At 42.7% G+C, this 114,450-nt stretch overlaps 12 protein-coding genes and 2 long non-coding RNA genes across 17 annotated transcripts; 8 read left to right on the plus strand and 6 right to left on the minus strand.

Moving 5' to 3' along the window:
- Window positions 1-947: 947 nt before the first annotated feature.
- On the plus strand, window positions 948-7,081 carry LOC147159492 (equilibrative nucleoside transporter 2-like). Its single transcript, XM_086060261.1, has 13 exons — window positions 948-1,191; window positions 2,277-2,334; window positions 2,409-2,490; window positions 2,866-3,008; window positions 3,739-3,878; window positions 3,947-4,081; window positions 4,175-4,272; window positions 4,362-4,431; window positions 4,794-4,990; window positions 5,902-6,025; window positions 6,117-6,202; window positions 6,401-6,600; window positions 6,717-7,081. The coding sequence occupies exons 2-13, from the start codon at window positions 2,303-2,305 to the stop codon at window positions 6,826-6,828; spliced, it is 1,419 nt and encodes a 472-aa protein (XP_085916387.1). The 5' UTR covers window positions 948-1,191; window positions 2,277-2,302; the 3' UTR covers window positions 6,829-7,081.
- Window positions 7,082-8,615: 1,534 nt separating this feature from the next.
- Window positions 8,616-15,857, minus strand: LOC147159493 (serine/threonine-protein phosphatase PP1-beta catalytic subunit). The gene is made up of 8 exons (XM_086058125.1): window positions 15,548-15,857; window positions 11,072-11,203; window positions 10,743-10,973; window positions 10,563-10,667; window positions 10,407-10,478; window positions 9,212-9,363; window positions 9,009-9,143; window positions 8,616-8,929 (listed from the first exon to the last, which is right to left on the minus strand). The coding sequence occupies exons 1-8, from the start codon at window positions 15,597-15,599 to the stop codon at window positions 8,825-8,827; spliced, it is 984 nt and encodes a 327-aa protein (XP_085914251.1). The 5' UTR covers window positions 15,600-15,857; the 3' UTR covers window positions 8,616-8,824.
- LOC147159494 (uncharacterized) lies at window positions 10,375-14,316 on the plus strand. Its single transcript, XR_015090416.1, has 3 exons — window positions 10,375-10,687; window positions 12,425-12,507; window positions 12,886-14,316. It is a non-coding gene; the product is annotated as an uncharacterized LOC147159494 (long non-coding RNA).
- Window positions 15,858-17,821: 1,964 nt separating the features above from the next.
- On the plus strand, window positions 17,822-25,280 carry rela (RELA proto-oncogene, NF-kB subunit a). Its single transcript, XM_086058124.1, is given in 12 exon segments — window positions 17,822-17,985; window positions 19,183-19,218; window positions 19,317-19,462; window positions 19,753-19,898; window positions 20,259-20,350; window positions 21,395-21,529; window positions 22,330-22,434; window positions 22,511-22,726; window positions 22,811-22,891; window positions 22,978-23,064; window positions 23,386-24,186; window positions 24,189-25,280. Coding segments are annotated over 12 exon segments (1,893 nt in total). The 5' UTR covers window positions 17,822-17,978; the 3' UTR covers window positions 24,230-25,280.
- On the minus strand, window positions 25,185-27,266 carry c17h11orf68 (chromosome 17 C11orf68 homolog). Its single transcript, XM_086058126.1, has 2 exons — window positions 27,165-27,266; window positions 25,185-26,726 (listed from the first exon to the last, which is right to left on the minus strand). The coding sequence occupies exon 2, from the start codon at window positions 26,685-26,687 to the stop codon at window positions 25,941-25,943; it is 747 nt and encodes a 248-aa protein (XP_085914252.1). The 5' UTR covers window positions 26,688-26,726; window positions 27,165-27,266; the 3' UTR covers window positions 25,185-25,940.
- Window positions 27,267-27,954: 688 nt separating this feature from the next.
- On the plus strand, window positions 27,955-31,801 carry drap1 (DR1-associated protein 1 (negative cofactor 2 alpha)). The gene is made up of 7 exons (XM_086060330.1): window positions 27,955-28,168; window positions 28,467-28,539; window positions 28,829-28,922; window positions 29,190-29,315; window positions 29,421-29,511; window positions 29,600-29,688; window positions 30,211-31,801. Exons 1-7 carry the CDS (start codon window positions 28,127-28,129, stop codon window positions 30,395-30,397), a joined length of 702 nt encoding a protein of 233 aa, XP_085916456.1. The 5' UTR covers window positions 27,955-28,126; the 3' UTR covers window positions 30,398-31,801.
- A 1,329-nt stretch (window positions 31,802-33,130) lies between these two features.
- LOC147159498 (mitogen-activated protein kinase kinase kinase 11) lies at window positions 33,131-52,000 on the plus strand. The gene is made up of 10 exons (XM_086059817.1): window positions 33,131-35,583; window positions 43,180-43,360; window positions 44,959-45,107; window positions 45,205-45,380; window positions 45,461-45,713; window positions 46,641-46,757; window positions 47,107-47,278; window positions 47,351-47,463; window positions 47,849-48,409; window positions 48,662-52,000. Exons 1-10 carry the CDS (start codon window positions 34,827-34,829, stop codon window positions 49,261-49,263), a joined length of 3,081 nt encoding a protein of 1,026 aa, XP_085915943.1. The 5' UTR covers window positions 33,131-34,826; the 3' UTR covers window positions 49,264-52,000.
- LOC147159499 (uncharacterized) lies at window positions 38,860-40,126 on the minus strand. Its single transcript, XR_015090592.1, has 2 exons — window positions 39,873-40,126; window positions 38,860-39,053 (listed from the first exon to the last, which is right to left on the minus strand). It is a non-coding gene; the product is annotated as an uncharacterized LOC147159499 (long non-coding RNA).
- A 1,561-nt stretch (window positions 52,001-53,561) lies between the features above and the next one.
- LOC147159500 (FERM domain-containing protein 7) lies at window positions 53,562-58,292 on the plus strand. Of its 2 annotated transcripts, none has more exons than XM_086059608.1 (12): window positions 53,562-53,885; window positions 54,314-54,418; window positions 54,487-54,529; window positions 54,654-54,732; window positions 54,814-54,911; window positions 54,985-55,099; window positions 55,360-55,507; window positions 55,582-55,677; window positions 55,758-55,924; window positions 56,370-56,438; window positions 57,321-57,396; window positions 57,489-58,292. In XM_086059608.1, the coding sequence occupies exons 1-12, from the start codon at window positions 53,775-53,777 to the stop codon at window positions 58,290-58,292; spliced, it is 1,911 nt and encodes a 636-aa protein (XP_085915734.1). In that variant the 5' UTR covers window positions 53,562-53,774. The 2 variants fall into 2 exon arrangements, with proteins under 2 accessions (XP_085915734.1, XP_085915735.1); XM_086059609.1 differs by having other exon boundaries at window positions 57,492-58,292.
- A 151-nt stretch (window positions 58,293-58,443) lies between these two features.
- LOC147159501 (serine/threonine-protein kinase 26-like) lies at window positions 58,444-65,509 on the minus strand. The gene is made up of 11 exons (XM_086059610.1): window positions 65,240-65,509; window positions 63,098-63,166; window positions 62,058-62,219; window positions 61,909-61,965; window positions 61,182-61,290; window positions 60,915-61,072; window positions 60,354-60,539; window positions 60,068-60,213; window positions 59,829-60,000; window positions 59,627-59,754; window positions 58,444-59,041 (listed from the first exon to the last, which is right to left on the minus strand). Exons 1-11 carry the CDS (start codon window positions 65,258-65,260, stop codon window positions 59,026-59,028), a joined length of 1,224 nt encoding a protein of 407 aa, XP_085915736.1. The 5' UTR covers window positions 65,261-65,509; the 3' UTR covers window positions 58,444-59,025.
- A 2,167-nt stretch (window positions 65,510-67,676) lies between these two features.
- LOC147159502 (palmitoyltransferase ZDHHC3) lies at window positions 67,677-69,856 on the plus strand. Of its 2 annotated transcripts, none has more exons than XM_086060134.1 (9): window positions 67,677-67,829; window positions 68,033-68,121; window positions 68,186-68,259; window positions 68,322-68,434; window positions 68,532-68,593; window positions 68,666-68,780; window positions 68,864-68,936; window positions 69,004-69,169; window positions 69,243-69,856. In XM_086060134.1, exons 1-9 carry the CDS (start codon window positions 67,705-67,707, stop codon window positions 69,332-69,334), a joined length of 909 nt encoding a protein of 302 aa, XP_085916260.1. In that variant the 5' UTR covers window positions 67,677-67,704; the 3' UTR covers window positions 69,335-69,856. The 2 variants fall into 2 exon arrangements, with proteins under 2 accessions (XP_085916260.1, XP_085916261.1); XM_086060135.1 differs by having other exon boundaries at window positions 67,809-67,939.
- On the minus strand, window positions 69,854-80,382 carry tbc1d19 (TBC1 domain family, member 19). The gene is made up of 21 exons (XM_086060132.1): window positions 80,183-80,382; window positions 80,020-80,092; window positions 79,865-79,910; window positions 79,071-79,149; window positions 78,913-78,987; window positions 78,524-78,587; window positions 78,022-78,068; window positions 77,847-77,957; window positions 77,696-77,768; window positions 76,481-76,519; window positions 76,306-76,418; window positions 73,966-74,040; window positions 73,838-73,900; window positions 73,682-73,766; window positions 73,567-73,611; window positions 72,273-72,305; window positions 72,094-72,203; window positions 71,928-72,019; window positions 70,892-71,007; window positions 70,760-70,830; window positions 69,854-70,269 (listed from the first exon to the last, which is right to left on the minus strand). Exons 1-21 carry the CDS (start codon window positions 80,276-80,278, stop codon window positions 70,201-70,203), a joined length of 1,575 nt encoding a protein of 524 aa, XP_085916258.1. The 5' UTR covers window positions 80,279-80,382; the 3' UTR covers window positions 69,854-70,200.
- Window positions 80,383-80,836: 454 nt separating this feature from the next.
- cckar (cholecystokinin A receptor) lies at window positions 80,837-84,988 on the plus strand. 2 transcript variants are annotated; one of them, XM_086058961.1, is made up of 7 exons: window positions 80,837-80,858; window positions 81,254-81,609; window positions 81,772-82,023; window positions 82,431-82,692; window positions 82,764-82,927; window positions 83,005-84,274; window positions 84,340-84,988. In XM_086058961.1, the coding sequence occupies exons 2-6, from the start codon at window positions 81,480-81,482 to the stop codon at window positions 83,787-83,789; spliced, it is 1,593 nt and encodes a 530-aa protein (XP_085915087.1). In that variant the 5' UTR covers window positions 80,837-80,858; window positions 81,254-81,479; the 3' UTR covers window positions 83,790-84,274; window positions 84,340-84,988. The 2 variants fall into 2 exon arrangements, with proteins under 2 accessions (XP_085915087.1, XP_085915088.1); XM_086058962.1 differs by having other exon boundaries at window positions 80,839-80,858; window positions 82,764-82,891; window positions 84,340-84,987.
- A 1,719-nt stretch (window positions 84,989-86,707) lies between these two features.
- rbpjb (recombination signal binding protein for immunoglobulin kappa J region b) lies at window positions 86,708-112,694 on the minus strand. The gene is made up of 11 exons (XM_086058963.1): window positions 112,447-112,694; window positions 94,947-94,985; window positions 92,754-92,849; window positions 91,985-92,150; window positions 91,615-91,789; window positions 89,822-89,959; window positions 89,625-89,737; window positions 89,418-89,558; window positions 89,051-89,206; window positions 88,819-88,922; window positions 86,708-87,539 (listed from the first exon to the last, which is right to left on the minus strand). The coding sequence occupies exons 1-11, from the start codon at window positions 112,464-112,466 to the stop codon at window positions 87,224-87,226; spliced, it is 1,464 nt and encodes a 487-aa protein (XP_085915089.1). The 5' UTR covers window positions 112,467-112,694; the 3' UTR covers window positions 86,708-87,223.
- Window positions 112,695-114,450: the final 1,756 nt, after the last annotated feature.

Here is a 114,450-nt window from a genome sequence, read left to right on the forward strand (position 1 = left end):
ACTTCTATGGACTCTAAAATTGTGTTTATTTCATATAAAATAGGCCTATGATGTCATCTTCTGGTGGTTGTGCATCAGTAAAATTGTTTCTAAGTTTGACATTTACAGTGGAGCATAATAAGATTCTTCCCCATTTACCCACGTGTACTTGTCAAAGGCAGTGAGAGCTTACCAAAAATTTCTCAGAGCTATGATTAAGTTCTCATTTTCAGAAATATCTGAAACTGTACATTCGGTGGGGTAAAAAAAAGTCCCCTGGAAATGATGATGAAATGATGAAATGTCATTAGGATTGGGAATACGCTTGGGAAACATTTCTCCTTGAGGAAAATTCTACTGGAACACAGAATTACATTACATAAATTGGCGTAGAATATTTATGATCATGCCCCTCCCTTTAAGTTCTACATGTCAAATAGAAGAAGAGCCATTCAATTTAAAATACTACAAAACATTTATCCTTGCATTAATTTAATTTACAGGTTTATCTGATTTAGATGATAAATTTCTTCAGTGGGAGTGAGTCTGAGACAATTCCACACTTATTTTATTTGCCATGTCATCAAAAATTGTGAGGGATTTTAGAAAAACGTGTGAATAAAACTGCACATACCTTTACAAATGGTCTAAAGATAACATTAAAAGTTTTATACAGTACTGTAATTTGTAATCAATGATAGGCTGTTTATTAGAGAATTTTACTAACACAAAATGAGAATTTCTAAATCCCTCTCAAATTTTCCAATATGCCTTGGATAATATAATCTGTACACAAATACTTTGTTATCGTCTTTTTATTGTTACTAATTCCTTTGATTATTTTTGGGGGTCGGTTATTTGTTTTATTTCTTATTTTAAAAATAAAATGTATGTTCATACCAGCGTATCAATAAAAAATAAATAAATAAAACACTAAACGTCACACCGGAAGCACTTGTACCGGAAAACGAGCTTGGCGCCTGTGCCGCCTTCAACGCCGTGGGGGAAAAACAGAGAGCCTTTTGTGTGTCTACGCGAGTGAGTGCGTCTTGACTGAACCCACCCAAAAACAACAACGGCCTCCACCTGCCACGCAACGAAACAAGCGACCATAGAAAGCTTTTTTTGTGGATGTGTTCACGTCTCCAGTTTTTGCGGAAAGGGTACGCATGAGAGGACCGTAAAGTGACACACGCGTTTTCTCTCCATCAAGTAAGCACGTTTCCATTCCTAACGTCAGCCCACGTAGCGTCAATACAATGTCGTTTTCTTCCTCATACCAAATAAATGTGTAGACCAACCTCACCGAATGTCGACGCGTTTCATGCTACCGTCGACCGTGGGCTCGTTATTTAATCAATTATTTCCCCCAAACACGTTTTATGTTTAAGTTAAGAATCCAACAGGTAAATAAGCCTAAAGTATTTTGTCTAGTGGAATTTCGATATTCGTAACGAAAATCCGCGTTTAATTAATTTATTTTACCCCTCCAAATTATCATTAAAAAAAACGCTGATAAAATCTGTAATATGCTTCTTCCACACACAAAAAAAACATATTCAAAGAGTCCACAAATAGGTGAATCCGTGGGTGTCGAACCCCGAGTATGCAGGCGTCCACGACAAGAAGGCGTGATAATGTAATGCAAACAAATGACGAATCACTCATGAATAAATGTAATTGACTTGTACAATTATTCTACATGTGTGGAGCATAGTCTCTATTGGGCGATACATTTTTTTCCTTGTATTATTTCTTTCTCTCAGATTCTCTTTTTATTCACTTTTTTTATACATCCTTCATTCTCCATGATCTACTTTGTTTGACCTTCAGTCGTACCTTCCATCACACCTGTTTTTTCTTCATGTTATAATCCAATCCTTCCTTCTGTCATTTCTACCTGCTATTCCATCTTCCTACCTCTCGTTCCTACCTTCGCTCCTTCCCTCCTTCCCTCAGACCAGCTTTTTATTTTGCATCCATTTCTGATACGCGGGGATAAAAGTTAGTGTGAAAAATGTGTACTGTACCTCCTATTTAAGTAGCTTTTGACTCTGATGATGTGGGACCACTTAACTTATCTCATTGCCTCCAATGTGTGATGTATTGTTATCTCAGAAGAACAGGGTTGCATAAAGAGAGTAGCTTACAACTGTGTTGGCGGGATGAATGCTGCCACGCCTTTAGTGGCTCCTTTCTATGTACTTTTGCCCACCTTTATGCACATTTCTGGCTGTGCTTTGACCTCTCGCAGTACAGTGTGAAAAGTGAGAATGCCTTGTGTTTTTTTTTTTAAGCTTGGCAATAACACCCCCGCACGAAGATGAAGGGACAGAAAGATGCTCCTTCAGACTGGTGAGACGGAATTGTATGCACACTCCAGGCAATGGCATGTTATTCAAGTGTGGATGTATTGTATCATATTACAGGGGCTGCTTGGTGGGAGTATGTTTCTTCATCCTGGGCTTGGGAACGCTGCTACCGTGGAACTTCTTCATGACTGCCTCGTTGGTAAATACACACGTACACTTTACACTTGATGAGCATTATTGACCTTTATTTATTTATTTTACTGCCGTTGTTGTTTGGTGGTGTTTAAAATCTGTTCGTTGGGAAACCTATCGTACAGGCCCCAAGCAGATACGTCACATGATGGTATTTTATTAAGTGCTTGTTGGCGTTAACCGCTTACACAGAGCCCCTAAGTCTGTGCCATATGACTCATAAAGGTGACTCATGTGCATGCTCGCGATCATACATAAAGGTTTAAAAGCCTGTCGGGGTTTTTTTTCTTTCTTCAGTTCCTTTCTTTGTCTGTTCCCATTTTTAAAGATTCGCTGAAACAGCATTTTTTTTTTCTCTTAATGTTTTGTCGTCACGGTGCAGTATTTCCAAGCGCGCCTGAATGCGTCCAACATCACAGACGGCAGCGAAAACAACAACAGCAAGTACTTCAACAGCTGTATGACCCTGTTGTCCCAACTGCCCCTACTGCTCTTCACTTGGCTCAACTCCATCCTCTACCATAGGTGGGTCGGCCATTTTTAGTTTCTGTCACATGGGGTGGTAAACTTTGATACAGAGAGACTGGAAGAGTCACAGAAAGGCTTTATTTAATTTTTTTTTGCCTTTCAGCTTTTGTTAGAGACTTTTGAAGGACTCAAACATTGAACATGTGCATTCAAAATTAGAAAAGTTCACATTTAAATTGCAGAGAAAGGTGTTTAGTGCATTTTAGGTTTGGGTTAGCACTCATTAGCTTTTTTTTACATCATTCACATTTGAAAATGTTCACATGAGATTTTTCCTCATAATAGAATGATTGAATCATTATTCTGTTCTTTTATTTTTGACTTTTGTCATTTAATAGTGCAATTTAATTACAGCTTTTACTTTTTAAATTTAATTAGTCTCAACTTATTGTCTTTTATTATAAAATTATGGTTAAAAATACATTGTAGTCTTTTGTAAACACTATGCATCCTGTTCTATTTTGCCCAAAAGCCTAATCTGGAACTTTAAACAAGTAGTGTAAGAACTAATTTAATTTATTAGAAGAAATAGAAAATAATAGGATGCAAGTATTATCTAATTCATGTATAGAAGGGAATTTAATAAATAAAAATAAATGCTAAAGTTAATGTAATATCTGCACAAGAACAAATCCATGTAGACACTTGATTTGCTTTTGGGGGCCACATTAACAGGCTCAATGTGACCCACGGGCCTTGGGTTTGACACTTGTGCTTTATAACCCAGGATATCTGAGGCCATGCGCATCGCCGGCAGCCTGGTTGTCATCCTGTTGCTTTTCATCTTCACCGCCGTGCTGGTGAAGGTGGAAATGGACACCAACCGCTTCTTCGACGTCACCATGGCGACCATCTGGTTTATCAACTGTAAGTGGCGGCCGCCGGCATTTGGCGTGCGCCACTCGTCGCCCGCTGAACGATTTGACCTCCCGCAGCGTTCGGCGCCGTGCTGCAGGGAAGTCTCTTTGGCCTGGTGGGCATGCTACCTCAGAAGTACAGCGCCGTCTTTATGAGCGGCCAGGGCCTCGCCGGCACGTTTGCCGCCATGGCCATGCTGTTAGCAAATGCCAGTAAGCACAAACACACACATACAAATCCCTGTGGTTGCCTGGTAACAGAAAAGGAATGTTAATCAAACGAAACATGCTCATTTGTCCCCTCAGGTGATGCGGAATCGGAGTCAGCGGCGTTGGGTTACTTTATCACGCCGTGTGTGGGCACGCTGGTGACACTCTTCTGTTACCTCCTCCTGCCCCGCTTGGTCAGTAGTGTGGGAAGAGCGGCTTGCCTTGGTTCCGTGTTTTGAAAAAGGAAAAAAGAAAAGAAAATCAAACTTCTGTGTGCATGCAGGAGTTTGCCCGCTATTACCTGCACAAGAGCACCAAATACGAGCCTGGCACCACAGATGAGCTGCTTACAGGTGAGTAATGCCATGTGCAGTTTTGACTTATATACAACACAAAAGGTACTTGCAATTGCACTGATATCTTTCCATACACTTCTTCTCTGTTTACTGTCGCCACAAATAATTGTCTCTTTTCATTTTGAGATTTGTCATATAACTGTAATTCACTGTCGTGCGTCTGCGTCCACTTGTTGACTTTACCGCTTAAGCCCGTGATTGGGTCCCTCACTTACTGTGAAATTCAATCAATTTGAGAGCCATTATCTCATTAGGCCTCCATTCATCCATGTGGAGTCATGGCGGCGCTCACACAAAGCCACCGTTTGTTTGACACGCGCATGCCACACTCACCGCCTGTCTGCGTGTGTGTTGTCAAGCGGAGAGTGCAGCACTGGACAACGGCAAGCTCAACGGCCACGCAAATGGCTCGCTGGCCGGAAGCCCAAACAAAGATGGCGCCTCAGAGGAGGGTGATGGTGAGGCCCGGCGGGACAGGTGCAAGGAGGCTTTCCTGTCCGTGGAGCAAGTGGAAAAGAAGCAAGCCAAAGCCTCCCTCTTTGAGGTCTTCAAGAAGGTGAGCATATGGACACTTCTTGTGAAATCTTCTCGGTGCCTCTCTTTTTGCACAGTTAAAAAAAAAAAAAAAAAAAAAAAAAAGAGGCGAAGCATGCTTTCTTTAAGCTGTTTGTCAGTTTACTGCGAAACTGACACAACAGGAAAAAGGATTAAAACATTCTATGTGTACTTGACTCATTCACTCCCAGCCATTTTCACTGAATTTTGACTGATTTTGCAAGGCCCACAGAATATTGTGTTCTATTACTATAAAAACATGGAACCTACCAAAGGAAAGATTTGAGTTTCTTCTTTCATCAGGAAAAAAAATGTATATTTATATCCGTTTCCGTTTTGCAGCAATTAGCCTTAGGATAAAACTAAGTTTCATCATTATTCACAAATCTGTTTAGAACTGTGGGGAAATCAGCTTGTTTGCAGCATGGCCCTGGTTGATCTCTTATACTCTGCTGCTACCTTCTGGCCGTTTTTGTAATTACTACATCAGAGGGACAGCACATGTTAGAGGCTTTGGAGATCATGTCCGAGAGGCCAGACTGAGATGGTTTGGTCACGTACAGAGGAGAGATAGTGAGTGTATTGGCAGAAGGGTGCTGAGTTTCCAAATGCCAGGCAGGGGGTCTAGAGGAAGACCAAAGAGGAAGTTTGTGGATGTAGTTAGAGAGGATATGAAGGTAGTTGGTGTGAGTGCAGAGGATGCAGAGGACGGGGTTAGACGGAGGCAACTGTGATTCGCTGTGGCGACCCCTGAAGGGAAAAGCTGAAAGAAAAAGAAGTTAATAATTGTAATTAGCGCTTTTCTCAACACCCAAAGGTAATGTGCTGAATGTGAGGACACACACAAAAAACAATAATAAAAAAAAACCATCACAAAGACATTATTGCTGAAATATCTTTATTTATTTTTAGATTTGGGTGATGGCGTTCTGTGTGACATTTGTGTTCACGGTCACGCTGTCGGTGTTTCCCGCCGTCACTGTTGATGTCAAGACGTCATCCCCTAATTTCAGGACTGCGTTACCAGGGAATTGGGGTATGACTGGGCTACTTTGTTTTATTTGTTGAATGTATTATTATTATTATTATTATTTATTTATTTCCAATTGTGATTTTTCTTGACTCAGAACGTTACTTCATCATCGTGTGCTGCTTCCTGACTTTTAACATTAACGACTGGCTGGGCCGGACTGTCACCACCATCATACGCTGGGTGAGTCCTTGATGGGTTCCAATGAATTTATTTATTCATTTAATTACAGTCCTCCCTCTCCATATCACAGTTAATCGTTAGTTTCTTTAAAATTATGTCATTGGCTTTGGGGGGGGGGGGGGGGGGTTTCCGAACCACTTGTAAAATTCTCGTTTCTCTTCTATGAAACCCAAGTAACGAATATTTTGGTCTCCTCAGCCTCGCAAGGAGTCGCGTCTCTTCCCGCTTCTGGTGGTCTGTCGCGTGATCTTCATCCCTCTCCTGATGCTGTGTAACGTCCAGGATCGCTCCTTCCTGCCCGTCTACTTCGATTCCGACATCGTTTTCACCGTCATCATGGCTTTCTTCTCCATCTCCAGCGGATACTTTGTCTGTCTGTCCATGTCCTACGCGCCTCAGTGAGTCCAAAAAAGCAGCATGTGGCAGTACTAATTCAGTTCAAATAAATCTGCTGAAGTTACAGTAACAACTAATAAGGCTTACGTCTCGGCTAACTTTAGCTCTTTGTTGTCAGGTTGGTGGAGGCCAAGGATGCGGAGACCGCCGGATCCCTGATGACCTTTTTCTTGGCTCTGGGTCTATCCATCGGTGCCGCGCTGTCCTTCCCGCTCCGAAAGCTCGTGTAGTTTGGCAAAACACACACAAACACGCATGAGCAAGCACAGCTGAATACAGTGGTGCCTTGACTTAACAGTGGACCAACTTTCGTGTGTTTACGAGAACCACGGTCAACGATGCACTTTTTGTCATTTGATTGAACAGGCAGATGCAAAATTAAAACACTCTACAGCGTGTATAGAAAGTACACTTTACATGAGCTGTTCGTGTTTTATCCAATAGTTTACAATTTTGCATCTGCGAGTGTGTGTGTGTGTGTGTGTGGGGTGGGGGGTGGGTTAGGCGCTGTAACAGAGTAATTGTGCTTCAAGCATGGTAATAGAACCAATTCAACTTTTGAGTCAAGGTACCACTGTCCATATAATAGAAATAAGGAACATATACGTTCCTGTTTATGCGTCCTTTTTGTTTTTTTAAGTATTTATTTCCATTTTTGTTTCTGTGTTTACATTTCTTGAAGGAATGTGTCAATGAAGGGAAGGGATTTTTGTTGTTGTTGCTTTGAGCTTGGCTACATGTAGTTTTTAAATGTATGGCAGAGCCCAAAATAGACCAATAATAAGCATCTAAACCAAATTCAGTCTCTCCCTCAAATGGCCACTAATACTTGTATGAAGGGATCATTCTGCCCTCTAGTGGAGATTGGGTCAGTTATTCATGGCACTTAAATACATTTTATTGTTATCCCTGTCACTACATGTCACTAGCATAGCTATATTGAGCAAAGTTACATTAATTGTAGTGAATACATTTTTTGTATCCATTTGAATGAAATTGGACGATTGGTCATCACTGCATTAGGTAATGTGCAGTATTTGTTGTGTTAATATTTAATATGGATAGCATTTCTTTATTTTTCAACTTTGACAGCTAACAATGTTTATTTGCATCCTTTTTATTTCTACCAATGTACTGTGCCTTGCATACATAGACTGATGTTTTACTTTGCTGGAATGCCTATAAGCCGTCCTTTCTATAAGTGGAACATCATTGTTTAACCTTTCGGGATGGTCTCATTTGTTATGCATTTCATAAGTTAATTTGTGTGGTGAAAAGGATCAAACCATGTTTTGTCACACTAGCCTAAAGAATGTGTACCGGCAAAAAAAAGTTCACGTTTATCGTGTCTCTGCTTCAGTAAATCCCTTAAAATACTTCCCATTGCGCTTGCAAGCAGTATTGTTTGTTTGTGTGTACAGTACTGTACATTTTTGCTGGACCTTAGGAGTTAAACAAGGGAACCCACGTCTAGTCTGACTCATGACTGTCAATAAAGGACTTGAAATAGTTCAATGTTGTTTGTTGTTGTCTAATGGCGCACATCATGTACATTTGGTTAGTTTGAAAGGTTGCATAAAGGCAGCACATTAAAAAACAAAACAGGCTTAAAAACTAGGAAATTTTGTTAATCAGTTACCTAAATACATTTTTATTTGGCAACATTTATATGTGTAGCTAAAAGTAGTGTTTTTATATTACCTATGCATATAGAATATTGTTAAAGCTAAACCTACTAATAAAATCAGAAAATTGCAATGTTTGTGCACTTTGTTCCTCCACCACTAGATGGCGGTTCATGAGTTCGTTTGTTCTCAAAAATACCAGTTGGGGGCGATAACAGACCATTAGGCTTGTTTGCCTGCTGACAATGGACCCCACAGACGAACGACACATTTGGCAGTTGTGGTTTGTACTTTCGTTGTTTTCAGAGAGCAAGTGTTATGTTTTGAAACACCACAATACTGTTTTGTATGTGTGTGTGAACAGACAAAACACAACAACGACCCCACAGCAGTTTGTGTACAGTATTTTGTCACTTTTTTAATATTTGAAGGTTACATAGATGCGAGCGGGCAACATTTGGGTAGACGAGAGGCAGTTCAGTTGGAGATAAAGAAAAAATGGGCTGTCTTTTTTTCCGTAACAGTTGATGGATTTTTTTTGTGCCACGAGAAGCCGACGCCAGACGACGCTGACGCTCCTCTTCTCTTCTTCTGTCCTCCTTCATCGCTTTTTGGGAGGTTGCGCTGTACGGGGAGGAGTAACAGGCCGGCCGGAGTTCATACCGCCGTACTGGTACTTTGCTTTCTTCTCGGAGGGCTTCAGGATCTAAATAACACAACAGGTTGTTTTTTTAAATAAATGATGTTTGCCTGCTTCTTCTTAACTGCAGTTTTTGAGTGGGCACCTGAAAGGAACACATGAGGGTTTCGTCCACACTCATCATGCCGCCGGCGTTGTCGAACTCGCCGCAGTAGTTGGGAGCTGAAAACAGCGTTACAAGCTGCCTCTTTGCAAAGAACTCGTAACCGTCTTCCACCACCTGGGGGCGCCACATCGTCAGTAAGTATCACAATCACGTGTCATAAATATCACGTCGCCTTTTCGAACCTGGTGGGCTCTGCAAATGAGGTCCAGGTCGTGCCGATTGAGGAACTTGCTGACCACGTCGGCTCCAAACGTGAAGGAGACGCCGCGGTCGTTTTCGCCCCAGCCCTGCACGTCCTTGTCTGGATCCGACCACAAGAGGTCGCACAGGAGACCTGGAGGATGGTACTGGACAGTTTAAAAATGTTTCCACTGTTTGTGTGTGGGGCGTGCATGTGGGCATGCGTGCGTTGTCAACTTGTCACGTGCACACAGCCACTCCAGACCATAAAAGAGGATGTGGGGCAAAAAAGGCAGCGAGAGTGTCTGACTCCCTTAAAAGGAGAAGGTTTCATGACAACACAAGCGGTATCACTCCGAACAGAACATTTAAGGTACAATTAAGAACACAAGATGAAGGTGTGTTAAGTTTTAATTATAATGAAAAATATATGTGTTTAAAAAAAGAGAGATTGTGATCCATGTCATGTGCAATGACATTAAAGCAGGAGATCAATGGACTGCTGATGACGTAAACCAAGACAAGAATGAAAAAAATGAACACATGAAAAATGAGTGAACATAAAATATAGCCATATATCATTTCATATAATGATGCTTACCTTTACTTTGTTACATTTTGAATTAAGTAGTTTTACTGCTCACTTGTCATATTCATATTCATATAATAATGCCGTAAGTAGGATGGCGTTAATGTGTCGATAGTTTTTTAATTAATGTTGAAAAAATTGTTCATCATGAAATCAGTTTCAGCCAAATCATTTTTTAAAGGGAGATTTGTTACTAAAAGTTGCTAAATTAGGTTAGTTACACAGTAGTATTAGGAAGCACAACAAAACTTTGACTTAATAACTATGTTGAACTTTTTACTTTTAACACGCAACTGATGACTATAGCATTTGTGGAATCTGAATTAAGCAGCAAAATCCCCCGTTTTTTGTCCATCTCAGGGGAGTGCCGTTTTGCCACTTGCTGCTGACTGAAAACGACATCGCAGTTGCTCAGGTAACGACCAATCGTGGCTCACCTTACCTGAGTTTGGCCAATTATGTGACGTTTGCAAGCTGAGCCATATGAGTGGTCATTACTTGAACCCTCAGCAAGTGTGATGTCATTTTCAGTACAAATCCTATTGAAATGTCTTAAAATGTCCATCCAACTTGTTTTACAGCATGCTAGCTTTAAAGTGTCCACCAACCTGTGTCTGGCACATCTGTGGGTCTCATGATGCGTCTAATCTGCTCCATAGACTGCAGGTCAGGGGACAGACCTGTGGGCGGTATCGTGACACCGCATCATGAGTGGCCGGGACCTCTTTACCCAACACGGCCCTTGTCCGGACCCCCCGGCGTACCTCCGTGGCAGCAGAAGATCTTCTCGTCCACAATGGCGGCGATAGGCAAGCAGTTGAAGCAGTCGGTGAAAGTCTTCCACAGCTTGATGTTGAACCGCCGCTTGCCTGAGAGATAAATAGCGGGGGTAAGTGATAACGCCGTACGTCGGCTGACAGCTCCGCCGAGGCGAGCGCGCTCACACTCGTCATAGAAGCCATAGATGCGGTTGATGGAGGCGCACTCATGATTGCCCCGCAGCAGGAAGAAGTTCTCGGGGTACTTGATCTTGTACGCCAGTAGCAGGCAGATTGTCTCTAAGGACTGCTTCCCCCTGTCCACGTAGTCGCCCAGGAACAGGTAGTTGGCCTCTGGGGGGAAGCCGCCGTACTCGAAGAGCCTGAGCAAGTCTGTGTACTGCCCGTGGATGTCACCTGGAGGGAGGGGAGCACGCATGGGACCAACGGATTGGTTAAAAACAGACAAAACGGGCGGGCTATGACGGCCAAGCCAACGGACGGCCGGCGCTCACCACAGATTTTGAGCGGAGCCTCCAGCTCCAGAAGAATGGGCTGACTGAGGAAAATCTCCCGGGACTTGATGCAGAGGCCCCGCACCTCGGCCTCCGTCATCTGGACGATCTTCCCCGGACGACATCCTCGCACTGGGGACGCAAAAGCAAAGTGTAAACGACACTCTTAGTCTCCTCCATTCATCCGCAAATACAGAGTTGGCGCGTTAGCTCTTCTAATGTGTATACAGTTACTTTTCCAAAGGCTACGCTTGGACTTTGCTTGGAACTTTGCTGTCATCATTCACGCTAAAAACAGCTCGGTCAAAAGTAACTCAATATGGGTGAAAAGAGGCCCAATCCAACTTTTTTTTCTTTTAATTTTTTTCATTTAACCCAAAATGAAAACCCCACAAAAATAACCACAAAATTATTTATATATATATATATATATATATATATATATATATATATATATATATATATAATTATTATTTTTTCTTTCGGGTAGTCACGTATACTGATGCGAACTAGTACTTTTGAATAATAAATCCCCCCCCCCCCCCCAAACTAAAACAATGACAGATAATTTAAAAGAAAGACCTATATATCTCAATATCACATTTTTCCTTAAAAGTGCACGAAATTAATGGCAAGCTTCTATTCTTCGAATTTCCAGCTCTTGATTATAAAATAGCCAATTCTGGTATCGGCTGCCATCACAAGTACCAATACCGTCCTTAAATTTTGTATAAAAAAGCCAAAAGGGCTGTTCCATCTGACCCAAATATTTGGGTTAAATGAATAACTCAAAAAGTTGGGTGGGTTCTTTTTATGTGTGTGAGTGTGAAACAAAAAAGTGTGTTTGTGTGTATGCGTGCGTGCGTGTGTCAAGTGAGCGATTTGATGCCCCTCACTCTGGGTTTCTGCGCTGACGTGCTTACAGATTGGGCTGCTGGATCAACTGACAAGTCAGGACTGATATAGGACAAACAAAACCCACACAGGGCTTGCCTTTCAGCCGCTAGCCTAGACAGACAGACACACTTTTTTTCCCCACACACATAATGACCTTGACGTTGAGAACGTACCATTATGAGCTTGTGCCAGGGATGTATCCCAGCATTCTTTGTGACAGTATGAAAAAAGTGGACGTCTTGCTCCCACACACATACACAAAACACGTCTCATCGCCATGGCAACCCAGCAAGAGCAATTTCCAGCATACAAGGTGTCGGCGGACGAAGCGGCGTTTGCTCTCTTGCGCAATCGGCTTTAAACACAAACAACATGTCGTAATACAAACATTTCTTCAAGCTTCTTTTTAGTTTGGAATGATTCGATCCCCCCCCCCCCCCACCCCCCCTTGTTCAGATGCAAAGTTGTCAAAGGAGAAGCGAGGACCCCGCCGATGTCAACCCGGCCATCATAGTCTCACTCGGCTCATCTTTGCTAAGGTATTATTTGGTAACGCGCTGTTGCACAATGCATTGGATGAACATCCTCCTTTTCTGACCAATTACGTGAAATGAGATCATTTCTCACTCTACTGCATGCCTCTGTTATTATATGAGTTTGTTAAAAAAAAAAAAAAAAAGGTTTTAGTGGTGCAAACACTACTTGTTAATTGTGTCAACTTACATGTGTGATGAGAGGGTGTGAGCAAGTGTTTGTGTCTTATGTGAATCACTACAAATAGTTTTTTTTTTGTACTTTCACTGAATTTCTGTTGTTTTTATGCACATTTACCTCAGCGCGGGAAAGAGGTCATAAGTTCACATTTGGTTTTCTCCCACTCGGCCAACTATTTTTTTCCACTCATTTCGGAGGAGCAGCGTTCGTCTGAAGCGCGAGACAGCCATATATGGGCATCACTTCGAGAAGTCGGCTGCCAGGACAAAGAGGGAGTGCTTCAGGTCTCCTCTCCTCGACGATGGAATGAGAACTAGACGAGCCGGCATAGGGAGCTTCGAAGAAACGCACGTGCCGCATTAGCCAAGCCAGGTGTGTTTCCTGTCTGATGCTCTCCAAATGATTGTGTAGTCGTCGTCAGTGCTACTGCTAGGACCTGCGCTGTACTGCAGTGCAAGCGTTTTTCACGGGATGTACGTTCCATAAAGTTTTCTGAATCTGAATCAGACAGTGCTTGAAATAGACCGTGACTGTGCATCCCCAAGCTGGAAGGACTCGAGAGTAACTAGGAGGGAGAAAATGCAAAGCAATATCTTGCACAGGCCGTTTTGTTCCACCATTGACATTTCGAGAAGAATGAGCGTCTTTGTTGAGACCTACCAAATAGAGAAACGGAGGGGTACTACGGTCTGGAAGAAGAGAGGGTCCAAGTCCTGGCCGAGCCCCCTTTGCCAGAGACGGTGCCAGGGGGCAAACACTCCTCGACACACAGGCTCCGCCATTGTTTCCACAACAGTGCGCCGTGCCGGCAATGCAAACTACGCAGCTCCAAAATGTCATCATTAAGAGTCTCTCAATCACCAGGGCTATAAATGAGAGATTTTGCTCTTAAACATTTAGATTTGTGCACAGGACGGACGGACTTGGCAGTCACTTTTGACTTCCTGTCCGTAGTGCCGCTGAGAGAAGAATTGAATCCCGGTACTCGTCACCGCTGGGTTTCTTAGTATCACGGACAGCTGTGTGTGCTGACATTTAGTAAGACAGCTCTGTTGCTATGTGTATCTATGTGTCCGCCATCTTTGAAACAAAACACCAAAATGTATTTTGGTCTGTAGACGGTGACGGGATGTAGTGTTCTGACACTTATACCATTTTAATTGGTGTGTTGTTGTTGTTTTTTACAGTATACAGTGAACTCCACGCAGAGTTGCGGTTTGGTGGCCTCTTGGTGCCAAGAAATTATGTTGAAATGAATTTAAGAGCTTAATGTACTGTTAAGTGTTCAGTAGAGTAACCATTTGCTCATTTGACATAACCTACCACCAAATTGTAATCCCACTACAGTGTGGTCAATGATCAACAAAGCTGCCGGTGCAATTTCAGTCACTTTACTGAACAAACGGTAACCGAGAGGCACTTTAACAATCTTGAGCCAACAGCAGCTAATGCTACACTGATTGGCTGACTCCCACATCAATCAGCAGGTCCCGCCTTTTGAAACCACACACATTCAAAGTCACAGATACTAACAAATATAATGTGCCTCACATGCACATTTGCATTGGTATTATGCGTAAAGCTTCAAAATATATAAACAATTTAAATATATGGTCGCTATCTTGTGTCTTCTCAGCTGCTAACGCTGTCAGAATCAAGTCAATAACGCAGTCAATTATGTAACGTGCCCAATCAATCTGGATGGTGATTAGGCTGTGCTGCACAGTGTGTGCAAACTGTTCAATATTTGTTCAGAAGTTCAGTCCATGGCGTGTTTACAAAAGACACAAAGCAGCCATGTTTCTGTGTTTTCTGCCTTGAGATAAACAAACAACACAGACTGATGCGGCCGACCAGATTCCACCAGCAGCAAAGATGATGGGTTCCAGAATCAACTGCAATAGGTGAAAATCCGCATTAAGACTTATCTTTTAAAAACAAAAAAAACTTGTCTTTGGACATGCATGTGCAATGAGCGTCAACAGCCCTTTGCGTTAATGAATGTGCTCATTGTGTATCGTACTATACTATGCCCGGGGTATTAATAAAGCGTAGAACAATATGCTGTTAAAAAGTAAATTTAAAAAATGGCTAATATAGAGGGGAAATTTGTACAATGACAAATTTAATTTATTCCATGCCTTCTTGCGTAAATATTCTCATGTAAACATAACATGCGCGTGTCACATCCCCTTGAAAAACAACTGCGATTCTTCTTAAGACTGCTAGAAAATTCAACAGGCGCACCCCGGTTTAAGTTGTTTCCTATCTACCAGAACCAATTAACTGTGCTGACACATTCGGCGTAGGATATTGACCAAGTTGCGTTCCATATTTGGGGGGCATAACACCAACTTTTGTGAGTGAGGCGAACCTGAAGCTGGCGCCCACCACTGAGCTGCTGCGTTCAAGAAACACGAGCCGCTTTTTTAAAAATAGGACGCCAACTTTGCTGTGTTTGATTTCGGCACGCATCAGTGATGACATCACGTGTAAAGCGCTTGTAAAAAAGAAAAGAAAAAAGACGTTGTCAGAACGTTAATAACGACATTTACCCCACCTAGCGTCGGGGTACATACAGTCAACGGCCGCAAAACGACAACTTTTTGTTGCCACGTAAACGCCACACATCGGTTGCAAAGATTTAAGAACCGATTTTAAAAAAACGTGTAAATACAACATAAAGAAGGAAAAGGGGAGGATTCGGCTTAAAGGTGCGGCTGTGATTTCACCAGCAAGACATTTTTCCCCCAAAGCCATTAGCAAGTCGAGCAAAGCTTTAAACTGTTGGCCCCCTGGACCATAATAGGGGGACGCAATGTCACGAATCGCAAAGGAATCGGCGGTGAAAAGAATCCCACTCACCCTCTAAAAGCCTGGAAATCAACGAGTCCACGTCCAACTCCCCCTCCGCCATTTCTGTTCCGAAGAGCTCGCTTGCGCCGCAGAGTGAAGGAGGCTCGGAAGGTACCGCCTCACTGGTCTCAAACGCACCACTGACCTCCCCGGCACAGCCGTTTATGACATGCCTCGCGCTGCCTTTAAAGTCCCTTGCATACGTAAACGCACTCACGCGACGAGGCCGTCGATTCAATCGGCCACAAGTCGATCAAGAATGATCCAAAGCGACTAGTTTGGATATGACGTATTTATTACACGTTTTCGTGATAATTACAAGAAACTGTCGTATGTCCTACGATTGAAGAGAGGCCATGAAGGCATCGTTGTAGCTTCTGCCTTGGCGACCATAGACATCAAATATACATAAAGTACGCATTTGTGCTGAGATACGTCAGTGCGTCTGCCATATTGGATGTGTATGAGGCACCCCATGTCTTACTAGTGACCCCCCCCCTCCACACACACACACGTTTTGTGCACTGGTATAACGGCTACATTTGTAGTGATGTAAAATAATAATCGACCACGGCTCATAACATAGGTGCCATTGTAGTTTGTTCCGTGGAAATGCCATTATTCTGTTCCAGTCACACAAAAAACAACATAAAAAAATCGGAACATGTTTTTAATATTAAATCTAGCACTCTACTCTAATATTGTACTTTATTAAAAAAAAAAAACGGACTGTTGTCACATAATTGAATACAATGAAAAGAATTAAGTAGTTTGCCCAAGTTCAATTTAGTTGTATTTAACTTTTATGTGTAATACATTTGCATTTAATCTTTAAAACTTGTTTTTACATTTGAATACAATGACTTAATTTTTATGTGTATACATTTTAAGTATGGTTTTGTTTCCTGTATCTAAGCAGTTTTCGTGTTCAAAGTGTGGATTATGTAATGGTACAGGGTTTATATTAATATTTATTTCTTTTTTAGGGGGTTGGGACTGTAAAAACTTAAGACATTCTTGACCTGTTGTGCTTTTCAGATGACGGTGTTAAATTTACTCGCCTACGTCGCCATCGCGTGGGCAAAACGTGGAGGCGTTCTTGTATCCTCGCCCTTCCCCGGCTTACACTTTCTTTAGTTGGGCGGCTTGGGCCGATACAGTTAACAAGTAATACAACATTAAAAGTGACAAGAGATGACGGGTGTGCGTGACTATTGTCCTCAACGGGTGTGAGTGACTATTGTCCTCTACACTATTTTTGGTCCTGTGTGTTAAGATAAACAATCAACTATGAAACTATCCTCCAGACGATGACTTAATTCAATCGGGAGTTGTGGTTTAAAGCCTCTCCCACGCTCACACGATCGTTTTCTGATCCTCAAAGTGCGTCATCTGGGTATTTCCGCGCTGTTTTAAGTGGGCGGTGACGAGTCCTGCCAGTTTGCCATCAAGCGCGACGACAATCCAACCGGAAAAAAAGAACTTCGTTTTTATAAAAATAAAAGCCTTAACTTCCTGGTTACAATGCATGCTCCCTGCTCTAAAATATGAACTGATGCACAGTGTGCTCATTCCAATGAGGTGGATCCTAAATTTCAGCTCGAGACTTGCAACAATCGTTGACACTAACTAAGTTAAACCTCATCCCAATAGTAATGCGGAGGGAGCATCATGATCTGGAACCACTTTGCTCCTACAGGGCCTGGACACATTGCCGTCATTGGTGTAAAAATGAATTCCCAAGTTCATCAAGATATTTTGCAGGATAACAGTTCTCTCTCTCTCTCTCTCTCTCTCTCTCTCTCTCTCTCTCTCTCTCTCTCTCTCTCTCTCTCTCTCTCTCTCTCTCTCTCTCTCTCTCTCTCTCTCTCTCTCTCTCTCTCTCTCTCTCTCTGAAAGTGCAATTTGAAATTTGTTTTCTTTTGGGGAAAGTGTAACATCAATAGTTTCACTTGAAAGATAAATGTTTCACTTTTGTGAGTAATGAAATTGTTTCTATGGTAATAGTGTGTTAAGCAGATCGTGTGCTATATAGTGAGGATCAGATCACATTTTGTGACTAGTAGTTTATGTATCAATACTTAAAATTCCAAAGGGTTGAGTTAATTTCCTTGTAACTGTAATTATCTCCTCCCTACTCTATAGGTAAATACTGTCGATGTCGTGTCATTAAGTTCAGAACAATAGTGTGGTTGCCTTACCGGAAAATGCGTGTGTTGTTTTCACATGCGACTTGACACTACGTCCCAACTCTGGGCCGTAGCTCGGTGGGTGGGGAGAGAGAGAGAGAGGGAGAGAGAGAGGAGAGAGAGAGAGAGAAGGAGGCGACACTAGCGAGTAGTTCCAAATCGAGACGCTTTTTCGCCAAGACTTTGCACGGTTTGGCGCTCGCAACCTTGACAATAGGAGCCCAGAGAGTCCAAAGGGTCTTGTGAGAGCCATGGCCAGTAAGTGGAGTCGCTTTCGTCCGTTTTGCTGCGCGTTTGCTCACTTTTTTTTTGAAGCGCGAAGGGTGGAGGGGGGTGAAAGTGGACGGGGTGTTGTTTTGCGCCCAGGGGAATCCCCCAGCAACCAGTGGCTTGTCAACGTTTGTTATTCCTTAATTACGTACGCGTGTGGGATCATCAAGATCCTCAACAACTCACCTTGAAATGATTACCCTTCCTGGTACAGTGTGAGTGAATGTTGAGTTGGGGGACGGGCCTGTTGGGTCACGTATTTCCTACTGCGACTATCGAGGCCCAGAACGTCGTTTGAAAACGAGGTCATTTAATATTGAGCAGCTTCGCTTTGGGACATACTGTTGAATATTTCACGTCCATTGGTATTTTCCTGCGTTTGAACAATGCGCCTTCCGTTCGGCTAAAATTGAAGCTATCGTATGTGGTGCCAGTCTGGGGTGAAGTGTGATCATAAATTACATTGTGAATATTGAATCTATAATCAAGGGTTCTCAAACTTTTTAAACCAAGTAAATGTATTTATATATATATATATAAACTCACTAAGCAAGCCCCAGTGTCCATCTTAAATTTTATTCCAAAAAGTATATCACTGAAACATGTACAGTTTAAAAATTGTGACAATACTGTGAGTAAAGAAAATAAAAACAACACTACATAATAATTCAATCCGAATGTATTGCACATAAAACTTACATGAAAATTGTACTGAAAAAAAAGTTGTTCAAGATTGAATGCAAAAGTTTACAGATAATTGTCATCACCAGGTTTGTCTTCTTTTTTAGTAAATGAAGGATGGAGTCAAGTGCAACTGTGTGGCTAACAAATGTTATGCTAATTTTAAATAAAAAAAATAAATACAAATACCATTGACATTTACTAAATGAAATCTAAAGTGAGTCTCAATTTTTTTTTTACACCAAGTACTGGATTTAACACAAAAGTTAAATATACAACTGAGCTGTGCTTAAAAAAAACTACTGGACAGAATTTCACAACGTGTCATTTCAAGTCAGCATGTTCAGTGTATTTCTGTAACCTTTGAACTCTTAGGACACCTCCACTGTAACCACACCAAGAATGAGAAGTTCTTACCAAGCCACAAAAATGTGCTGAAATGGGTTTCCATGTGTTGCTCTGGCATTTTTGTGTGTTTCAAAATTCCCCTTGTGTCCATCCCAGGTGTGTACGGATGGCCAATCAACACGCTGAACCCAGGTAGGATGAATCATCAGGACAAAAAAAACACGAGTCGACACGAGCCCGTGAGATGGTCATTTGGTGTATTTCAACCACGTTGTTGTTGCTCTGTCAAGTCCAAACAGCGAGTCCCCGCATCGAGATCATCGAGCAGCCGAAGCAGCGCGGGATGCGGTTTCGATACAAGTGCGAGGGGCGCTCTGCGGGCAGCATACCTGGGGAGAAAAGCAACGACACCACCAAGACTCACCCGGCAATTAAGGTGAGTTCACTTGCTCCGCAAGGGAATTGAGAAAAACAATACGCGCCCAAAAAAAAAAAAGTGTATAATTATTAAATATAGAGCAAAATATGATGCGAAAATACTTTTATCATTTGTCCGACAAAAGTCAAGTAGCTTAATGCTAACATATAATACTAAAAGCCATAGACTGGCTAACGGAAATAAGCAGACGTTACCATGTTTATAAACTTCCTATAATTGCTACTTTACCACATGCCTCCTTTTATTCCCGATGCTTTTTTTTTTTTTTTTTTTGTGCCACGGCCCAGGTTCATAACTACAGCGGCCCCCTGCGCGTTCGCATCTCCCTGGTGACAAAGAACACGCCGTACAAGCCTCATCCACACGAGCTGGTCGGAAAGGACTGCAAGCACGGCTACTACGAGGCCGACCTGCAGGAGAGGCGGATACACAGGTACGCAAATTCTGCATATTCAAGCGAGCTTCTCGGAGTTTGAGCCACGTGTGAGTGGCTGGCTTTTTACGAACGCCACCTTGGGCGAGCGAGGCTGCAGTCAGCCAGCCTCCTGTTTGGCGCTCAGAGCCGGGTGGATCATTAACAGCACAGATTGGCTCATGGCATGTTTGCCTTTTACACACGTCAGTCAAACAAAAAAAAAAACGTTTTGGAACTTTAATTGCTGTCGCATAATTGCAACATAAATATTGAACAAATAAATGGACTGTGTTCTGCCTGTCACTATACGTCACTGCTAGATGAACATTCATTATTTGTTGTAAATAACAAATAATTTTTAGGAAAGTGTGTTTTCAGTTTTCAGAACTTGGGCATTCAGTGTGTGAAGAAGAAGGATGTGATTGCGGCCATCACGTGTCGGCTGCAGACTAACAACAACCCCTTCAACAGTAAGTGGCGGGCATTTTGTTTTTGAAACATCGCCGCTGCTAATGCTAACAGTCAATGTAAAATGACATTGACAGGTTAAGAGACAATTAGCATTGAGTTCCAGCAGTGATATTCTCTCAAATGATAAATATTGCTGTTGGTACATGTACAGAAATGTAATATAACACCGGGGAGCAATTTTTATGCTGATTAAATCTAAAATTGCAATGCTGATTCCAAAATTGCTGTCAGTTTTTCGAGCGTGTCAAGACTCCACAGTTCCAGATAAGCAAAATTCCACTGATTATCTGTAGTAAGAAGAGCTGATTATGCAAACAGAAAGCTAGCATAGTAGGAATTAAGACGATTAGCGCCTGTTTTTTCTCTTAATTTACCGTTTTATGCTAGATTTCGTTTTGTCCTGTTTTTTATTAGTTGTTTTATTTTTATTTTTATCAAAGCTTGTAACTCTTCCATTTTAGGCTTTTATTTACATACATATACATTTATTTATTGATGTATTTATTTATTTAGAAAATGGAGAGTTGATGGTGTGATAGAGAAAAATTGAGATCAGTTTTGTATTCTGCACCCAAAAAATAGTTAAAACAGCTGTCATTCCGAACTCAACAAAAATTGCGTCCCCCAGTGTAATCCTCATCATATATTCTTCCTAATCTGAGAAAAAAACTAACAGCATCCTTGTACTCCAACCAGTTCTTATTTATTTTTATTGATTGCTATTATTTTAGTTTATATATATAATTATACTAATTTATTTTCTGGCTGTCATGTTATATTTAAATTTTGGTTAATTGAATAAATACTAAGTTTTAAAATCAATAAACAATCGTGTTTACTGTTTATTAATCATGATTTCAACATGAATCAGCAATAATCTTGATTATTATTTCTTGTGCAATCGCCCAGCCCTCCAGTCACCTGGAAGTCTACTCTCTGCTTAATGTTAAACATTATGAAAGCCATTAGCCGCCTTCTGACTGGACGCGCAGCCAGACTGTGCGCCACACCCTCATCCTCTCCCTGCTGTGTTTTGGTTGCAGTTCCCGAGGCCAAGGTGTGGGAGGAAGAATTTGACCTGAATTCGGTGCGGCTCTGCTTCCAGGCCTCCATCACGCTGCCTACGGGGGACCACTTCCCCCTGGAGCCAGTGATCTCGCAACCAATCTTTGATAACAGTGAGTGATGTGACTTGTACACGTGTAGCGCCATCTGCTGGATTTTTAGAGGCATGAACTCTGGTCATGATTTTTATTTTCACAAAAAATAAGTTTCAAGATGACTAGTGCCATTTTTTCTTGATTTAACACACAAACAGCATCTAAAATCTTTTTTAGTAACAGCATCAGTTCACACCAAATCTTTAGCACCTCCACGAGAAGGACATTTATTTTTTGGGGTTACAAAAGTCATCAAATTTCATATTGAATGAATGTCATTGAGGGTATTTTTATTGTCATCAAATGTCAAAATGGGTCAAATTTGGCCCAAACAGTGTTCAAGCCAAGGTTATTATAGTAAAATTAAATCGTTAACAGAAAAGAATAAAAATTTAAAAAAGCCTTAAAAAAATACTTAACTGAAGCTACTTCTTAAATTAGCAAAACTTATTGTAGCAAAAATGTCAGTTTTCGTCTTTGTCAGTTAATATCATACATGAGCCATTTTAAATGTATTTTTTCTGTATTGCTGTGTACAGACTAAGAAAGGTTGTTGAGAATTGTAGTTTAATTTACTTTATTACACAACACTTGACTTAAAAAAATAAAATAAAAAATCTTGTACCTAACAAATGCTCCATATTTATAAAAATAAATAAATAAAAACTTTTAGAAAAATTAGGTGCAAAGAAAATTACAAACCTGCTTTAAAAACAAATTAAAACAACACTTAAGTCAAGACAAATAAATAAATAAAATAACTATAATAAAAAATGCAGCTATTTTAACCCTTGTTCAAAATGGTTGTCTTGTCTCAGGGGCTCCAAACACAGCAGAGCTGAAGATCTGCAGAGTGAACTGCAACTCAGGCAGCTGCAAAGGCGGCGATGAAATCTTTCTACTGTGCGACAAAGTACAAAAAGGTAAAAATGCGCTGGACGGTCTTTTGTTTGCAAGGTCCGCTTCCTGTTAAAACCCACCCGTCCTCTCTCGCCACAGAGGACATCGAGGTGCGCTTCTTCCAGGACTCCTGGGAGGGCAAGGGCACTTTCTCCCAAGCCGACGTCCACAGGCAGGTGGCCATCGTGTTCCGCACGCCGCCCTACCGCGACGCCAACCTCAGCGAGCCCGTCCGCGTCAAGGTGCAGCTGCGCCGGCCCTCGGACCGCGAGGTCAGCGAGCCCATGGACTTCCAGTACCTGCCCGCTGACCGCGGTATGACTTTAAGCCATCCCTCGAACGAATTTGCGGCATAATAATCGTCTGATTATCGGAGTCTCTTTTGTAAACCCCTTTTAGACGAATACCGGTGGAATGAGAAGCGGAAACGCACTGGCGATATGTTCCAGAGTCTGAAGCTGGGATCTCTGCTGTCGACAAGTAAGACCTGAATTATTGATTCATAATAATAATAATAATAATAATAATAATAATAATAATAATAGCTCTGCCTGTTGGGATTTCAGGATCAATCCCGCCACCCGATCGACGTCACTTCAGCCCTGCCAGGAGAACAGCCCCAAGCAAACCCGTTTCCATGATGGCACCAGCTTGTGAGTCTGCCAGTTATTGTCTTTGTCGCTCCGCACACGACATTGATCAGGATTGAGAAGCTCACATGAACACTGGTGGAAAGTAATGAAGTATTTGTATGCACTTCCTGTACTTAAGTTGATTTTTCAGATCGCCTTTATATTCTACTCCTTACTGTGTCAAAACATTTTTTTTTTTACTTAATTGCCTGTTAAATCAGTCATCAGAATTTAACTGCCAAATTCCACAATCGGCATCATCAAATTCATATCGGTTGTCAGTAATGCACAGTAGGTCGCTTCGATCTTTTGTTCATTGTGTTGGTTGCGTTTGTGCTGCAGTTCCACCTGTTGCCACCGGAGCGAAACCGCAGCCCTCCTTCACTCACATGCAACCGAACCAGATGTTCTCAAGCCAGACCAAGGTGGAGGCCTCACCCTTCTCCTCCTCCCACTTCTCCTCCTCCCCCTCCCACTTCTCCATCTCCTCCTCCTCCCCCGCCCCCTCCTCCAATTCAGTCGCAGCCACGAGCCAAACGTGGAAGATCATGGAGAGCTTAAACCTGGGCCCGCAGCACCAAGCCGTCCGGGTTCAGAGTTGCTCCGTGAGCCACCCGTCTGTTTCCAGCCAGGAATACCCCACCGTCAACCTGTCAGACCTTCAGGAATTCTTCCCCAGCATTACCTCGGTTGTCACCCAGGAGCCGTCGGCCTCACAGGGGAACGCCACCTCCTCGCAGTCCACCGGCTTCTTCTCCTTGCTGGGCTCTCAGTTCCCCGTGGACGCCACTACGGCGGAGGAGGGCATCCCGCAGTTCCCCAGCTTTTCCGAAGCCCAGGCCTCGGGAAACCTGGACAGCCTGGACATGGACGACTTTGTGGACCTCCTGAACCCGCCGGACGAGAGCTGCAACGGCCAGCAAGCCGGCCACTCAGCGGCGGCGGCGCAGAACACTTTGGACCCGGCCGGCATCCCGGGAAGCACCTGGATGAATTATCCCAACAGCATCGTCAACCTGCTCCAGAACGAGAGCATGATGGACGTCTTGACCAACAACAGCAACAACCAGCAGCGGCCCGCCGTGCTGGACGAGTTTGACGAGTTGATTTCTGTGGATGAGGATCATCTCATTTCCATTTTTACCGTGGAAGCCAAGCCGGTTTTGTTTCGGGACACCCCACTTAATTAAGAACCCTGTTCATCGCGCACGTCTGGAAAGCCCTTTCAGCATTTATTCCATATCCCACCTTAAGGTCATTGTGTGTTAGTACATACTTTGTCCTCACTGGTATGACTACTCTAGCATACTCGTTGGCAAAACTACATTAGGTGCTACAACTGGCGCATCACTTATATTACTAGTAGTGCACAGATGTCAACTAGTGCACAGTTTTGCCTCACTAGTTTCAGTGATTCTTTCTTTTTTTTTCTCCGTTACTCCACCCCCCTTCAAAAAAAGGAAGACGACATATTTTTGTGCTATTGAAAAAAATTGCTCCGACGGATTTCCTTAGGGCGGACATGAAGGGAACGAATGTAGCTTTAAAAAAAAAAAAATCCTGTTGAAGTTTCTGAACATGTTCAGTGTTTTTGTTTAACGATGACAACAAGTCTGCTTTTCTGTCTAGGAATGCAAACAGACTTTAAGGTAAGTCTATGCAGCTGTTGCTTCAAATAGTCTGTCTCCTTTGTTACGCGGTAACATAGTGGACCAATGTCCCTTTTTAAAAAAATTTTTTTATATATCTTGCCAAATTGTAGTTATGTGTTCAGAACCAAATGAAGGGTCTACTAGTAAAAAAATACAGGCAACATTCACATCTGCTTGTATGGCAATTAACTGTGAAAGGGTTCATGCTTTGTTTGGTCATGTCTCCCCATTGGTGTCATTGTAACAGCACAAAGCATAGCTTTTACATTAGAGAAAAAATGTCAATTGACAAATTCTCATCTCATCTTATTTGAAATGCCAGAAACAAATGCTCGACATACGTCATTGTAATTTTAAAGCTTCTTAATTACCTTGTGTTCCCCAAAATTGTTTCTCCCACTTACACTTCCAATACCACCAGTTCAAAATTCATATTACATTTGGGTTGCTCTCTCAAATGTTGCATGTTGAACATAGATTAGACACAAATACTGAGAATGATTTATTGTTTGGAAGCAGCTTCAATTAAATGGAATCAAACCGATTTTGCTTTATTATCTAATAAAATAAAAAAAGATGCTTGGAGATTTTGTGACTGTAAATTCATTAAAGTTTTGCAGCAAAATGCACAAGCTAGAGTATTCAAAAGGTACTGTATTTGGCAACTTTATAACTCTTTATGAAAAAACTAAACTTATGTGTCAATACTTAAATAAAATGTGCAGAAATCTGGAAGTTTCCCACCAAGGTAAGATATATTAATATAGACACTCAACATTCATTTATTTGTGGCGTAGCAAGTGTCCCTAGGAGCCCCAAGCAAGAGGGGATTGGGGGCCCTGGCAGATGGGGTGTGGGGGGGGGGTGATATGAGGCACGACAAAGAACCATTCGTAAACAACTGTTACTTATTAATACACTCACCGCTGTTGTTTTCTTTTCTCTTCTCCCTCTTTTTTTACTTTGGTTTTTTACTCCCAGATGGATAGCTCCTTCATCTTGTTCTTGTTCTTAAATCTGTTGGCCCTTTGGGGGCCCCAAGCAATTGCTTGGTTTGCCTAATGGGAAGCTACGCCTCTGTCAACGGCATGCAAACATGGCTCCCTCAAAAAAAATCTAAAAACACAAAAGTACAAATATTCTCAATCATGCCCATCACAACTTTAAAATTTGCGCATGTCCAACGAAGGGAAGAACTGGATTTTTTTTTTTTTTTTTTAACAGCTATGACCCTCGTCATCAAGCTTATGTGACATCCAGATTGGTGACTTTGTTGATGATGTGCGAGCGCCTGGGCACGCACTCCAGGTTGAATTTACTCTCGTAGATGGTGGGACAAAGCTTCCAGCGGTTGTTCCGGTAGATTCCCAGGTACGTGTACACGTCAGGCTTGTAGGACAGCGGACACTTGACCCCCGAGGCTCGGATGTGAGCGTCCAGTTCGACCACTTGGCTCTCGTCGGTGAAGTTATCGTTGTAGACGCATATGACATGTTTGCCTCCTTTGATGGGGTCGTGCGGGCTGACTTTGACGCTGGAGATCTTGCCGTCCACCACCGCTCTGGCCACGCACTCCCATGCATGGTCCACCTTGAAGCCGCGGTCCAGGTGCATGAGCCACTTGCCCGAGAGGACGCCGTGGTTCAACGCCAGCTCCTTGACGTTCTCGAAGTTGACCGCTCGCCCGCTGGCCACCAATTTCTCCCAGCTCTCCTGGAGCGCGACTACTTCCCCGGTACTAGAGCAGAAGTCCGGACCCAGTACAGAAATCCAGCCCACACCTCTCACGCCCAGCTCCTTGTCACCATATCGGCTCACTTGCGATGGCCTGTTGCTCTCCAACCAGTCATCGAACTCTGACCGTGGGTTTTCGTCACAGTCGAACACGATCCAAGGGTCCATGTCAGCCGCCAAGGCCTCGGCGGCGTAAGTTTCAGCGGCAAACGAGGGCTCCGTGTCGCCTTCTAATGGGGACACAGCTTCCTCCTCCATAATGCTCCTGTTTAATCACACTTTCACGGTTGAACAATTCTGTTTAAGATTAAAAAAAAACACAATAGATTACATTTTTTAAAGTTGTCATCGTTTGCTTTTGCAGACTTGTTTAGCTTGAGCCGAAAACATTTTGACGTTTAGACTTAAGTGCATTTAAGATTCTGTTGTTTTTTACCTTAACATTGAATCAGTACTTCACCTTCAACCAGTCATCTTTACACACGTATCTCTACTTCTACTAACTTACTGTACTGTGAGTACAGAATGTGAGTACTTTTGCAACCTCTGCATTACGAAAAAAAACAACATGCCACCTATGCAACTTTGCTAGCTACATTAGCCGCACTAGCTCTTGTTATCAACCCGCCGCGTTCGGCGTGAAACCGTTGTCAAATTAGAGATTTGCAGCCCCAGCATACGATTGCCACCCCTTCAGAATGTCGAAATGGAGGAATGTGAAGTGTAAACTGTTACCTGTTTTGTCAAATGTGGTGATAGGCAGTCAAACCAATGTCAAAACAAACATGAGTTTCCCTTGAAACTATAACCTCCGGCCTCTAGTGGGCGGTGTCTGCCTGTTTGTAGAAGGAGGAGATAAATACTGTAGGTATTTTTTTCCTCATGTTCTTTTGAAGATTTTTTTAAAACTTATTTATTACTGTTTGGTGACTTATTTATTAGTTTTACTCTGAAACGTAGTCATTTTTCTAAATGTGGTAAATGATGCTTTCCCGTTTGTTGGGTTTAAATCTGTGACGAGGAGGTAAATATGTAAAATATATGCATTCATTTGGGAATTTTGACTGTGAAAATGTGATGTAAAGTTTGGGGACGTTAAAAATAGCTCCCATACCAAATGTCCCGGATGAATGTAATGTAATACTGTGACGTTTTAATCGGTAGCGTCTGCGCTGGTTGGGCAAATATGTTTAAAGAAACTGGACGTGTGAATAAAGTAGGAATTTGGAGAGTGTGTAAAATTGTTCGCAAGATGTCCGAAATTAGGTGGAACATTTCAAGTGGTAATGGTTTGGCAGTCAGAATCAGGCTAAAAATTACACGCTTCAGTGTTCAACAATAATAATAATTATATATAAAAATATATGTATTCTGCAATTTTAACACTGAAGTGCACTAAAACATCCCGTTCATACAATCTTAAAAACAACAACAACAGCAACAAAACAAAAACGTAATATTCACATTTTCGGGATAAATTATGGTTGTCCGAGTCGGGCATCAGGACCCCGCGGGCAGCAAACTACGCAACCAGCAGTGGAGTGACGACGACTTGCTAATGTGCTAAGCTAACTGCTTAGCCCGGCCGGGACGGTCGCGTATCTATTTTGGTGTCTGCGTGGAGGTGGATCTTTTCACTATTCCACAGTAATATTTCATTTGTGTGTGTGTGTGTTCACCACCAGGTTTACTTCACAATGCCGAGCAAAAAGAAGAAATACAACGCGAGATTTCCACCGGTGAGTGTTTACCGACGCCGGTGTCCTGTCCAGCTAACATGAGCTAATCTTTGTGAATGCTAATTTATCATTCTAAACTTATTTGGCGTAGGTTATATTTAACCCGATCCACACACAACATTTTATAATCATAACACGTTAAAACATAGTCATATACACCTCCAAATATGTGACGTAACCAATTTCAAGTTCGCCAGAATTTTGCATTGTTTTTAGCATGGCAAGCTGCTGCGAACACTGTATACGTCTAACATCTCAGCAAGCACTTAATTTTTCGTGCTCTCCTCTTGTTTTTCAGGCAAGGATTAAGAAGATTATGCAGACGGATGAAGAAATAGGCAAAGTGGCTGCAGCAGTACCTGTTATTATCTGTATCCTTCTTGCCTAAAATCTTCCCTTTGCTGTCTTGCATTGTTTTGAATAGGGTTGACATTTTGCGTGAATGGTCAAAGTTTGAGCTTTTATTATAGAAAATGAGACTGGAGTTTACTGAATTGATGGTCAGGAAATTCATGACTAAAACAACCAGATTTCATGCAAGTATAGTAGTTTATTAATATTTATTGGAAGCCCATTGAATTGCAGTAATAAAAAAAAATTGCGCGTCATCCTCTTCAAAGCCATGTTGAGTCACAGCAGGTTCCTTTACTACGACATCAGCGAGAGCCCTGGAACTTTTCTTGGAGTCGTTGCTCACAAAGGCCTGTCACGTCACCCAGTCCAAGAATGCCAAGACCATGACGACGTCACACTTGTAAGTTTTGCATTCTGTGGATTTTGCGTGTCCTCACCAATCTCACATATTTGCTTCTTTTTTTTTCTCGTGCTCTGTCATATGATGCCACAAGATGCTGGCAAATCCTTGCCTAACAAGGAAATAGTACACAACAATTGGTCAGCCAGTTGTACGCCTTTTTTTTTTTTTTTTTACTGGCACCCATGTCACTTACCAACAAAGTATTTTCAAGCCATACACACTCAAAGATCACAGATACTAAAATAAAGTGTAATGTGTGGATAGAAAGCAATGCATCGAGCTGGAACAGCAGTTTGATTTCTTGAAAGACCTGGTGGCAACGGTTCCGGACATGCAGGGCGAGGGGGATGAGAATCACACTGAGGCGACAGGGGAAAAGGTGCCACGCAGGTATTGACATTTAAATACGTCCTCACAATGTCGTGTTTACGTAAAAGTTGAAGTGAACGTATTTTTTTTTAAATACCGTTGCTCCCCCCCCCCCCCCCCCCCCAGAGGTCGAAAGCCTGGGTCCAGTCACAAAAACGGAGGGGCCGGCTCGAAAGGCAAGGACAAGAAGTTGTCCGGAACAGAGTCAGAACAAGAGGTGAGAGGTGATTGGCACAGAGAGAGCCATCTTCGTTCTGTTATCGTGTCTAAGCATTTGTGTCCTCCGTTGGATTTTCGGGCAAAAGGAGGACACGGAGGACAGCGAGACAGATGGGGACGAAGAGGATGGCTCTCAGTCGAGCACAAATCTGCAGGCTGCATCCAGGTTTCACAGGTACGGTCTCAAACGCATCAATAGCAATGCCTGTCATCTTGTAGACTACTTGAGGGCTGTGTGATAATCAGCGGTCCTCAGCTGTCACAGAGCAGACATAATCAGCAAAGCATCGTCACTATGCATGTACACAATCATGAAGCCATGTTACATAAATGGCTGGATTCATGAGTTAATTTAGTCAACACAAAAATACTGCACGAGGCTCATCAATAGCAACTAATAGCCAACTTCACTCATTCGCTGACACGTCACACAGTTTTGAATATTTAATTATTGGGGGGGAATGTATTACACATAACATTTAAATAACAATTATCCCTAAATGTTAATAAACTGTTTTTTTTTATTTATAAAGATTAAATGCAAAAGTGTTGAACGGAAAAGTTGAATACAACTGAAGCGTACTTAGCTAGGGATTCTTTCGTGCACCACTAGAGGGAGCCCGCGTACCACCCTTTAAGAACCAGCCACTAATCTAGTGCTTACTGCGTCGTTTCTGCCTATGCACGTCATCCGTAGCGCCGGCGGACCCCAAAAGTACCCGCACGGGGGCAACCTGGTCCCAGAGGACAGCGTGGCCCCGCCGCAACCACGGGGCCCGGTGACCTTTGCCCCGCACCCCTCCATGATGACCACCGCAACACCTCCGGCAGCTCCCATGCTACAACAAAACGAGGACTACGACGACGAAGACTATGACTCTTAGCTCCCCCCTTTTCCACATCTCTCTCTCTCACACACACACACACACACCTTTTTTAGTTTAAGTTGCTCTCACGGCGGTCGCTCGGAGCAGAGGAGCGAAAGACTCTTCATCGGCGGGAGGCCACCGGAGAAAAGAATCTGGTTGTACATTGCGTTTTAATTTTTTGTTCTCTTTTAAACTTGGGCTTTTATTTCACTGGAGACAAGAATCCAACCACAATAGTTTTAAGGAGTTTCGTTTTGATTCGTATTCTGAATCTTTTTTTTGTTTGTTTTTTGCCTACAGACAGGATAGGTGTGGTTTGTGTTGCTTTCTTGCTTTTCTATGATTTGCTTTTCTTTTGTTCTCTTTTTAATTCAAGTTTTTATCCCCTGGGAAAAAAAAAACATGTCTCAAGACCACAACACAGACAGCACCTTCAAGAGTCCCCAAATTTCTCTTCAGGCCACACTCAACTTATTACTTATTTTTCTATTATGTTGCATACCCCTCCCCCCCCCTTTTTTTAATTTCTAAGAATACTTTTAATGATTGAATTGAAAGTAGACACAGGTTCCCCTCTATGCCCATGTTAAATATTTCCAAATAGGCAGAAGGAAATTGCATTGTAAACTTTTTAACATTATTTTATTTTGTACGGATTAAATAAAAGAAAAATTGACATTTCAATTTAGTGCCATGTTTTGTTTTTTTCACCCCACGCGTAAGCTAAAGAAATTGAACAGATTCCATTTATTGAACTTAAAAGTTAAACACAACTGAACTGTACCTCGGCAGTTATTTTTTGGGGAGAATTTGCATGTTAGTTTGCTGCTGTAGCGGCCAAACTTTGCTGTTTCAAAACGGACGTCATGGAGAAAGGAAGCGGGGGAGGGCAAATGGAGCAAGGGGACACATTGAGGGGCCCCTGCAAGGAAATACACTTTTTCCACACGACAGCCGGCCGGGCCATAAGGTGCTCTTCTTATTTTACAAACATTTCCCTTAACAGGGAAACCATTTTTTTTTTTTTTGGGGAACTTGTTACAAACAAGAAATTCAACATTTGAATTGGATAAATAAAGCTAAATAATGACAAACTGTATGTAAATCTTACCGCTATATACTGTACGTACCAGCACAGCATTAGTGCAACCGCCATGGATAAAGAGGAAGTTCTAGGCGCTGTGCTCCTGGATTTTACGGAAATGCTCAAATGTTTTTCTCACTCATCTCTGGCTGGATTAAGAGTTGCTGTATTTGTACTGCAGAACACAAAGTATTTTTAATGGTGGTTTTTCTACCAGTGGAAATGTCTTGTGAATTCCTTCTAGGAATTCGTTTAGAACCTCTTTTTATTTTCAATTTTTGTAAATGATTTATCCTGTGCTGATAAAAAAAATATATATATATATGCTGATTTGATGATTTATGCAGATGACTCATCTCTATTTGGTAGCACAAAGGCTCTTGCTAAATGCACTCAATTTGTATGTTGATGGGGTACAAGTAGAGCAGGTGTTCAAGGCCAAATTACTAGGGTGAAGTTAGATAGTGTGCGGTCTTGATCTGATCAAATTGGTCGTACTGTTTCAAAGATGGGAAGGGACATTGCAATTTCAAAGGAATGCTTTTTGTTCCAACTGCAATTTTGCATGATGCCGTTCGATCATGTGTTCTCACATTTGGAGTGTTGCCCTCTTATTTGGCCAAGTGCTTCTGCAAAAGATAAAACAAAAAAAACATAATTTGCACAGAATAGAGCAGCCCGTTGAGTACATTCCGTGATAATGTAATCAGTATGCACAAACAATTATCATGGCTAACGGTGGAAAATAAAATAGACTTGATGTTTATGTATAATGTACTATCATAATCAATGTACTGTACTATCATAATATGGAATGGTACACCCCATTTAATTCTTCGAACAGATAGAACATGTTCATCATAGAGCTTCCTTGGCTTGGAATGTACTCCCATCTAACGGCAACAGCAAATGATCTTACACATAACTTGGTTGGGTGTAATGTGATTTTATTTATTACAAATCTTTATGCCTGTATTTTTTGTACCATTTTATACTACTTACAGAATATGTATATAGAGTAATTTTAACCTTTGTATGTTTTTGTTGTATACATTTTGAAGACCCCAGGAAGACTGGCGACCACTTTGTGAAAACTAATGGGGATCCTAATAAAGAATACTTCTGCAATTCCGTGTACAGTATACGAGTTATAATCATGAGGATACAAAAGTTAATTGTATTTTCTGCCCTCTAGCGGAAAAGTACTTGTTTGCCTGTCACTATACGTCAGACATAAGCATACTACGTTATTTGACGTTTGTAAATAATTTTCGGACCAATTAAGTGAAATGTAATAATTTAGAAACAACTAACTCCATAAAACTCACAATTTGATACTTATTTTTGCACATTCCTGTATAGGATACAGTACTTATGACGTTTTTGTTAGACTGGATTGAAAACTTTTATTGTGTGGGTTTCAGCTGCAGGAACTAGCTCGGGAAGTAATACAAATTAAAGTTCTATACTTAAGTTATATAATTATACTTCATTATATACATTTACGTTTTAAAGTCACTTCCACGCGGACCGTTTGTTTTTTTCGAGCAGATCCAATCGTGACAAGATTTTATTTGGTAAGGCACCACAGGAAGCACCCTTCGTTAAGCAGATCTAACTTCGTAAGTGTTCTGTCACCTGACTTCCGGTCGGGAAAGGGAAAAAGTTGTGACTCCCCCACCCTCTCGAGCACGGACATAGAAGTTGCTTCGAGGTCCACGGAGTGAAGAAACGGAATATAATAACACGCTCTAGATGGGATTATCGTTGTTTTCAAGACTGGAAACTCCCTTCGTGTCCGTCGGAGTGGCGCAGCGGACCGTACTAGCCGCTCAACACCGCTCAGGAACCAGCACCGTGAGGATGAGGAGGATGAGGTCCATTACTTTGGAAAGATAAGGGCCGGCATGTTGTTTGGGAAGCTGTCGCTAACGAGTGTCGTTGTGTATCCCGTGGGATTTTCCCTGAGGTTTTGACCACTTTGCTTGAATTTTGGGTGAAATGCGCAGTGGTCACCCCTGAAAGTTGTCGTAAAAACACTGGCCCGGCTCGACTGAATGCTCCCTTTCCTGCTATTCTTCTCTACACTCCTCTGCGCTTCCTGCTTGTGCTGGCCCACTCTACTTAATGGCTAAAAATACTTAAAAACAGACCTCAGAGTCCAGCCAGGAAGCCTGGATGAACCTCTGTCAGCTTCTTGTCTTTACTGTCATTTTAACCCTTCGATAGCAGTGTTTAACTTTACTTAAGGGCTATAAATACTTGAAAAAAAACAGATTTTACAATCCAGCCAAGAATCCTTTGTCAGCGTCCTAGCTTAAAAAAAAAAAATCGTTTCAGCCTTTAATAACAACTACCCAATGGCTAAAAATTCTGAAAAACAGACCTCAGAGTCCAGCCAGGATGCCTGGATGAACCTCAGTCAGCTTCTTGTCTTTACTGTCCTTTTAATCCTTCAATAGCAGACAGTGTTTAACTTAATGGCTATAAGTACTTAAAAAAACAAACAGGTTTTGCAATCCAGCCAGGAAGCCTTTGTCACCACCCTAGCTTTTCTTAATCATTTCAGCTTCCAATAACAACTACTTAATGGCGAAAAATTTTGAAAAACAGACCTCAGAGTCCAGTCAGGAAGCCTTGCTGAATCTTTGTCAGCCTCTTGTCTTTAAGCTGTTTTTGTCCTTTTGCATAATTTTTGCATTCCATACATAAAAATACTAAAAACAGACCTCAGTCCAGTCAGAAAGCCTTGCTTAACCTTTGTCAGTACCTCGACTTTTCTTTTGTCATTTTAGCCTTCACCGAGGACCTTGAATAGTCCAGTCAGAAAGCCTTGGTGAAATGATTGTAGCCTTAAATAACAGTGTTAACATCTAATTAATGGCTAAAAATACTAAAAACAGACCTCCAAGTCAGAAAACCTTGATGAACCTTTGTCTGCTTCTTGTCATTTCAAGCTCTCAATAGCGGCATTCAGCTAGCGCCAAGCGAAGGAGCTAATGCTCTCATTATGAGTGTGTGAAATAGAGGCTGGTGATTACATGACATTATATTGTGCACTAACCATGTGTTGGGAAACCACACAGCACATGACTTGAGGCCACACGGCACCAAATTTGCAAATGTCCCAAATTCCCATCGTCCTGACCTGGCACCTAAAGATGCCGCGCCAGTCGAATTAGCCCAGCAGCTGTTTATTTACGAGTCCCATCCTCCCTTTTGAACATTTCACTCGTCCCTGATGAACCAACAAGACAAACGGGAAAGGGAGCGAGGCGCGATAAAGTACTCCTTTGTACTTTATTTTCAAACCCTCGGGGTGCAGAGTCCGATCCAGACAAAAGAAGCGTCGGAGGCTCCATGGAGCCACTGAAGAACATATTCAGTCGAGGCCCGTTGTCCAACTGGAAGAACTTGGAACAATCGCAAAAAGGCAACTTCACCAACCCCGTGTGGACGGCCTTGTTCGACTATGAGGCGTCCTGCAAAGACGAGCTCACCCTACGGAAGGGTGACCTGGTGGAGGTCCTCTCTCTGGACTCTGAGATCTCCGGTGATGACGGTTGGTGGGCGGGGAAGGTCAACAACAAGGTGGGCATCTTCCCCTCCAACTATGGCTCCTTCAAGCCCAGTGGATACGGGAAGCTCCCGGGCAGCGCCGTGGTCAACGAGCTGGGCCCCGCCATGGTGGGCGAGTTCGAACCCGCCGTGGTGAACTTCCGCGAACTGAGCCTCCAGGAGGTTATCGGGGTGGGCGGCTTCGGGAAGGTGTACCGTGGTACGTGGCGAGGGGCGCTGGTGGCGGTGAAGGCCGCCCGCCAGGACCCGGACGAGGACATCAGCGTGACAGCGCAAAACGTCCGGCAGGAGGCGCGTCTCTTCGCCATGCTCACCCACCCCAACATCATCGCCTTGAAAGGCGTTTGTCTGCAGGAGCCCAATTTGTGCCTCATCATGGAGTACGCGTCGGGCGGGCCCTTGAGCCGGGCGCTGGCCGGCCGCCGCATCCCGCCTCACGTCCTCGTCAACTGGGCTGTGCAGATAGCTCGCGGGATGCTGTACCTTCATAGCGAGGCCATCGTCCCCGTCATCCACCGAGACCTCAAGTCCAACAACAGTAAGTCTTCTATCGCCACTGCTTGACATATCCTTGACGCTGTGAAGTCTGGAGCCAAGATGTTCTCGGGCAGCACTTATCAAATAAACCTTAATTTTTCAATGGAAATATATTACACGTAAGAATTGTACCTTCTATGTTTAAAAGCTAAATGGTTCTTAAAGAGGAATCACATGTGTATCAACGTAGCTGTACTTAGAACACTTGCTAAGCCTGATGGGCCAGGCCCAGAAAGCACTGCGGGAAAACCTGGTGATAGTTACCATTTCCAAATCATCTTACATTCGTCATAAAAATGAATGGTTTACGCATGAGTGCAAAAACATGCGCATGCGACAAAGACTCTCCGGAACTTCTGCTAACAACTCGGGCTAAAATTAGCTTCTTCGAACCAGAGTTGTGTATCACTTCAATATACTTCCTCTTCGCCACAAATGATAACTTTGCTATCACCCGGGGATTTGGCACAATCTACTGTTGGTGTTACAGAAAGTTAGAAAATAAGTAATGAATAACGGGGGGGGGGGGGGGGGTTTAGTTTTAACCCCCCCCCCCCCCCCCCAATGAATGGTGTACTGCAAATATGTGAGGCATTACTGTAATTCCTTTGGCTATTTGTGAATGTGTAGACTAGCAGTGTTCGAGCCCTATTTTCCTGTTCTTATAAAATTCCTTTAGCCAGCTCATCTGTGAAGGTTGATGGGATGAGACAGTCGAGCCTTGTCAATGGACGGACTTCACGGTCCTCTTCTGTAGCCTGTTGGTGTTCACAACGCTGTACTTAGCCCAAAGACAACTATTTTTTTTTTTTTTTTTTAAGGTCTCCCACAAGCCTGGTGCTTCAGTAGCGCTATTGACTCAAGTGTGGTTGCACATGTAGGTTAATAATAAATAGGTCAGTATCCCCCATCCAGCAATGAGGGTGTATTTATGGCAACTGCTACCGGTCCGATGGATGTTTGGTCCAGGACTCCAAAAACAACAGGCTCCAAAATGAGGCCTCTTCGGATTCTGTTTTTTTTTGCTTATTATCTTAACTAACTTGACAAACGAGGCCTATATTTTAAAATCCTTCGTTTTCAGTTGTGACAACCGGTTTATGGGGTCCGAGGCCGCTTGGCACCAACGGGCACTGTGTGGTTAGCAAATAAGCGTTGTTGATAGAACCAAATGCCACGCCTTTGCGGTAAAGTTCAAGAATCTGTGACGGCGCTGGAGTTCGATTGGACTTTGATGCAGGAAATTGGACCTTGTCGTTGAAGCTGCAGAAGTATCACTAATAAAGCAGCCCGGCCCGTGACGCGGAGGCACCTGAGTTTTACAACAAGCTCCACTCTGTTATTATCATTCCTGCCAGGCTGCATACAATCACTGTCAGCTCTGCGATCTCTATCTGCCCTGGTCCAAAATCCCACCCCCACCCCCACCCCCGCTATGCATTCTATGTTGAAACCGTCCTCATCCCAGGCTTAGAATTGACTCCGGTTTCCGTCGAGTTCAAGGGGATAAGACGTTACCTCCTCACCCCTGAGTCCAGTTCAGGTGGACTTCCGGGGCGTGGCAAGCCTCTGAAAGCGAGAGTTGCTACGTCCACGGACACAATCCCTCTCTGTGCGCCCACCAGATCCTATCACTTCTCCCGAGCCCGTTTTTTTTTCTTTGTTAATTTTTTTTCTTTGTTGCAGGCCTGCCCCTGCATGTCTGCACGGCGATTGGCCTGTTATGACACTCAGTTATATCCTGTTGTCGTGTCGCTGTGGAGGCTTATTTCCTAAGACCTGGCGTTTAGCAAGACGAGTTGTTTGTCTCGCATGAACCGGAATAAAAGGAGAGCGAAGAAAATAGACACGAGCTGTGCACAATGCCATTGATTACGCCACGAGTCGCTAAAGTAGTTCTTCTTTTCTGTCGTTGCCATTTTGTGGTGAACTCAAGCTACAAGCGGACCATAATGCATTGCGGCGATCACCTGCACACACACAAAAAAAAAGCTTTGAAACAAAACTCTATAGTTGTTCCTGTTTGGAAAATGCTTTCTCATGATGCTAACAATTGGACCCTACAAATGACTACACTTTTATGTCTGTCGAGGCGTGTTTGATCTATTTGGACTTTAAGGTAATAACTTTTGGTTAGCAAATGAAAGCGCTGCCTGGAATTTGCCTGTGCACATTTTGTCTTTCCAGGAAGGACTTGACCACTCATCAGTCATTTCATAAAAAAAAAATCCAGATTGTCCATTGTCTTTTTGTATTTTCCGAAAGGTGTTTTATGTCTTTTTCTATTCGTACTATTATTTTGTAAATTGAGGTTAGCAAATGGGGTTTATTTTCATACAAAGCCCCATCTGGATTCTGCTTATGCATATTCTGCCTTTCCCAAGTGTTTTCCTATCTTCCTTTTGCGAGTGGATGTCAGGGCAGAGTAGCAAACAGTCAAATCTTATTTTAAGCCCGACTTAGATTTAAATTGCATGTTTGTTTCTACTGCCGGCCACTCCACTTTCTAAATGACATGTTATTTGCCTGGTTTGGACAAAGAAGACCGTTGCAAAATTTCTATGGAATATATATATTGACCTTGAGGAGTTCGAATATTTAGTCCCACTATATATATAGTAACATTGAGTGAAACAACAACAACAACAACAACCACCTTTGCCCACTTGGTTTCTTTTCTAGATCCAAACATTCGGTGTTGGACTCGAGCTGCACTCCCAAACCTGTGCAAGGTGCATGCGTGCCAACTCAGCACATTTCTAAACCTGTGCAACTCGTGCCCCCCCATCCCCCGAAATAGATGCTATATTTAAAAGGGAGTACCCACAAAGTGCATTGTCAGATATCTTCACAAAACCTTGTTTAAGCCTCAAAATAACTCGTCGCTACATGTCGTAAAAATATGGTGGTAAATACGCCACACTAAGCACTTGGAACTCACTGACCTTTTTTTTTTTTCTCTCTCTCTTCAGGAAGAAGTCAGTTAGATTTTTGGGATCAACAGGTCTGTTTTTGTTGTTGCTTTTTTTTCTTTTCTTGTTCCTGATTGGGCAGGCATGCCTCCACCAGCATGTTTTCATTCACCAGATGCACACTCAAACCCCCCCCCCCCCCATAAGTGTGTGTGTGACATGGTTGCTGCCTTTGCAGTGTTTGCATGTGCGTGTGTTAATGTTTAAGCACGTCGACTTGCGGGTTTGGGAGAGGGATCGTCACATCACACAGAGGCCATTTTAGGCATGACTCTGACTTTGGCGCAGACATTTGAGTGAGAAAGTACAAGTTAAAAGTCACATTTACTTTGTTGTGTAATTTCAGTTCAGTTGGTATTAGGCTGCTGTTTGTTCCCACGGCTCGTGTCCAACACAAGATGGCTGAAATTGGATGTTTCTCTGCTTCATCATGCTCCACTCGGCTGACTCGTGACGGCCGCATTGTGCATGCGTTGTGGAAGTTCAAGTGCGTTGTAATCTGGAAATGTACAGTACGTAAAGTTGGAGTGCCACTTTATTGGTTAAGAAGTGTGTACAGCGTACCGATCCCTTTATGCGTTTACAGTAAATAAATCATATTTTTTTCCCAAACTAACAAACTTATCATCTCACAACTCACAATCATGCCCAAAAATGAACCTACGGCCGTTGCTTTGTGTAGGCATAAAAAGCAGGATTTCGGTGGATTTCATTCTGTAAATTTCCACAGAAATGAGACTGTACATGAAATATTTCATCTTTTGTTCTTTCAAATCTCTAACTAAATAAGTGTACCTCCATCTAGTGGTCGACTGTGGAATTACATCAAATGTAAACAAACGTTTGACCAAAATAATTAGCTATTACCTGCACAGTGTTCCCTCGCTGCTTCGCGGTTCAGTTATTGCTGCGTCACTCTATCGTTTGCTTTCATTTGCGACCATAACTTCATCTATTGCGGGTTTACCTTCCTATTTTTCTTTCTTTCTTCTAAGTGGGACCTATCAAAAAATTTCTTTTTGGGGTTTTGCTTTTATGAGACGAAATTTGTTCTACTCGGAAACGAAGAACCATTGTTCAAAGGTGCAGTTCAGATATTCTATATTATTATTATTATTATTATTATAAAACGGCGAGCCATTTAATGATAAAAAGAACAACTTTAACGTAGTTCTGCTCACATCAATATCTGAATGCAGCCTTTTAACAGTAGCTCGGTATTCTTCATTTTGAATTTTAAAAGTTCCATGTTAAGTGTAACCTAACGGAAGAAGAGAATAAGGAGCCTTTTCTTTGCAGGGCTCAGCGGCCATCTCACCTTTTGACTTCTTCTTCCTAATGTTTAGTTCCACGGCGCTTCCTTTCCTGCCCGAGAGATACCGGTGTCACTTCCAAGACATTTTGGGAGGTCACAATTATACGCCCGTAAACAACTGAGTAGCAGCTGAAGAGCACCATGTTGTGTGCGTGTGCCCTTTTTGCTTCTTCAGATGTGGCACAAAGGCAAACAAGATTGCTCAAAAGGGACTTTCCCGCCCCGTTGTTTGCACGCTTTGCAGTTTTAGATTTGAAACGGCGGCGTAAGTAGACCATCGCCCCTGGGGGAAGTCTCAAGGGAAGGTCGCGTTTGGTCACACGGGCTTGTTAATAAGTGACCATTTTGAAGGCACCCCTGGCCGGGATACTTTGCACAGAGAATCATTTATGGGAGCATTCCTCAGGAATTTGTGCACCTTCCTCATAGACAATGCGCTCCAGTTCACCATATCCAATAAATATGAGGTGTTGTTTGTGGTACTTTTGCCTGACTTTGGTGCAGGCAGCGTCGGTTCAGTGACATTCACTCAGGGACATTGTGAGTCGGAATGTTTGTGCATCTATGAGTACGGATAGACCGATAATCGGCCCGGCCGATATTCAGCATTTTATGAATATCGGCATCGATATTTATTTGTTTTGATGGCCAATATATTAAAAACTTATTTTTGCTCCGACGGGCGCTTTTCTCAGTCAGCGGCTGTTGACTCCCTGCAACATTGGCCCGCCCACAGCACCATCTGATTGGTTGCTCGTGCAGTGCCAATAAGCAATTAGCGGCTATTAGCCCACGAGCTAACCAGCTAACTTGTGAATTAATAGCTATTAGCCCGCTTTAGCTTGTGGGTTAACCTACAATAACATTTTTAGCAGCTATTTTGGGTTAGCGTGTGGGTGAACGGTTTGCCCGCGAATTAGCGGATATTTGCGAGTTAGCGTGCGGGTGAACGGTTAGCCCGCAAATTAGCGGATATTCACGAGTTAGCGTGCGGGTGAATGGTTAGCACGCAAATTAGCGGATATTTGCGAGTTAGCGTGCGAGTGAATGTTTAGCCCGCGAATTAGCAAATATTTGGGAGTTAGCGTGCGGGTGAATGGTTAGCCTGCGAATTAGCGTATATTTGCGAGTTTGCGTGCGGGTGAATGATTAGCCCGTGAATTTGCAGATATTTGGGAGTTAGCAAGTGGGTGAACGGTTAGCTTTTTAACGGCTATTGGGTTAGCCCGTGAGCTAACGGTTATCTCGCGGGCTAACCTAATAGCCATTTTGTAGCGGCTATTTGGGAGTAATCCCGGGGTTAGCGTGTGGGTCAATGGTTAGCCCGTAAGCTAACAGTTAGCTGTATATCGGCTTCAAATATTGGTTATCTGCCTCCCTCACTACCGATAATCGGTATCGGCCCTGAAAAAAGCACATCGGTCTATCTTTATCTATGACAATTAAAAAACTGTTTGGATCAATGAAGTGAAATTGGATGATTTCCTGCGGCACGGTTAGCAGATGAGAATCGCTGATCTACAGGAAATCACCTGCAAGCTTCCATCTAGTAGAAGCTTTCGCTCCGCCTCACTGCTCGGCTTGCTCAGAGGTTGCCAGGCTGTCTGTCAGCCCGTGGCCTCATCCCTCAGGGGGGGACAAAGCTCCCGTTCTTCCTGGGGAAAGCCCCCGCCCTGGCGGAATGCTACATTCGCCTACGGGTGCGAGGTGACAAGGGGAGGAGCGACACAAGGGGTCAAAGGAGACGAGAGGGGAGGTTTTTAAAAGCACATGGGATGATCGGAATTGTTTTTTGTCATTATATGAAGTGCAAAGTAAAAATGATTTGGCACAATTTAAAGGGGAAGTCAACCCAAAAAAATATATATAATAATTTGTTATAGCCCACTAAACATGGTATTCTGATTAATATTGTGTTTGTGCAATATGAATAAAGCGACAAAATCCGAAACCGATTCTCAGAAACCGATTTCGGTCATGTGTATTGAGCAAAGGCTTCGAAAGAAGGAAAATAATGCCGAGGAGCGCCCTGCAGGCTTTGTACTCAACTTCCTCAAAAGGCCATTGCTCTGGTAATCATGTCGGAATTCCCTGAAAGTATCCTATCATAATCTCGGATGCTACAGTTGAATCACACACTCGATTGTGTTATGAAATCTAGAGAATTTGATCACCAGTGCAGGCCTTTTATGGCCTGCAGTAATCCCAAACTGCGTCACTTCTATTGAGTCAGTCCGATAAACTGACACACTCGCTTGTGTTCCGCACGACAACAAACAATACCAAACACACTCCCGTTGCCACGGCGATCGGTCACAGTGTTGTCCGGGCCGACATTGTTGCTTCGGCTTCTCTATCAGGCCATCGGGCGTGCCGTCTGGGCAAGATCCGTCAGGTTGTGGATGGGGATGTGTTAAATGCCAAGGGCTGCCATGCTCACTCTGGAGTGATGTAGGTCAAAGGTCGGCAGGCGCACAAGTGACCTTTTAGTAGGGACTCCACTTGAATTGCTTGAATTCTTTTGCAGCAACTTGGGACTGGCTTGAAAATGTGAAGGTTAAGATTTGAGACTGACTTGCTCGGACGTCAGCGTGACGTGTGAGGGTGGGGAGAGTTGTGAGGACAATGCGGCGGTGGCGAGGAAGGCTGACCCGTGGATGCCCTCTGCCTTGACTCAGGAAGTAGAAAGAATGCGTGCTACTGCTGAGGCTGCTAAATGTAGTCTTGTTGCTCCGGTGGCGTGCCTGTGTTTGTACGTCTCCATCACTCCCACCCTTTAAAACACACTCGCTCACGGAACAGACCAAACCAAAGAAAACCTCTTGTGACGCATTCCCTCGTGACGTCCTTTGGGGCGGCGCGCCGCAGCACAGGATGTCTGACAGAGAGGCCGAGAATCTCTCGTTACTACTTAGAATTATGCAACAAACACACCTATTTGTGGTTTTCTGTGTATTTTTGTGCTCCGCCTGTAACCCGCAAACGCCACAAGATGGCGTCAAAGCCCTGGCTGTTAGGAGCATAATTGGTGTCAAGGAGGTAGGACTGAACGATTAAGGAAAATTTGCAAAATTGCACGAGTAATAGACAAGATTTGTATGTTGGAGGCGCTCTTTTTATCCTGGACTGTGGGCGTGAATATGTTTTGGGCATTTAAGTGTTTTTACATCCTAGTTTTTGGTATATTTGCGGTTTGAACTATTCATATAGGCAGTTGTCCAAAAAAAAAAAAAAAGAGGGTAAAGGGTGCCAACTACTTTGTGTTCTTTTCTAGTTGTGCAAGGCATGATCTCTTGTCTCTCTGTTGCAGTCCTTCTGGCTCAGCCCATGGAGAACGAATGCATGGAGGCGCTGACGCTCAAGATCACCGACTTTGGTCTCGCCAGGGAGTGGCACAAGACCACCAAGATGAGCACGGCCGGCACCTACGCCTGGATGGCCCCCGAGGTTATCAAGTCCTCCACCTTCTCCAAGGGCAGCGATGTTTGGAGGTGGGATTTTTTTTTATTTTTTTTTGCGTGTGTGTGTTGTGATCGTCAGTTCTCCAACTTTTGAAGCTGAGGCGTTAGGGGGGAGGGGGGAGCAGCTTGGCGATTGATGGTGGCCGCGTGATAATGACGCGCCTCTTCAGAGAGCAGCACTGTGCTTTGTTGTGAGACATGTGGACTGCACTGACCCATTGTCTCTTGTATTGACCCAGAAAGAAGCACCACGCCAGTCCTCTGTCATGTGTGTGTGTGCGCGTGTATGTTAAATTCATGCACGCCTGCTGCCACTACTAGTACTCATACATTTTGTAGATATGCAGATGCATACAAACTATTTACATTTTTCATCATGACACTCCAGTGAATAAAGGAAATTGAGTTTCAGAAGCAAAAAGGGGTTTTCTCCACTTTCCAGCCATTTTGGAGAGTTGGCCTGTTATACGTTTGAACTCTTCTAATATCTTAAAACGTCCTGCCGCTGCTGCCCATGTCCTCAGTTCGGAGCAAAATGAGAGCGCAAACAGGCAGGCACGCTGCTCCCAAGTTAGTCATCTTTCACATCGGAGTCGTCGAGCGCCAAAGGGCGAGCCTCTTGAGTTGCATCTCTGCGCACTGGCATGGTGCACAAGTTGTAATTAAAGCACAAAATAAGAAGGGGAAAAAAAAAAGGTTGGGGCCTGTACACTCCACATTTAGTTTGATCTCCACAGTGCTCGGACAAAAGATAATTGACAGTGTGTGAGATCCAAGTTCTGAGGCTCTTCTTTGGACGCAAGGCTGGCGTGTGTGTGTATGTGTGTGTACATACTACATTGTGAGGACCAAAATACGTTTTTAACCAACTGATTGAGGACATTTTTGTGAAGTGGGGACATTTTGGCCGGTCCTCACAACTCAAGACCTCTTTTTGAGGGTCAAGACTTGGTTTTAGAGTTTAGGTTTGAATTGGGTTATGTTTGCGGTTAGGGTAAGGAATGGGGGTAGGCAATCATTTTTGATGGTTGGGGTTAGGAAATGCATTATGTCTATGGATGTCCTCACAAATATATAAGTACAAGTGTGTGTTTACAGTATTGTTTCCAATTGCTTTGGTAACACAAACAACACTGTGCGCAGAGAATGTAAAAAAAAAAAAGTAGGAAAAGATACCATTTAACGTTCTTTCAATACAATTTGTCTTTTTCCCCCTGCTTCTTTAAATACAAAATGAAAACACTCACAAGGAGCTCAGATGTCAGTTAGTAAGCCACAACTGTATAATAGTATACTTTGTAGAACCAATTTATTTGGTCACGTTCTCTTATGTAATTTTTTATTTTTTATTTTTTTTTAACAATCAATGCAGTGTTGTTATGTCTGTTAAAGTCCAAATAAAACCGTCTGTGTAGATTTAAAAATATTTTTGCCCAGGGCCTTCAGCTCTATTAGCAATGCGACTGCTTTTTATTTATTTATTTATTTTTTTTATTTTTTATTTTTTACCCAACCACATTTTAGGTCCACAATAATGTCAGCATTTTTCTGTTGGCTGATTGGTTGGTCAGAGCAAAACCGTTCGACGAGCAGAATAATACTTCGTCATCGTCTTATCGCTCGCACAGTTATGGCGTTCTGCTGTGGGAGTTGCTGACGGGAGAGGCGCCCTACAGAGGGATCGACGGGTTGGCTGTGGCGTACGGCGTGGCCGTCAACAAGCTGACGCTGCCCATCCCTTCCACGTGTCCTGAACCCTTCTCTCAGCTCATGTCAGGTGGGAGGATTGCGTCTCGATCCGCGTTGTAATGCCGTCAAATAAATGATGCCACCGGCGCGGCAAGTTACTTAAGCATACCAGTCTGGATGAATAGAGTGCTGGGACCAGGACCCCCATCGCAGACCCAACTTTGGCTCCATCTTGGCTCAGCTGACGGCGCTGGAGCGGCAAGTGATGGAGGAGATGCCGCAGGACTCCTTCCACTCTCTGCAGGAGGATTGGAAGTTGGAGATCCAGGACATGTTCGATGAGCTGCGCGCCAAGGAAAAGGCACGTAAACTTGACTTTGATTACTTCCCGCGCTTGAGTTGTTTTTCAAACTGGTCGTCCCTTTTTTTTCCCCTTTTCAGGAGCTGCGGTGTCGCGAGGAGGAGCTGAAGCGCGCGGCGCTGGAGCAGGAGTCCCACGAGGAGTTCCTGCGGCAGCGCGAGCAGCAGCTGGCCCAGTGGGAGCAGGACGTGTTTGAACGCGAGCTCAGCCTCCTCATCTTGCACCTGAACCAGAACCAGAACCAGGAGAAGCCCAACGTCAAGAAGCGCAAGGGCACCTTCAAGAAGCACAAGCTCAAGAGCAAGAACGGCGAAAAGATCAGCATGCCCCAAGGTTCGTGCGTGTCCGCTGCGTGCTACTCTTGTACGGCGGAGCCTCCATTCAACGGACCAAGGTTATTATAGTTAGTGAAAACCAACAAAATAACCAAAAGTAATATTGAAAAAACAAAATAAAAATGAATGAAATAATAATGCTAATTGGCTATAGTCATAATTTTTCAATTAATATCACACATGACAAGGCTCAGAAAAAACATTTTTGAGGAGCAGTTTTGCTAATCAATGACATCATTTGAGTCGTAATTTTTGAATTGAGGAGCAGTTTTGTTCCCCGTTAATTTTAGGGACCTGAAGCAAGTATTTTATTAAACGGAAATAGGACAATATATTGGGTGAGTTGAATGTAAGGGCTGCAGCTAAGCAATATTTTAGTACTCGAGTATCACACTGGAAATTCTGCTGGTGATTGAATCGAGTGTTCGGATAAAGTATATTTGTGCTTAGCTAAAGAACTATTACGAATACAAAAGAGAAAATCTCACTGAATCACGAATGACCAATTGCAGAGAAGCTTAGGAATTTTCACTCCAACAATCGGAGACATAGTCCTTGTGTGTGTGATTATTCTGGGCCAAGAAAGGTGATTTTGACTCTTTTGAGAGTGAGCAGACCGCGCCTCGCCACTTCCTGTCGGTGGATGCATTGGCTTGTGTTTTATGCGGTTTATCCCTCTCGCACTCCTTTCCTATTTTTCCTCCTTGCATATCTGCAGCGACTGCCTTTGTTATTCCATTTCCTCTCGCCGTTTTTTCCTTCTTCTCGTGCCCAGTACACTCCCATTGTGAGGAAAAGCACATCATTGTGTTGAAATACTAGACCTGAAACTGGTGCAGAGGTTGTTGCTTTTATTCTTATGCTAAGATAGAGAAAATACGGGGGGGAAATTAATTTTTCCTTCTTTTTTTTTTTTTTTTTTCAGATTTCATCCACAAGATCACAGTGCAGGCATCGCCAGGCCTGGAGAAGAGGCGAAACTCGCCCGATTTGGGCTCCGGCTCCTCGCCATCGTTCGGCCCGCGTTTCCGTGCAATCCAGCGTGAGTGGACTCTACTTTCAATTCCTCTTCTCACAGCGTCGGATCGTCTCCTCTCGTGTGACCTCCCACTCGTCATTTCCTCCTTTTCCCAAATGCCCCGCCCGCCCTCCTCCTTCCACTTCCTGTCGCCCTCGCATAAGCGCTTTGCCAAAAGTGTGTTTTTAAAGCAAATATTATCGGACTTCCTGTGCGGATCAGCGCACCTCCTCGGTCGCTTTCATGCATCTTGCTGTAACTTTTGCTTCCTCTGTGTACAGTTACATTGCTGTTGCAGCAGAGGGAGCCGTTGATTTGCATTTCTCTCCAGTGAAAATGTTGCATTCATTATGACGCTCCCGTTTGTCCACAGTCAGTCCCAGCGACAACAGCAGGACGTTTGGTCTGAGCCCAGTGTGGCCCCTTGAGGCCCCATCCCATAAACAGGCCAACGGAGAGCTAAAGTTGGGCCCCCACTGGAGGCCCCAGAGTCCCAAAAGTCCCAAGAGCCCCAAAGTCCTGCGGCTCAGTCCTCAGGAGAGCAGGTACGTCACACCTTTCTGAAACCCATTCGCGGCTTTCCTTCATGCGTTCCCGCTTCCTGTCTCGTGAACCAGTTTGTCGATGAGAGCCAAGCTGTTGGTGTCCCATTGCAACGAGGACGCGGAAGCTGCAGACGACTTTGAGGAGTACAGACCCTCCACGCCGACCCCTCCCCCGGCTCACAACGGTAACTAAATTGGCCCTGTAGGTCCCACGAGCTGAATTGCAACTCGTATCTAAATCATAATTCTTCTATTATTAGGTGACATAATGTCAACTTATGTTCTTGTAAACGTGGATTCACTCAAATGTCACAAATTCTTAGAGTCTTTATCGAGAAGTCTAGTAGATTGGGACCTAAAAAAAAAAGTACACTGTAATAAAACGAAATACGCAGACGTCTCAAGGTTTTGAGAAAAAGTTTAAATATTGAAAGCTATCACAAAATAACAAGATGATGAATCAAGATATCAGTTCCATAAACACAAGGAGTCCTTCCTGGCCCTGAGTGGAAACAGTTTTTCAAGATGTCCCTGATGCAAATGAATAAATTAGACATGTCGCTTTCGCAGGCTCCTCGGCGAAGGACAGCCTGCGGCTTCCTCTTCACCAGAGAGACTCTGGCAGTGAAGAAGGCGGCTCCTCTCCGGTGGGCTCCCCCAGGTCGGACCGGGGCCCTCTCAGCCTGATTAAGAGCACGCACCGCGCTCTGCTGGGCAGCGGCTCCCTCTTGGCCTCCGTGGGCTTAGGTCGATGCTTGGACGTCTCCCCCAAAGTGCCCCCTCGAACTAATCCGCCATCCCTTGAGGAGTGCGCCACCTCCTTTTTGGAGAACTCGCACCCTAAGCCCCCCATTCGGGAACCCCCCATCGTGGACGACCTCATCACCTTCTCCGCCTCTGAGCCGCTTCCCAAGCCGCTTTTGGAATTAGCTTTACGGTGCCAAGAACTGAAGCCGCTGCCCGTCACGCCGCCAAGCGCGAGATGCGAGCACGGGACTTGGCAGGACGTGAGCCCGGGGGAACACAACCCGAGCTTCCACGCCGCCAACGGGGACGCGGGTTCTGAGAGCTTGGAGCACAGGAGCCAAAGGAGGAGGAGGTCCAGTCCAGGCCTGCATGGCTCCCAGCTAGGTGGGTAAACAAACGGAACAAGAATTGTTGGTTAGATGGCAGTTGTACCTCGAAAGATGCACGGTCGCACGTCCTGAATGATCGAAATGATCAGAAATGTTCCACCCTTTTTTTATCAGCAGATTTTTGGTGGGCCAAAATCCACCACTGCAGACTCGACTTGGCGAGTCGTGTCGTTCAAGTCGAGTCTCATGAATATCACGTCAAAGTCGAGTTGAAATTTGCTGACTGAATTCTTTGTGTTCCTTCCAGTTCTGGACCTTCCCCTGTGCCAAGACACGCAGGAATCTGACGAAAAGCCCCCCGCGCCAAGCGCTCCCCACCCCAATGCCGCCCATTGGAGCCCCAAAACCTGCCGCCTGGAGGTCAGCGTCATCCCCCGCCCTCGCCCCTCACCCATACGGCCCCGCATCGACGCCTGGAGCTTCATCTCAGCGGGCGGCAGCACTCCGGGCGCCGGCCGTAACCCGAGCCGCTCGGACAGCGTCCCGCTCGGGTACCAGCCCTCACCTACCAACCCTTTCACCAACTATGAACCCTTCCCTTCGCCCTCTTGCGACCCCTTCGCCCTCAGGGCCGACCCGTCGGGCGCCTCGGACAAAGCGTCGCCATTCGACCCCTTCTCGACCCCTTTCCCCACCTCGCGTTCGGCGCCGTGCTCCGCCAACGGCTCACCCACGCTGCCGTCGTTTCGCATCGCGCCGCTCAACCCGGCCGACTCGCCTCTCATCGACCTGAGCTGGGCGGCGTGCGGGAAGACCTTGGATGGAACCAAAGAGAGAGTCCGCCCCCGAAGGACTCTGGGACTCAAACCCTTCAAGTCCCCGACGCAACTCCGTGATGACCGATTCTGAAGTCCACAAAATCATTTGTCCAAGAGTCAATTACCCCCCCCCCCCCTCCCCCGGCCCTATTTTGACATCAGCCTTGTACGAGGCTCCAGACATGACATGGGAAAAAAATACTTGTGCCCCCCCCAACCCTACAATTTTACTTGCAAAATGGGGGGGGGGGGGGTGGATACCCCAATATTTTGACATGAACAAATATTCTAAATGTGATACGCAAACATTTATTAAATGCTATACTTAAATGCATGTAATTATGTTTATTGCTCAAACACATCCTGTGCTCCCTTAAACGTAGCCATCCGCTGTCACGCTGAAGGATAATCTATGGTCAAAATTGATAGTGCGATTAAATCATGATTAATGCGATAATTTTTTGCAATTAATTCATCAGTTAACGCTTGAACTTTGACAGCACTAATAATAACGTAAAAAGCTGTCAAAACAGAAAAGAAAGATTGCTATAAACATCGGGTGCGCACACAATGCTTAGCGATGGCCACAAAATACTAGATTGTGGGTTTGAGACGTGTGGGTAAGCAAATGGAGCGCACCTTCGTGTTGCTGTAAAAAAAAAAAAAAAAAATTGCACAATGCATTTGTTTGCTCATCCTCATCTTAAAATCAAATTCAGTCGCACGATTGTGGATTTTTATCATTTCTTACAAAGGTGTGCTTGATTTGGTTACAATGCAGGCTAAAAATGATACTTTTGTTTGGGGAGGGGGCATTTGAATAGTTTTTCCCACTTCATGTCATGTCCGGGCGCTCCGTAGATGTGGAAGCCTGAAAACCAGTGAGAAACGTCCCTTCCCAGTTTCTTTGCGGACCGGCGTCATCTCCCTCTACCTCTCTGTGCAGATTGAAAGCAAAAAGGACAACAGACATTTTGGCTTTTAACGTTTCGCAGGGAAGTGCATTATGTGTCAAGCACACACAAAAAAAAGCATGACCCATGCATTCCACTCTGGAAGGAGATAACATCCCGCTCACATTCCGGCACAATGGCAGGGATTAACAAACCCCGCCCCCGTCCCTCCCCAAACCAATACGCCAAAGAGTGTCACAGTGACAATTACAATGAATGTCCGATTCGCTCCTACAATTATTTGCTACCATTCCGGCTCTGTTCCGTTTCAACTTGGTCCGAATAACAGGCCTGATGTCTGTCATGTGACCAGCAAGTGCCAATCAGCAGTCAGTCGAAAAATTGTGTTGAAATTCATCATCTACTCGTCCCGTCAGACCATTTGAATATCAGCTCCCTCTTTTTTTTTTTTTTTGCCCCAAAGATACAAAACCAGGTGGAGTACGGTTATTTCCCCAAAGTGTCTATTAACATAACAGCTGAAAGAGACATTTGATGAAGTGCAAAAAGCAGTGTGAATGATTGACTTCATCAATGGCCGCACTGTCATTGCATCACAATGGCTGGCTTTGTTGGAATGGAGAGAACGGGACAAATTCTACTTTAAAAGTGCCTCTGATTAACGGTGACATCACATAAACCTCAGATGTTCTACTAGACGCTTCTTGGCGTTTTTCTTTTGTGCTCTAATTTGGAACTCTTGAAGGAACTCATTCAATATTGCTGTCAAAAAAAGCCTACTAGAACATCTGAACTTGATTTGCGGCATCAAAGGCGGTTTGTAGCAGGTGCATGCTGAGGTTTGAGAACCCCTCATGTAACGGATTTTATTTGTTTTTTTTGGGGGGATTTATTTTATTTTATTTTTTGGTTAGATGGCGAAAGTGTCGAAAGAGGGAACGCTTGATGTCGCATCTTGGCCCGCAAACGACGCACCTGTCAGTTGTGTTCGAGGGGGGACCGTGAAAGTGACGGCGGAGGTGAAATCAGCACATAGTATGTCGAATAAGTCCCACACGAGCGTAACTACGGAGATTAGATTATTATTTTTTTTCATAGCTGAAAGGGATCACTGAAAGAAAGAAAGAAAAAAAAAAGACGAGAGTGCCGTCGTGAAGCAATGTGAATATGTCTAAAGTACTTTACAGTAGCAGATCTCTTTCAGGTGCTTGTGCTTAATAGAAATGAAAAGAATGGTCGTTTTTGCATGTTACAAAGCCAGTAATGGCTTACTGTGTAAGGACCTTTGTATAGCAATAGAAATACGTATATAGGGACGGGCGGGGGACGGGGATATTTATAAATGGCTTTCTATGTCACACACTGGATGAAAATGTTCGGACACAGTCTACATCAGGACCATGCAAACGTCGTACGCGTGTACCACTGGACTATTTAAACATGTTCGAAAGGGTGCTCCACATTTTCACTTGTCCATGACAATCTCCCCAATTATGAATATTAATATGAATTTTTTTTTGGGGGGGTGGGGGGTCAGGGGTCCTGATATGATCTTAAATAGAACATGGTTGATATGTTCATCTTATATCTGCTTTTTATTGTATTTTTACTTTCCGGATGTTTTTTGTTTGCCGGGATCATGCAAATGATGCATTGAAGTTTTTTTTGTTTTTTGTTTTTTGTTTTTGTGACCTACTGGTTTCATGTGCATTTCGGCTTCAGAGAATTTGTGGAAATCTCACACTGGGCTGGGCCTAATCAGCTCTTATTGTTGCGTGTCAAGAGGATTATTTCCCTACACAGTGTGTGAACATGTTTTTATTATTTCTTGACTATTACGATGGGTTTTGACTTGTGGAAATAAAAAGACGAAAAGGAAATATGACCAAATAAATGTAACACTTGAATGGTTAATTATTGTAGTGGTGTATTAGCTTTTATTTAAATAGAAGATGACTGGTAGACTTACTAGAATATTTTTGTTTTAACTATTAAATAACTATTAGGTTCAATCACCACCTCTTGACGGGACTGTACATAATGTACTCAGACAAGGGACCGAGTACATACTGTTTGGCACCAGAAGATAATATAGGTTATATAGCCTACTTAAGTGTATAATACCTCACATCACTCATTTTTTGACATATTTTAACATTTAAACCAGTTTTTCAAGGCAGTGATTCAACCAATCAGACGTCAATCAACTTTCGATACAAACACTCAAGCCTTTGTCAGCCGGGGCGGAGCTAACGAAACTGTTTAAGGAAGAGGCGAAAGTGCAGTACTACATGTCCCCAGCAGATAGCGCATCCCTAGACTGTTGAGGTTAATATTTAGGTTTCGGTCAGTTTTTAATTTCCGTTGTTCAATAAAGTTTTAACAACACAGAAAGAGAAAAGGGCGCTACAGGGTCGAAAATCCGTGTGGGTGGAGTCAAACGTTGACGTCCACCACCACCCACCTCACGTCCCTGCTCCCTTCCAAACAAACTTTGGTAGGTGGTCGGCGTCTTCTTGCGCCACGAGAGCAGTTTCAAAGGGGCACCGCTTCGGAGTTTGGGGAGGCAAACATTTCCCGCCAACGCGCAAAACGGAAATCATGAACTCTACACCGGCCTTCAGCTTCCAGTGGGCTCTGGCGCCACCTTGTGGCCAAATGCACAGGTCTGCCGAACATCGACGTTGTATCGCCTTGAGCACCGGTGACCGGAAACGTATGTCGCCATATTAGATGTGGCAATATGGGACAACAACCAATGATATATATAATCGTTTGTCTGTCAAATCTTTAAGACTGAAAAAGCACTTTTGATTGTATTTGACCATTATAACAATTTTGAGAATATAACTATATTTGTTAAATTTGCAACTGACATAAGCTTAATTTACATAAATAGAAAATCCTATTAATCTATATTGCCCAAAAGTAACTGCTCTTTAGTCAAAGACGCAAATGTAAATATTTTAAGTGCTCTTTATTCAGAAAACCCAGATTAAATAAATTAATATTCTTATCATCATAGTTGTCATACACTTGACTAAAATGGAGATGAATAATAGCACCACACATAATAGTACTGGATGTAAAAAAAAATATCAAAAAAATCACGGTTTGCATCTTTGCTTGTCAAGATCATTATATATTTTTTAAATTACATGCTGACAGAAAAATCATTAACGGAAACAGCAGAAGAAAGTCACTTTTTTTTTTTGCTGCTTCTCCTGTAATTGCCCAGTGCTGAGCACAAAAAATAATAATAATTATTAATTTAATAAAAAGTCAAATTGTAACCCTCACACATGCACACACACTCTTTTACTCACACTCTGTCTTTCTCACAAGCACACATTAAATCATACATTACATACTAAATACACACATTCGCAAACACACGCACACAAGAACACGCACACGCACACGCACACACAGCTGGAGGCTACAGGATGCTTTTGCACTACTAGCCTACTTTACTCGAAGACAAGTCACTTCTTTCAAAGCGTCCAGCCACCGTGAAATGTCTATTATTCGAACAAAACACACACACACACGCTCGTGCACTATACACTCTCGTATTAGTGTGTGTGTGTGTGTGTGTGTGTGTGTGTGTGGTGTGTTGAAAGAAAACACGCAATAACTCACTAACACGAACCTCACTTATTTCTCCACTGAATCTTTATGGCACGAGATGGACGAGCGGCAGACGCTCACATGGACACGCCGCAAAGTCTGCAGGGAGACCAAATTTAGACTGCGTGTGGTTTTCCTGGACGACAGTGAACGCACCTTCGAGGTGGAGGTGAGCTCATTGTAATTGTCTATTTCGTTGCCGTTGTTTGTTTCGTCTCCAGACTTTTACTTCACAGTTTGTATTTTTAGTCTGATTATACGTAGTCATTATTGAACACCATGTCATTTTGTATTTTTTTTTTACTTCAGACTGCACATCCTGTCGTTTTCTTAGTCTAAGCATTAATCCTGTCATTATGTTAGTTGGACTTTCCATGATGTCCCTTTTTTAGAACGAGTTGGTTTTTTTAGCCCGATTTACATCCTGTCTCCTTTTTAGTCAGACTATAAATTCTCTCTCGTTTTTTCTTCCCCCCTACACATGATGGTGTCGTTTTTAGTCTGACTATACATCCTGTCATCTTCACCACGAATGACGACGCAATGCAAACATTTCCAATTCGTTCTGTGCCAAATCAAAATTTGTTTACATGCCAGCAAAACGTTTTGGGCTGCGACCTCTTCAACAAAGTGTGCGGTCACCTGAAGCTCCTGGAGAAGGAATACTTCGGCCTGGAGTACCGACACCACGGCGGCAACTACGTGAGACCGCTCATGTCACGTGCACACGTGGGATGACGGAATTGGACTAATTTTGGCTTGTTTGGCAGGTGTGGCTGGAGCTACTTAAGCCGCTAGCAAAACAGATTGAATGTAAGTGTTTAAACAGTATATTTAACAACAAATAGTGTATTGTTGTTTGACTATATATGTTAAGCAATTAACACACATTTCCATCGATGCAAGCCAACAGGAATTTTGTTTCTATCCGTTTTAGACACCAGCGAGCTCTTCTTCCGGTTCATGGTTAAATTCTTCCCTCCAGACCCAGGACAACTAAAGAAGGGCCTCACTCGGTACCGCGCCGTTTCTCATATCTTGAGGACACCTTCCCTTATGTACTTTCCGTCGTTGATGAGCATGAGGTGTGCTTGCAGGTACCTTTTCGCTTTGCAGGTCAAGCAGGACCTGTCCAACGGCAGTCTGACATGTAATGACAACAGCGCCGCCCTGCTGGTCTCTCACATACTGCAGTGTAAGGACCAAGCAAATTTGGGAGTGATTGTCCATGTAGTTGTATATACAAAGCATACAGTATACAATTACAGCAGAACGTGGGGACTATGATGAGGAACTGGACTGTCAGCACCTGGAGATGAAGCACTACGTCCCCAACCAGGAGTACCTGGACCACAAGATCCTCCGCTTCCACAAGAAACACAGGTACAGTCAACCCTGCTAAAATGAGGGTCCCCACAGAATAGCAGCAAAGCACTATTTTTGTCCTAAATGAATATCCCATCCAACTACAAGTTTCTTGACAATATGCCCCAAGATGACGGCAAAGCACTACTTTTTCCCAAATAGTTCCTTGACACAGCACTATTTTTATCTAAATACATCTCCTCAACTCATTTCAGCAATGTTCCTTGACACTAAGATGCCACAAGATGGCGGCATAACACTATTTTTTTTCTCCGCAGAGGGTTGTCTCCATCCGAGTCGGACATCCAGCTGCTGGAGTTGGCCAGGAAGCTGGACATGTACGGCATCCGGCCGCAGTCGGCCAGCGACGGCGAGGGCGCGCGCATCAATCTGGCCGTCACGCACTCAGGCGTGCTGGTCTTTCAGGTACGCCGCGTGGTCATCAGCTCACGAGGACTCTCTGCCACGGGGGTCAAACTTGGGGTGTTTTTCTCTCTCAGGGAAACACCAAGATCAACACGTTCAGCTGGGCCAAGATTCGCAAACTGAGCTTCAAGCGCAAACATTTCCTCATCAAGCTGCATGCCGCCGTTGGGGTCAGAGTTCACTTCTTTTCACACCCTGTTTTTTTTTGGTGGCCATGTTAACCTCGTGTGTCCCCCATCGTCCTGCATAGCCGTCCCGCAAGGACACGCTGGAGTTCTGTATGGCCACTCGGGACGTGTGCAAGGCGTTTTGGAAAACGTGCGTGGAGTACCACGCCTTCTTCCGGCTCGCCGAAGAGCCTAAAGCGACACACAAGAAGATGCTGCTGTCAACTAAAGGCTCCAGCTTTAGATATAGGTGACAGCCGGTGAATACTTTGCGCATGCAATGTTCATTAGAACTGTACGATACTGGAATTTCGATATCAAGTACTTTTATAAAAAATAAAAAAAATCATTTGTCCTATTAAATAACTTTTTCTTTTCTTTTTTTTTTAGGAAATTCGACTTTTTTTTGTTAGGTTCTTAAACACGCCATAATATAATATCCTCAACGGAAACATACCTGGGCTGTTATTTAAATTTGCAATGTTATAATAATCTTTAAATTCTTAGTCTATGTCACTTTTCTGCACTCAAAGAAACATCTACTTCCTCTCGTCTAGTCCCCATTACATAAACGATACTTACATGTTGTGCTACGCTAATACCTAGCTCAACTAATAGTTGGAAAAGCTCAAACGAAGCATAATGTGACTCATTGTCGTGTCATTTTGACGTTTGGTCTTTTCAACTGTGAACAGCGGCCGCACACAGAAGCAGCTGCTGGAATGTTTGGGATCGAGCGAGAAGAAGTCTTCGCACTTTGAGAGGTGGGCTTAAAATACGATGTGGTGGGAACAAAATGGCTGACCATGCATTATGAATTTATGACAATGTTTTCTTTTTTTTGTCTTTCAAGTACATTTAAGGTCTGCTTAGCTTAATGCTAACAATCAGTGCAAAATACCATTGACTGGCTACCAAATAGTTTCAGCCTCGGTGGTAGAACTTTTTTAGACTGGAAATCCAAACTCACTTGCGGCTTTGCCAATGAGCGAAGAGCGGACATCAGAAAAGCGTCTCAAAGTCTTTTTTTTTTTCGGAGCCGGAGTAAAAATCTAAGCCGAAGAGAGACTTTCTCACGAAGACGACGTCACGCAAATAGACGAATTTGATTGGCCGGCCTGTTTTCTATGTCTATGGACGCCTGTCCACGCCCACTTTCTTTTTCAAGAAAGTGGGTGTGGCTTGCCAGGCTAGAACTCTTTACCGTAACTTATTGAGTGTACTTGTGACGTCTGCACGAAAGATGAGTTTTATTTTATTGCCCCCCGGGTGGCCAAGTCATGCACACTAGACGGACCCGCACACTCACAATGACTGCAGTTATATGCAATCAATATTCGGGTTAAGGTAAAAATTACTGCTAAGACAATCCAATGCCTTGTTCAATCAATGTACTGTATTCCGAATGAGTTTATATGAACAAGAATTTGAGTTACGAAAGGAGTAGGGGCTGTCATGGATAAATGGCATTTGCATTCAATTCACTGGGGAAAGATGATTTTAGAGACGAGTACGACCACCTGTGTAATTTTTCATGGTTGTAATGTGACAAACTTTTTGCAAACTGCTTTAGATTTATTAGTCAACGGTTAAAGCATACGACGAGAATTTTACGTCATGTTATCTACCAACCTGCTTCCATGCAGCACTTCCCGTCAGGCAGACCACGACCCCCGGCACTGCCAATCTTCTCCCGATCTCCTCACCGACGTCTCCAAACAAGTACGCACGAGACACACACAAAAAAAAAAAATACATATTCATATTTCATGCAGTATGTTAAATCCTTGTGTGCGTGTAATGTACTTACCCAGCAGTACGAGGACGCTTTCCCCCGGTCCGCTTGTGCCTCGGAGCGCAACCAGCCGTATGCCACCCCGAGGTGTCGCAGCCTCGCCCGAGTCACGCCCCTCTCGCCGCAGGTGCGACCACCATCCGCGATGAACTGTCACACGAGGGACCGAGCGCCGAGGCCGGCCGGTATCTACGGCAACCGTTTGCGACGCCGGCCCGTCCCGCACCCGGATGCGGCACAGCAGCTGGTCCTCCTGTACCCCAACAGCCCCGCCTACCACTACCACCCGGTCCTGCCGACATTCCCGCGCCCGTATTTCTCTGACTGCGCCGCCTCGCTGGAGTGCTTGCAGCAGCCGAGGAGGCGGGACGGGAGAGCGCGGCCGTCTTTCTACGGGATGGCGGGGGCGTACCACGCGGGAAGCAACGGGGCGGGATTAATGGGCCGTACAGAGGCGGGGCATTACAGCGACGACTGCAACTTCCTTCCGGGGCTCCCTCGCCAACCGGACGTCAAGTTTCACCTCCCCGCGTCAGAATTCCGCCCCCTTGGCTACTATCCCCATTTGACACGTCCCACAAGGCCCACCTACCTCCCGCTCAACGCCTCCCCCCTGCCTGAACGCCCCACGGGGAGCTACAGTGACTCCGAGCCTGAAGTTTTTTACCCATATTACTGCCCGCCGCCCCCGCTGGGACGGCTGTTGCGGCCCGGCGGAACGGCCCGGATGAGGTTCTCCTCTGGGAGCCTCCAGCTGGATGAGGAGGACGAGGAGGAGGTAAAAAAAGAGGAGACCAAAGGCGCGACCAAGGTCACACTGTAGACAAGGACAAATTCGAAGTTAAAAAAATGATATATATATATATATATATATATATATATATATATATATATATATATATATATATATACTATTAGAATTATTTTGCAATGAAATCATGCAAAGTTTTGTTAATGCAAATAAACAACTGGAAGTAGGGCAACATTTTTAATCAAGCTTAAATATTTATTCCTAGAACTACATCCCACTTAAGAGGAAAACATTTCTCAAAAACTTGTACATGGTTCCCGCTGAAAAAGCATCACAACATCCCTTATGGTATACGACGTATGAAAATAATACATACAATGACCAAGTTTTACATCGTCTTTGGTTCAAACTGTCAGTAACACTTGACAAGTGCTTCCTTGATTCCAGTTTGGTTTGCTGTTGAAGGCACTATCGGGTTCAAAAGTGTTACCGAGGACAACAAAACATAATAATAATAATAATAATATTGGCATATCAGATTTGACAAGTGCTACCGAGCAAATATTTACGTCTACAAATCATTACAAAGGGTAAAGCAGTGCTGCTGGATCAGAACAAGAGGAAATTGTTCTTTTTCCAGTAGCAGTTATGTAAATAACTGTGTGTGCGTGTGTGTGTATGTGCGTGCACGCGTGTGTGTGTGTGTGTGTGTGTGTGGAGACATTGCACAGCAGATCTCCAATTTGCAAGCATGGCCGCACCTGAGACACAGTCTCTGGTGACCGCGTACGCTTCCTGCCTGTCTTCAGTTGGTGTTGAACCTGAGGGCGGCATGAAAAGACATTCAAAACGCAAAAAAAGTGATAAACGGGAAATGGCGTGGTGGGAAAAAAAAAACGTATCACAAAATCTAACTTTTCAAGTCACTTTTTTGTGAAATTTGGCAACAAAATGGCTGCTATCGACCAAAATGGCCGACTTCCTGCCCAAATTGAGGCATAGGTCTTTTGAGACTTATTTGCGTCTTTTTTTCTTTCTTTCTTTTCTTTTTTTTATAAAATCCAATGCCTTTTTTTTTAATGGAATTTGGACCCAAACTGAACTGCTTTGATCCAAAATGGCAGACTTGCTGTAAAGCTTCAAGCATGGATCCATAAGATATTCGTGCCTCCCATTATGACAGTAGGAAGAGTGACATACACACACAAAGGATTCACACTTGTTAACTCAACTCGCCTCAACTTCATAATTATAAAGCACTATAAAACAACCGTGGCTGAATAACAAGATGCTGTACATGGAGTAAAAAATCAGTAATACAGTAACGACTCGGGTGCAAAAAAAACAAAAAACGACCCTACTATTTTCCACAGGATAAACATGCAAGCAAGAAAAAAATGGCGTACCTGGTAATGATGTGCGTCACCATCCGGTCCGTGATGCCCGGACACGCATTCTCGGCCAATCGGATGTTATGTTCCAGCTCTTCGATGGCTAATCTCTTTTCAGAGTGCTCCTTGTGCTGCTGCTTCAACTGCACAAATACACACGGCTTGTCGAATTGCCATTCTAGTCGGTGTGCGCGTGCGCGCGCGTGTGTGTACAAACCTCAGTGAAGACGGGCGAGATGATTGTGGTGAGACTGGTGGACGTGCTCACGGCGGTGTGTCCTTCGCTCCTCAGCTGTCCGTTGATGTGCGGACGTGCGTCCGTCTTCCTCTTGCGGACCGTCGTGAAGCTCCACTCGGGGGAGTCGCCGTCCTTCTTGTCGCTGGACTCGCTGGACACACCAACACAAGTCAAGCAAACTCGTGCGCGCCAGTGTTTTTTTTGTTTTTTTTTGTTACCCGTCTGAGTTGTCGGGGCTGCTGTCGCTGCTGTGCCCCTGCTCCCGCCATCTTCGGTAGCGGTCGATCAACTCGCTGAGGTAGGACGTCTTCTTACAGTGTTTGACGATGAACTTGTGCTTGAGCAACTCCTTGGCGGTGGGACGCTGAAGGAGGGGACATGAGAAAGTCAATCGAACGGCACATACATACAACATTACAGGTAAATTTACAATTTGAAATATCTAACGAGTTTTTTTCCCCTTTTTTTCTCTCGAGGTCCTCTTCCCATGTACGGGTGTCTTACAAAAGCGGGGTCCTTGTTGAGGCAAGCCTCGGTGAACTCTTTGAAGCTCTTGGAGAAGTCGCCCGTCAGCGTCGGGGGCGGCGACTTGGGGATGAGGAAGAGCACCCTCATGGGGTGCATTTCCGAATTGGGCGGCTCCCCCTTGGCGAGCTCGATGGCGGTGATGCCAAGCGACCAAATGTCCGCCTGGTGGGAAACCAATTCATACCATGAACAAGGGGCCTGGGTGATATGGGTTTTTGGAGGACGATGCCGATTCCCATATTGGCGGAATAAAATGCTGATAACCGATTAATCGACTGATTCATTTGAAAAATACATAATGGATAAAATAACTTATTTTTTTATGGAGGGCCAAAACTGACAAAATTCCAAATAAGCAAATTAAAAAATAAAACGGATATAAAAAAAGATAATTTGAAAATTAAATCCCCAAAAATAAAAACAATCTTGAATTATCTTTAAATGGCACATTTTTGTCGATTTTAAAAGAGTTAATATTGGCCATTTATTTGACAGGCCCTTCCATAAACGCAGAGAAAAAAAATGCTGCCATCTTACCTTGAAATCATACGCAGACTGCTGGATGACCTCGGGCGCCATCCAGAACGGCGTCCCCACGAAGGTCTCCCGCTTGATCTGCGTGTCCGTCAGCTGACCGGCCACCCCGAAGTCGGCCAGCTTCACCTGGCCGTGCTCTGACAAAAGCACGTTGGCGGCTGGGTTGTGACGGACAGGTGTACGTTATGGTGGGATTCACTGCAGTTTATTTTTTATTTAAAAAAAAAAAAAAAAAAATTATAAACACACTGAAGTCAAATAGCACACCTTTGATGTCTCTGTGGATCTTCTTCTCAGTGTGAAGGTAGTCCAGACCCTTCAGGATCTCCTTCAGCATGGTGGCGATTTGGGACTCGTCAAACGGACCTGCACGAAGCTGTTCGCGCGCAAGGAAAGGTAAAAGCTATTTTTCATCGGACATTTTTAGGAAAAAGATTCAAATAGATTTACAATATATAGAATAGGTCGTGACTACAATTTTTTTTAAGGTCGTTGCCAATTAAAGTATTTTAGTCCGGATAAAATTCTGAAAAGCGATTGATCGACCAATTAAAATACAAAAGTATGTAATGAATTTTAAAAAAAATGTTCGGGATCCCTTATAATTAATTTAATAATTCAACATTTCTCAAGCGATTTAAACCATTGTAACTTCAAATTTTCCAACATTGCACAAATTTCTACTTTTTAAAGATTCCATATTATCCCAGAAAAAAATAACAAATTCACCCTTAAATTCATAAATTTTCACTGATTCAAATCACCCGCCCGGAAAAAGATAATCCAAAAATGGGTGCCATTTTGCAAAATCAACTATTTTCTATAATTCAACTAAGTCTCAATTCTACATTTCAATTCAGTCTATCCATCATTTTAGTTTAACAACAGCTCTTTAGCATTCTCTTCCTCCAGATTTTTTTTTTTTAAATGATGATTCTAATCCAAGAGTTGTTTTTATTAGTTTCTGAAATGATCAAAAATAAATCAAAGTCACCAAGTCAAGTGCTGAACCTCCACCGAGGTACTCCATGATGATCCACAGTTTGCTGCCCTGAAAAACATGCCGGTGATAATTAATTGGCTCTCAGAATTTTACTCAGCCACAGAGTAGTCGGGCCCTACGAAAGAATGCCACGTTCTCACTTTGAGGTACGAGCCGTAATACTTGGTGATGTACGGGCTGTCGCACTGGCTCAGCACAGTGATCTCCTGCTGGATGTCCTCGATTTCATCCTCCGCCTCCTCCAGGTCGATGATCTTGATGGCCACCACGCTGAGCGTGCGGTTGTCGATGCCTTTGAATACCTGCCAGAGAGACATATATAACAATCTCAATTTTGCAGTACTACTTTATATATTTTTTTTAATGATAAACATCACTTTCAACCTCACAATTTATCAGCAAAATCAAACAAAAAAAGTTCAAACATTCCAAATATAACCTATACCCCGTGAGTACATTTGTTAAAAAAAAATTCAAAATGTGACATTCCAAACACAAGTTGTTTTTCAGAGCATTACACATTTTATGAGAAAATTCCCAAATGGATTAGGAAAGTCTGAATTTTCAACAAAGCCATTCCAAAGATTCCTCTTTTTTTTTTTTAAAGAAACCTACATTTTCCATAATACCATTCCCAAATCAATGAATTCAATTTACAAAATAACCTTTAATTCATGTCTCAATAACTTCATCATTAAGCCTTTCAAATATTTCTACTTTTGACTAATTGATTTTAGTCAAAAAACTATACTTATAACTAAATTAAAATTTCTTGTCAAATCAACACGGCTAGATTCCCAAAATGCCGACTTTTCCCCACAGGGTTACACATTTTCTAAGAAGAAATTCACAAATTAATAGAGACAATTTACAAACTAATAATTTCTCATCAACATAAAACATAGAATAATTAAAAAAGCTCATTAAAAAATTTCAAAAATATTCTCAAAAATATAAAAAAAATTCAAAGAATTCCATATTTTTTAATCACAAAATCACCCATTTTTATTGACTAATTTTTCAAATTCCCAAATTAATATTAAAATGTTTATTCAGTAAATTGAGCTCAAAATCACAAATCCCTTAAAAATAATAAATCTGACTTTTTGAAAGAATTCCACATTCTCTAAAAGAAAAATTCTAAATCAATATGTAAATTTGTACCACAGAGCAAGCTCACCTCTCCAAAGGATCCTTTGCCAATGCGTTCAAGTTTGGTGAATAATTCTTCTGGATCGATTTGAGAACTCTGTCAGAAGAGAACATATCAAATGCATGTCAAATCACATGTCATTTTAAAATGGGCTGAACAATTTTGAAAATTAATCTAATTGAAAAAAATCCCACTTAATATTGCGTTTGAATATAGGATTATTTTTTCAAGGTCATCTTTCCGTGTTTTTTTTTTAAACAAATAAGCAAAAAATAATAATCTGTAATACAATTAGCAATATCAGATTATACATAAATGTGTTGGTTTTATAGGTTTGTCTTATGCTAAAGTCAAATGAACCATGAATTAATATGAAATGCAGTTTATTTATCTACTTCAATTACAGTTGTTAACTCACTAAACACTAGTTGTTGTTTTTTAAGCACATGTAAACAGTGAGTGTAGTCAAAGAAAAGGCGGCCATCAAGCATGTTGTTTTCCACACGCTGGTAGCGCGTCAGGAGCGAGTGGCGAGGGAGCCTCTGCGGCCACGCTCGGCTTTCCACACGACTAAAAAAAGGAAGTGGAACAACACACAGCAGCCGTGCCACTCCCTGTCGCCGCCACCACGACCGCACGCCGCCGGGCTGCAAGATGTGGAATGACACAAAAGTAGCCATCTCTTATAGGACATATTCAGCAACAGCCGCCACTGAAATTCTGTAAAACTTTTGATCAAAATGATCACTTTAAAATTATAATTTTTTTTGTTTCAATTTTTAAAACCTGAACGTCAGACTGGTGTTCAAAAGGTAAAGATAATGACGTCCAAACACTCTTCCTTAAAAAAACAAAACGGACAAATATTTTTATAATCCAGTATTTTAACGATGATCACATCCCATAAAAGTGATTCTGCAGCATCATGTGAGGTGGAGGTATTGTTTTTGTTCACATGACGTTGCCATCCTCAACTTTAACTGCAGCTTCAAGTGTGTATGGCTTTAAATGGCAAGACGTGAGTGGTGAGTGAGTGAGTGAGTGACGTGGCCCTCAGCAAATATGAGCTAGAGATGTTTGCTCAATAAAGCGTTTGAAAGTGCACCACGATCGGCCTTAAGTGCTTTGAGTTTGCAAAAACGTCATATAAATCCGATGAATTATTATTAATCAAATTATCAAAAGAATCATTGCGCACAACTTCCAATAACAACATAGCTACAAAGTGGGGCTAATTTTCAAAAGCACAATCAAACATTGTCTTTTGATGAAATAATTTTGTCTTAGATTGTGATCTTCCTTCTAACACACCAAATACCAAATAATGCCTGTAAAAAAAAAAAAAAATTCTGTATAGTAACAACTACTAGTGTCAAACCATCAATTATGGAAAAAATTAAGAGGTACATCATGATTCAAAATAACACTGCAGACATGTACTCATTCAGTTAATGTGTCATGCAGGCAAAACAACCGAAGTTAAACGTTAAAACTATTACGAGGATGTGAAACATCAACTTTTGCTTGAGCGGGCATCTGTCAATCATTTCAACTCTTCTAAAAACAAAAACATCATCTGATGCTGTGCGTTGCAAAGACCAGGCAAGCAAGCACACCCAGGCAGGTTACACTGGTCTACACACCTGACCTGGGAGTCTCCCAACATGAAGCCAACAAAAACTTTTTGAGACCTATTAAATACAAGAAATGGCAAATAAAACATTCTGAAAAAAACTATTAAACGGAAGGGTTCATTAGGGATAACAAACAGATATAAAACGATCTTATGTTTAAAACTGTCAACATGCCAATATATATAGCAAGATTAATTGTTCTATTCTACATTCTAACTTGGGAGAAACTCTTAAGATATTGATATAATTCCCACCCCGTCTTGTATGTACACCAACAAACATCCAGTTGCCATGCAAACAGCCGCAAGGAGGTACCTCAAGGTACCATGTTGGGGCCTGGTGACTTCTTTAAAAAACAAAACAAAAAAAAACAAATGCTCGACATGCGGACGTCGCAGGCTTTATTTGACTACTGTATTCTGGGATGCTAGTGTATTGCCGAGACGGGATTTAAAAAGTGGTCTGCTGTTGCACAATGCCTCTTGATAAACTGGTTTAGTTAGCTTTAGTACGCCTGGTCCACCTTCGTGCTTACCTGCATGCCGGGAACCTCCATAGTGACTTTTCTTGACGTGAGAACGCCCTCCTCCACCTCTAGGTCGCTTTTGCCCTTGAATTGTGACTGAGGAGCTCGACACGGGCCAAAACACAAACTCCCCCCGCGAAAAGAGCGACTTCCAGCCGACGGAAAACGTGAAAAATGTCGGCGGCAGACCGGGAGAGGCGCGGGCGAGCGTCCTGTGAGAGAAAGTTCAGCAAACTACCGAAGAGAAGCTTGTTGCTCGGTGGGCGGAAGGAGGAGGAGTAAACAACCAAAAGCAATTTTTTGACGTTCGAATATTAGAAGTGATACAAACAAATTAGCTGAAGAAAAATAAGAATTGTGTGATGCCCAACATATTTTCTTTGTCTATTTGTATTATATTTTACATTTTATGTATTTATTGTCGTCTTCGTTTCTTCCGCCCTAATGTCACCCATGCGCGTTGGCCTTTCTGCGTCAGCCCATCCGCCATATTAGATGGGGCAGCTCTGCATTTCTATCTGATGATTATAAATGCGTGTATTGCTGAGTGTGCTGAACATACATTAAAATATATGTGGAAGTAACATAAATATGATGATGATTGATAATCAAATATGTGTGAGAAACATTTATAATACTCAGATTAGAAATTAAAGACCTTTTAGTGCGTTTCCAAAATACACTGCAACACACTGTGAAACACAGACACACACGGGAGACAACTCAGACAACCATATAAATGAAAACGTTAATTATTAAGGTCATGATAATACATATTTTCTCATGTTTACTGTGTAGAAGAGCACCAATTCATCATCTGTACTTGAATGTATTATTGACCTCGTGGGAACATAATTTGTGAATACATGCATGTGCATGTTAGCATTAATATGCCAAGATGGCTGTTGTGCTCAAGTCTATAGTAGAGGCACAAAAACTAAAAACAATTATGCATTCTATTCATTAAGCATTTAGGTTTGTCATAAGGATTATAAATGAAAAACAAAACATTAATTCAATTGTTCTTGTACGATTAGAACAAGTAAATAGTCTTGTTTTGTGCAAAAACTGTTAGACCGTGCCACACGGCCACTCTAGGTGCTGTGCTATAATACAAAACCTTAAAAAGAAACGTCTTACTCAATTATTGGATAATACAATTGTTTGAGTGATTATTAATTGGAAAACACCAGATTAATCAGAAATAAATTAAGGCTACACAAGTAGTTTAAAGCAAGATGGTCGCTGCAGCTAGCTGGCAGACATGATTTTCGCCGTTTTTTTTAAAATTCTACTCAATTGGTGTTTTCGCGCATTTGGAAATAGATCAGTCTTTATAGTGAAAAATAAGAACCGAAGTGTGTAATTTAAAACAACGCAAAATGGCGTAGAATAACAAGCAAGCGTGCTCTCCCAGCTGTTGCTCTGCTAATAGCGAGGTCAAGCTAATTAGCGTCAACCCCGCGAAGGCTTCAGTCGCCATGTTGTCGTTTTTGCAGTTTCAATGTTTGAGTTTAGGCTCCAGAACCGTACCATTGAAAGGTTCGGCAGTTTTGCCCCCGCTCAATTTAATCTGTTCAGTGGCCAACATTCCTCCCCGGTGGGAAAGACACCGAAGCAGCAGAGACGAACTCTTCGCGGCAGCCAAGCTGACCACGGCATTAACGGTGCTTCCCACGGGGACCTGAACTCGGCGGAGTGCACTTCTCGGGACTTTTTTCCCTTTTAATTTTGGCTCTAAATCCTTCCTGGGTTGACCTCCCGTAGTTTGCTGAAAGCCCGAGAAAGAAAACAGCAAACGTTTAGTACGGGGGCATGAGTAATTTAGGGTTAGGACTCAACTCCGCAAAGAAGTAAGGGTTGGGGCGGAGTATTTATAGCTCGAAGCAGCTCTGACGTCACTCGTATACACACGGAAATTGTGGTCCCCCCTCCCCCGCTTTCCCAAAAAACTTTATTTACAATAGACTACACCCACGGACTACAGCGTTTCACACCAATTACACTCATAATAATAACAATCACCAAGGAAAGACATACATTTTGACACCAACTTCGCTTTAGGAAGCGAACGATGCAGACAAGAGTAGTTTCATCAATCTCCACCGTAAAATAAGTGAACAAGTTTGACGACGTACTTAAAGCATGTGTCGCATTCGCTGCAATCTACATTGTAGTTGTATTTAAATCACCTGAGTATTATATATATATATATATATATATATATATATATATATATGTGCGTGTGTGTGTGTTTGTTTGTTTGTTTGTGTGTGCTTGTGTGAAAAACTGCTGTTTGACCTATTTAACTTGAGCCTATTAAGGATTAATTTAACTAATGTTTATGGGTCAGTTTTATCTTCAAGTGATTCAGTGCTTGTCATAATCTTTTTTATTTTTTGGGTGGCCAAATTTCTGACAATCAACTGACGTCACCCGGAAGTGGACCACGCAGGGGCGGAGCCTTCCCGAAGATGGCGTCGCTGCGCTGCCGGCGGGACCCGTGCGGCGTCATCTGTCTGATATTGACGTATTTCAGCGTCTTTTACGCAGACTACGTGGTGGTGCAGTACGTCCTCATCCCCGCGTACTCGGGCAGGTGGGTGGCGCACTCTGTTAGGGGGCGGCGGAAGGGCCAGTGACGTCACGGGTCCCAGTCAATTTGATGCTGTTGGCATCCTCTAGTAAGATGAGTGACGTCAATGCCAGGCTTGTATACGAACAAATAGTTACTGTACTCATGTAGATTATTTATTTTTACTCGAGTATTCATTTTGTTTGCTTGCGGTGCCTTGCCAACAGTGTTTGGTGCAGCCTGCACGGGTCCGCCTTCAACGTCATCCTGTTGCTCCTGCTCGCCTGCCACTCCAAGGCGGTCTTCTCGGACCCAGGTGAGTGACGTCACCCCGCCAAGCCACAAGCATAACCACCCAGCTCAACGTGCGCCTTTCACAGGTGTGGTGCCGCTCCCAGACACGGCGCTCGACTTCTCCGACCTCCGCTCGCAGTCGTCACGGATGAGCGATCGGGTAACTGTTTAATGAAGTGGCGACGTCATGTTTGCATTTCTGATGTCACGTGTGTGATGCAGGGATGCGAAGGCTGGACGGTGTGCAGCCGCTGTGAAACCTACAGACCCCCGCGGGCGCACCACTGCCGCGTGTGCCAAAGATGTATACGCCGCATGGACCATCACTGCCCGTGGTGAGACGAGAATCGATAAAGCCACAGATTTGTTTTATTGTTGTAGCGCAAGGATGAAGTAAGTGGGACTTCCGCACCTTCTACAATTTTCTTTTAGGATCAATAACTGTGTGGGAGAACTGAACCAGAAGTATTTTATCCAGTTCCTCTTTTACACGGGTGAGCACGCGCGCACACAAACACGCGGCCGGAGCCAACGGCATGCATCTTCACGTGATGATTCATCCTCAGGCGTGGCCAGCGTGTACGCCATGCTGCTGGTGGTGTCGGCCTGGGTGTGGCGCATCCGGAGCGAGAGGGACGGCGAGGGCGAGGCGGAGGACTCGCCCGGCAAGCATCTGATTGTGTGAGTCCGGTTCCGAGTCCGATTTCCGACTGGAGCCGCGGCAGCGTTGGCGGCTGCGTTCCTGACGTGTGTCTGTTGTCCAGCGCGCATTACATCGTCCTGCTGGTGGAGTCGGTGCTCTTCGGCGTCTTCGTCCTGGTTATCTTTTACGATCAGGTACTAGTGGAGCTTGTCGGAAATATTCCAGAGTGAACAGATTTGTGTTCATTCTCCTCCTTGCCAGTTGGCTTCCATCATCGCCGACGAGACGCCCATCGAGCAGATGAGGAACAGGCTGATGATGATGAAGGACCGAGGATCCTCGTCCTCGCCGTCGTCCTCGCAGCCGCCGTCTCACCACGCCACGCGCAAGCCCAAGCTGGCGCTGTTGCGGGAGGTTTTCGGACGCGGTGGGGACACGTTAAATTCTCCATTGGTGGAGCGCAGGTTCTCAATTTTTGCCATCCCCTCTCCTCCAATCAGGTTCCGTGTTCTGCTGGCTCCTCCCGCTCTACTCCGGCGGCCCGTCGGTCGGCGGCGGCGCATACTCAGCTCTGCCAGACTACGACGTCTGACCTTGGGAACTCTCGCCTGGGATCGTTCGCTGCTCCACACTCCCAGGGTTCTTTGCAACCTCGTTTACTGAGCCGTCGGATTGATCCCGTCTCGCACTGAAAAAACGCCCACTGAGATTCCTTTTGTGTGTGTTTATATTTATTTATTTATTTATTTATTTACTTATGTTTTACTGGTCCAACAAGGTGTTACTGACTTGAACCGTGTTGCACGCGTAAACCATTTTTTGGTTTGTTGTGTGACTTCTTCTTCACTTGTGCTACCAATGGGAATTTTTGTGATAAAATGATCAAAGAAGGGAAGCATCACAGTGGCATCATCCACTTTTTTTTATACTGCCGAGACCTTCCAAATTTGAAAATGAGTCATTTTCTACATTTTAATCAACGGATAAATCGTGTGCAACTTTCCAGAAGACGCCTTATTTGTGCAGTCTTGTTTCTCAACTTGTCGAGTGCTTTTATGAAGTGTACATTTGTTTTATGTATTCCTGCAACTTTGAAATATACACACAGAAGTGACGTGTATGACTATTTATTTACTTTTGGCTACCAAGCTTTCATAAACGTGAAAATAAAGTGGACAAAAAATATTACTTAAAATATTACTTCAATTAAAATGTATTGCTCATAAATTAATTTAAAAAAATTGTACTTAAATGTATGCAAAGTTCTAAAAGATTACATGTAACGATTGAAATGCAACAAAATTGTGCTAAAAAGTAATGGATTCAAAAATCTTAAATCATTGAAATCCTAAACACAGTTGGAACATTTAATTCAGTGGTACGCGGTACACTTTTGACAATCGCCACCTGAGGATGCATATCAGCCAATTCGGTGGCATCACCTGCTGGGATGCTTGGCTAGATGGCAAACAGGAAGATCTGGATGAGTGGCATGACTTTGAGGGTGGAAAGATCGGCAAGGACAGCCTGCAGTGGACCAGATGACAAAATGGCGAATTAATGTGGATCTTTATTTGTCGTAGCTGCAGTAAAAAAAATATTCGCAAATATGACTTCAAATAACAAACTTGCATATCAAATACAATAGATATGATTTTATTTTTGGTAGGATTTCATTATTATATCTCACTTGTAACTGTAAAAACATCTAGTTTAGATGAAAACATTTTAAATACCTGTAATAGTAATTATACTTGATGCTCTTTTTCAACAGCTAGTTAAAGAGTAACAAAAAAAAGAAGCTTTCAGTTGTTAGGATTATGTCGCTCAAACAACCTACCTTGTGGCTCATTTTCATAAATAAAGCTTTTATTTCATCTTGTAGCTAAATTTGCTCTTGACCATTAAGACATTTTTACAATTATGAAACTAGCATTGTTTTGTTTTTAAAGGTGCCGAAATTATTCTCCAGTGACCTCTTCTACAAGAAAACAGGTACATAATATACGGAGTGTACCTCAGCTGACGCCAGAGATGTCACTTCCATCAGGTTCTCGGCCCGAAAGGCGAAGATGGCGGCTGCTAGGACTGGTAGGGATTCATATCATTGTAAAGAAAGTGGGCGCTGTACGGCGTTTACAAACATTACCTGCTACTGGCTCCAGGGAGTCGTAACCCAGGATTCGGTCCCAAAGAAAAAGCAGCTGGTCAGTGCAAAGGTAACCCGAAAAAGCTCGAATCATCCACTTAAAGGCTATGCGCAACCTGCCAAAAAAGGGGACAAAAACTGGCTGAACCAAATATGATGTTTTTGTAATGAGACAATCAGCCACTAGGTGGCAGCGTTAGATCAGAGTATAGTACTTACTGCATGTCTAAGCCTTTAAAGACTTAAAAGAAAACATGTATTAATTTATCATTAATTGCTTCATTTATTTATAGATAACATATTCATAAAATAAACAGCTGTACACATTTTTTATTCATTAGTTGATTGTTATAATAAATTATAAATAAAACAATCAGCGATTATTATTATTTTCTTAAAATGCAAAATTTTGTTACATAAACAATACATAGAAATGGTACTTATACATTTTTATAAAAAATGATTAGTTGAATAAATGGCTAGTTATATATATATATATATATATATATATATATATATATATATATATATATTTTTTTTGTATTATAGATAAAATGTAAAAAATAATAGCATTTTTTTATTATTAAAAATCATAAAAATGCAAAGTTAGGGAAAAAATAAAATAATAGGCTAGTCAATAAAACTATAATAAATAGAATACAAATAAATGTGGAATACTATTTATTTATTTATTATTATTATTTTTTAAATAAACTATTAAAACGTAAATAAAATTGCAACTACAACCTTTTTCTGTATTTGTTATCATTTTATTATTTATGTATTATTAAAAAGTTACTATATTAAAATAATTATAAACAAGTAAATGTTAATCATACACATTTATAAAATAAGGCATGGGTTAACATTGTATTGTTAAAATAAAAAATAATAAACACAAAAAATGTTGACATTTTTTTCCCAACGTCATCACCCTATGACCTGGCTCACTATGCTTTTTTAAAAAACAAATCCCAGCCCTGTGTAAACTTTGCCGTCAAGAGTCAATTTGCACCGCATGCGACGAACAACTTACGGTTGCGCTCCGATCTGTTGGAGGTGGTAGAAGAGCTGCGGCAGATGCGTTTGAAGAAGCCGCTCGAAAAGTAGACACAGAGACACAATACCCTGTGGGATGGAAAGACAAGACAACATGAGGTGTCTTTGACGCCTGGCGCGGAGCGACCCCGGTAGCTTCGTACCGAGCACGCAGACGACACGGAGTGCAGTCGGAAGAAGTAGCGGGTGTACATCTCCCGGAAGACGCTGTACAGCTTGGACGGCTCGTTGTACAGGAAGCAGAGCGGCGCCACTGGAAGATTCGGTGTCCTCGTTTGCAGCGATTCCGTCTCATAAAGAGTGCGACGGCCATTTGACTTACCGTACATTGAGAAGCCGTGGAATGGGATGACACCTGTTTCAAAAAGAGACATTCGGATACACATTAAGTGTTGAATTAAACAAAGTAACTCTTTAGTTTGCTGCCTATTTCCGAAAAATGGAAATATATTAATATTAATATTGTGATTTACTATGCAAGCATTTTCTAAAGCCTTTTTTTAAACTGCAAAAACAATACATAGGATGTCTCCGTTAAAATGAGTGCCCGACCGATACGCTTTTTTTTTTTAGGCCGATGCCGATACCGATTTTTAGCAGAAAAAAAATACAGATTACCGATTAATTGGCCGATTTAAAAAAATATATATGTATATAATGCATAAAATTATCCCTCCTTTCCTTTTCAATGGATGTCACTTACACTAACTTTCGCTATTAAGATTTACTCTGCTTTCAATGACAAGTCCGTAGTATGACCTTATCAACAAATGTCATTTTTATGTGTCAATAATAAAACATGCTAAGCTTGAACCTTTTATCTTGTGTTATTGCCTTGGGACTTACCAGGTTTACCTGGGATTGTATTTTGTGCCATGTCATGTAGAAATGTGTGCCAAGACAACAACAACAAAAACCTTGGATGCTTACATCCTTCAATTTTGAGAAAATACATTATTTCAATCCTTGAAATATCAACTTTAAATATAACTTGAAAGGATAATGACAAAATAAATCTAAGAAAGTGAAGTTAGACTACACTGTACTCAAATAATAGCAACTGAAAGTTCCTGTGTGTTTTGGCCTCTAGGAGGCAGTGTGGTGCTGTGCATCCATGGTGTACACACTTAAAGTGAGTACAGAAGAAAGTTACGACTAAATTATATTAAAATAACTCGTTTTTTACACATTGTTATCTTTCCCTTTGGGTATGTGTTCCCACAGCATTTGCGTGAATCCTCCCTTCGCTTTTAGCATTAGCACTTAGGCTAGCGATGTTTTTAAAAGAAGCATGTTTTGGGTTTATATATACAGTGGCTCAAATTCTTAATGTCGTGTGTTTAGTTTTACAGTTAACTCCAACTGGGATATAACACATGCTTGTTGTTAATGCTAAGCAAGCAAAATGGTACTTTCACAGTGTCGGAAACGTCAATTTTCTTCAATAACGTTTATAACGTTTTAAGGGGAAAATAATGGGCCATTTGTTTTGGCAGACGTTTGAAGAGCAATAATCGGCCGATTAATCGGTCGGGCCCTAGTTAAAATGCCACTAGATGAACTCAGCTGTATCCTCACAACTGAATTTGACCTTGAAAGTCAAGATGGGGGCTCACCGTTGGGAGGATAAAAAACAGCGTAGTCCTCATCCCCTTCTTTCCCTGCGAGACAGACAATTAAGACAAAATAGCGCCAACGCGTGCCGAAAGACGCGTGCTTGTGTGCGTTCACCTTGGATGTAAGATTTGGGTGGAGTGGCGCTATTGTGCTTGAAGTGCTCCAAGATGGCGGCATCCCGGGAGAAACACAGCAACACCTGCAGGGGGGATTTTCAACTCGCGTCGCCTCCGCGAGGAGGAGGCAACGGGAGAAAACAAAATAGCGTACCTGGTAGAGGAAGTCTTCGAAGACAAAGTAGTCGTCGTCGTTGCTGGCGGTCAGCTTCACATCCTGCGGGCCGCAAGGGGGATGCGGAATGTCAGTCTGCCGGCGAGGCGACGGGGAGATTTGCTTACCTTGTAGATAAGGTTGTCCACCAGCAGGTCATGTTGGAGGACTCCCGCCTTCAGCTGCTCATAATGCATCACGTCCTAAAAAGGAGGGAACAGCGTGTGTACAATAAGACAGCCAAATTGTATGTACAGTATGCGTGTTTTAGTTATTTATTTATACAATGTCAATATAAATTTAGTGCTTAAGTCCACATGTTTACACATCATTGTTTCATGAAGTGATAAAGCCACAGATTTGTTTGCATTATTGGTGTAATCTGACTTCTAGTTAAGACTAGCACAGGTAGAAGTTTTGCACCATTGTGGGAGAGAATACAGCCGACTCCCTGCCATATTGAAGCGGCTCCCCTCATTCCTTTAAAACTCAGCGCAGAAAGGGGTGCGCGGTCTACGCAGCAGACACAAAGTACATTTAAAAGGAACTGCAAGAAGATCTTAACTTGAAAATAATCACATTTTAAATCGCAATAAGAGTATTTGTCAAAATCATTCAGCCCTACTTCCTCCACTAATGACTTTTGAATTTCACACTTAAAGAGGAAGTCAACCATAATTATTTCTTGACAATAATGTGACCTCACTAGTGACATGACATTGTGATTAATATTACATTTGTGGAATATGAGTTATTAGGGGTGGGAATCTTTGAATGTCTCACGATTCGATTCGATTAAAAAAAAATTGGTCTGCGATTCGATTCAGAATCAATTTTCAATTAAGAAAGATTTTTGATTCAAAATTATTTGACTGGCAATGATTTTTGCTTCATTCTATAGATATGCAAGGAATCGTAATGATCTACTCTAGTCTGACTCGCTAATGCTAATTAGCGCGCTACTCGCGGCACTTTTATCACTCAAAAGAACGGCTCCACGCTGAAAAAACAAACTTTTATTGATCATGACTTTTTCCTTCTACTCTCTAATGTGGCTACAACTTAAGTGTATTAGACCGCGTGGAACCACACTGCCCCTCAGTGGCCAAACCGGGTACAACATGAACAGCGCTCCCAATAAAAGGCACACACAGACAAAGGCAAGACAGTATAAAATAATTTAAATAAATTCGATTTTGGGACATTTAAAATCGATTCTGAATCGTACTAAATGAGAATCGAGTTATGCAGCAAAATCCAGCCGTTTTTATCCGTCTCAGTGGGCGGCCATTTTGCCAATGCCGTCGATTAAAGATGACATCTCAGTTGCTCGGGGCTCAGGCAACGACCAATCACAGCTCACCTGTTTTCTGAAGCTGAGCTGTAATTGGTTGTTACCTGAGACCTGAGCAACTGTGACGCCATTTTCCCTCGACAGCAAGTGGCAAAATGGCCGCCTTCTGATATTGATAAAAACAGTTGGATTTGGCTGCTTAAGTTATATACCACTAACACGATAGCATATTTAGATTTGTGGGGCTGCATAGAACATATTGTCAAGAATTTTTTTTGGGGGGGGGGTTGACAAGCCAATTTATCAGACTTGACAATGTGTCTTAACATTGCTTGTCCATTGTCACCCCCCCTCCCCACACACACCCACACACACACCCACACCCACCCACACCCACACCCACACCCACACACACACACACACACACACACACACACACACACACACACACACACACACACACACACACACACACACACACACACACACACACACACACACACACACACACACACACACACACACACACACACACACACACACACACACACACACACACACACACACACACACACACACACACACACACACACACACACTTCATGTCGCCTGGATGAGATGAATTGTGTTTCCGACATCGCCTCTCCACTTTCAAGTACCTCCGCTTCAACGTGCGGCGTGATGAATTTGCGCCCGCGGCGATAAAACTGTCCCCTGCAAGGTGATGGATCCGTGCTGCGGAAGTACGCGGAACCAACTGGAGGACTACATTGGAAGTCCAGCTCCGTTTTGGATGAGAATATGATACAAGAATCTCATCTATTTAAACAAATAGATTGGGATAAAAATGTGAGACGTGTTCCAGACTCTCCCGCCGGTCTGGTTTATGTAACCCTTTGCCACACGGGAGGTTGGATGTTCTGTTTGGGCTAACCGCGCTTTGATTGACAGCGTCGCAATGGTCTGGCCGTGTAAACATTCGATCGGCACAGCTGGAGGATCACACTGCACTTGACGTGGCGTGTTAAATCACCCCGTTGTGGGGCCAAATGTCCAAAAAAGGAGCGGTTACAGAATAAAAATAAAACTGTTTTGAGAATCACCACAGCTGCTTTAAGACAAACACTGACCGTGTGTGCGCTCGGTTTGTGCGTGGAGTGCATGGGTTTCCAACCTGTGGCTGGGTGACAGAATTCAGGATGAGGGCCCAGAGGTCTGCCCGGAGCCCGGTGGGGCAGCCCCGCCGGCTATACTGCTGCGCCGCCGCGCTGTCCTGCTCTGCGAGCACTGCGGCGGCACGGGAGGATGAGAGGCTGCGTGACGGCACGCGGGCCACGAAGCTCTCTTACCTTTCTTTCCAATGTCAATGTAGTCATTTTCAAATAAGTCTGCAAAGTAGTAGAAAGCACTTGTAAGTATTCCACGGTGATGCGAAAATGGTAGAAAAAATATTACAACTGCCACAAGATGGCAGTAAAGCATTACATGAAGCTTCTCGACTCATTTGGACGAAGTCCTCGTGTTACGTCGTTTCGATTTTACGGCGACCGTAGCACCTTACTTTTCGTTAATTACCCACAGTAATAACGCCATTTTAAAATTATTTAAAGTTGTGTTGTTGTTACCTCCAGCAACGGACGTCCATATAGCAGGTCGGCTCGGCATCAGGCGCGTCACATTTCCGTTTTTAGGTTTGAATTAGCTCCGCTTTGCTGTCCGTCAGCAATGAATGTCCATGCGGAAACACGAAATTTTGGTTCTGCCGTTTTCCGGGTCGCGCAAATATGTATATATTTTTAATTACTGTACAAAGTAATTTGATGTAAATATCGACTTTAACGGTGAAATCCGACTTTTTCAAGAGAAACCTGGCCAAGAACATAAAGTTACAGACATACAGTACGGAGTGATACACATTAAAATTCGCAAAGCACAACATTTCGGATTAAATGATCAATAAAATTGTTCAAACAGCCAAACTAAAAACATCGACTTTGTATAGAAGCTATTTTCATGTCTTTCAATTAAGATTTTAAAACATTTAAGGACACCAGTTCCTGAGCTTTAAGTCATTCTGCAGAAGATTCCAGGTTGAGGGTTTTGTTTGTTTTGCCGAATGCGGAAGTGTAAATTATCACATTGTAACGTGATAACTTATCATATTTAAAATGTGAAATGTATCACGTTAAAACACTAACATTATCGCGTTGTAATGTGAACTTTACCACATTATGACGTGACACTAAACTTTACAGTTTAACATTAAACTGAAGGGGCGGGGCTTAGCGAGTGATGTCAGGAGTTGGAGTCAGTAGGGTTAGTTCAGTGTTGGTGTCGTCTCCATGCTCCTTGTGAGTGTTTTCATTTTGTATTTATGGATTTGACTTTTATTGTTCAATAAGTGGTTGAAAGTGCATCAGCAACTGTGGGGATTCCTTTTTTCTTTTTAACATCACTCGAGCGATAGTGTATCTGAGGCTTTAAAGGGAAAAAAAACGATTGACCACCTGGCCCTACAAGTTAAGAAATAACATGTGGGGTGCTAAGAAGAGGGGGGTCAGTGCCTGGATGGATGTGCGCGTTGTCGTCGATCCCCAGCTGCCCGGTGGCAAGACTCAGCTCAGTGTAGGCTCGTCTCTGAAAAAGAAAAAAAAACAACGTGAAAAGCACGAATCAAACACGCGCGAGTGCAGCGTGAACATTGAACACCCCTACCAGCTGTGTGATGTCCTTGACATCGAGGGGGACCTGGATGAGGCCCCAGTGGCTCCTGGCGCCTGCGTCCTCACCGCTGTCGTGGTTGGGGCTCCGCAGGGCGACCACCACCTGCGCGCAAGCCGTGTGATGAAGTGCCTGAATGGGCGGCGGCCACACCGCAACGTGCACTCACCTCGAGGAAGTCTTTGGGGGCGTACACAGGCCTGAAACGACTCAAGTCTGCAAGAAGAAGAATTTTTATTTTTAACACTTGTTAAAAAAAAAAAAAAAAAATACAATTGATCTGTTTTAATCTATTCTTATTAAAGTGAGGAAGAAACTTTTGAGTGCACATTTCGGTCACCATGCACGACGACTTTATCAAGCAGAACAGGAAGGGGGCGGCAAGCTGAGACCTTCCGGCCAGTAAATTCAAATGCACTGTCATTCTCAGGAGGCCCATGTCACCACTTGGACTGAAGGAGGAGCTTTGACGGTGGTCTGGACAGCTTCTAAATCTGCCATGTTTATAGCCCCGGCACCAGTCCTAAATGTTTTCATACAAGGCCGTGCTGGGCTTGGTATAGTACTCCAAGTTCAAGCTCATTACAAATTACGATTCAAGCTGCATGTATATGACAAAATGTTAAGTAGCGATAAAAACACAGCATGGTGAGAGATCATTTCGAAAATACCTGGTTCATCCGTGCCCATCTCGTTCCATTTGTTGCTTAGGTCCTGCTGCTCGGCCGCGGGCCTCTGCGACAAAAACATGACAATGTCACGCAATGGTTGCAGACTACAATGAAGCACATGTGGCCTAGAGCCCAACCGATCAATCGGCCAGATGATGATATCGGCCGATATTGGGCGTTTACAAAATAATAATTGGCCCGAGTTTAGTGGATTAAACGGGTACATAATTTTACTTTTCCATGAAACAGTAAATGCTGTTCAGTAGGTATGGGCAGTAAGTAAAAGACATGCATCGCTGACAGAAATATATTCTGTCAATTTCAACAAGTACTCCTGACTTCAAATCTCCCGCAGGAGACCAAGCTGATTGAATACTTTTTTTTTTTACCATTCGGGCCAGAGGCACTCCCAACTCTGTGCTCATGCTGTTCAGGCTTTTCAAGATACGCCTCTCCCAGCTGGCCTGTGACACACGCGCACACTGCTTACAACACACGAGAAGGACAGAAGTCACGGGGGTGGAAGCAGAAGTGGTAAGAGGCTGACCTGGGCCTTGCGCATGTAGGCCAGGGGCTCTTTGAGGTGCTCCGGGGGGGCCACCGGGAGGCTTGGGGACAATCGCCCACTGGAAATAAACGTAAAGGAGTTCATTTAAATAAATAAAAAAGCTTTATATCCATCATTGTTTTCTTTCTTAACAGGTGGGTGGTTATGACACATTCTCTGGTGAAATAAACCTAATTGAAGCTTATCTAAACAGCTGTAAGAGCAAGCAGGGGCTGAGTGATTAGGATAGGATGGATGTGATGGGGGGTCAGTTAAGCATTGCCATCTGGAGAAAAGTTGGGGGCCACTTCTTTTGCTTCATATATGCATAATGGGGTATTTTCAGCATTTTAAAGCAAATAATTAAATTTTAATAATTCAATTTTAATAATACACAAACGACTAAGCTTTTATTGCTATTTGTGTTTATCAGCTGTAGATCTGACCAGTCAAGAGAATCTCTTTATCTTTGCAAAGTCGTAACACACTTTAAGAATAAATAAAAAAGTTCAAAAATGGTCTATCAAAAATAGTCATCCATCAATCCATTTTCTAAACCATATTATAGCTATTTTAAACATTATACTTGGTTATATGTTCAAAGTGTCTTTCAGAGTACCTTATAAATAAACTAAGGATGTCCCTTAATGTGCAAAATTAACTGTAAACCTATCAATAGTTTTTCTTCGCTTCTCTCACGATATCAACATTTTCCCTTCTTTTTAAGAAAGTGCAGTCAATTGAGCACCGTCCCTAACCTCAAAACGCTAATGTAAACCATGTTTTTAACTTACACGTGTAATTCTCGATGCACTGCATTCTGGAGTTTTCTTTCCCAGCCTGTCAACAACACAACGTGAATGTTATTATTATTATTTTTTTTTAAACATACAAAAAAAAAACGCTGCATTGCATATTATTATTATTATTGATAGACATGACGACGCACCCGATGTTCTGAGAAATGTACGCACATCGTCCTTCAGAGTATCCAGTCGGATCTCCGGTTGATGTAAACACTCCTGCAATCAGTAAAAAAAAAAAAAAAGTTGCTAATTGTAGGACGTTTGTTTTGGGGTGTGGTTTGGGTATGCTAATGCTAGCAGACTCACCCTAGCTTCTCGTTCCATTTCAGCGTGTAAATGGCTCCCCTTGAGGCGTCGGACGAGCTGAGAAACAGTCAATGACAACTCCGCGTCTTCGTCCATGATTGTTTGAGCTGCGTCGTGTTTCAGAAGTAAACTTACGTTTAAAATGTGACCATAGAGGTTTTAGCCAACCCGGAACTAAAATATGTGGCTGCTACGGCAAGTCCGCTGGGTCAAACTATTACCAAAGAAATTACGAGGTAGCTGCGCAACAATAAACTCCTTCTGAAAGTGAGACAACGTGTGGCTTATTGGATCTAACTTGCAAATGTCTTTTAATAGCCTAACAATTTGGTGTACAGCAAAGCTATAACCCAATATTGGGTGAATACACTTGAAAAGTACACTTGGAAATGTATAAAATAAAATGGACATTTTATATGTAATACCATTTTAGGTATCCAACGTACATGATGGGCCAAAAGCGTTAATATATTCTTTAATTTATTTAATGGAGGTTGGAAAACGGGATAGTTTACAGAAAAGAAGAGAAGATTCAAGAAAGGAAGGGATGAAAGGTGAAAAGGATGTATTAAAGGAAGGAAGGCCGTGAGGGGACGGCTGAATGAAAAGAAACAATGATTTGTAAGGAAGATAAAAATTAAAGGATGGAAAATACAAGGAGGAAGAAAAGATGAAGGTAAGTAAACAATGCATGTAAGAAAGGAAGGAAACAATAAAGGTGTATGAAAGAAAATAGGAAAGAAACAGAAGGTAGAAGGTGGGGAGGATAAAGGAATCAAGAATGGAATCGAGGAAGGAATAGAGGAAGAAAAGAAAGGAGGACAAATGGAGCAGGAAAAAAAGTGAGCAAGGATGATAAGAAAGGATAGAAGGGCATGAATGATGAACGATGGGTTAAAGAAAGAAGTTCGAATGTAACAATGAAAGGATGGTTAAAAAGCAGGGGGAGGGAACGTCCTAATTTGGATTGATCATGAGATTAAACAGTTTAATAAATGTCATTGAAACAAATAAATATAATCAAAAACATATTTTTTTTTGTGTAAATGCAACGACGCGTGACGTCACGAGTCACGAATGACGATGCTGGGGGCCCGCCAGCTGTGATGCCCCAGTGCCACTGATGACGTCATAAAAGCCGCCCAGAGGTCCTGGGGCGGCCAGTCCAAGGCAGAAGAGAGTCCAGCGCAGTCCGGAGCGCAAGTCCTACCAGATGGCACGCTCGTGGGGGAAGAAATCATACATCACGGTTTTGTTTTTTTTGTTTTGTTAATTAACTCCCCCTCTTCTCCGCACCATGGACGCATTCACCGTGCACGAAATGCTCAACTCTACGGATATGAGCGCTATTTTGTGCAAGCTGGGCGTCAGCAACTTGTCAGGTTGTGAGCCTTCGAGAGTCGCAACAGTGGGCATGGGCGTGAAAGGTATGGACTAATTCGTCTACTTACTTCCACCTTAACTTGGAATGCGCAATTGCGCATTACGCACGCTGGAGCTCCTTCACAACAGAAAAGTTAGCGTCCGTTTTGTGCATTCTAGCCATTTTGAGTTTTTTTTTTTTTGTGTGTGGTGTCACACTCCTGTAGATCTCGACGACGCTGTGCGGGTCTTCCTGTACTGCGTCATCTTCCTCACCAGCGTGGTGGGCAACAGCCTCATCATCGCGGTTCTGTCCCGGAACCGGCGCATGCGCACCGTCACCAACCTGTTCCTGCTCTCCCTGGCCGTGAGCGACCTGATGGTCTCCCTGGTGTGCATCCCGTTCACACTCATCCCCAACCTCATGCGGACCTTTGTCTTCAGCAACGGCACATGCAAGATGGTCATGTACTTTATGGGTATGATGCTGCTGGCTTAGACCACATGTTGGATGCTGTGCTACCTCACGGTGCACATCAAGAAAACCAAGCGCAGTGTGAAAGGTCTGAAGGAGTTTAACTGTAGTCCATTTGGTGCCTAAATGGTGGTGTCAGGGACAGTACCGGTTTGGTGGTTGACATGTTGCAAATGGGAGCAATAGGACCTTACTTACCACTCAGTGTTCAACCCTTTTAGGCAACAAATTGGTGCTACCATCTGCAACCCGTCTGGTCAAGTCGCAAATACTATAATAAGCAACCCGTTTAGGCAGCAAATGGGTGAAGCCACTAAATGTACCATCTTTGATGCATTCTAGTAAGACCTTTTCCTGCTGTTTGTCAGCCAAGCAATTTAACCTCAGTTTGAAATGTTCTTTTTGTCGCAGGTGTCTCTGTCAGTGTTTCCACCTACAACCTGGTGGCCATCGCGTTGGAGCGCTACAGCGCCATCTGCAGACCGCTGACCTCCAGGACGTGGCAGACCAAATCTCATGCGCTCAAGGTCATCAGCGCCACCTGGCTGACATCCTTGTTGCTTATGATACCTTACATCTATTCCAGCTCCTTGAAGCCCTTTAATCGCCGCGACAACACTCGTGGCTTCATGTGCCGCATGATGTGGCAGAACCAAAACCTCCTGGCATATTGGTACGCCGAAAACAAGACCAACGAGAAACGGCGTGGATGTGAACTTGATTTCGGGCCTTTGTCTCTCACAGGTATATATCCTTGTTGCTGCTGCTCTTCTTCCTGCCTGGCTCTGTGATACTGATTGCCTATGGACTAATTTCTTTGGAGCTCTACAAGGGGATGAGGTTCGAGATGTCCAACAGGATGTCAGCCGTAGGTAAAGCAACCTGTGACCTATTCAGGCAGCAAACTAGTTAAGCACCTAACAACAATCTGCAAGTGGCACTGGAAGACTGGATTTGGAATTCTAAAATTATCTTTTCTCTGCAGACAGACCAGCCAGCTTTGGCAGCCTTCGAGCCAGCGAAGGTGATGGTTGCTACCTTCATTCAAAAAAGAGAATCGGCCCGCAGGGTACAAACAATCCTACGGCGGGCCGTTTGAGCCTCCGAAATAACACGGCCAACCTGCTGGCCAAGAAACGAGTGGTCCGCATGCTGCTGGTCATCGTCTGCCTGTTCTTCGTGTGCTGGACCCCGATCTTCGTAGTGAATGCGTGGCAGGCTTTCGACCCGCGGTTGGTCCACCGTCTGACGGGGGCGCCCATCTCATTCATTCACCTCCTGTCCTACACGTCCACTTGCGTCAACCCCATCGTCTACTGCTTCATGAACAAGCGCTTTCGCCAGGGCATGGTTCACACCTTCTCGTCCTTGCATCTCAAGGCACGCGCCATAGACCTCTGGACCCAGATCACTGAGGCAAAATGGTACGTAGAGCCCGAGGATAGTGCTCTGCACAAGTGCCAGGAGAGGCGTCGGCAGAAGCATCAAGAAAAGCGTCAGATTAAAGACCAGAGAAGGCTGGCCGAGCAAATCGTCGCGGAGAGCGTTCAAGAGATCCCACAGCAGATCCCCGATGAGATCTTGGAGGAGCTTCCCGAGGACGTCCCCGAGCAGCTTGCTGAGCTGAAGACAGATCAATCTGCCGAGCAGATCGGTGAAACGTTCGAGGAGCAGTACATTGATACGAACCCCGAGCAGAATATCGAGCAGACCCCGGACCAGAATGCAGAGCAAAGCATTCGCTCCCTGCTGCCACCAGAAATGGTCTGAAGTGGTTTTCACTAATCGGCGCCATGTTGTCACAGAACTTGGAAGCGTGACATGTCTAATTTGTAAAGTATTTTGACTCTTGAATATAGGACAGGACTGTCATACTCGAGTCTGGATCAAGTCCGACGTTTTTGTATTTTCTTGTTTTTGACTCTGACTTGACCCGGATTCCTTGGCAAATGACTCAGACTTGCAAAATATCTTTATCGGCTCGACAGAGTCCAACTATGTTTTTATTCCTGAAAATTAACGTCCTCCTTCAAAAGAAAGTTGAAACAAAGTTTTTCAGATTATCAAAGTAGACCAACATTGACCTGTCTGTTATTTCCAATCATGTCAGCCAACAGCGGATTACAAAATTTGGTTCAACCATCGAGAACTAGCGTTAGCCACACAAAGACCAAATATGAAGCAACCTGCGGATTCTGTGAGAAGACTATTTCGGACACATACGCTCAACACTTGCAGAGGCACCACAAAAAGAGGTAAGCCGCCGGCCGTCTGCATTTAAGGGACACATTTCTCTAATTAATTATTATTCTGTCTGAAGGTTTACTCTTAATCTCATCTGAACTTGGACTTGACCTGGGCTCGGACCTTTGTAACTCAAACTTGTACTCGATAAAGTTGGACTGAACTACAGCCTTGCCAATGGAAACTGCTTCCTTCATCTGGCAACATGGACTCCAAGACAAGAAAAGTGACGTTTGAATACATTGAATATGGCCTTGAAAATTGTAAAGACAAAAAGCAATTACAACGGATTTTCCAGGCTGTATGACGGATGAAACACACTCACAAATCATGAGTTGGTGTTTATTGTCAGACCTTAGTTTTATCTTTACGTGAGTGGGATGTGGAACAGCTGTGCCTTGGGAGAGGTTTGATTCCTAGAATTGCTCAGTAGACTTCACGGACTCAATCTGCAAACAAACATCAGTGAGAATGAGGTCATTTATTAATGCTGCGTGTGCTTTTTTTGTTTTTTAAACTGCTGTTACCTTGTAGATAAAGTAAGTCCCAGTGTGAATGTGGAGCTTCAAGAGACGTTCAGGGGCGGAAAGATTTTGTTAAAATAAAAAATAAAACATACAAAGACAGACTTTATATCACTTTTTTTTTTTTAATTATTGTTTTATGCCATCCCCCCCCCCCCCATGTTTTTTAATGACATACAGATTTGAGCATGATCCAGAGCTGCAATATGTACAAAAACTATGCTATTCTGAAAAAAATAAAATGAAAACAAAATGCATCCCCTTGTTTTTGATGCTATTGCTAAATGTTACAAACAGCATAGGTTTCTACCCTTTGAGCACTGAGTATACTACCACAATGACCAGTACAAGAATATCACACAGATACAGTGAGTGAGCAAAGGACAGTGACAGTGAGATTAAATAAAGGGCGTAAAGAGTGAGAGAAAGAAAATAAAGTTAGCGCTCCAAAATAGTCTTGAAAAGTAAGGCTGAGAGCTACCTTTTAAATTGTTTTTTTTAAAGCTGCCTCTCACTGTGCAGTGCATGAAAAAATCTACACGATCAGACATTTGGCATTTTTAAGAGCTTACATACATTGTTCGGCGCTCGTTATAACCGTAAAAAAAACAACAGCTGCTTCCAGAAGAGTGGAAAAAACCCAAAAAGGGCTAATGATACGAAGGCATGTAACATGTTTTTGCAGCCCTCGGCTAAGTCCCTTTAAACAAAGAAAAGGCCCACAGCTCGAGCCCGGTGTACTCGGACGAGGCGCGAGATGAGGAGGAGGAAGATGAAGGTCAATATGTAAACAAAGCCAGAAAAAAACATCACAGGAGGCGGGAAGAGGGCCAGACCTGGCTGGTAAAGGGCATTTGAATTGCTACACTCCACTTTGTTGCTGAACATATCCAGACAAGAAGTGAATTTGACTGATAATAACAATAATGACAATAAAAATCCCAGGCCAACCGAGGCAGCACAGGCAATAATGCACTTTTTTGATATAAGATGAAGGGGAAACTTTGTACCAATAATTTAAAATATTAAAATATACAACATTTCATGATAAACAGGCAGATGAGGGTGGTATAACTTAATTTGTGGTTATCTTCTTTCTTTCTTTTTGTTCCTACTTAGTGGTGCACTTCATTCAGCACACATTCAAGTTTACAGTTGTACTGTAAAGGTCACATACGTGTTGCCTGCTTTTATTTCCTTTTGGACTGTTTGGAGAGTTAATGAGTGAGTCCGACTCGATTTTCCTTTTCAAAGACATGCGGTATATACTTGCTGGCTGGTGAACTCGTAGTGCTGTACAATATTGCTGTTAGGAAAGCTTGAATAACACACAAAGAAGGCCTTGATATGCTCCGTGCGTGCAAACACTTGGAGTTTTAGAAAAAGAAGGCTCTCGTGTGACAGTACCGGCGGAGAAATTGGACAAGATAGTGAGCGGAAGCGTTTTTTGTTGTTGTAACTGAACTCGTCAGTAAGGCCACATTGAATTGAAAAAGTGTCTTTTGTTGTTGTTGTCAAGCTCACTTGGAAGACGCGTCCACGTGATCCACGGACACACATGATATGTATGTATACACACACAGTTCTCTTGCACAGTACTAAGGCTCTCTCTTGCACTCTTTCTTTCCCGACTAGCTTTGCAAGTATGTCCTTTTTGTTTTTGTCCGTGAAAAAAAACCAAAAAAAAAAACGCTCCAGTCATGAGTGGGATTCCAAAAAGGAGACATGGCGCACGTATTGCAGGCAAGGCAGAGGCGTTGCTTAAAGCTTTTCTTTTAAAGACTTCATAAAAACCAATGAGATTAAAAAATAGGCCCTCTGAGGTGGTTCCCCTGACACACACTTTCTTTCTTACTCACACACACATACACAGATTCACTTTTCGATTTCCCCCCTACAACAGAAGAGGGAAAAATAAGGGCAGGTGTTTGGGGAGCACAACTTTATAGGAAGAATACAAACTATTTGGTAACAAAATGTTTAATAAAGGTATGGAGAAAAGTGTACCTTTGCTAAAGCTTATACAAATTCCTTGGTCCATTTAAACTACGTTAACATCAACGTCCCTTTGCGTCCTGGCGCCGCCTCCGACATACATCCCCAAAGCGCAGCTAACGCAACAGGAATACTTGGGATTGGGAAGCATTTGGAGGGCAGTGCAAAACGGGAGCAAGAACCGGGAAACGGCCACGTTCTCGACCAACAGGACCGGTGCCGGACAGGCGGCAAGGGGAGAGCACATTCCACCCCGTCTTGTAACGGGGCGTCTTTGTGACATCACTCCTTCAGATTTTCCCCGCGGATCTTCCTTTGTCCTGAACATTTGTCATTTCACCATTTAACCTCAATTGAAACGCAGAACATTTTTTTGTGTATTTTGTTGAACTATTCCGAACTGTTCTCAACCTTGCGGTAACTTAACTTGTGGATTGAGCCTTAGGAGACCACGGCGGCGGCGGCCGCCGCCGAGGACGTAACGCCCGTCCCGGGGCCATACACGCCCCCCCCCGCCTCCGGCCCACCGCTATTGCTCAGCAGGCCCGAATTGCTGGCCCGCAGGATGGCGCCGGCGGCGTTGCAGTGTGGCCGTGGCCCTGGCTCCGGAGTGTAGGTGAAGGTTAGCGAGGTGGAGTAGATGAGGCCGTCTTCCCTTACCAGTGTGACGGGCACCTGGACGGGCTGCCGCACCCAGCGCCAGCCTTCGCGGAAGGCCGAAATGTCGGGCACTACACAAAGCATGCTCTCTGCACACCTGCAGACAAGACAAAAAAAGAAGTCAGAGATGTACCGACCACTCTTTTCTCTTTCGACTCATCTTTAAATAGAAATGCCATTTATCCATTCCAGCCTCCCCCCCAAAAAATATATAATAATTGCAAAACAAAACAAAACAAGACAAGACAAATAGAAATGAAACAATTCTAACACATTTTTTTCTTCAGACATTGTGCGTTCTCGGCCCCTTGAGGGCAGTATAATACAAACAAATGGATATGCGGCACATTGAATTGGCCTCAGCTACTCAGTCAGGCTTAGTATTATCAGTCGTTCTTCAAAGGGGATAAAGAATATATACCTGATTACTATTATATTATCTGCCTACATGTGATGCCACTGTTTATATTCAAATATCCGCTGCTTAAAAGGTTATGAAACTGCAACACTGATGCAATCCGTTCACCCATCTATGGTGTTTCCCATTATGTGTTAGCATTTTGCTAACAAATGCTGGATTTCTTTTTTTGCAGAGCATGTCTACGTGTGTTGTACGTACGTATGTTGAGAAAGTCACCAATATATCATGGAAATGTGGTTTATGCTGATACATTTTTAGGTGGTTTTACATTAATATAAATGTTGATTTTTATTCTCTCAGTCTTTGCTTTGCTGCTGGTACACACACTAAATTCCACTCCGTTTAAAATGTGTGTTTCAATAAGTTGAATGTGTTTTAAAAGTCGTGGTGCTCCAATCGATTGGCCACCAACTCTGATTGGCCAATTTCCGTGGAAAAGTACATGAGTGGCATATGTCAATCAAGGCCTTTTATTGCCTGCAGCCAACTAGAGACCAGACTGTTGCAAATTCCCCCTTTTCCGTAACACAGCACATTATAGATCAAACCAGTAACGAAGTCATATTTTTTGTGTGCATTTTCTGCATTGTCAATTTTAAATATTGTCCTGTATTTGTGTAATAAAGGGATAGGAATTTGGATAGAATCAATTAAACAAAAAATATAACTGACAAATTATTTTTAAAAAATGGTTAGTGAGCAAAATGAAAATGTGCAGCTAATCTATGTGATCAGTATGGAACACAGTATTGGCCGATGTCACTCATGGAAGATTGTATCAGATTCTGTAGCGTAAAACCCTGATCGGAACACCCCAACGGTTTAAAGCATGTGGAAAAGGTAAAAGTATAAAGTAAAGGTTTTTTTACGCGGTCACAATAAGACAAATATTTATTGTGAGTGTGCCTGGAATGTAAAGGAAAAAAATAGATGGAATGATGATGCAAAGGCACACCTGTACATAGTCTCGGCCTCGACATCTCCGAACCACACTCGCAGAATCGGGGTGAAGTTCTGCCCAGTTAGCTCCAGCATGGCGACATCTCCGCCGCCGTTGAGCTGCATGCAGACAAACATGATTATTTTTATATATATATATATATATATATATATAAATAGTAATACATAATTTCATTATTTTTATGACTAAGATGTTTATAAAGCATGTTTGTGTCAATAAAAATAACCTGTAGGCTCTCGACCACAGGCACAGGGGTGACAGGCGACTGGACGGGGCCCATGCCCTCGTAGAAAGTGTACTCGGCCTTGTCCGTGCTGATGATTGTCCAGGAGGCGCCGTCGTTGATCATCTCCTTATTTGGTTCCTTTGGGCACGGTGTGGCCTGGAAAACAGGACGGCGATAGACAAGAGAAGACAAATGACAGGAAATTGTACCCACTTTAATTGAGTGGTGATGCTGTGCATTGGAGATTGTGTTTCATTCGTCTATGTTGTGGCATTTGTCCCTATTCAAATAAACATGAGATGAAAGGAAATGAAATAGTTCCCTCGGGCTTCGTCACCAGCCAGCACACCAAGGCATAAGCACCCACTTGAAACTGGATGATCCTTTCTTGTGAGAGGCACAGGTACATGCGCTCGGTGTCCTTCAAGTAGAAGGCACACTTGTGGAGTTGGGACACCGGGTCGTCGGCGTCCAGCAGCGCAGTCTGCTTGTCCACCTTACGAATGATCTGACGAGAGGCGGAAAGGAGAGTTAAGGAGGGTAAAGGAAAGGAAGACGTGACATTCTCGCGTACCAGTCTGGGCAATGCCATGCCGGTGACTGAACACACAAGCTTGACCGTTTGGCCGTAGTGGATATAACCATCTCTCACAGTGAACTCTTCCCCCTCTGACTCCTCGTCATCCACTGAAACACAAAAATGAGCGCTCCATTTTTAACACGGCACAGTGCGCGTGAGCACTCAGTGGGCTTTTGGGGGTGGGGTCTTACATAAGTGGATGAAGAAGGCTCCCCACTGCTGGGAGCTGGCATGGAAGTTGCCCCCCTCTACGTGGAGATAGCGTGTACTGACTGTTTGGGAGCGTAGGCGATTGAACAGCGCCACCTTGGTGCCCGATGCGATGCATACTAGAGAAAGAGAGTAAATCACGGCCACCGAGCATGAGCAAAATGAACAGACCTGTCGTATTTGTTGCATTAATTTCGCAAAAACTGAATTACATTAATCATGAATTATGAAACTTAAAACATGGGAATGAATTACTTGAGCAAAACAAACATGTTTAAGTACAAGGGTGGGTTTTACATCACCGTTTGCAGGTCCAATTTAGCACTTTGCACCTCATTGCACTGAGAATCAAATGCCAAGACAACCGTCAAAAGAAAGTAGAAGAAGAAGAAAAAGAAAATGAACGCCCACCGAGACTTTGCTGGGCCCACGTCACCTACCGCGGGTAGTCAGAGGTCGAGGGATGCTCTGTGCTCGAGTGAGTCCTAGTTTGTATTTTTAAAATAAAGGATTTTACAAATATATTTATCCTATTTATTATATGAAATGTTGCGTAATTAAAATTAAATATGAGAATAAATTATTACTTCATCTAAACATCTATTTTATTTTAATAAATTATATATAAATTAATTCAAATTCAGAGTTGAAGATTTAATTTTTTCAATTTAAAAAATCTAACATTTTATGTTGAGTAATTAATCAAAAATAAAATGTAGAAAATTGATACCTGTGCAAAACACTTTTGCATATATATTCAACGTTTTAGACTTTATTCAACTATTAAATTGTATTTTTCAAATTCAAATATTAAGAATATATATAAATATATAATTTAAATATTACATTAAACCAAAATTAAATTATTAAGTCTAGTTCACAAAAGCATAACAACTAAAAATAAGTGAGAATTAATTATTTGTATTCTTAAAATAACTATTTTGCAAACACATATGTTAATTTATTATAATTTTATCGACTATAAAAACTGCAATACATAAAAACTAAAATTAATTATTGTGTTATTAATATAAACAATAGATATTTATATAAGACTTTCATTTGTATTAAATAATTGGTGTTCAATTAATCAATTATTAAATAACATTAAATTAAAATTGCGAAATAGCATTAAACATGCTGTGTTCTATTGAATAATTGCATGACTAATTATAATACAGTGTTCCCTCGTTTTCTGCTCGGGTTAGGTTTAAAAAAATACCCGCAATAAATTAAATCAGCAAAGTAGTTGGCTTTATGTTTTACGTTTATTATAAATGTTTTAAGGCTCTAAAACCCCTCACCACAGTTTATACACTTTTTGCATCGAGGCATTTACATTTTCTCACATTTCTCTCTTGTTAAAACATTCTCAATGTTCAGAACTTCATAAATTTTATAAAAAAGATACATTACTGTAAAAAAAAAATGCATGCAAAATTGCACACACACAAAAATCAGCGAAACAGCAAGACCGCGAAAAGTGAACTGCGTTATAGCGAGGGAACACTGTATGTAATATATATTTTCGACATGCATACATGAAAAAAAATCGAATCTACAAAATGGCCTGGTCCATCTGTGCCTTTTAAAAATCCAAAGTGGCCCTTAAGCGCCTAAGTTTACCAACCTCTGGGTTACATCATGACCCCCAGAAGAAGCGACCCCTGCTTCCACAGCAGCTGTGTTAACAGTGAGATAAGCGTGGAGAAAATAGTCTGTGAACACTGCAGGTGCCCTGCTTGTGACATAACCAAGTGACTGCACTACTTACAGTCGGCGTTTTTCAGGGACTGTTTCTTTTTGGAGGGCTTGGAGATGACCTTGATCCTCTTGCTGAGGAAGACACCGATGTCGGTGTTGTTGCTGTAGAACATCTTGACAGACAACATGAAGTGCTTTCTCTTGTCGGAGTCCGATATGTACAAGGTTTTGGCTGTGCAATAGTTCTGGGGACGGGACATGCAGGAGGACAAGATGAATCACATGAGAGTGGAACATGGGAAATGTGCAGTTGTACTTATACTTGTGAGTTTAATTCATTCCATGACCAAGCTGCTAACTAACTTCTTTTATCCGCCCCAGTTCACGAGCGCCATACCTAAGTCAAGGTACCACTGCAATGGGGTAGGTGACCGTCATACCTTCCCCTCTAAGTTAAGCTGCTGCATTTCCTGGTCGCTGTTGCCGATGCCGATAAAGGCGCATGGCTGCGACTCCTGCTCGGAGCAGCCATCCCGCTCCATCTGCTCCTTCTTTTTCTTCCAGCCGCCGCCCATCAGGTACACACACGGGGGAGGGCAGAAGAACCTGGACACACGTACAATCAGTTAAGCCCTTACACAAATAGCAAAGGCCAAAAACGGTGCTTTCAGGCATTCCGTGTTTTCTATTTTGTCAGTCACATAAAACAACTTGAGTGGCACCAGGCATTAAAGTAAACAAGAAATTGAAGAAAACAAGGTGAACACAATTTAGTTCCATGACTGTCTATAGTAACAATAATTGTGATGCTGTCCCGGATTAAAAAAAACAAGCTTGACACGCTTGCCTTGTGGCACCCTTTGCCTCCAGCAGAGGGAGGCCAAGCACCGACAGTGAGGCAAGAAACAAACCCCCTCCATTTCATAAACAAGTGACGCTTTACAATCCAGGACTCATTGGACTCATTTTGGATTTTTCAAAATACTTTTGAACACTTTTTTTTAAAAATACTTTTCATGTACATCAGCTGTGTGCTTCACTGGTCATAAATCACCTTCCAGAAGCTGAACCTCTGAACCCAAATTCGGACTCTCCTGAGGCCGTCTCCGCGGTTGATTTACAGGGCGACAACCTGATGATTGGGCCAAGAAAAGCAGGGCCGCTACGAGCCCGGGACAGTTGCAAAAAAGGCGAGGTGCGACAGTTCACCTTTTCTCGTTGCCGTAGGATTTCTGTGCAACCTTGGCATGCAGGATCATCACGGTTTGGTCCCCTCGCTCCTTCAGGTAAATCCTCATGGCTTCTCTGGAATGAAAACACAGGGAAGACAGAAGAGGGGAATGGAGTGGCATATTTAAGGGTTAAACTAACAATTCAGGGAAATCTGAAAAATGTCTGTTTGTGGGTGGTGGGGGGGGGGGTCTACTATTTGCGGTGGTAACCCCTGCGAAGCGTCACTGTACAAAGCAACATGTGTGCGTATTGTACACTCAAGTTGACCCCCTTTTAACGCCTCCTCAGCCAAAAAAAGCAACGCTAGCTCCCTCCAGCTGGGTCCATTCGAGGATGGAGATGGGGTGTGGGGGTGCACTGAGCTGAACCGTTGATGACCGGCTGGGAAGGGGGGGGGGGGGGGACGAACTGACGAGCGCATGGCCGGCAACGCGCCCCTCGCTCAGGCACAGATGTCAGTGACACCTGACACGCTCGCGCTTCCCACTCTGCCTCGCAACACCACGCCGCACGCTCGGGTTAGATGGGGCCTTTGTTATGGTAACCAAGAGGCCCCTCACAGTGCGTGTGTGAGTGGGAGGGGCAGTTTGGAAAGAGGGGGACTGCTGAAGGAGATTAAGGTTGATCTAGTTCAAAATGGATCAGGAAATTTACAGCTGGCTAACAAGGCAATTACATTACAGTTCCTCGGTAAGTGTGCTCATAGTGTTGATTAGGGTTCACCAATACAAGTATCAGAGCTGATACTGTATTTTTGCTCATATTTGAGCTTGAAAAATAGCAGGTGGAGTCAGAGCTACGTCAGCCAATTTTATTTTATAACTTCTGGTATTTTCAAGAAGCAGTATTGTAGTAGTTAACATTAAGTAGTTAAGACCAAAGTGACATGACATCCATATTCCTACTGTTATAAAGATCCACCAAACTACATTATTTAATTTCTAAACTTTTGAAAACCGCTTCTCGGCAAAATTCACATCAGGTCTTTGATACATGAAAGGAAATGTCATGGTTCATCTGCTTGTATTTGTCATCATTTTCCCTGGCCACCAGACATCAAGTCATAAAGTTGACCGCTAAAGAAACAGTATGTGATTGCTTGTGTTCTTCTAACTCTGCCGCCTGGCTACAGTAATGTTTTTAGTGTAAGTGGGAGGGGGTGGCAGGTAATTCTGACAAATAAATGAATTGATAAAATTGATTAATTGCCCAGGCCTTCCCTTTGGTGTCGCTTTACAAATGCCACTGAATATTTAATATTGTTGTTATTAGCTCATCAGATTTTTGTTACACAGCTAAACATTAACCACATGTAAAGTGATCCTGATAATGGCCATAAGTGCTACAAAAATTGGGTCCAGCTTCATTTCATTGAAATAATCTAATGTTAGGTAAAGCCCAACTCCGGGGGCCCGTTCCAGACGCAACAGCGCGGTCTTTCTATTACGCAATTAAGCTTTCACTCATAGCAGGTTTTTATATATTTCTGTCAGCCGCCATGCCATTTTTAGTGCCGACATCCACCTTGCTGTACCCTGTAAAAACATTTGAATGGATTCAAAGCCTTGCATGCGGCAGCAATCATGGGAAACCGTATACACCGCCACGAGACGGCCCCGGCGGAGGCTCTGTCATCTTTACAAGTGGCCAAGTGCTGTTCATACGCAGAGTTCTAATCAAATTCCCGTGTGAAAAAAAAGAAAAGATGTGCTGTTATTTCAAATGTGAAAGGCTGAAACTGTGTCACAGTACACACTGAAATAGACATCCAGGTAAGATTAATGGATTTACCACTGGTGCCTCATTTTCAGTCAGGCGACAGTAACGGGCAGCTAAAACACTGAGTCCTAAGAGGGCTTTTTAGGGGAAGCCCTGTCAGGATTGGAAACACAATGCCCGACATTTGCACAGCCAGTGAGCCTGCACGTGCACGCACACACATAGTGTACACCTTACAGCCTCTCTCTTTCTCATACCCATACATACACAATACACGCACGGACACACAATACAGTCCCTCTTCCTGACATGTACATGCACAAACTAACACACACACCTTAGTCTCATACATACAATATGTCTGTCACAAACACACACAAACGCCAAGTAAATAGTAAAATACAAAATATACACCAAACGAGTGTGTGTGTGTGTGTGTGTGTGTCTCACCTGGTAAGGCGCTGTGGCTGGGGGCGCTCCCCGAACTTCCTGAAGCGAGAAGACACAAAACACAATGGCGGGCTGATATTAGAAATCATGATGGCAATAGAGCATGCTTAAAGTTCGGATTTACTGCACTTGCATGACACAAATAACATTATGTTTGCTCATGACAATACTTTTGTCTTTGACAAGACTCTGCTCAAGTGCGCGAGTCACTACATTGTTAATGTAGCAATTGTGGACAATCACAAATATCAAATATCCATTGGTTAGGAATCTTGGTAAAGAGAAAAAGACTCAGAGGAAAGATAAGAAAGCCACGATTGGTCGGAATCCCTGCAAAATGGGGGCGATCGATAAGGTTCCCACAGTGAAGCGCGGATGTCTTTGCAAGCTAATGGATTCCGGAGGAGGGGGATGGAGGAATGGGATACTGCAGCGGAGAAGGCGGTTACAGGAAGTCAAGAAGTGGACGCAGGAATCTTTTAACCTGTCTTTTCAAGTAGCGATACATCTCCGCCTGTTATGATCTCATACAGGCACTCCCAAAGCGAGAGATAAGACAGCAAACAGCAAAAAACAAAAACAAAACCTGATTGCCAACTCCCACCGAAAGGACTATGCCATAAACTCCTTGTATTACTTAAACGTACTTCCTTGACAACAACCATTGTACTAATTTCCTATTTAGCCATAGTTTTGGTAGCATGTTGTGGCAATTACACGGCATTTCAAAAAGAGCGCAAAACCTGAAAATAGGTACTCCGCTTAAGACGATCCAACACAGGAAACCACAATAGGCAGAGTTGCAAATGTGCTGCAACTGCACTTTTTCTAGGTATAAACCTCAGCCCGGTTTGGCCCAGTGCTGTTTGTTACCTCTGTAAATATTCTTATTAGTTTACATGACAAGATCTGTATTTGCTGGAGGTCAGCCCTCCTCCATGTGCCACCTTTACAGATGCAGCCAAAAACAAAACGATGACTGAATCGTTATTGAAACCCTGAGTGCTTTTGGGCTGCCTGAGAATTCTCAGTCTAATGAAAAAATAAACACAAAATCAACAGACACACTTCATGTCTGAGTCAGAACACGGGACCAACAAGAGGGTGACAGACAGGTCGTTTTGACTGTAACATAATCCAATCTGCAACTGCCACATTTTAGATGGTTTACTAATGCACTACCGATCCAATCATAAGGATTAGCTGCACTTTTTCAATCTTAGAGCTGTTCATCAAGAGTTACTTTCATAATTGATTAATCTGTCCTTTGATTAGTTGATTAATCCGATTTTTTTTTAAATCCATCAAATTGAAATTGACTGTAGAAAATGCCAAACATATATTATGAACATTATGTTCAATTGTCCTGTGTTTGACGTGTGATTGTTATGTACAGCATTTTGTTTCAGCTTTGTTTTTAAAAGCTTTATGAATTTTTTTAGTTGAGTTGAATTTATATCCTGGATTTGTTTGTTGGCATGCTTGAAAACTATCCCCAAGGATTACCAGAGGTTCACTGTACAATCATACATTTTCCTACACAAACAGAAAAAGGTGCACTGATCTGAGGTTAGATGGGGATAATAAAGTTTGCGTTTAACAAGAGCGATGACACTGGTAAACTGTCATGATCTGGAGTATAGCAACGTTTTTATCCTAAAGACTGTTGAGGCTCACAGAATGAAGAGGATTGTGGCCTGTAAGAAAGTGTCTGGTTTCCTCGCCTGAGGGCTGATAGCAGATGCTCGTAGTGGTGGCACACCTCATTATCAACATGCCTCTTCTGTCTCGTGATAGCCACGGGACAATTTGGTGACACCAACCACATATGAAAATCTAACAAAAAGATCTGATTCTAATCTGGCCGGTACATTGCTAATTTTGGACGACATGTGGCGAAGCAGTTTAATTATACTGGCAGACATGATGAAGGCGCAGAAGCGAATGGATAGAGGTTTTTCTTCAAGCGCACCAGGGTGAAAAACAGGTCTCGCCACGCTAAATGTTCAAGAATCTTGGGAAATTCTAGCCCGTGAGCAATCAGCTGATGAATACCTGCATACTGATGTCACATGGCTCGCATAACAAAGAATCAAGGCATTTAAAAAAAATACTCCAGCAGACTCACTTCCTTGGCAATGACGAGCCATGCTGTGAGTGGCCAATAACTAGCGTAAAAAATGGTCCAATAATTAGTACACCTTGTCCAAACTAGTATGAAAATTCAAGTTATGCACTAGCAGAACGACTGTCTTACTAGCAACCTCCCGTATGAGACTTATGTGCACTATTTAAGCAGAGCAATTATATTTTCCTAGTGAGGCAGAAGTGTACACAAGTTGACAAGCGCATGCTACTAGTACTAATCATGGAATAAAATTATATTAACACCTAGCACTTCATTAGTAGTGCTATTAGCAAGCACAAGTAGAAAGTCAAGGGCACACTAGTAAAACGACTGATAGAATAACAATTAACTACTAGTAAGGCAAAACTGTGGACTAGTTGACACCTACATGCTACGAGTATTATTGTTAGTAGGGTGCAAATTTTCTTACTAGTGTGGACAATTATTATATTGGCAATTATTATATTACTCAGCGCACTACAAGGATATAATGGAAAAAATCCCAAAAAGCTCTGCAATATTAAGCACACATCTTTTGACCACATACTTAATCATCAAGAGGAAAAAAATGTCAAGGTGAGGGCAGCCAAGTTGGGACACTAAACTTGTATCCGAAGCAAAAGGGTTCGATGAGAGGAATGAGAATTCCAGAACTTGGAAAGACTGTGACCGGGACAACGGTAGAGTGTGCCCGGGCTGGTGCCGCGCTTGGCATGGCAATCCGGCGTGTGCCCTCAGTGCGCGCCCACCCATGCAGCAGCTAGAGCAGCACACCTACAGAAAATATTTTACAATCTTGCCTCTTTGCCAGCCATTCATAAACAGGAGAGTGGAAACGAGGATGTCAACACTGCAAGGAAAACGAGTCTTAATTGATTTGAACATTAGGCGTGCTCACAGTACACTCAAGAATTGAATAACAACACTCACGTGGCATTGAAACTGTTATTGCAGTGGATAAGGAGACTCGCACACGCTGTATACTAAATGGCCCATTCAAACAGATCTTGTTTTGGCTGAAAAAGTAGCATTGTACTCGAGTGCTACTCATTGTTAGAAGATTACAGTTCATTACGAGTACATTAAGAACGCCTGCTATAAGAGAAAGTCTGCGATAGACACCTTTTTTTTTGGGGTAGTACAACTGCCTAACATTCTTTAAACACACTGGAAACATGTTTGACCACACACAAAAAACTGTAAGCAAAAAAAAGTATAGAAAATACTGTACGTGCATGTGATATCACCAAATCAACCACCGAATCAATCACTTGAGTGCAAGCTGTGCTCCTGTGTGAGTGTGCTCATTCTGTCTATGTGTTTTACAGTAGTGCATTGGTAACTATGGCTCTCCTTTCCCATATGTGACGGCATTACGAAAAGGATATTAAAAAAAATTTAAACATGTGGAAAGTAGCACTAAGGAACTTGCTGACTGCTTTATAGCATACGTCAAATTCCCCTATCCCCATTTGCTACAAAGACGGAAGTCAATTTGAATGTCGACACACGATAACTGCTTTCCTGGCAGAAGCTGCAAAACAATTGAAAAGTTTTGTCTGAGGAGACAAAAGAGAAAAAAAAAAGGCAATCTACCCGGATAAAAGAACAGTCAAGTATCAACATTGGCCCGGCTTTCACTCACTGGCGTGAGCTCAAAGTCAATGCAATGTGCTTGTCCTCATGGGAAATGTGGTCTTCCTTCAGACATAACACTACCACTTTTGTCCAAATGGGGCCGCCATAATCAACATAAACTGAAAGTTCTTTAGTGTCACTTTAAGCAACGAACTTATCGAAATTAATAAATCGAAAGTAAACAAATTAATAAATAGAATACAGATATTCTGCACGTTCTGGACTACAAAATGCTACTTTTTTTCCCCGCGCTTTGAACCCTGCGGTTTAAATGTGACATCGTATATTCATGAAATCTATTGCTTCATGATAGCAATAGATTTACTTACAGATAGTCTCATCACATCTGACCAATGAAATTACATGTCACAATGGACCATTTAAACTGTCAAGTCCACCCTCATACTGAATATTCATATCAAGTAATTTGCGTAATTCAGTGAGAGGCTTATATGATGTAACCTTTTACCAAAACTTTGCAAATATCCCATGTTATAACGTGGAGGTCCGCGGGTAATAAGGTCAAGCGGCCAAAATATGAACATATTGGTTTTTATTATGGCATAATTTAGCTGTTGCAGCTTTAAATCAGGTGCACTTTGTACTCCGGCAAATTACGGTATATTACTAAAAAAAGAAGAAGCCTATCAACCAACTGACCAAAAGAGGTTATTGTTGTTGTTTTTCAAAATGGCCGCTTTTGCGATTTCAAAATTGCCTTCTACTACAATGCAATGCCGATTTAAATTGGGACTGACGTTTAGTATCAAAAAGGGACCAAATTAACCAAAGACCAAATGGTCAAGTAAACTAGAGAATGAGTATTCAAGAACAAAGTAACACAGAAGCAGCAGAAGTTTTTCCCCAACTTTACAGCCTCTATAAATGAGGCTGGAAAAAAATGACAGCAGCAGAGGAAGGAGATGATGATATCAGATGACGACGAGCCTTGATGAGGATCCAAATGGGGAGTTAAGTGTCGCACGAGCAGACGCGCTTAGCCGAGCACGTTCAATGACTGCTGATGAGCTGTCTGACCCTTCTGGCTAACTGAGTGCAGATGGCCGAGGTCTGGAAACTGGCCTGAGATGCCTCGCTTGGTGGCTAAAACCAAGGGCAGGGACTCAGCTTGTGTTAGTGCGTGCGTGTGTGTGTGTATGCAGTTGGGTGGGTCACAGTCTGCACTTACACTTGCACACAAGGCACCAGCTCCATCTGGCTTTGACATGGGAGACCTTAATGACAGAGGCAAAAAAGCCAAAGAAAGGCCTCCCCCATTATCCCTCCCCCTTATTTTCCTTCTCTCTAACGCTCTCCCTCTTGACCGCACTCTCCATATGGTCTCCGGACCGACTTTTGAAGAAGTCCTCTTGGCCTGGCACACGGTCAATGTGGCACCAACCGGACACATTAACAGCACACTGCAGCGCAGAGGCCGGAATAGACTAATAATATTACAAAGTGGAGCCATGAAGTTTCCAATGGGTGCTGGACTACCCCCTAGTCTTGGAGAAGATGCTTTTAGTGAAGCAGCATCTGGATAAATCAAAACACACATACACGTGTCAAGAACTGTCAGAAAATGTCACTTCACTTCTAAATAATTCTGCCACATCCTTGAGAGGTTGTTGTAACCAATCAGAAACATGAAGTAACTTCCACAAACAGCTCAACAAAAAAACAAGACAAAATCATGTTATAGTAATGTGACTGAGCACAAAGTTCATCGTAACAGATGTCCCATACATACACATACTCTGTTCGAGCGTGAGGTGCCTAAACTTGTCTCACTTCCACCATGTTGGCATTTCTTTCCCTCAATCAACATTTTACTGTTCTCCTGGCATACAATAAATGTCTGAACAGTGAAACAGGGAAAGTAGTTGCTATAAAACCCAGATTTTACGCAATGTAGCGTGGATTTCTATGGTGTCACGGTAGATTAACTTCACTATAGCATTCTGAGTCACTTCAACTGTGTTACAACCAGTAATGCAGCATTTTTAGCTCAGACCACCGATGACATTCCAAACCTGTAAAAGACAAATTGAACGGCAAACACGATGATCTTGTAAAAGGGGAAAAAGTGTGGCCAGAAAGAGAGGTTGTGGTTTAAGGGTTGAGATGGGTCATGTGTTTGGGGGACGGGAGGCGCTGTCAAGAAAAAGCGGGGGGGGGGGGGGGGGGGTGAAGCACAGAGGCCTTGAACCCTGAATGAACCACACTTTTCCCGCTTCTCACTCGCGGCTGAGCTGATGACTCATTGCTGGAACCAGAGCGCACCCGGGGGGACACCTCGCCGGGAGAGAAAATCGACCGCAGCAACACCGTTTCGCTGGTAGCTTGGCTCCGGGAAAAGATTCTGCAAGACCACGGGCAGTGCTACAAGGATCCCAGCCGGGGCTTTGGGCTGGCTAATGGATGACTGAAACATGTTGCAGTGGCCGCAAGCTATTGACACTCCTATCTTTTAATGAAAAAAACCCACAGAGCAGAGCAGAGTACATCAAAGTGCAGAAATAATTCTACATTCCAAGAAATCTCCTCAGTTGATCATCTGGGAAGTTTGCCATCAATTATTGATGCATTATTAGTCAAAGTGAAATACCCCAAGTGCCTATATTTTCATGGTACTCAAGTAAACATTAACTGCCTTGTTTGTACGAAAGGTGAAAAAAGATCAAGGCACTCGTAAAAATGAGCAGCCTCAGACTCAGGCCTCAACCTCTTCACATTCAAACTACAGCCACATGCAGTCGTTAACCTTTTCAAAACTAGAATATTGGCAATATTTGGGTATTGAAATACCATGTAAACACGCAAAACCCCAAATATTTGTGTGTGTGTGTTTTGTGGCTGCAATGAGCTTTTTGCATTAAGTGGGGTCACACACAAAAAAATAATTGCACCGGGGGCCTATCAACATGATGTTACACCTCTGGAGCCCGCCTACAGTATTCCATCTGTCACAACGCTATGCCAAAGGAACACAAGACGGGACCGGCAAATTTGTTGAAGAGAAAACGTGCACACCACTGACCTAAATGACGGATGAAAAAGATCTTCATTTTCAAAATCTGTTTGTTTTTTTAAGTTTTGTCATCATCCGCAGAATTTGAAAAAAGTTAAGATGTCTGTTTTGTCTATTGAATAAAGTATAGATAGACGCCTGTTCTCAAATGTAGAAAGTAAAATTAAAATGTCATCAGAAAAATAAATATTCAAGTACATAACAGATAGTTAACTAACTGTATTAAATGTAACAGGTGGCGAAATTGAAGCCATTGGTCACCCTACCGATGACAAATGATTGTGTTTTCAGCCTGAAATGGGAAGAGAACAGAAATCTGGACTGAGCAGCTTGATGCCTTTGTAGGACACGGCCCTTTGGGCTCAACCGAGTCGGAACTTCTCCCTCGTAATGAGTGAGTGCGGTGGCCTCCGCTGCATCGCTCGCTAAAACATCACAAGCGCCATCTGCAAATCTGCTCGGACTTAATTACAATGTATACGCAGTTATTTTTTTCCCTGACATATTGTACGCCTGACAACAAATGTCACCGCTGAGCCTGTAATGTAACACAGTATCCCAAACCACCATGTGCCATTTGGTACCGGGCCACAGAAAGATTGCACACACACAAAAAAATATTAATCATCGAATGCACTAAAGTCAAGATTCAATTTATATTTTGATTTCTAAATTCTATGCTGGTGAAAATACTGCTTTGCGTGAAACTGGACTGCTAATGTAACAAGCCGAATACCTGTAGATTATCAGACACGCTTGTAAAGTCTGTGTGAAACATACACTGAGCAGCATGTTAGCAAAGATACTCACGCCTGTGAAAGCAGCTGGCTCGTTATAACATGGTGCCAGATTCTTATGAAAGAGTTCATGCATTTCCGACATTTGAATAACCATCTATGGAACTTAAGCGGGCGTCGATATTACAAAGACTTTTGCAGACATCGCAACACAAATCTGTGTGTGTATGTGTGTCTACGTTCACTGTTGTCTGGTTTCAGCGTTGCCGTCAAGGTGTTCTTGCAAATTGTTTCCCTTCAACAAGCCATCTTTCCTGAACAGTCACTTCAGTCGTTATGAAAACGAGTTCACCGGGCCAATCGGCGGAACGAGAACTTGTGTTGTTATCTGCTGGCAAAGTACTGCAATGTCCTCATGCATATTTTCAAAAAGGCAAATTTTTCGGTCGAACAAGTGTACTTATTTAGGTATTTTGCGGCTGCATTTTGACAGCTTAGCAATTAGTATAGCTTTGATGTCTTTTAACCAAACCTCGTGATGGTGATGCTTCCAGAAATGCAGCATTTTTGCTGCCATGGAGGCGATGATTAGTGACTTAGGATATGTAGATACCGAATGCAAAGCGAACTTTTGCTCGTAAATTAGCGGAGGTTCCATAGATTAGTGTGAAACAGGCATTCTCCAGTACAAATAGCGGAAAAAAGCGAGGTGATGTGTGAAGAACGACTTAAACACTTTATTTGACTCTCTAGTAGGGCTGGCCTTACATTTGAAGCATTTCTGTCACACTGAACAGTGAGCAGGAAGAGAGATACAAAGACTTAATCAAAATACATTACTGCTAATGGTCGGGTCCAAATTTCTTTGGACAAATTTATACTGTACCTTATATTGAATACAACATTTATACCGCACCCCCCTACAATGTACTGTTTCCATTAGGTGCACTGACCGATGCACATGCAACTTTTAACATGCCCGACATAAATCACACCTGAGACCTTGTAAAACTAATGAGTCAGGGGAGGCAAAATAGCTAATAAGGCATAATTTGGATGTTATCTACTTAGGGGTGTACTAACTTTTGTTGCCAGCGGTTTAGACATTAAGGGCTGTGTGTTGAGTTACTTCGAGGGCACACGCGTGTATGTGCAGACATTGTCTTAGGTAAACGTTTTAGAAAGCGCACATAAAACAGATAACCAACGGCCACATGTGTGAGCCTCGTACAAGCAAAGCACATTGTTCTTTTAACCACAATCAATGGAGTGTCCCGCAAAATGACAGCCACGGCCGTTACTTCATTGTGATTGTAGGCGAGTGCCAGAAACCTCCTGACGTCAACAGCCACAGGAATGCCACCAGGCGGATTCTTCTGTGAAACAGCGCAGCAGCCTTAGTTAAACAACCGCACAATGCGGCGAAACATTCGGCGATAACAGTGCACCTTTCCTGGAAACGAAACGTGCCTTCCTCACTGCTGTTTTCCTTGACTCTTTTCCTGACAAATGAGAACTCCCTGTTGTGCTCCCGTCTTTTCTTTATGGAAGAGCGGGAGACGGGTGGGGGGGGGTCATCTCTGGGTAAACGCTCGGTGTGGTGTCCCCACAGGCTGACTTGCAAAATTCATGATACAAGTTACTCTACAAGGAGCAAAGGAAACAATGTTCTCTGGCTATTAGCAACAACCTTTTACATTTGCACAACACGGTAATGTTGCTGTAGCTGGTGGTCAAAGCCATACCTCTCATTGTGGTTCAGTGTAGTAATGCACCGAATATTCGGCCACCGAAAATTGTAAATGTATAATAAATTTAAAGCCGAAAGAATATGGCCGAAATAGGAAGTTGCAAGCAAAAAAACGCTGCAAGCAAGCGTCTGTTTGAATTAAACAGCGAACGCAGGGTGAGTGTCCGCTTTGCCTCGCAAAAAAAGCTTTTCACCGTGTGAGTTTGCACCGGTCGGTCGCAGCAGCTCCCGAGGTCATTACGCACACCGGAGGAAAGGGGCGTCGCTTGTAGTACAACATTTAAGTTGGTCGAAAAAAGACAGAACTGCCGTGTACTGCAGTACAGGTGAGCCACTCTCCTGCAGCCCCCCCCCCAACCCCACACCTTTTTTTTTTATAAGAGCCCCTCAAATGCTTCCACTTCTTCAGCGGCATCCCGGTGGCCGTGCTAAATACTTTAGCTAATACTAGCACTATTGCTATCAACAGTTTTAAACACGGAAACATTTAACGCAATCTCCGGGTGGCTGTTTCATTATTAATGGGTATTCTGGGTATTTTTCATTATTAATAAATAAATAAAACTGTTTCTTCATTTATTTAAAACAAAACAAAACACTTTTACCCATTAAATTTAGATTTTAAGGGCATTATAAGTGCAATATAACTTAAGGCTGGATATCTTGTCATTTTATACATGGAGTATGTATAAAATAAAAATGTATCCTGCCTTATAATGCACTTAAAGTTGTGATCCTAAATACTAACGGCCATATTAGACATTATGATTAGATTTATTTATTTTTGCGAGCAAAAGCATTTTTTTAAATAAAAGAAGTTATATTTGTCTTTTTTTTCTGATCCGAAAAACGGTCCGATCTGTGACTAAAATCCATGATCCAATCCGAACCGTGATTTTTGGGATCCGTTGCACCACTACTGTACACTGTAATTACTTACTATATAATGTAAAGGGCCCTGCAGCGAATAGCAAAAATCCCTCAGTAACTGAAACTGAAAAGGTTTCTAATTGTGTATTCTGTATAGATGCCAGATCATCAAAGCCTGCTTTTGAAATGATATTCATCAATTTACTTCAATATTGTTCTTTGGCAAGATCATGCCAATTGTATACTTGCAGTGCTCAGGCTTGAGCATAAAAACTGTGCCGAGATGAATGCAAATGCCGAACCATGAATATGTAGGGATTCACTGTACTGTAAAAAAAACAAAAAAAACAACCAACGCTAAAAAATCCACCTAGTAGCAGTGGCGCAAACCATGAACCGCGGTATACACTTCACATGCATGACACAGGGACAAATATAATGAGAAGTGACACAACAACAATCCAGTTTACTGCTTGCCACTCCATTCTTATCCAACACTGTGATAGCGGCAGTAGCAGCTCGCCGTGGGAGGTGCAGTCGATTGGGGCTTTCCCGACACTGGAGATTCTGTGTTTCCTTTAGGGGGGTGCTTTTTTTTTCTCCGCGTGCCATGGCAGAAAGGGTTTTATTGCACTTTGGTGGCGAGCATGTGCTGCAGAGCATCTTTAATATCAATTGGTGATTATATTCAAACATGAAACACAACATCACTTCAGAACATAAGGCTGGGTACACACATAGACATTGCCGATTATTTTTATCATTCAAAATTGGCTGTGTTGTGAACAGCACGCTTCTCCGTTGGTAGACATTTATTTTCACTTTACACAGACCTACGGTAAGTATAAAATTTAATTATTTTCACAAAATCTATTTTCCTTTCACTTACAGAAAAACAAATGCAATTATTCCATTTTGCTGTTTCCTTCCTCAATTTGCTTCATTTCTTTGGATAGCAAACAAGCTTTAAAAGATTTTTTCCCAACATTAACTTGCATCAACTTCCATTTGTAATTAATTGCCCAGCCCTATCCATGTACTTTCCAAAGACTCATTGGCAATTGTTCTTTTCCACACAAACCAACCAGTCACTTCTGCATGTGGCTGGACAGCATAAATAATCATGACTGAGGACAAAAACCTAACACAGGACAAACATTTTGTCTGTTGGATGAAAATGGACAAATTCCCATCTAGACCAATATATCACTGAAAGTAGCCAAGCACTTCCCCACTAAAGCTGAATGACAGGAAATGCTCGTCATATGGGCAGAAACACTTCGTGTTTTCTGAATGAAACATCCTGAATGTGAGGGGACAGCAGGGACGAAAATCTGCTGACACAGAAGCCACCGTCTCTTGGCAAGTCGTCTCCATAACACCAGCCATGGGAAGCTCTCTCGGAAGAGAACAATTCATGTAAGAAAGACGCCGAGGCACTCCAAACAGAGCGTCAGCGGGGAGGTATCCACCGCCTGTGGCATTAACGCTCGTTCTCTGCTGTGTACTCGACTGCCTTAGCCAACAGCAACACAACCGACAGCACTTTGGCCCCCATCAAACATGACAGCGGGTCTCCTTGCAAAACCACACTGGCCTTAGAATTACATCACAATGTTCCGTCCCATATTGCCAGACGAACGCAGGAGTACCAAGTGAAGAATCAGCTCGGACGGACGCATCTCAAACTGTGCTTGAGTCAGTAAAACAAACAAAAAATATATACAGTAGTATATTTTTGTCTCTTTGCGTTTGCCATCCTCATGTTCTCCGCTGTTGCATCTGTGACTTTGAATGTGTGTCTTTAAAAGGCAGAGCCTGGCCTAGTGAGTGATGTGTGCATCAGCGAATGAATTTAGTTGGCTGTTGTTAGCTCGGGTTAGCATTACCGTTTGTTCAATAAAGCCATTGAATAACTTCAAATACAACCTACGCCGTCTGATAAATGTGTTCAGTACTGGAGAACCTGGAGATATTGCCTCGTGCTCCCCACATTGATTACTCAGAACCACTGCAAGATATCCAGGCAGGGTGCGCGCTCCCACATTGGCGCAGCCAATTAGTCTGTCAAAATTGCACTGGGGGAATATCGCTATACCAGGCATAAGTCCGTACGGTACGAAAAACAAAACAAGATCAGGATCTTAAGAACACTTGGGTTCACGATCCTATTGTATTAAAAAGGTTTTATTCCTAAAATACACTTCTATATTTATGATGTGGGTCACTGCAAAATTATGCACAGTTCAAACATTAACACTGTACTTGAATGTAGGAAAATAAAATTGTACTTAAGTAATGATTACACTCTGATGTATTGAGAATATTGAATGAAAATGATATTCCAATAAATGTTTATAAAAAAAAAAAATCCTAAGCATTAAATAACCTGTAAAAAGCGTCTGAGTGTTTTTTTTTTGTAAATACATTAAATATTTTAGAAGGAAAAAAACATGCATAGACAAAGATCAGTTTAGTGCAGAATTGCTGAGGTATTTCGGGAAACACCCTCTCAATTGTCCCGATTTTTGTTGTCGTTTTTTCGTGGGGCTAAAATAGTGACGAGCTGATGCAACCAGTGCACTCATATCTTTCATCTGTGATGATTGTGCGATTTGGCACAGTTGCCACTTTTATTTATTTATAAGAACGTTGTCCGTTTCTACCACTACAAAGTGCAGTTAGCCATCAAGCTATGCCTTGAACCCCCCCCCCCCCCAAAAAAAATCTTCCCAGAAGTGTTGTGTGCTTGTTCGTTGGGCTACAATGTCTCTGCCGTGTGCATGCATGAGGGGTGCACGTATAGTGACATAGCGGCAAAATAGGCGACACTGCCACCACATAAACATGTGATGTCGTGGCTAGCTACACTCAAATGTGGCTCGGAGATTTTTATATTGTTTAGCCATATTGGCTAAAAAGTTTCATGACCCAGCACCAACCCTGCCAGGTGTCCCAAAATGTCCCTGCTACACATTCTAACGAGCTTTGATAGGCTATATTAAATCAGCTAACGCCGATACCTTGGTGCCGATGATTGTTGATGTGCTGTTGTGGTATGCAAGTTCTGCTTTCTACTAAACACACAGCACTTTCCCTTTTGTTTTTAAGTGTGAAATGATCACAAACCATGAACATACACTGTATTTTACGCATTCTTTCTTCCTGGTTAGGCTGCAGAGTTGGCTTCAATGTTTTTTTTGGTAATTGAATTATTTGAGTTATTTGACGAGACGTTGGCACTACCGACAAGTCGCTTTTCTTTTAGGAAATTTGAACATGAAACCCCAGGCATCTGCAGATACGCTATTTCAGTCATATCAAGTAATGGCTACAAGATGAATGACAATTCTCTGTCAATAAATCAACAGTACTGCAGTAGGCGCCGGTGACCCGATGACAAGATGCCAAAATCTGCTCCAGTACTGCCATTTTACACCACTTTCGGCAGGATTGACAAGGGACTCGAGGTGGGGGTTGTCGGGCTTGCATTTAGCTCCGGGCCGAGCCTCTGCCACCATAAAGGTTAGCGCTTCGACATCTGCTGCTCTCTCTGAACCTCTCCTTTCATGAAAAGGAAAGCCGGGAAGAGGAGAGGACTCTGGGGGAATGGACGCACGCACGCTCACACAAAACCGTTGTTGTGTCGCGGCACTCGTTACACACCCGCGTTTCCCAATCAACCGCAGCCAAAGAGCCCAGAAGTGTACACTGATGCAAACAAATACACACTAGAAAAGAGAGGCTTGAGAGCGTGCACACCCTTTTGCAAAACTTGGATGTGGCTGTGGTCAGAATAGGCATGGGTCAATATTAGATCTGGCCTCTCATCAGCCATAATTAAAAACTTGACTTCTTAAAATATACTATCAAACCGGTAATTGGTCCATGCCTAGGTCAGAATTAACACATTAACACAGCACATTCAAACTCATGTTAAATGGGAGTCAGCACACCTGCCACCATTTTATCGTTTCGAAATCGAATCGATATTCTTTTTCAAAGCCCAATATCGATTCATAAAACCATGAATCAATACTTTTAATACGCCCCTCAACATAAATCAATTTGCCTTCTCGCGTCACTGGGAAATGCATTTTACAAAAAAGCCCAGTGTTTTTGCCACTTTACTTACATAGCGCTGTGGTTGTAATCGATTTCACTTATTATTTTGATCAGGTCATGTTCAATAAAACATACATGATTAATGTAACTGTATTGGATTCAATTTTAAATGGAAATATCCATATAAGAGCACGAAGTTTCTACTATTTACAGCATTGGTACTTCTGAGAATGTCTTCCATATAAAATTAAAATTGGTACTGAATGAAATCCTTAACTGAATCAAAAATCAATGTGAATCGAATCGGGGCCTTCTGAATCAAATTGAATTTATTTTGGAAATCTGAATCGATACCCAGCCCTAGTGTTGTGGAATTTTCGGTAGTTAGGCAAGAAGAATAAAACAGTCTGGATGAAAAACATTTTGTCTTTTGGGTTTCTTTCTATTTGAAGTTTCAAATATACACAAGTCTTACAGAGCAGTCTACAAGAAGTGATCTGTACGAGTGTGTGTAGTAAATCATCACGGATAGATTTTTATGCAGCCTGGTTAAGTTTTGGGAGGGTCAGCTAGACAGGAAAGCAAGCAGTCTATTCCGAGCAGGCTTATCAATCAAGGTTACTTTGATATTGCTTTATGTACACGAAGTGAAAAGCTCATTGTTAAAGAAAATACAGGTGTCCACAATACAGTATAAACTTGTGTTAATACATGTTAAATAGTTATTTTCCATAACAGGACAGTAAAGAAAGCCCACACTGGCGAATGCCATGATGCATCTTCTGTGAACATGAGGTTGTGCGCATTATGTCACAAATATGCAACACTACCATAGGAGAGGGGAGGGGTTGGGTAGTTGGGCACAACTTGAGCCACAACCACAACAGATGGACCAACGTGGCATGTCTATTATTATTTGTGGATTTCTTCATTATCTGGTTTATCTGCATGACATCAAATTGGTCGATGATTATCGGCTGATTTCCTTGTTATCTGGTTTATCTGTTTGATGTCAAATTGGTAGATAATTATCAGCCACCGATATCGTGCATCCCTAGAAAAAAATATGTCTATATTCTGCAATATAGCTAGATTTTCTTGAAAAAAATACTTTTATCTTTTTTACTTTATAAGGCACCGGCATTTTTTGATATTCACAAGGTCACCTTCCCCCCCCCCCAAAAAATATCTATGTTGCAATTTCTGTTTAGAAAAAAATATGAAATTTTGTAGGATGTATTCTATTTTCTGATATAATACAACTTTAGTTTCATGATTGTTACATGTTTTTCTTGACAAAAAATATACTTTATTGACATAAGATTGCATTTTTTTGTTTGTTTAAAATATAACCAAATTCTTGTCAGGGTGCCACCCCATATACTGTATGTCTTCTTTTCAATATGGCCCTAATATGCCTTGGTGGTACTTTTTCTACCCTCACCGTAAAGAGAAAAAAACACAGAAAGAGATATCATCTGGACAGGTGGCCCACCACCCAGACCTGACCTCAGTGCCCTCTAACATGCTCCCCCTCCCCCTTTAACTGAAAAAAAACCCCATCCACATATATACACTAACACACACTTTATAGCTTTGTGTATGTACGACATAAAAAAAAACCCCATAAGCACCAGCAACAAGGAAGAATGTGACACTTCAATGACGAATAATTGCATTTTCCATCAATTGATCACAAGTACAAGCTTCCCATTAGAAGACCAATGCTAACATGCTAAAGTACCACTGATGTGTTAACTGGAGGCAATAAGTAAGCAGGCTTTGAGCACAAAATGCAAATTCACAGAGAAAGTTACGCGTGGGCATTTGTCCTTACATGCACTCAGTTATTTGTGTGTGCCAATTTAAAATTTCTATATGGCATATATATGACAAGTTCCACTTCTCAATGTTTGTATGAGACAAGCAGTTAAAGGAACAAACTACATCAGCCCCATGGTGTCATTATGTCATTGCACGCACCATGTGATGTAAAAATACACTATTCTCATAACATTGCTACAAATCTTTCCTTAAAATATAAGACATAATTTCAAAATAATAATAATTTTTTCCTGCCCCAAAAATATTTAGCAATGATTTCTTCTGTTTTCTCCCAAAAAAATTAACTAAACAAAAAACATTCAGGTAATATAGCTACTTTTTCCATAGAAAAAAACAATTCTTGTAAAATTGCAACTTTTTGGCTAACACATTTGTAAGATCCGCGACCCTAGTGAGGACAAGCGGTACAGAAAATGGATGGATGGATGGATGGATGGACATTTGTAAGATTACTAAAAAACAAAACAAAAATCACTAACATAAAATTACCATTTTTGTTTTTAAAACACATTGCTCCATTCTTGTAAGATTGTTAGGTCTGCAAAAATAAATTATTTTTGAAAGAATGCTATTTTTTTTCCATACAAAAAATATAACTATATTAGTAGATTCATTTTTAATATATAGTATGACTATTCATGAAACTGCTACTTTTCTTCTTAATTCTCAGAAAATTGCTACTCATAAAAAAAAACAATTTTAAAAGATTGCTAAAAACTTGATTCTTAGTGATAAGATTATAATTATATTACTGTATTTACTATGTAGTATATTGTGTTTCCCCTCAAAAAATACAACAAAGTTTGTAAGACAGCTACTTTTTACCGGAAAAAAAACAAGATTGTAAGATTATTTGTTTTCTCCGAAAAATACGACTTAATTCTGGCAAAATCACTACATTTTTCCTACAAAAAAAACGGCTATTATTTTTAGATTGTTTTTTTTTTTCGCGGAAAGGAACAACTATATTTTCGGCAGGTTCACAAAGTAGCAACGTGATTAACTCGGATCATGCTAGCCGGCGCCCATTATCGGACAGCTCACTGCCCCCCCATTATCGGACACCTCACTGCCCCCAAGTAGCACTGGTTCCCCGGCTACGTTGCGGGAGTACAAACAAAACAAAGCCGAGGAGAAGCTGTTTTAGCTGGACGCTTTCAAGCGCAAGTACTCGGCGTTTATCTTTATTTTGTTGTTTTTTCAGTAGCTCACTAGCACACATGCTAACAGCTCACGTGAAGCTAGCAAATTGGGGGGAAAAAAAAAAACGTTTTAACACGTTAGAACAAAGACACGACGTTGTGTGGTGAGCGTAGCGGTGGGGAGAATGGCCGCATAGCCGGACGAAAGCAAACAAATATGCGGCGGAGTAACGCTTATTGAGTCGGATTCACTTAAACTCCCAGACATTGCAAGCCCCCGAATCTCAGACTCACCCTGTTACAACAGGCGCCATCTTCCACAAACTCTCACCAAAACTCCAATACTCGCGATATCCTTTTTTTCGCCTTTCACCGCAACCCCGGCAATCCGTCGAGACAACAAGAGGCCGAATGGAGGTGTCGGGACGAGGGAGAAGGGAGAAATGGGGTGGGTTAGGAGACACAAGAGAAGGGGAGGCCACACTTTGGAGAGGGGGGAGCGAGAGTGAGCGAAAAGGGCAGACGCCACAACAACAGGCGTGGGAAACTTCCGAGGTCGCGCGAGAGCTAGAAAAACTCTCACAATAGGCTAGCGCTGAGAGGTCGCGCGCTGTCGCGAGAGTTTGCCGCGATGCTTTTCCCACGTGTGTACCCAGGTTATAAATCATAGTTGATAGGCGCTTTTCCAGACTGGTGTGACTTTTGTTCAGAATAGAGTGATGCCTTGACTGCGTTTATCAAATTTATTTGATGCTTTAAAAAAAAAGAAAAAGAACAATTGTACTGTATTGTAAAATACTGTACTAACATATAAAAATATTCTTTAAAAAAAATACATTAAAAACAAACCTATTTTTCCTAAGACTGCTAATATTGCTCCTAAAAATATATATAACTTTGTTCTTGTAAGGTTGCCACATATGTTCCTGAAAAAAACTACTTTTACTTTTCCCCCTAAAAAAATACGGCTAGTTTGCTAGTTTATCTCATACATTTCTAATATGCCCCCTCTCCTCCGAATACAACTTTATTCTCGCAGATTGCAAAATGGCTGTCTTACAAAGTGAAAGGATGCTCTCTGCTCATTAAAAAGCATTGGACTTTGGATCATTGTAATTTCATTTGGAAGGAGATTGAAATCTCATTTGACTACGATAACAATCTTCCTGGTTTGTGTGCTAGTTACAGGCAAAATCAATACAATACGCTGTTCGTTTTCACTATGTAAAGGAAGTGTTGCGTTGCAGTAACATCACATCAGAAATGTTCAGAATTGTCATAAGGGCTGTGCACGAATCAGTGGGGGCATGGAAAAGTGATCAGCAAATCAAAATCTTTGGACTTGAATCAGAATAAATTTTGCTGCAGGTATTGTCTGATTTAAGGGCAACTCAGTATGTGTGGCGTATGTACGTGGGGACTACAGTGAGCCGCTTTGGAGCGAGACGGCCACTGGGAACAGTACCAAGTCTTTCAATTGAGATGGAGCCTTACCCTCACGAAGCTCTACAGAAATAAATTCACAACTTGAGCAAAATTGACCAATGAGTTATACATGTGTCAAGGGGAGAGTAATAGAGGTTGTTTTTCAACACCAAGCACAATTCCCCAGGGCAACATTGCACTTCCTGTTTAAAATGGGGAAACAATGGTGCGAACACATGTGAATGGGCCATAGAGGGCAGATTAGTGCATTCGCCATCACATTGGGGAGTCCCATGACCAGGCAAACCTCAGTGAAAGTACAAGGCAGGCCATTATTTCACTGGTGGCATCGAGGCTTTAAAGGTTGAGCCTCTTCTCCTTTACTTACCGTGCATTCCTAAGTGCCCCTGTGATGTGATCTATCTCTCCCACAATAAACAGACAGGGTCATTTTGGTTTATCTAGAAGGGGCCGGGAAGCCGTAAACCGTCATGTAGGTCTCCCCCTGTATTTGTTGTATTTTCGACTGCCCTCATTTAAATCTGTTTGCCATCTTTGTTCGCAGTAGCCGTCCCTTGGAGCGGGAGTCTTTCCGACTTCAAAGTAAATACTCGGAGACCACACTGGTGGCAAGTGAATGCTCTCATTTGTTAGGTGCCTGCAGCTATGTGCGGAGGGGCGGGGGCGCCAAAAAACTGTGTTTGAGTGGATTTTTGCTGAGAAATATGCTTCAACTATATTGTCTACATGTGACTCGCCATTGATTGGCGGCCTTTTCAGTGTGTACCCCTCCTCTTGCCCAAAGTCACTCATTTAGACCCAGGGATCCAGAACAGTCTCATCCCATCTCTCATTAGCGGCAAAACAATTGGT

The sequence above is a fragment of the Leptonotus elevatus genome, chromosome 17, assembly GCF_054856555.1.
Source record: "Leptonotus elevatus isolate MCC_2025b chromosome 17, RoL_Lele_1.0, whole genome shotgun sequence".
NCBI classification, from domain to species: Eukaryota; Metazoa; Chordata; class Actinopteri; order Syngnathiformes; family Syngnathidae; genus Leptonotus; species Leptonotus elevatus.

Bases quoted from the DNA above. Each gene is read 5' to 3' on its own strand.
- LOC147159492 (XM_086060261.1), top strand. From the start codon at position 2,303: ATGAAGGGACAGAAAGATGCTCCTTCAGACTG. The intron at 3,009-3,738 runs GTGGGTCGGCCA...TTTATAACCCAG, and splicing joins AACTCCATCCTCTACCATAG to GATATCTGAGGCCATGCGCA. The intron at 4,082-4,174 runs GTAAGCACAAAC...TTGTCCCCTCAG, and splicing joins CATGCTGTTAGCAAATGCCA to GTGATGCGGAATCGGAGTCA.
- LOC147159493 (XM_086058125.1), bottom strand. From the start codon at position 15,599: ATGGCGGAGGGGGAGTTGGACGTGGACTCGTTGATTTCCAGGCTTTTA. The intron at 10,668-10,742 runs GTGAGCGCGCTC...TTTATCTCTCAG, and splicing joins CTATGGCTTCTATGACGAGT to GCAAGCGGCGGTTCAACATC. The intron at 10,479-10,562 runs GTACGCCGGGGG...TACCGCCCACAG, and splicing joins GATCTTCTGCTGCCACGGAG to GTCTGTCCCCTGACCTGCAG.
- c17h11orf68 (XM_086058126.1), bottom strand. From the start codon at position 26,687: ATGGAGGAGGAAGCTGTGTCCCCATTAGAAGGCGACACGGAGCCCTCG.
- drap1 (XM_086060330.1), top strand. From the start codon at position 28,127: ATGCCGAGCAAAAAGAAGAAATACAACGCGAGATTTCCACCG. The intron at 28,169-28,466 runs GTGAGTGTTTAC...CTTGTTTTTCAG, and splicing joins ACAACGCGAGATTTCCACCG to GCAAGGATTAAGAAGATTAT. The intron at 28,540-28,828 runs GTATCCTTCTTG...CTACGACATCAG, and splicing joins AGCAGTACCTGTTATTATCT to CGAGAGCCCTGGAACTTTTC.
- LOC147159498 (XM_086059817.1), top strand. From the start codon at position 34,827: ATGGAGCCACTGAAGAACATATTCAGTCGAGGCCCGTTGTCCAACTGG. The intron at 45,108-45,204 runs GTGGGAGGATTG...CTGGATGAATAG, and splicing joins CTTCTCTCAGCTCATGTCAG to AGTGCTGGGACCAGGACCCC. The intron at 46,758-47,106 runs GTGAGTGGACTC...GTTTGTCCACAG, and splicing joins GCGTTTCCGTGCAATCCAGC to TCAGTCCCAGCGACAACAGC.
- LOC147159500 (XM_086059608.1), top strand. From the start codon at position 53,775: ATGGACGAGCGGCAGACGCTCACATGGACACGCCGCAAAGTCTGCAGG. The intron at 54,912-54,984 runs GTAAGGACCAAG...ATACAATTACAG, and splicing joins GGTCTCTCACATACTGCAGT to CAGAACGTGGGGACTATGAT. The intron at 55,678-55,757 runs GTCAGAGTTCAC...CGTCCTGCATAG, and splicing joins AGCTGCATGCCGCCGTTGGG to CCGTCCCGCAAGGACACGCT.
- LOC147159501 (XM_086059610.1), bottom strand. From the start codon at position 65,260: ATGGAGGTTCCCGGCATGCAG. The intron at 63,167-65,239 runs GTAAGCACGAAG...CTCTTCTGACAG, and splicing joins TGGAGGTTCCCGGCATGCAG to AGTTCTCAAATCGATCCAGA. The intron at 60,001-60,067 runs GTAACAAAAAAA...TGGTGTGTCCAG, and splicing joins AGCCCCGACAACTCAGACGG to CGAGTCCAGCGACAAGAAGG.
- LOC147159502 (XM_086060134.1), top strand. From the start codon at position 67,705: ATGGCGTCGCTGCGCTGCCGGCGGGACCCGTGCGGCGTCATCTGTCTG. The intron at 68,122-68,185 runs GTGAGTGACGTC...CGCCTTTCACAG, and splicing joins GGCGGTCTTCTCGGACCCAG to GTGTGGTGCCGCTCCCAGAC. The intron at 68,594-68,665 runs GTGAGCACGCGC...ATTCATCCTCAG, and splicing joins CCAGTTCCTCTTTTACACGG to GCGTGGCCAGCGTGTACGCC.
- tbc1d19 (XM_086060132.1), bottom strand. From the start codon at position 80,278: ATGGACGAAGACGCGGAGTTGTCATTGACTGTTTCTCAGCTCGTCCGA. The intron at 73,767-73,837 runs GTACGCTATTTT...TCCCCCCTGCAG, and splicing joins TCGAAGACTTCCTCTACCAG to GTGTTGCTGTGTTTCTCCCG. The intron at 72,204-72,272 runs GTAAGTCAAATG...CGAATCTTCCAG, and splicing joins CCACGGCTTCTCAATGTACG to TGGCGCCGCTCTGCTTCCTG.
- cckar (XM_086058961.1), top strand. From the start codon at position 81,480: ATGGACGCATTCACCGTGCACGAAATGCTCAACTCTACGGATATGAGC. The intron at 82,024-82,430 runs GTATGATGCTGC...TTTTTGTCGCAG, and splicing joins GATGGTCATGTACTTTATGG to GTGTCTCTGTCAGTGTTTCC. The intron at 82,693-82,763 runs GTACGCCGAAAA...TGTCTCTCACAG, and splicing joins CAAAACCTCCTGGCATATTG to GTATATATCCTTGTTGCTGC.
- rbpjb (XM_086058963.1), bottom strand. From the start codon at position 112,466: ATGGCGCCTGTTGTAACAGG. The intron at 94,986-112,446 runs GTGAGTCTGAGA...TTCTCGCTTCAG, and splicing joins ATGGCGCCTGTTGTAACAGG to GAAGTTCGGGGAGCGCCCCC. The intron at 88,923-89,050 runs GTTATTTTTATT...GTCTGCATGCAG, and splicing joins CTGTGGTCGAGAGCCTACAG to CTCAACGGCGGCGGAGATGT.